The sequence below is a fragment of the Sciurus carolinensis genome, chromosome 1, assembly GCF_902686445.1.
Source record: "Sciurus carolinensis chromosome 1, mSciCar1.2, whole genome shotgun sequence".
Classification (NCBI taxonomy): domain Eukaryota; kingdom Metazoa; phylum Chordata; class Mammalia; order Rodentia; family Sciuridae; genus Sciurus; species Sciurus carolinensis.
The window spans coordinates 197,742,089-197,886,267 of record NC_062213.1 but is presented as its reverse complement, the minus strand read 5'-3'; the positions used below and the strand labels follow the sequence as shown (position 1 = coordinate 197,886,267).

The following is a 144,179-nucleotide window of genomic DNA, read 5'->3' as shown; positions in this document are numbered from 1 at the left end:
CACTGGTGACCCGCTTATTCTCCCGGAGGTTCCGGAGGCGGGCGCTGAGGCTGCTGATCTCTTCCACGTAGGCCTGGGGCACCCACCCCTTCTCACCATCTGCCAGGCGGACCCCCTCCAGCCAGCCTAGGGACACAGCCAAAAGCAGCATTGGTGGCATCAAAGGCCTGATGCAAATCCAAGGCCCAGGTGACATCATTTCGCATATCCCAGTTCCAGGAAGGATCCTGTCTCTAGCTGTCTTGATGAACGGACCAGTTTTTATGGACACCTCCGAGAAGGGTATTTCCCACTCTCCCCATCACTCTCGATCCTCCAGCTTTAGGTACAGGAAGTTCCTCTTCTTGTCTAACCTGATTCCCACACACTGTGGTTCATCAACCCTTGCGTCATCTTTCCCTGTGATGTCTGAGCCCAGGCAGGGAGTAAGGAGACACTCACCGTCACTGGTCCGGGTCTTCACTGCCAGGATGTCAGTCTTCTCCAGGGTCAGCTCATCAGGCTGCAGGGCCTTGTACGTCCGGACACACTGAACCTGGGGGCGATCTGCAGCGCAGGGAGGGTCAGGGCGTCCCAGGCGGGATGAGGCAGGGAGGGGTAGTAGGGACGAGCAAAGCAGGGAGGGTGGCTGAGCAGCTCCCTGTCCCTCCCACGCCACAGGCCTGAGCAAGACTGGGCGCCCTCTGCCCCCACCCCGCAGTACAGCCCCAGTGGAGCGGTGGAACGAGTCCCTCCACAGGGCTGCTACTCTGGCCACAGCTCTCACCTCCCCAGCTCAGTCCCACACTTGGCCCTTGACCACTAGACTCCAATGTCCAGCTGCTTCAGACACCACCCAGGACACAGTGATGGCCTCCCAGGCCCCTGACGGCCCTCAGGCCTCGCTCCAGCCGACCTCCCAGCTGGAAGCCAGCCGCAGCCCTTCCCCTCCCCTTGGGGGAGAATCCGCAGACTCCCCAGCCCAGGCTCCTCCCAGACTGTCCTCAGGGGTCAGACGCCCCTCCGAGGGCATTCCCTCGCCACCTGTCTGGAGCAGGGGTCTCAGCCAGTCCATGTGGCACCCAGTCCAAGCCCAAGAGCCTTCAGTTCTGGCCCTCCACCCTTTCCAACCGACTAGGTGGGCCAGGAGAACCAATGCCACAGGTTAAGTGCCAGCTCTGCCAACTACTGGCTATGTGACCTTGTGCAAGTTACTTAACCTTCCTGGGCAGATATGAAAAACGAAAAAATGAGTCTCATAGAGTTGTCATGGTGATTAAATAAAATAAACGCAAACACGCGGGGCCCAGCTCTGCGCCCGGCATGTGGCAGGTGCTGGTGGAAATGCGGCCCCTTCCTCCCCTTCACTCCCTGAAGCTCCCCTCGACTCCCCTGCTCAGAGCCGCCAAGGGCGCCTGCCCACTAGCAAGGTCCTCGGCGATGAGGCCGCACCCTGGCTTACCAGCCCCGCTGCACACCCAAGGAGCCGGCTCTGATTCAGCCAGCAGACCCTCGCCCTCCCACCCCCACAGCCCCTGGCCACCCTGGTATTGGTCCTCTTTGCAACTGATGCAAAAACAGAGGCAGACCCAGGCTCCAGACTCGGCTCTGCCACTTATATGCTGGGTGAACTTGGACTAGTCACCTCACCACCCAGAATCTGTCTGGAACTTGTAAAATGGGCTTTGGAGATGCCAGGTGCTGCCCAAGCACACAGGGCTGGCCCGTCCTGTGTCACCTGCCCAGCCTTCCAGGGCCCTCTGAGCCACCCCTGGCCACCCCAGGCTGACCAGTCTCTCTCTCTACAGCCTTGCCAGCGGCATGGCACCAGGACTGAAGGAAGAGAAAGCAGTGAGGCCCCCAGCCCAGGGGACACGGGGGTGGCTGGGGTGGGGGCTGCTACCTTCTCCCTCGCTGATGACCTCCTTGTCCTCCTGGGGACTGGAGGGGCACAAGGCTGAGATCCATCGCTGCTTCTCACTCCTAGGGAAGGGGGGCTGTATTGTCACAACATGCAAAATACCGTGGCTGAAACCAGGGCAGGAGGAATTGGGAATGACGTCCACCTGGGGCCCAGGCCACGACAGCTCCACCCTGGGCACACAGGCCTGCGCCCACCCATTTCTGAGCACAAGAACTGGCCCAGAGCCCCCTGGATGCCAGCACTGCCATGTCCTGCCCCAGGCCCCATCCTGAAGCCACAGATACAGGGTAGTTGCTAGCACCCAGGAGATGCCCGGCCCCTGGGCCCCATTCAGGACACATCCACTGCTCTGTCCCGCATGCACTGCGGGGCCTGGGGGTCCGTCCTCCCTCCCCCTGGACCACTCACTCTGTGCGGGCCCTCAGCAGGAACTGGTGCTTGGCGTGCTGCCCGTGGAGGAGCCGGAGGAGGAACACGTGGCCGGGGATGCCCTGCAGCTGCAGGCTGAGGTCCCTCACCTGCAGCTCCGCCATCCTGGCGTGGACGAAAACCGCAAACCTCCCCAGCCTGCGCAACAGGGCAGGGGTCAGCTGGGCCTGGGCCCAGGATCCTAGCACCGTCCACAGGACGGGGAAGGTGACCAAGGGAGAGCGGGTCTGCCCCCCAGCAGCCTCTTCTCCAGGGGTCAGCAAAGCCCCTCAAGAAACTGGCGGCTCCATTCCTGCCGGATGCCGACGGAGGTGGGAGGGGGCTGAACCTCTCCCCCAACTCCTGTTCCAAGGCACCAGCTTGGTCCCGTTTGGTGTCTGACTCCCCAGCCAGTAGAGAAGCTCCAAGAGGGCCAACCTTGGCCCTTGGCCCTGCATCCAAGAGCGATCCAGGTTCAGTAAGCACTTGGGAGAAGGAGAGCAGGAAGTGGGCGGGGTACCCGGAGCTTCTGCCCAGTCCTAGTTTTTATTTATTTTTTTCTTGTTTCTTTTCTTTTCTTTCTTTCTTTCTTTCTTTTTTTTTTTTTTCTTTTTAGACAGGGTCTCATTAAGTTGCCCAGGCTGACCTTGAACTTGTGATCTTCCCACTCGGCTTCCTGAGTTGTGGGGATCACAGGCATGTGCCACTGTGCCAGTCTGTCCCGTAGCTTCCTTATCTCAGCATCTGCCACTCCAAACCAGTTCCCTTATCTCTCTCTTCCATGGAAGAACCCCACCAATCTGCCCCAGAGGAAGTCGTAGCTCTATCCTGTCTTCCCGCCTATGTACTGTCCCCAGAATCCTCTTACCCTGAAGCACCTGCCACCTCTGGGGCATCTACGCTCACCTGAGCAAGTGCAAGGGCTCCAATCCATCTCCAGATTGGCAGGAGAAACACGTCACCCTGCTCCTGGCTCTCCATGCTCCTCGCTGCCCTCCAACATCCCAACTACTCTCTCCTGTCCTCTCTTCTACAAATTCAGCCTTAGCAGGTTCATCATTCCAAAACACACTGTCCTCAGGCTGGGTTGTGGCTCAGTGGTTGAGCACTTGCCCAACATGTGTGAGGTACTAGGTTCGAGTCTCAGCACCACATATAAGAAAATAAAATAAAGGTCCATTGACAACTAAAAAAAAAAACTGAAAAACAAAACAAAACACTGTCCTCTCATCAATTGCCATAGCCCTGCTGTGTACCCTCCTCCAAAATACTTCTCCACCTGGAAAGCTCCTATGTATCCTACAAACCCAACTAAGGTGCCCCTTTCCACAGCTTTATCAATGCTCACCCCACACTAGGGGCTATCACAGCACACCCTCCCATCAAAACATAATTATCAGGGTGTGGTTTCACTGGTCTGAGAGTCCTGTGAGCAGAGAGCAACTGTCATTCATATGTATGTCCCCAGTCCCCAGTAGAGGGGTCCGTTACAGAACAGGTTCAGTGAGAATTAATTAAGTGAGCAAATAAATCAGGAATGAACTCTTCTCATGGCTTAAGATGCCCACTCTTCACCCGTCCAGTCTCACCTCATCCCAGAGCGCTTCTTTCTGATCCCTACTCACCTGGAACAATCAGGTGCTCCCCAGACCCCGGCAGCAAGCTGACTACCATGCTAGATCTCGCTAACGGTAGCCTGTTTTACAGGTGGACAGCAGGGCAGTGCAGTGGGTAAGAACCTGGGCTCTGGTGTCGGACAGAGTTGGTCACCTCTGGGTCCTTCATTCACTAGTGCCCTGATCTTGAGAATAACAAGGGGGTCTACTTCCCAGGGAGGCATCTGGAGGACGGAAGGGTGTCCACGCAGTTTGCCTGGAACAACAGGCCCTGGTGAATAAATGTTGGCTATAATCGCTGACTCAGGGCAGAGCTGGACTTCAGGGCTTTGCTCATCTCTGATCTCACTGGCTGAAGCTCACAGCAGTTTCACCTCCTCTGCACACTGCCCAACCCTTGACGCTCCCATCTGGAAGATGGACCAGCCTGTGGAGAGCGGTGACAGAGGATGGGAGGGCAGTGACTGAGATCGGGGTCCCTGATGACCTCAAGGCTGTGGCATGCCTGTTGCCTGGGAATGTTCCTGTGCAAGGGCTCAGGATGCTCAGCCGCTGTGGCAATGCCCTGCATGAGGAGGCTCTGTGCAAGGGTCCTGTCAGCTCTGACCTTGATCTCAGGCACACAGTTCCTGGGACTGGAGGAATTCTTGTGCTAGACAACCACACTGGTTCCCCAGCTCTGCTACTCCTGAGCTTGCCCGTCTATCAGTAACTTTAAACAGTGGACTTTCTTGAGAACCACACAAAGCTCCTAACCCTGCACTGTGCAACTGTGGATTGCAACTGCAGAAAAGCTACATAGATGTCTAGTTTCTGTAACTTTCCTGAATACAAAGAATAATGCTTGCATCCTCTTTAACCTGATAACGAGACGTATATAAATAAAGACTGCTGGCGTAACTCTTTAGATCTGCTTCTCCATCAGAGTAGCACTCCACCTGATCCCAGCTTTACCTTCAAAATCTGCACCTGTGAGTCTTTAGGATTCCCTGTACCCCTCGCAAGTTTGGCCAAGCTGGACACAACATGGGCCTCGCTGTCTGCCTTTGCTCTAGGAGCCTCTAAGGCTTAGGGTGCCCAAGGAGTTTGCCCTGGCACAGGTTGGTGGCTCCCAAGCCCCGTGAGAGGCCTTTAGCAGTAAACCTGATGGAGGGGAAAAAGAAAGCCTGGCTCTGATCCGCCCTCCTACCACCCAGACTCACTCCTTCCGCCGGGAGAGCAGCAGGCAGTCATTGAAGAGGTGCAGGTAGACAGCCTTGCTGGACAGCTTCAGCTTGGCAGGGGGCACGGCGGGCAGTGGTGCCAGTTCCACCAGCTCCCCATGCCGAACCAGCCATCGAGCCTGAGAGATCAGTGGGAAGATCTGGCAGATGGAGTAGGCAAGGAGAGAGGCAGGTGAGGCTCAGGGGCACGGGCAGAGAGCACAAGTAGGGGGTGGGTATGGGAATGACACAGGGTCCTTCAGTCCCCAGGCGAAAGAAACTGAGGGGTGGGCCAAGGCTCAGGGCCAGGGCAGAGGCCATAAGAGCCACGCACCTTGCCCTCAAAGTGGATCTTCTTGCTCAGGTGGATGAGCTCCTCCGTCCTCTTCATGGACTGCACACTGGCATTGCACCCTTGCACCAGCTGTGGAGGCCATGGGTCGGTCATGAGCCCAGCCTCGACCCTGTCGAGGGATCAGAGACCCCCACAGCTGGAGGCTCTTTAAGGGACATGCTAGGAGTCCAGGACAGCTGGCCAGGAGCCCATCAGCCCTATCCCACTGAGTTCACCTCCTTGAGTGCATTGAAAGCCTTGGTGGCCATGTCTTCATCTTGGGAGCCCTGGGCTGTGCGCTTCAAGATGTTCTGGAGGTGAGATTCCAAAATGAGACAGGCCACACCTTCCCCCTGTGATCTTGCCCGCCCGCCTGCCCCTCTGGGTACCTCCACCAGCATCTTCAGGCGGGTGATCCTCTGAAAGGGCAGGATGAGGAAGGAGGTGAGGGGCAGTCTTTGGCACACTGGAGACTCCTCCAGACGAGCCAGAATGCCAGGAAACTTGGGGTTTTCCAGGCTAGAAAATGGGGAGGGGTCTGGGGTCACCCCAGGGTTTACAACCCGGCAGCTCCTTGGCTCTTTAAGTGCCACTTATCTTGGTCACAGAGTCCCTTGCAGGGACCCCTCCCGATTCAGAGTCACCCTTCCTCATCCCCTCCTCGGTGCCTACGCCTGCCTGCCGGCACTTCCTCCCTCCTCCCCCTTACAAAGTCCCCAGCCCTACAGCAGGCGCTGGTAAGTGCGCTCCTGGTAGGCTTGGTTGGTGACATAGGGCAGGTAGACACGGCGGAAAGCAGGGCAGTGCTGCAACACCACGTCGCACACGCTGAAACGCAGCACGTCTGCCTCCAGACGCTGCTCCAGATCCTGCAGGAACCTGAGGGGTGAGCCAGGGCTCAGGGCCAGGGCAGGGACCACAGATCCGAGGATGTGCCAACCACAGGGTTGGTCCCCACCTCCACCAAGCCAGACCTCTCCCTCACCTCTCGCTGGTACTCTTGACCTCAGGAAGTTTGGAAAATAGCCATTGCTTGTCCTGCGCCCCCAGACACTCGTTGAGGTCAGGGGAGCCTAAGAAGTGACCTACGGCCACCGTCAGGCTGTGGATATATGAGGCTTCGGAGGTGATCAGTTCAAATTTGGCCTGAGGGAGGATGGACGCGGGATTGTAAGGACCAGGCTAGCCCACCTCGACGTCCTGGCCAGGAATCCTCCAACCCCAAGAGGCCACCTCCAGACACCCTGTCCCCGCCCCTTCCTTAGCTCCAACCTTAATCCGGTTTCTGGCAGGGCCCAGGATCCCACTCCTGCCCCCGGCAACAGCCGGAGCCAAACTGCGGCCCTCGACTCCACCCCTTCCTCTGGCTCCGCCCCCAGCCCCAACCCGTGCACCCCGGGCCTGCCCCGCGTGCGTGCGCTCCTCCATCAGCCCCGCCCCCGCGCTAGGCCCCGCCCCAGCCAGCTGGGCCTTCCCGGTGGCTCCGCCCCTCTTCAGGTCCTGCCCTATCCGAGGCTTCTCCCCTTGGCTCCGCCCCTCCCCGCCCCTCCCCACCCCTCTCCGCCCCCTAGTCTAACTTCTCTACTTGCCTTGGCCCCACCACTTCTCAGTCCAGCTTCCACCCCTTAGGTCCTCCGTGTGGACAGCCCCGCCGCAGGGCCCTTGTGACCGGTCCCCTCTAAGTCCCAGGGTCACCCACTTGTGGCCCGCCCACCCTCTGTGGGCGCCAGCCCCGCCCACCGGCCAAGGCTCCGCCCCACCCCGCCCCGCCGGGTCCCGGCGCCCACCTCCTGCAGTTTGCAGTCACGCAGGCTGAGCGTGGCCAGGACGCCACTGCCGCGCACGTCGGGGATGTCCTGCCATAACGAGAAGGTGGAGCCTCGCGCCGAGCGCTGCGCCCGGAAGGAGCTGCTAGGGGAGAGGTTGGCGCGCGGCGGCCCGGGCCCCTCCTCCGCGCCCTCCGCCTCGTCCCCAGGGCCCTCCTCTTCGCGCTGCTGCCGCCGCAGTTCGCGGGCGCTGGCCACGTCGCTGTATTCCTGGTACAGGACAGCTGGGAGGGGAGAGGGACGGGGAGGGACATGGGGGAGAGCCGAGGGACGCCCGCCGCTCCGGCACCGCTCCTCCCAGGTTCCCCCAAGAGCCTGCCTCACTCAACGAGCCTCTGCAGCGGTTGGACACAGTGAATTCATTCATTCACTCATTTATTCAGTCCTTAAACACTAATTGAGCACCAACTGCGCGGTAGCACGGTGCTAGATCCTGCGAATTCAGTTCTCCCCCTTTCACTCGATCTCAGCCTCCCAGCTCTCCAGACCCTGGTGCTTCCACACCTGCCAGCCTCTTCCCCCTCGACCCCCTCCCAGAGACCCTCTCCACTTACAGTTAAGGAGAAATCGTGACTGCCGCCTCTCGTTGGCGCTCCTGGGATCTGGAGGCGGGTCTTCCTGCGTGTCCAGCCTAGGAAAGAGTGTCAGGGCTCTGTGTGCACCCTGCCTTGGACCCGAGCCCGGAGTGAGAGGTGGTTACCTGGGCTCCGGCAAGCCCCCATGGCTCTCGCTGGGGTCAGCAGGTGCTGGCGGCGACATGCCGTCCACTCTCATCTCTGTGCTTCGAGGCTCCCTTCCAGATGCCTTCCCTACAGAGGTAAAGAGCTGAGGGTGGGTGGTCCAGAGGGCACAGGGCACCACACCCAGTGGCAGGTGTCCAAGGTGTCCAGTGAGTTGGTGAAGCCCCACCTGGCATGTGCTCACCCGCTGCTCTCAGGGACCAAGGGAGTTGTTGGTACCTTCTCGGGCAGCTCCTGAGGTCAGTGCCCTGGCTGAGGAATTCCGCCCCAGGCGCAGAGAAGAGTGCAGCCGGGTCATCAGCTCTGAGGCTGAGAAGCGCCTCCGCTCAGGCCCCTCAAGGCCTGCCCGGGGAGTCCCAGAGAGCTCCTGCGGCCTGGGCGCCTCTGTGCTCAGGTTCTGCTCCTGCGCAGCTTGCCCAGGCTCCAGGAAGACAGCATGGGCCTGGGGGCTGCCAGGGACCTCTTCCCGCTGGTACACCCGCATCTTGCGCCCTGTGGTTGTGAGGCACAAAAGCATAGGCTGGCACCTCCCTGTGTCTCTCCCAACCCCTGTCCCCTGCTGCTGCCCTGTGGCCCTGAGCATCCTAGGGAGTTCGGGCCCCATGTCCAAGAGAAAGGCTGATGTTTCTGTGAGGATCTGGTCCCCAGGGCCATGGAAGCAACAAGAGGGGTAGAGAACATGGGCAAAGGGCCCAGGACAGCCAGACTTGCTGTGTAAACTTGGACAAGTCACTTGCCCTCCCTGAGCGCTATGTTTCCCTAATCACTAAGATCTGCCACTTGTCCTGACTTTGGGGAAACTCTGGGGCTTAAAGGGTTCAAAAAGAGCCACCCAGCCCCTCCCCTATCTGCCCCACTGGGCCATCCCCCCCAGGGTGACTCACAGGCTGACTTCTTCTCTGAGCCATGGCTGGCCCGTCGCTGTGGCTGTGTGTGCTGAGAACTCCAGGGTCCCTCCAGAGCTGGGGGCTGGGCACCAGGACAGTGGGGCCAGCTGCCAGCCCTGCTGGGCCGCATCCCCCCACTGGTGGTATCTGGGCCTTCTGGGGATGGTGGCCATAGCAACCTTTGGAGAGGGGCAGGGGTCCCCAGGGACCAGCGGCTGCCAGAAGCCTGTAGCTCCTCCGGGGCGACGGGGAAAAGGTCCAGACATACAGGGCTCAGGGGCTGCAGGGTGGGCAGATCCACAAAGGACAGACTCTCCTGCTGGCACACAGCCACTGGGCGGCGGGCAGTACTAGGTGGCCCAGCCAGGTGGGGCTGGAGGGTCGCAGGTGGCCCACAGTCCATGCCTCCTTTGCTGCGCCACCCACCTGTGCCTGCAGGGGAGAAGGTATCAGACCCAGGCACAGGACAGCTGGACTGGCCAGTAAGCCACCACATCCTGGAGGACTGGACAAACCCTCATGTAGGCTGTTTACACACATCTGTACAAACACACACCTAATTATCTAGTTAAGAACTAATATTTGGCACTTACTGAATGCTGGGCAAGTGTTTCCACATATCATCTCATTTAATCCTCCCAACAAGTTTATGAGTCGAAGCTGTTATTCTGCCCATTTTATAAGTGAGGGAAGTGAGGCAGAGAGGTGGTTATTTGGTGAGTGGTGGAGCCAGGAGGCTCACTCAGGCATTCCAACTTTCAGGACTGTGTTCATTCTCTACTACGCTGATGCATGACATATACCTTGCCACACAAATCCATGTTCCAACAAATACATCCACACATTTCCCCAAGTACAAACAGTGACACACATTTCGTAGATACACTCAGACTTTGAGATTCAGGGTCACACCTTCAGACATATTTTTGATACACTTTAAAAAAGAAAAACAAAAACACCTATAGATGTTTTCTCCCAAACATGCACTGACCCATCTGATGTTTCCACACCCGCCTAGCCTTTCTCACACTGTTCCAGGCACACGCACACCCCAGGATGCAGACACAAACACACGAGCCCACTAGTCCTTGCTTTGGTGTTACCCAACCCCCCTCCCATACCCAGAGTGGCGGCCTTCAGTGCTGAGTGATGCCCACACCCATGCCAAGCTGGCTGGGAGGGTCACAGGCTGGAAGGCGGGCCACCACCCGGGTGAGGCTGGACCCTCCCAGGGAAGGGCAGAGAGGTGGCCTAGCCCCCCGGCTTGGGGTCAGAGGGGTTTTTCTCCCACCCCAACTCCTAGCCCCTGGATCAGGCAAGGCTAAACGGGCTCTTTCTGGGCAGGATATCATCCCGGGAGCCTGCCAGAGCCTTGGGACAGGATCATGATCTGAGGAGTCTAAGTCCCCACAACCTTTGCCCTGGGGCCTTCTACCCGACACCCTCCTGCCCCTCACCTCTCCAGCTGAGGCCGGCTGCTGATGCTGTTGGGCTGCTCTGCAGGGGAAGCCCTCTCTCTGCCCAGCTGGCTGGGGGAGATCCCACCCAGACAAAGAGTTTGATTCATCAAACCCTGTGGTGAGGCAAGCGGGGCGGGAGGAGGGAGCAGGCAGCGGGCTGGGCGGGGGCCTACCCTAGCCTGGCCTCACTGTGGGCAGGCTGGGCAGCAAGGACCCCCCAGAGGTGCCTTCTGGCCAAATGGGCAGTGCCCAGTCTGGCAGGGCCAGGAGACCCAGGAGACAGAGTGAGACCCAGAGAAATGGAGACCATTTAGACAGAAACTCAGAAACAGACCCTGAAGACTGACAAACAGAAAACCACAGATGCTAAGACATTCAGGGACCCAGAGATGGAGACAGAGACACAGAAAATTTCAGACAGTCCAGATACTCAGAGACAGACATGAAGCCCAGAAAAAACCCGGGAGACAGATGGACAAACAATTCATGCCCCGTGGGATTGCCAGTCTGGTGGGAGAGCCAAAAATGAAAGCAATTACAATCCAGATTGGCAAGAGCCAAGCCAGAGGCACTCTCTGAGTAGTGTGCCAGGCTCACTCAACTTGAGAATCCTGAAGGCTTCCTGGAGGAGGTCATGGTAACTGCTGATGCAAAATCCCCAGGGCCCAGAGCACCTAGAGAGGGGTAATCTGGCTGCTTCCCATTCTCACCCCTGGCCAGGAGCTGGGTGGGGACCACTGCTCCTAAGGAGCCTCCCTGAGGTGGCAGCTCTAGCTTGTTCCTGTAGCCTCTGTCCATCTGAGTATGCTTCCCTAAGCCTCAGTTTCATCATCTGGCAAACAGGAAAGTGGCAACAGTTTCATGGTGCTAATGTGAGAACAGACACAGTGCAGGTGAAGCACCTAGGACAGAGCGGAGCTTGTGGTTCATGGCCATTCCTTAGAGTGTCATTATTATTATCATTAGTCTTTCTCTTGTTGGGGTGCGGCCTGCGTCATCAGCCAGGTGGGAAAAATGAAGATACACATGGCATCGTAGAGCATGCGGGTGGGGACCCAGGTGGCCTCCGTCCTCCAGATAAATTTCTTTCTCTCCAGGAATCAAGTCCTCAGCACAGAATTCCCACACATGCCCCTGCTCCCTTGTATTAGAGGAGATTCTCTCTACTTGAGTTCTAGAAGCCCCTGGAAGGCAGGGAGAGGCAATCCCCTATAATCTACAGCAATAAAGAAGCAAAACATTGAGCCCTGGGGCAGAAGCATCTCCACTTGACGGCAGTGAGCAGGCTGGAGGGAGCCCTGAGTGGGCACCAGGAGTGGGCGCCTCCATCTATGCCCAGGCCAAGGGGCGATGAGAACCGTCCACCTCGCTGAGCTGCGGGCCTCTGGTGTGGCCACCCACCCTCAGTGCTGGGGATCAAGAAGGGGCAGAGCTGCATTCTTATTGTGTAGCTTATCTCCATCAGAGAAAACGGAGGAAAACCTGAGGAAGAGAACTGGCCCCAGGCCGCAGGGACACTACCTGCCCAGGACATAATCCCAGGAGAAACCAGTGGCCACTAGGCTAGGGTCATTCTAGAATCCAAAGGGGTTGGGGGGGAACCTGCCCAAGGTTCAAGGCCCCACATTGGCACTTATCAGCTCTCTGTGAACTTAGGCAAGTCATAGCCCATCCCTGGGCACCTTCAAAGTGCCCCAAAGCCTCCCACCCCAGCTGCTCCCTCTAAGAAACCTGTGTCATCCTAAATGTCTCTGCAGGACAAAAAGGACAGGCAGAGGCCAGGGAGAGTCCTACCATTGGGCACTGCCAGTCACAGAGGGCAATAGGCCACTTGGCAAGGCTGGCAGTGTCCTCGGACACTTTCCCTGCCCCTACCTAGTGCCCCCTTGCCCTGCTGCCCACAGAAAGAGGGACCCTGTCCCTTAAGGACAAAACCAAGTGGGAGGTCTTGGCTGGAAAGGGCCAAGCAGTCTGCAGAGCCCCAGGAGGCCATAAGTGTGTTGGGGCCAGGATCAGAGGCCAGGCAGGCAGCACAAAGGACTCACTCGGAAGACTGGCGGGAGGCGATGGGGCTGCTGGCACCCTGGGGGCCCTACCTCAGCCAGGGAGCTCCGTCCAGCTGCCGGCACAGTCCAGGGTTCCAGGCCACCCTGGGGGCTCTGGGGTTGCAGCCAAGTCCTCAGGGGGCGATGTCAGCATGGCCCCTGAGCCCAGCAATGCAAGCTGCTGGGTATTGTGTGGGGCAGGGCGGTGGGGGGGAGGCGAAGGCGGAGGGAACCTTGCAGAGAGGCAGGCGGCTGTCTCAACGTGCCTGCTCCCCGCCCCCCTTCCCCAGAACCGGTTTGGCAAGTCTGGGGTGCGAGAGGGGGGCTGGAACAATGGGAGTCCTATGCCTGCAAGAGGCTCTGAAGGACCCCAGGCAGAAGTCCTAAAGATGGGGGAGGCACTGCCACTTCTCCTAGGAGACAGGTTACTCCTCTTCTGAGCTTCTCAAATGCAGGGTGTGCTCAGGGGGCTTCTGGGGGCTGGAGAGCATCCTGGGAGCTTCACAGAGAAATCCCCGAGCCCTGGACTCCTCAGGAACTCTGAGACTCCGCTGACCCTCTCTGAGCCTAATAATGCATCTACAAAATGGGAACACTCAGCTCTATGTTGGGACGTGGAAATCAGTGCTGACTGTCGGCAATGTGGCATCTGGCATCATCCTGGAAGGCCTCTCTAGCATGGTCATTTCTCACAAATTGCCCATCCTTTACTGCCACTTGGAATGACCGACTTCACCACCTCCAACAGCCCCCTTCACCACAAAGCCTTCTCAGACTCTAGTCCACACTGACTGAATCCTCAAAAAAGCAATTAAGAGAGGCAGAATGGAACCAGCCTCCATGAGGGGGGCCTGCTCTGTACCTGGCATGTAATTTTCCAAAGCCTGTGAAAGGGGAAACTGCTTTCCCCCTGGCACTACCTGCCCTTAATTTGAACACTGTGCAAATGCCAAGCCCTTAATATTATATGAATTGAGCTGGGATGGTGTTCAGTGGTAGAGCTTGCCCCGGGTGTGTAAGAGGCCCTAGGTTTGATCCCTAGTACTTGGGGGCGGGGGGGGGGGAGGCATGTATACAAATAAGAGTGTTCACAAATATTAACACATTGCTGATTACTTGTATTGCACACTTACTGTGTGCCAGGCACCCTTCTGAGCACTTTACGTGCATGTCTTCATTCACTTCATCTTTACCAGGACCCTTTGAGGTAGACACTGTGACTGCTGCCACTTAGCAGGTCTGAGGCCTGCACAGGTAAATCACAGGCAGTTATCTCATTTGAATATCTCATCAGTGCTATGAAGATTCTATCTTACAGATGATGAGACTGAGGTTCAAGGGATTAAATAACGTGCCCAAGGCCACATAGTAAATAAGAACTAGCAATGAAATCTAGGTTCGTCTGACCCCACCACCCACCTATGTCCTTAACCACGCCCCTGTACTCCCTCACCAGGGCTTTGGGAGGGGCGGATGAGCGGTGTAAGTCTGTTGGGAGACGTCTGCTGACCTAGCCCTTTTAGCGTGGTTCCTACCCCATGGGCTTTGATGAGCTTACAGGGCAGGGGCTTCATGGCCCAGACTCCAGTGAACTCTTTCCCCACAGGAGTTCCTTTAGCAGCCAATGATGACCATTGAGCTCGGAGTTTTTAGGACCCCTCTGCTCCCTCCTGTCCATATCCACCTCTGCCCCTAGAGCAGCATCACATAGTGAGGAGGCACTGCTCAGTGCGGGTGGGGACCAGGTGGCCATGGAAGGTCGCACAATGGGACACAGAGATAGATTTATTGGCAGCATTGCACAGACAACAGGAGGCAGGGAACATGGAGAGAACGCCAATGGTTTCATCATTGGCCAAGGCACTGCTCAGACCCCTACCTGGAAGTCAGAGAGCCCCAATCGAAAGAGCATCCTGGGGAATCTAGGGTCCTCAGTTGCTCCTGCGTCCTGAGCTCGGGGGACAGGACCCACAAGGGAGTACAGCCTGGCCAGGTTACATAGCCTCACCCTCCAAAGCAGAAAGCCTCCTCTGTGCGTATGTAAAAGAAGGGGGCGTGGTATGGGCGGGGTTTCGTGGAAGGCGGGACCAGGCGGAAACTACGGGGAATCCAGCCAATCCCTCCAGGGAAAGGACAAGCAAGAGGGCGGGATTAGAAGGGGCTGAACTTGAGGGGGTGGATTAAGGGGCGTGGTCAGCCTGGTGGGATTCCCCGGGCCCTGCAGACAGAATGCAGCGCCTCCAGGTTATTCGCCTGCACCTGCTTGGCTAGGTAGCGCTCACGTTTATCTTGGTAGTCAAGGCGGCTGGTACATCATGCACGAGCCAAGCAATGAGGCGCAGAAGGAGGAACACCACGTGCTGGGGAAAAGAGGGAAGGAGCGGCCAAAGCCAGAATGATTGTTTTAGTAATCTTAATTTATGGTGAGCTTACCATGTACGAAGTAGAAATTTGAGGATTTTTCTGGATATTAAATCATTTAATCTTCACAAAACTATATGAGGTGGTTATAATTTATACTCCCACTTTACAAATGAAGAAACCGAAGCATAAAGGGGCGATTTGCCCAAAGACATAGAGGTATAATTCAAACCCCTTAGCACTCACTAGAGACCCTGATGGGCTGGTGAAAGGGGGTCTTAAGCAAACCTGGAGGGAGCATGCTTCCTCTCCTTTCTCCAGGTCTTTTATTAGCGGAGTTAATTCATCTGTACCAACAGTGTGCCGGGCACTGTCCAGGTGTTTGACACTGAGTTTTCATTATGACCCTATGAAGCAGATCCTCATTATACAACATAGGCCGGCGACAGTGCCTGAACTCGAACCAGATCTGAGAGGCTGAGCCTACCTCGAAGGCTACGATGAAGCCCGGACGCACAACCAGCAGCTTCCAGGAGAAGAAGGTGAGGTTCCCCTGCACGAAAGGCCTTGAAGCTGGGTTGAGGGGTCGGGGCGAGCTTTCAGATGTCGACTCCGAGTCCTACATTCCGGTCCCTCCAGGTCCTAGAACCAGGCCCGGTCCCTTCAACACCAACCCCATCAACTGAACGACTGTCTGTCTAGCTGACCCAGCTTCCGGGCGTCCGGGCTAGGTCCCTCGCTACCGAGACTCAGCGCCTCGCTCCACCCAGGCTCGGCGCCGCGCCCCGCCACACCCCCCACCCGGGGCCCGGCCCCGCCCAGACTCAGAGCTCCGCCCCATCCAGACGGCACCCCCGCCCCCAGCCCAGGCTCCTGCCCCGCGGTTCTCAGACCTTCCCGCCCAGTTCCAACTCAGCGCCGACTCCTCCTGGGCAGACCCCGCCCCTCCAGGCTTAGCGCCCCGCCCCTCAGGCCGGTCCGGGACCCTGGCCTAGCGCTCCGCCCCTCCGGACCGGCCTGCCCCCCCCAGATCAATGCACCGCCCCTCCAGCCGCTCCCCTGCTTGGCGGCCAGACTTGTCTCCCACCTGCTGGGTGTGCGGCAGCCCTGGGGCCAGGTAGGCGAAGGGCGCAGACACCAGCATTAAGTTTACCTAGCGGACAGTTGGCTGTGGTGGTCATACTGGTACAGGAGACCCGGCAGGATGTCCGAGGTGAAAGCGACAAGGAAAGCCTGCAGGGCACGAAGACCTTCAGGGCCACGTTCTCTAATTCACCCCCATTCGGGTCCAGACCCACCTCACAGCAGGATGAGCCTGCCCTCCGAGCTTTCCCAAACCTGTGACTGCTATCCCAACTCAATCTCCCACTTCCCTATTTCTGTGGGCCCTGCCCCCTCCTCTCCCCACCCATCTCTGACCTCTGTCTCCCCCTCTGACCCTGTATCCCCTTCCCCTCCTCATCTGTGCTTACATTCGCCATGGCCGACAGGTGGGCCATGGCCTCTAGCAGGAGCAGACAGATCCCCAACACCCGGCGCCTTTCAGCCGCTGGCTGCGGATCCTCATGGATGGAATTGTGGGCATCCAGTGGGATCTCCACCCATTGCTGGGCCACCACAAAGATGGTGATGAACTCAAGCTGCCGCACTGGGAGACCGGGAGCATCAGGCCAGGTCCCCCAGGCACATACCCACACCACAGGGCCACTGGTCACTTACCCCAGGTATGCATCCAAGGGGCCCTTGCACTGGAGGAGCTCACAGTCCTCTGAGTGCTGCAGCTCCTGCCTCGTCTAGATGTCCCACATCCCTGCCAGCTGCCACAGCGCATCTGGGCCTTCAGCTTCCTGCACAGAGGCAGGGAAACCAGAAAATAGCCGTAACAGTAGCCTGTGCCAGGAACAACCCTTTCTATTCCTCCAACACTCCTTAGAGTCAGGCACCATGATTATTCCCACCTTACAGAGGAGAGAACAGAGACCTAGAGACTTTACCCAAGGCTCCCCAAATTTCAAGTGGTAGAGCCAGGGTTCAAATTATCTGTTGACCTGTGGAGTGCAGTGCTCTTAATTCAGGACTCAGTGCATCCCTACATAATCATTCTCGGTCTCTGGAAGCTTCTCTTCCAAAAATAGTAATCAGAAGCCCCTCATTTACAAAGTTCTTTCCTGTTCAGCATTGCATAATCCCCTTAGCTCTTTTGGAAAGGTATTATTGTTCCCATTTTTCAGGTGAGAAAGCTGAGGCTCAGAGAAGCAAAGACACACAGCTTACAAGACAGGACTAGGCCTTGTGCCCCATGGACTGACACCCAGGTGAGGTTTCCTTCTGCTTCTCTGTGTGCCCACAGCCTGGCTAGGCCAACTCTGTCTTGCTCTCCTATCCCCCACACTCAGGACAGGAAGCCCTAGCCGTTTGCTTCCATGATGATAAGAGTCGCTGAATCAGCTCAGGGAGGCAACCATTAGGACTGCACCATTGTTGGCAGACACAGGGTACCTTATCTGGGACTTAGTGGCTGCACAGCGGTGACTACCTCTCTGCCAGTGCATGCAGCTGGCACCTGCTCCTTCCACCCATCTTGGAGAGCCCAGAGGCAGATCCTACCCCTGCCACACTTGAGGATTGGATGACCCTCACTCTTCTCCAAGAGCCAGCTACTGAGGGGTGCTCACATCCTAATTCTGCATCCAAGCAAGGCTCTGTACTCACCTGGGCACCCTACACCCTTGGAGGCCCGCTGCATCAGTTGGCACTGTGCCCTCCCTCTCTGGACCAGGGTGACCCCTTTCCCCACTTTGCTGCTGATCCTCTGACCTCTTCCCCATTAAGGATAAACCCTGCTGACAGGAGAGCCATGCCTGCCTTGCCCACCATGCCTAACCCCAGGCAGCCATGTCCCCAAGGGCCTGCTAGACCACTGCTCAACACGATTGCCAGTGGGGCACTTGTGGCTCAGGAAGATGGAGTCCTGATGCTGGGTGTTATGGTTTGGAAGTGAGGTGTCCCCAAAAACTCACGTGTGAGACTATGTAAGAAGGTTCTGAGGAGAAATGATTGTTTTTGTTGTTGCTGTTGTCACCATTGTTATGATTGGGTTTTGAGGGTCTTAACCTAATCCGTGAATTAATCCCTGATAGGGTAACTGGAGGCAGGTGGGCTGTGGCTGGAGGAGGTGGGAATTGGGGCATAGCTTTGGGGTATATATCTTGTATCTGGAGCATGATGTCTCTCTGCTTCCTGATGATGTAAGCTGCTTCCCTCTGCCGCACTCTCCCACCATGATGATCAGCCTCACCTTGAGCCCCGAGGAATGGAGCTGGCCTTCTCTGGACTAAGACCTCTGAAGCCGCAAGCCCTTAAATAAACCTTTCCTCCTCTATAATTGTGCTGGTTGGGTCATTTAGTCACAGCAACGAAAAGCTGACTAAAACACTGAGGAGTAGGCTCTTCCATGATCCTCCTCCCATCTTGACAGTGACGAAGGCAGTCACACAGTAACAGCAGCTTGGAGTCTGGCCCTTTATGATTTCTAAGCAGTCCTCCTCCTTGTTAAAGATTAGGAGCTCCCGGGGTTGGAGAGGCCAGCTTTGAGCAATTTCTGTGTCCCCAGCATCCAAGCCAAGATGTGTAGCAGGGAGGTCCCCACAAGAGATGATGATGAACTCCAACTGCAGTAGGGGGAGGTGGGGAGTCAGGCCTGGGGCCCCCATGAGGGCTGAGTGAAGGAATGAGTCCAGGCACCAGATGTTCACAGATGAGAAAACTCTAGCCCAGGAAAATCAAGAACTAACTTCAAGGTCAATAACAAGACCTGGGTAGAGAAAAATGCAGAGCCCAAAGGGTACTGGGACTGCATAGAGCCCCTTGGTCAGCAGGCAGCAACCTCAGGGGCAGGAAATGTCCTTGCCTGCCTTTGAAAAATGCCACATGTAAAGGAGAAGAGTAGAAATGGACACGCTGAAAAATGAAGACTCTGAAAATGAAGGCATCTCATCTGGGTCCTATGCAGCTCTGGACAAAGGACAAAGCTGGTCAAAGTTCTGTCTAGTGTGAGGAGCAGGCACAGCCCACCAGTCAGTCCCTGTGCTCCTGTTCCCCACTATCCCTCATGCCAGTCACGTGTCCCTGACCACCCTCGCCTGAGAGCGTTGGAGCCGACACCAAGATGACAGCAAGCCATGGGCTTTGCTCACCTCAGCTGGTGAGCTGCTCAGCCACGGAGGGGTACACGGGCTGCAGAGCAGGGCCGGCACTGGGCTCGGCACTGTGCTTCTGGAGAACCTGACGTTACAATGTGCACTACCATTCCAATCATTTTGAAGTTTTGAGGCCTTTTTCCCCAGGTCTGGTTAAGGATCTGTGGATGGACAGACAGGTAGGAAGGAAGCTGGACTGGTAATTCATAGATTCATTCAATAAACATTTATTGAGCACCTCTGTATGCTGGAGGCTATTCCGGGCACTGGGGATAAATCTGTCAACCCCACTCACAAAGGCTCTCCTGGAGATCATGTTCTAGTGGCAGAGACAGGCAATAAGCAAATCAGCAAAACGCTGGCCCGAGCCTCCTCAGATTAGGCAGTCAAGGAAGACCTCCTGACGGAGGCGGCACTCGGCTGAGGCCTAGAGGACTGTGCAGCAGGTCACATGAAGTCTGGAGGAAGAGGATTCTGGCTGAGAACAGCTGGTGCCAAGGCCCTGGGGTAGAAATCACCTTGCCCTGTTCAAGAACCAGCAGGCCAGTGGGAGAGAAGCAGCCAGAAGCCAGATGACACAGGCTTTGCAGGCCACTGTGAGGGGTCCACGTGGTTTTCCAGCTGCATTCCACGTGAGAACCCACAGCAAGGCTTTGAGCAGGATATTGTAGATGTGTCTTGTGTCTCCAAAGATGCCTCTGGCAGCTGAGGATGGACAGAGCGGGGCGAGCATGGGGCAGGGGACCTGCTGGGGGGCTCTGCTGTTGTCCAGGTGAGACAGAATGGTGGGTGGGTCTGGTGTGGGGGATGGGAATGGAGGTGGTGAACAGATTCAGGGTCAGGGTCAGCTATTTGGATGGACAGGCAGTGGCTGGCTGGCTGGGTGGGAGAGTCAAAAGCTTCTTCCCTTCTTCCCCATTCCAGGCAGGAGCTCTCTGAGGCACCATGGAACATCCTGAATACTCCCAGGCAGCCCTCTATCATCCTGATGTCAGGAGAGGGTGGAAAAGCAACCCAGGAGTGTGGCAGGAAGCCAGAGTGGGATCCTGGAATGTTGAACAACAAGGCCTGACTCTTCCCCTTACACCTGATAGCCTGAGAACCCTGGGAGCTGGGATTCTGGGCCTGGAGGCCTGAGCAAAGCATCACCTCCTGTCCTGGAAGTCACTGCAGTCTCAGAGGCGGGCCAAGGTAGCACTCTTGTGCTTCCTGCGCTCAGGGATGCCATGGCCCAGAAGGACAAGAAGATGCTGAAAAACGCCATCCCTGGGTGACCAGAGAGCTAGCCCATCTGCACAGGGAGAAGGCACAGTGCAGGGCAGAAGCCAGGCCCAGGCTGACCCCAAACACCACCGTGGCCATGGAGCAGATCTCAGAAATACTCCAAGTGGCACAAATATGGCAGAGGGCACCTGAGGAAGGCACCCCTGCTGGCACCGATCTCTGATCCTCAACCCGGCAGCTGACCCAGCCCAACAGCACATCCCCCAACTCAGCCGCCACTCACACTGGTATGTTGGTGCTCATGGTGACAAGGCCCGAGGTGAAGACCAGAGTGTCCATGAGGTTGTCTTCAGGCAACCCAGCCATGAAGAAGCCTGTGAGCCCCATCTCTGAACTCCAGCGCAGCTCCTGGCCCTCATCCCCAGGCCAGACACTCCTAGGCAGGCAGAGCAGATGGCCTCCTTGTCTCCAAAGAACGCTGGTACACATTCCAGGGGCTGGTACGTGTGCTGGCATAGCGAGCGATCCCAGTATGAGTACAGCCATCAGCAAGGGCTGGGGTCTGCACCAGGCACCTCTCCCCCTGGCAATTCAAAGGGGCCATAAGGCAGCGAATGACAGGGTCTCTGCAGGAAGTTTGAGAGCTCTCTTCTGGTGCCCCCAATAGTGCTGTGCTGCCAGGCCTGAAGGAGAGAGGAGACTGAGACGTCTCAACCCCAGCAGCCAGGCTGCCTGTTCACTCCCGGGGCCAGCAGGCAGGCAATGCCCACCTCTGCACGTTTTTGCTTCCCACAGACTGTGTGGAGTATAATCCCTGCCACCTGCCAGCCTTGAGATCCCAACCGGACCCCCTCCAAGCAGCCTTCTCACCTTTTGGTGCCTCCACATGTTGAAGCAGGAGACTGGGAATTGCTGCTCCGCATCTGTGAGCGGAGAGGGAGTCAGCAGCCCAGCCCTCTGGCCACTCAGAAATCGAATACAATGGGAATACAGCGTCTGTCAGTGGGGTCAGGGGGTGCCAGGTGCTTACGACCAGAGAGCCCATCTGCCCACAAAGTTCAGCCTGGCTTGTTGGGCACATGCTGCTCAGAGAATAGCGCTGGCGCAGACCCCGCACAGGACCCCCGGCCTGGAGACTGCCCTGGCTGACCCTGCCGGCCCCACCTGCAGCGGCGCGCAAACTCAGTGCCTTGGAGTAGAATACAGTCAATCCCCGGCGCGCTCGGCTTGGCCAAGCGCACTGCGCTGTAGCTGCACTCTGGGGACTTTGCGTGTGGCAGGCGCAGATCCCAGGGTGGGCCAGAGTCGGCCTCTCTCATCACAAGCTCAGCCGCAAGGTGACTGATCTCGTTCCGTGCACGGGTTCTTGCCATCTTCAAAAGAGCCGTGGCGCACGTTTCCTCCCGAGGAGGGAACTAGCACCCTCATCTTTCAGACGTGGAGACAGACGCCGAGTGGACCGGTGTCCTCTAGCAGCTGCTCTTGACCGTTTTGAGGGACTTCTCCCAACGAGCCAGGTCCTGGGCTGAGCGCTTCATGCACTTCGCCCGTTTTTATCATCACGGCTCCTTATGCGCCTGTCACTCGGGCCAAACCCATTTTACGGACGAGGTGCTTAAGTCCTCGCACAGGGCGCAGAGCCGAATAAGGAGCCCGCACTCTGCCCATGGGCTGAGCCTGCGCAGCCCTCCCCACCCTGTCTCACTTCCGTCTCGGGTGGGGAGCGGGGTCTGGGCTTGTCAATCTCACTAGAGTGGGAGCTAAAGGAAAATCGTGGTGTGTCAAGAGCGATTAAGGTTCGTTCCAAGGAGGCGCCGCTCACCGCCCGAAATGGATGAGGGATGCTGCGGGATTCCTGGGGAGCCGAGAGGGGATGTACAGATGCACTACTCTGGCCACCCGGGTGGAGGCGGGCCGAGAGTCCTGCCTGGTTCAAGCTCCATCAATATGGGTTTTCCCGTCGCCAAAAAAGAGTCACCCCTAGAGTCTGGGGGCCCAGATACAGTGGTTGCCATCACCGTCCTGGGGGCAACAGGCAGGCAGGCGAGGGTGAAGGGACAGGGCACAGGTGCAGGGATCTTCTCGACCACCCCACGGGGCCACACTGGTTAAATACAGTGCAGCAGGCCAGGCGCTGCTGACAGATCTGCCACTCACAGGTTCCTCTACCAGTCACTGTAACAAGGACAGTGACAGCAGCCATTTACTGCACCCTTACTTGTGCCTGGCACAACACTGAGCACTCTACGTGTTCACTTCTGTTATCTCCACTGCACCAGCAAGTCAACTGAGCACCTGGGAATTACAAGGACAGTCTAAGGCCACCCAGCTTCCCTTCACCCTCCTTCTGGGCCACCCCCAAGGCAAGCGTCCTCCGTCCCTCCCATGCTGCTCCACCTTTCTAGAACAGGGTAAGGATACCGCCACCCTCCAGTCTAGCCTTCAGGGTGCACCTCCGCACACCTCCAGAGTGCCCTGGACCCTGAGCCCGCTGCTGGGCACACACCTCCCTCTCCTGGTCCAGGTCTGGTATAAGGGGAGGGCTCAGCTGACCAGGATGCCCACGGAGGTAGGAGATCTAGGGCAGGACCAGCAAGCCCCACCCCACCCAGGACTCACCCAAGTCCCCTGTGGCCACCCAGCAGCCTCTGCAGGTCTGGCTTTGTGTCCCCTGGATACGAGGCTGGAGTGACACGGGACTGGGCGGCAAGAGCTGAGAAGGCAGCTGTGGGACGACGGAGGCTGGACTCTACGCCAGACTGTTGCCCTCTCCCCACTTGGTTCTCCCTCGGGGAGACATACTGGAACTGTTCACCTCTTGATTTGGGGTGAAGGTGGGTGAAGGGGTCACATTAACCAAAGAAAACCCCACACCAAAGGCGGTGGTGTGTGAGCACCTGGTCACCAGTGGGCAGAGTGGTGGGGGCGGCCTTCTCCAGAGGGGTCCCAGCTGGGTCCCGCTAGGCCTCAGCCCGGGGTCCACATGGGACCAGCAGGGGCAGGGTATGGTCGGGTAAGGACTCCAGGGCCCTTCCCTCGCACCTCCCCTCAGCCCACTCTGGCCCACTTCACCAGTGTCTGGCTGACGGGGCACGGGGAGCCCAAGGCTGCCTGCTCACCACCTTGCTGCCCTTTTCTGCAGAGCAGCCTGTGAGGACAACTCCCACCCTGACCCCCACCCAGCACCTTGGTCCTGCTAGGGGTGCTTTCTGACTCTTGGGCTGGCCTGACAATTTTGTGAAATGCACCCGAGTGAAGGGATTGCCTCCTGGACCCTCGGGTGGGCTGCATCTCCCAGCCTGCCCCCCAGCTCCAGGTGACCAAGTGACTGGGTGCTGGCCAACAGAATGTGGGCAGAAGGAGGTGCCCGCCCCAGACCTGGAACCAGGAACCTACTGTGTGACTTACCACTGGCATTCATTCCCTGGCTGCGGTGTTGATGCCCAGGACCTCAGGATCTCGGGCCTGGGTCTCAGAATGGGCACATGGAGTAGACACCGGGCCCCTCCCCCCTCCTGAGGTGGGAACTAAGCAGGAAAATACACTTTATTACAGAGTTAAGCCACTGAGGCTGCAGGGCTTGTCTGTTACAGCAGATTGTGTGACTAATTAATAAGGTGCCCGGCTGAAGGCACATGACGTCCAGGCCCTGCTCAGCCTCCCTCCCCCTCCTCACCCCAAGCGCCCTTAATGGGTGCTGCAGGGGGAAGGGTAGCAGGAGACTGGGGAGTCAATTGAACTCCGGGCCCCACCTGGAGTCCTGTGCCCACCTCACTGCCAAGCATTGTGCAAAGAAAGTACCACTCGGTGGGCCGTGCCGCCAACCCTCAGGAGGGTCAGAGTTCCACCCCAGCAGAAGGCCCCAGGTCCTGCCCTCTGGCCTGGGTCACATAAGGGTTGGGAGTGGGGATCACCAGTGTCCTCTTGTGATGCTACCCCTCAGCTGGGGGTATATTCTGAAGAGGTGGGAAGCAGGCCAGCGGCCACCTGGTCCTGATGCCACAGCTGCTCAGCAAGGCCATTGAGCACATGGGCAATGTCAGCCAGCCCAGCCCGTCCGTCCAGCGTGCGTCCATCAGCCAGCCGCCGCCCGGGCACACTCTTCACTCGAAGCAGGGGCAGGTTCCAGGCCTGCCGGAAGGCTGCGAGGTCCCGCTCAGGCACGTCTGTGTGCATATACTGGTCAAATCTGGAGGAAGGTCAAGGAGCCTGGCCAGGCACCTCTGCCCACTGCCCCATCAGACCCAGCCTTTGCCCTCTTGCCTAAGGGTTAGACCCCACAGCTGGGCAGAGGCGGGGTCCCTGAGCCTGCGCCTTGTGCTTTGTCAAGGGTGGCCTCTTACTGTCCCAGGGACCACCCAAAGGATACTTGGAACCAATGACCATCCTGACAACACCAGGGGCCTCACTTGCTATGTGGGCCAGCTGCCTAGGCAGGTCTTCGAAGGAGGCACGGTCAGTGAAGGAGAAGAGGAGGAGGAAGGCGTCTGCTTTCTCCTTGCAAGCCTGGGGATGGAGAGGCCGGCTCATGGCACAAGGTCACACGACCGCACCATCGCACACCCATGGGACCAGAACCTCGGAACTGGCTGCAAAAGCCCGAGAATAAGGAAGCCCTCCTGCTTTCCCAGGGTGGGAAACCGTGACTGGTCCTATGGCAGAGCTCAGCTGGGACTCAGTGCCCATGCCAGTTCAGAGCTCTCCTGCCCAGCTCATCATGCCCTGCTCAGGGCCCAGCTCGGAACTCCTCAGACACCCGCCCCCTCCCAGCGCTGCTGGGCCGGCTCTGCTCACCGGCAGCATGTGATCGAACTTTTTGAGCGCGGACTCCCCACAGTCCCAGAACTCGAAGCGGAACATGATGACCCGGTTGCTGGCCTGCAGCTTGGCTGGCCAAAACACTACGGTGGTCTGGATGCCTGAGGAGGGCCAGGGTCAGCCATTCAGGATGGGAGAAGTGTAGGGGGACAGGGGAACAGGAAGGAATAAGGAAAGGGATACATCACTGCCCTGGTGGGTCCCCACCCTGACCCGAGAGGCACAGTCTGTGACCTGGAAGAATTTTTAATTTCTTGTGGGGAGAGAGACTTGCCCCAGAGGAGCCACTGGTCTACCAGGAAGGTGCATCCTCCGCCATGACAAAGCAGTTTCACTGCCTGTACAAGAGACCCAAAGGTCCGGGGACATTGAGCGTGTTGCACACGATGGACCAATCTGTCCAGCAGAAAGAAACAAGACAGGAGGAGTAACATCTCCTGATCTCCAGCCCTGTGCCAGCCCAGTGCCGGGCATGTTACCATCCCCAGTTCCAGCTCTAGCCCTGTGACATTCCTGTGGGGCTGGTACTATTGTCCCCTTGGGATGGAGAAGACACGATGGGCTCAGAGACATGAAGTGACTTCCCAAGGTCACAGGGGGAAGCTTCCACCTTCTGTCTTCCAGCCCAGGGAAGGCCTCCAAGAATGGGCAAAGGGTGGGCCACTCACCAGGGGTCTCGTGGTGCACCACAGGGACCTCCAGGCCAGCCAGCTTGGCCACCAGTGCCGTCTTGCCCACACCACTCTTCCCGGACACGAAGATCTTGTAACTGGCCGTGTCGATGGCTACAGGCGGGGGCAGCACTGGCCGCTCAAGCAGCCCTGGGGCAGGTAGGGAACCAGGGAGGGTCAGGGGTCAACCCTGCACTTGCCCCAGTGGGCAGCCTCATCTCTAGGGCTTCTTGAGGGACAGTCCATCGTCCATGGTTCCCATACTTGTTCCCTTTCCACAGAAGCCTGGGACACACAGAAATGGCCCAGGTGCTTCTTGTTCCTTCGCTGATACTTAACGAGGCCTGGGTATGACACCCTCAAGTGGGTACGCCCAGCTGTTAATCCCAAAGAGGAATTCCAATCAGCACTGCTGGCCCTCTGACTTCTGGCGGCTGGGTACTGCTGTGACACAGGTAATGAGTTTGGTGGCTCTAAGCAATTCCTAGAAAATTTGCTCTACCTTAACTCAACTCTTCCCCCCGACACAACTGATGACATAGCAAATCCAATAAAAACTGACCCTCTCGGCTGGGATCATGGCTCAGTGGTACAGCGCTTGCCTAGCATGTGTGAGGCGCTGGGTTTGAGTCTTAGCACCACACACAAATAAATAAATAAAGGTTCATCAACAATTAATTAAAAAAAAAAAAAAAACTGACCCTCCATGCATACCTCTGCGCGGTGTGATCCCTACACACTTCCTTGCTTCCCCTCTGTGGGGCAAAGACTGTGACTCTCCCCCTTCCCAGAGGAGGGACTGAGGCTGGCATTCACTTACTCAGTCATAGGCTAGGCAGTGGTGCAGCCTGGGTCAAGCCTGGGTCCAGATGACCCCAGCCACCATGAGATGGAGAGAGACACTGGCCATATTAGAGAGTCATACTTTTTCTTGAAGGAAAAAAAAAAAAAAAATCACACCAGGCGTGGTGGCTGCCACCTGTAATCGCAGCTCCTTGGAAGGCTGAAGCAGCAGGAATGCTTGAGCCCAGGAGTTGGAGGTCACCCGGACAACATAGTGAGACCCTCATCTCTTTAAAAAAATAGTGAAGATATTCGTGGTGGCACACTTCTGTAATCCCAGCTCAGGAGGCTGAGGCAGGAGGATTGCAAATTTAAGGCCAGCCTGGGCAACTTAGCAGACCCTGACTCAAAATAAAAAATAAAAAGGACTGGAGACATGCTTCAGTGGAAGAGTGCCCTGCATTCAACCCCCAGCAGTAGCCCCCGCCCCCCAAAAATTGAGATGTCTACAAATGTTGACCTGCTAGCTATCAAGAGTAAGGAATGACTTGGGTCTGACCCTCTCATATACAAATACCAAAACGAGGTTCCTGGGATTATGAGGGATCCTATCATCTTCCATGTCTCATTTGGACTGAGTTTTGATCCAGAATCTCAGAGGACCTTAGTCCTGAAATCCTTAGTTCCTTGCTGCTCACAGTATGGTCCATGGACCTTCGGCACTGCTGTCCCCAGGAGCTTGTTAGAAATGAACATTTCAGCTGCCCAGACCCACTGGCTCAGAATCTGCCTTTTTATTTTTATTTTTTTCTTTTTCTTTTGTACTAGAGATTGAACCCAGAGGCACTTAATCACTGAGCCACATCCCCAGCCCTTTTTAGTATTTTGTTTAGAAAGAGGGTCATGCTGAGTTGCTTAGAGCCTCACTAGGTTGCTGAGGCTGATTTTGAACTCCCAACCCTCCTGCATCAGCTTCCTGAGCTGCTGGGATGATAGGCGTGTGCCACTGCGGCCTGGGCCAGAATCTGCATTTTAAGAGGATTCTAGGTGAGAGGCTCTGCCTGGAACTCTGGGGTTCTGTGAGCAGGGTCTTGGGTCACTCTAAATAACACCCAGTTTGGGGGGGGCTGGTTTTCCTGATACTATTATGACATGCTCTGGATTTCCCACACACAGGAGCAAGGTTTCTCACAATTCCTTCTTAATAGGGAAGTAAAAGCAAATATGTTTTCAATTACAACAAATAAACCCCATACAGCCAATCTATAGGAATCTTTAGCGGGGGGGCTTTAAATTTAAAAATTGGAAGAAAAAAAAAGTCAAAATCATGACACATCTATAGGCTAAGGGCCTGGAAGTCCCCAGCTGGGGACTGCCCTCTTGTTCTCTGCAGGAAACCTGTTGGCGCTTGTTCTCTCCTGGCCACAGGTGAACTCTGGAGGCTAATGCCTGGACCCTCAGATGGCTGTTGGCAAGTCTTGCTTGGGTGAACTGGCTTCAGCCTGGGGGGGCACCAGTGTCTTATTCCAGGAGCAGGACGTGGAAGAGCTTTGTGCTCCCAAGGGCACATCCTGGGCAAGTCTGTAAAATGCTCTGGTACAGAGGCTTAAATGGGAGTCTGCTGTGAAAAGCGCCCAGTAGAGGGCTTGGCACCCAGTGAGGGCTCAGTGGACAGCATCTCTGGTGACAGGCGGCTGGCAGGCTAGGTTGTTTCCATGTTCCTGGCTCTGTTGATGGAAATAGTTCTAAGGAGATCTGCGGGTGGGGGTCCAGGGGTCACCAAGGCCAAGGAGTGCGGTGGGTAAAGCAGGTCCTCACTGCCCTGCTTCTATGCCCACCATCCCCCAAGCAACAGGTGACACGGTCTTCCCCAGAGTGACAAGTGACAGGCTGAGGGCGGGAGCACTTACCAAACACCCGACGGCGGCTCTTGCGCAGGATGCAGGCCAAGTACTCCTTGCCCTCAGTGGTCTCGTGCCAGTCTGGGACAATCACCGAACCGTGTGCAGGAGGTCTGGCCATGGCTGAGCATGCCAACTAGGCAGAGAGGAGGCGGAGTGCTGGGAGTGGGCGTGGGAGCGGGGGTGACTGCCTCAAGCCGGACCTGGGATCCCTCCTCACCCCCGCCTCCCCCGTGGAGCCCCAGCTCCCCACCCGAAGCTGCGATTCCACTGCCCCCTCTCCTCCGCACTGCTCCCTGGGGACAGTCATCCAGTACTGCCCTGGAGAGTATTTACAGGACCCGACTCCCGGGGCCACCTAACCTTCACCGCCCGCAGTCCACGCCGGCGAGCGGGCTCGGGGGGAGGTGGTCCCTTTAAAGGCCCGCCCCGCGCTTCGCCGAGCCGCGCCGCTGCGAGACCCGCTTCCGCCCGGGCTTCGGCGCGCACCTCCTGCCCTCGTGCGGTGCTCGAGGCGCATGTGCGAGGCCGTTGCCACGGAGACGCAGGGGGCGGGGCTGAGCGGCTGGGTGCCTGGTGGAGTCCGTTGCTCCTGCAGTGTTGTCTGCGGGGCGCACCGCACAGGGACACGAGGAGGACAGTGGCCTCTCTTCTCCGCCCCTCCGCCCCTCCGCCCCAGCCCGTCTTTTCTCCCAAACGATCAAATTGTCCAGGAGCCTTCCTCGCCTCGCTGTGTCTCAGCTTCCTTTTCTATAAAGTGCTATTTTTTTTAACCTCTTAGGGTTCTTTTTTTTTTTTTTTTTTTAATATACTTTTAGTTGTTGATGGACCTTTTATTTATTTAAATGCGGTGCTGAGACTCGAACCGAGTGCCTCACACATGCTAGGCAAGCTCTCTACCACCGAGCCCCTCTTAGGGTCCTTTACAACGGTGCCTGCTCAGCAGCCTCCAGAGTTCGACACCTCTGGCTTCACAGATGGGGAACAGCAGCTTGGAGAGGTCAAGGGACTTGCAGGAGGTCCTAAAAATGAGCCAGAGGTCACTCGTTCATCTATCGTTTCATTCTTTTCATTCAACAAAAAGAACTACCGTGGGTCCAACGGTCTAGGTGCCGAGGATACGCCGGGGAAGAAGCCCTGCCCTCCTGCAGCGGACTTTTCAGTCCGAGTCTGTGGTCCAATCGTGGTCACCCCACCTGTTACCCAGAAGGTGGGTGCTCAGTAAACCCCCCTGAGTTGGAAGGGTGCAGGTGGGCTCCTACTGAGAGGTATCTATTACGTTTAATTTTACCACTTCCTTTCTGCAACATATTCAAGTCAGTCAAGTCCCAGTTCTGCAAGGAAGAAGCTAAGGCCAGATGGTGGGACTCTTCAGAGATTACTTCACTTAATTCTATGAACATTAAATTCGGTGTAAATGGTAGCATCCCTCTTTTACTGATGAAGACATACAGAGGCATAACCCGACTTTTCTGAGGTCACCCCACACAGCTAGTCAGTGGAAAAGCTTGACTCAGAACCCAGTGGTACCTGACTATATAAAGCACATAGCTGTTCTGCCAGAGTGGGTTTTGTGTTTTGAAAAGTTCGCTCCCAACCACGAGGAGGGCTGTTCTTAGTGAAGCTAAATGCAGCCAGAGGCCACAAATCCACAAATGATTGAGGCCATTACGTCCAGGGGGGTGGGTAGGAAGGTATGAAGACATGTCAGATAGGGCGCTTCCCTCAAGTGCTTACGCTGCAGCCAGGCAGAAGTTCAAGACAAATAACCCTCCCGACAGGATCCTCTGCCTACTTGACTGGGTCACACGGTTCCCTTGCTGCAGCTCTTCCTGCATCTGCCCACGCTCAGGCTGCCCACCCACGTGTGGCCCTTTTCACGGGCCGGGCGAGCCCCGTGGCAGGGCTTGATCTGAATTGGCTTTGGGCATCGAGGCTTCCCGTCCAGCCCTGCCCTGGCTTGGCTCGGGAGCTCAGTGAGGGCGTGAGAAAACAAAGCGACTTGGCAGACTGCGCTTGTCAGTTAACCTGGAGGCTGGGTAAAACATCACATCCTCTTGGGCACAGAGAGGGAGGCTGGTGGTCAGAGGAACCCGCAGCCCCACAGTGAGCCTTTGGATGCTCGAAAGCCTGCGGAGCTGTTAAACGTGGACTCTGGAACCCTTGGCCTCCGACCCTGAGAGGTTCTGCTTCTTGGGCTGGGGTGATGTCTGAGTCCTTTAACAAGAGCACTGGCAGTTCTGAAATTGGGGTCTGTATTAGCTTGGGCTGCTGTGACCGAGGGCTTCAATGACAATTCATCTTCCCACAGTTCTGGAGACTGGAAATCTAAGAGCAGGGGTTGGTTTCTGGTGAGGCCACCACTTTCTCCATGTCCTCACACGACCTCTTCTCTGGACTCACCCTCCTGGTGTCTCTTCCTCTTCTTATAAGATCACCAGCCCTTTTGGATTAGGGCCCCAGTGTTATGGTCTCATTTAACCTTAATTACCTGTCTCTCTTTTTGCAGTTGAACCCAGGGGAGCTCTTACCACTGAACTATATTCCTAGTCCTTTTAATTTTTAAAAATTTTTAGACAGGATCTCACTAAGTTGCCCAGGCCAGCCTCAAAACTTCTGATTCTCCTACTTCATCCTCCTGAGCAGCTGGGATTACAGGCCTGTGCCATCATATCTGGCTATAATCTCTTCAAAAGATCCAGCTCCAGCCTGGTGTACCAGAATACATTTGTAATCCCAGTGACTTGGGAGGCCAGCCTCAGTAACTTAGCAAGACCATCAGCAACTTAGTGAGTCCCTGTCTCAAAATGAAAAACCAAAAGGGCTGGGGACGTGGCTGTGGCTCAGTGGTAAAGCACCCCTGGGGTCAATCCCCAATACCTAGAAAAACAAAACCAACCAAAAAATACCCTATCTCCCAATACACTCCCTTTGGGATTAGGGCTTCAGTATATGGATTTTGTTGGGGCACAATTCGGTCTGCAACAGGGTCCACAGACCTCGTGTGGATAAGCTGCTGCTGGGAGCAGGGAGTCCGTAATGGCAGGGGCCATCTTGGTCCAGTAGGTCCCATTCTCCCTTGCCCTTCAGTGAAACTGTCTCTGTGGGCAAGCTGCTTCTCCTTCAGCACCTCAGACGAAACAGGTGGCCCCAAGGTCCCTCCCCGCGTAGAGCCCTGGTTTGACCTCCCCACAAGTGTTTGCTGAGTGCCTCCGGACAGGCCCCACAGGCCTTGAGGGGGGGATTCCTCAAGGCAGGGACACAGCCTCCAACCGGAAGGAGTGGCTGGGAGCTGGGGGAGGGTGGAGAGAGTGAGACCCAGCCGCCCTGCCCAAGGTCCCCAGGCTTACAGCCCTCTCCCGGCCTCCCCTCCCACCTGCTCCCCACCTGGCCGCGTCCTGGATCTGGGCATCTGGGCCGGCTGGTGAGTATTTGACAAATGCACGTCCTCATCCCCTCGCAAGGGGGACGCTGGCTCCACCTTCGAGGTGGGCCTTCTACCACGTTGGCCACCTTTTGCCGTTCTCCAAGTGGGAGCCCCTGCCGGACAGTCAGGTCAAGGGCACCGACCTTGTTGCCAAGTCTGTGGCCAATGCTCAGTCCTCAGATCACCTCACACCAGATGATCCCCAGGTGACTGAACGGATGCTGGGGCCCCTAACTGGAGGGCAGAGGAGGATCCTGGGGGTGAGGGCAGGGTGGCACTGCCTGGAGAGGGCACAGCAGGCAGTGGGGCGAGTTCAGTGCTATCTGCAGCGGACCGACCAACTCTGAAGCAATGGGTGTGGAAGACGTAGGCCGACAGAGCCTGGAGGCCAGGTGCCACACAGGCGGAACTGCAAAGAGGCTGAGATGAAGTACCAAAGCTGATACCAAAGGTGACCCAGCAGTCAGGGACCCTGGCAGTGATGTGGAGAGCCCTAAGAAGAGGGTGGTGATAGGGGAATGATGCCTAGTGCCAGCTGAGCTGAACACTGTCAGTGTCCTCAACCTGGTGCAGCACCATGTGTTACTCTCTGGCTTAACACCCTCTAATGGCTGGGAGAAGTGGTGCATGCCTGTAACCCCAGTGACTGGGAGGCCAAGGCAGGAGGATTGTAAGTTGGAGGGCAGCCTCTGCAATTTTTTTTTTTTTGGCGGTGCCGGGAATCGAACTCAGGGCCTTGTGCTTGCAAGGCAAGCACTCTACCAGCTGAGCTATCTCCCCAGCCCAGCCTCAGCAATTTAAAGAGACCCTGTCTCAAAATAAAATATAGAAAAGAGGTGGGGATGTAGCTCAGTGGTAGACCACTCCTGATTCAATCCCCAGTGCTGGCAAAACACAAAACGAAACCCCCTCCAATGGCTTCCTTTTGTACCTAGAGAAATGCCTGCCTCCCTCCCTTGCCACAGCCTGCAGGGCCCACCAGCCCACCATCCCTCACTCACACACTCAGCTAGACTGGCTTTTCCTCTCTTCCTTGAATGCCCAGCTCAGATCTTTGTTCCTGTGGCTCCCTCTGTGTGGAACACTTCCAGATTTTCCCATGACTGGCTTTGGACATTCAGATCTTGGCTGAAATATGGCCTCTTGGGAAAACCCTTTATGGGATGAGTCCAACCCTGTTGGTATTCCATTGCCATCTGGGATGATCTTCTTAGCTCCTTACCTACACCTGTCTGTTCCCTCTCCCCAGCCCCCATGGAAAAAGGCAAGTCCACAGGACAGGGACATGCTATGCAAGACTAACAGTGGGGACTATGTATTTGTTGAATGCAAGTCAGATTCTTCTTCTGCCCCTAGATCTGATCAATCATCGGAGGCTGAGAGGTACCCGGGTTTTTGTTTTTGCAGTGTCGGGGATGGAACTCAGAACCTCACGCATGCTAGGCAAGCGCTCTACCACTGAGCCACGTCCCAGGCACCCACACATTTCTTGATTAGGTCCTCTCCTTGTCACACTGCCTTGCTCTGGAGACTTGTTCCTGGGCCCTACCTCTCGTCTCACCCTTCTCCAGTTCTCCATCCTCCAGTTCTGCCCTGTCCACTCCAGTCACAGTGACCTCAAGGCTCCAGAAGGGCCCGTTGTGGAGCCTCGGACCTCTGCATGTGCACAGGCTGCTCCCTTCCTGGAACTGTCTGGGCTCCTCTGGAATTGTCCCAATTCCTCTCATCTGTCCCAGGCACTCCACCTGCTTTCTTGCCTTCTAACCAAGCAGGTGCACAGATTTTTAAGAAACAGAACTTCAGGGGCTGGGGCTGAAGCTCAGTGGTAGAGCGCTTGCCTAGTACTTGTGAGGCCCTGGGTTTGATCCTCAGCACCACATAAAGATAATAAATAAAATAAAGGTATTGTGTCCATCTACAACTAAAAAAAATAATAAAAAAGAAACAAACCTTCAGGGCTGGGTGTGTAGCTCAGTGGTAGAGTCTCCGTCCAGCATGCCAAGGTCCTACATTTGATCCCCAGAACCTTCCACTGAGCCACATTCCCAGTCTTTTTTTTTTTTTTTCCTTCTTTTTAAATTTGAGACAGGGTCTTGCTAAGTTGCTTAGGGACTCGGGGTCTCACTCTGTTGCTAAGGCTGACCTTGAACTTGCAATACTCCTGCACAGCTGGGGTTACAGGGATATGTCACCATGTCCATGATACCCAGCACCTTAAAAATAAAAGCACCTGGGTATGGTGGCACACACCTATAATCCCAGAGACTCAGGAGGCTGAGGCAGGAGGCTATCAAGTTTGAGGCCAGCTTAGGCAACTCAGTGAGATTGTTTTAAAAAAAAAAAAAACCAAATCAAGGTCAGGTGCAGTGGTACATGCCTGTAATCCCAGCAACTCAGGAGGCTGAGGCAGGCAGGAGGATAGAAAGTTCAAAATCAGCCTCAGCAACTTAGCAAGGCCCTAAGAAACTTAGCAAGACCTTGTCTCAGAATAAAAAATAAAAAGAACTGGGGATGTGGCTTAGTGACCCAGATTCAATCCCTGCTACTCCCCCCAAAATACCAAAACAAAAAACCCCCACAGAACTTCATTTCCTCTGACTCCATTTACTCTGTCTCTGAGCTTCTAATCTCTCTGAGGCCGACATGTTAGTTCAGTGATCTCCTGGCAAACTCAAGTTCAGCTATTTTTGATTCTTGACAATGTCAGGTTTTTCCATTTTCTCCTCCTCTAGCCCTGGGGCTGCTGCTGTTCCCTGTTGGCGAGGCCTACCCAAATGCCAGGGAAGCCTAGCTGCCTAGGCACTGCCTCTCTTCAGATACCATCTCTCAGGGGCCTCCTGGTGAAGGGAGAACTCCCTTCCCCGTGGGGTTCTTTTAAGAGGTGCCCTTTGGCACTCTCCCTGGGACATGGGCAATCTGTCCTGTGTGAGGCCTGAGACCTCTCACCAACCTGCTACTGCTCACTGCAAGGTGAGGCTTCCATCCCAACCACCTGGGCTGAAGCTGGAAGGCTCCAGCTTCATCTGCCCTGCAGCAGGTTAGCGGGGCTCAGCGCAGCTCTGGGCACATCTGCTGAGCACGAGCGATCCCTGGGTCCACTCCAGACTTTCCTGGCCTTCCCCACTCCTCAGGCTCCTGTGGCACAGGAGGGAGCCCTCCTCTTGCCTGTGGTGGGTGGGCACACAGGCTCCCTGGCAGGGCATGACACACTCTGCCTTTTAGGCACTTACTAAGACATTAGCTTGGCTTTGTGCATGCTGACAGGGTCTGGGCCCAGAGCCTGGCCTTGTGGGGACGACACCAACTTTCCCACAGCTGGGGGCTGGGGCAGAGAAGGGAGAGGGCCAGCCTGGGATGGTGCTCAGGCAGAGACCAGGGAGGGGGTGCCACCCAGGCCTCCCCAACAGAGGGAGGGAGAAACAGGCTATTTTTTCCTTTGCTTCTCCACCACCAGACTGAGCACCCAGGCTCAATGCTTCTCACAGGGTGCCCCCAGGTGGCCTTCTGGGGACTCACACCCATTAGGTGGAGTGGCAAGTTCTGGTGGTTCCAGCTGCACTGCTACACTGTAAAGTGGGCATCATCCCTGCCATTTTTCTGCCTTCAAGACTCAAAGTAGTGGGATGACTTGCCCAGCTCAAAGTAACAGCGCTACCTTTGAATCTAGATCTGTTCTGGTCTCTACCCTGCCGCCTCCCTATTATGTGCCCTTGAGTCTACAGAGCCTCATCAAGAGCTGAGGGGGCAGGTAGGCGCCACTCTTGATCTGATGCATGTCAGCTGTCACCTCCCATTTAAGTGATGAGCCTGTGCTTGACAACTTCCAGCAATGGTGAGGCCATCGCTTCCCACAGCATCCATGAGCACAACGGCCTGCCTTTGTCCCTGTGGCACTCACAGGATGAAGGGGTAATGATGGCCACGGATGGAAGGCAGAAGGTGGCTGGGAGCTCTGGGCCCTGCCCCTGGGAGGTGAGCAGGCAGGAGGGGGAGCATCAGCCAGCCTGTTGGGTTTCGAGGTGATGCCTCCTGTCCTGCCTGAACCTGAGGGACTGCAGGCCCACTGTTTCCAGAGGACGTACTCAGGTTCCCGGGGGAGGGGTGACAGGAGGCAAAGTCCTGGGCGAAGGATCTGGCTCAGGACGGGACATGGGCCAGTGACTCCCACCCTAGCTAGGTCCTGTCATTCAGACCCAATGAGCGTGGGTCTCTGGCCCCTAGTATCCGGAGAGCAGAACTCCTGGCTGGGGTGCTGTGCTGGGGGCTGGGCAGGCAGTGGCGCCGCTTACCAAGACCAGGCCCCAAGCCAGCACATTTCACGTACAGCTCCCCTGACCCTCATGACCCTGTAGGGCATTCACAGATGAGGTGGCGGGTACCCCAGGTTAAGTTGTAAGTGGGGCGAGGCAGGACTAACCAAAGGCTTCGGGGCGTCAACTACCTTTACTATGCTGCTTCAAGACCCTGGGGTTCTGGGTCCTGCTCTTTGCTTAGGAGGCTAATGCAGATGTTGTCCTGGCCCTGGGGCCACCACTCCAAGCTCATCGCTTCCCTTGGGTCTCCTCTGCAGAGCGGGATGGAGGCTCTGCAACACCAAGTCCTTCAGGAGACGGGGCTTATTAGACAGCGTTGTTCCAGGGAAGGGACACAGATAGGACACTGCTCCTGGAGGACATGGAGCACCTTTGCAATGATGGCTTCTAACGTCAGTCTCCACTCCAACTGCGTGCCACCACAGCACGTTTTCTTTTCTTTTCGGCTCTAATAAACAGTGAAGACGATTCTGTCCATTTTGTTTTATTTGTTAAATTGCTAAAAAGTCATTGGGGGAAACATTAACAAAAAATGAAATCAACAGATTTAAATATCCATGAAATCCATTTTCATTCCTACACTGTTATGTGCCTAAAATGACTGTCTCAGGGTAAGCCACCTGGCAGCCCCGAGTCGTATGGGAAACACCACTCACAGCACCAGCTTCGCCAGGCACGATGGGTGCACTGACAGGAACCCTGGTTGGCGGGAGGGGAGCAGAGCGGGGAGAGTACACCAGAGCCAATGCCAAGGTCTGCTCGTGTGCGTGATGAACGGGGTGGGAGGGAGCCACTCACTGGTGACATGCAGAACATGCCTTCCGCAGTTCTGGGGAGGCCACCCGAGCACAGGTTTCCCAGGCTCGGGCACATTCAGACCCTCCCCACTGACTTGTGCGCTGGTGAGACCACAGATAATGCAAAGCAGAGCACACCACCATGCCAGGACCACCACAAGGACAAGGACAGACGGACAAACCAACCAGGTACATCACTTTGAAAGGGAAGGAAACAAGCGAAGCAGCAGGAAACCCAGAAAGACAAGGTGAAGGAAGGGGCGTCCCCTTGCTCTCCGTTGGCCAGTGGCTCTGTCCTCAAAGTCCAGCATCTCACGTGGCTTGCTTTCTTCCTCCTCCTCTCGTCTTGTCTTTAGAGTTACAACACAGTTCCTGGACAGTTCATGGTTTCAGCTCTTGCTATGCAACTCAAACATTAAAATCAAACCCGAGGTGTGGGTTTGCTGGGAGGAGAGCGAGCCCAGTATTGCCTTAAAACGAAAATTCAAACTTCTTTCGACTCCCAACTGGTACTTCCAATACGTGGGGGGCGGGTGGGGTTGCAGAGTCCACCATCTGAGTGTGGAGGAGGGTGAAACTGGGACAACACAGAACGCTCTCCGCTGCACGTGGCATGAGAGCAGGAAGCTCTGTCCAAGAGGGTAGAAGAGACTAAAATCCCTACACGAGGTCAATGTGGTGATGGGTGTAGACAGTACCACCTGGGGCTCTCAAAGGCACACTTGCAGGAATGGAAGGGTTAAAGCTTCAAGTAGAAACAAGATGTATTTTAAATACTTAAATACTGTTAATATTTGCTAGGTGCTCCTGAGGGTTTAAAGAAAAAAATATTTTGTCTCCTTTTTTTTCAGTGAATTTTAAGACAAAATTGTTATCACGTCAATATGGAGTCATGGTTAAATCTGATCCAAGGGCGCTGTGGGCACACTCACCTCTGCTGAGACACCTGAAGTCCCACTGTGCGCATGGCCTTGCCAGGGCTGAGGAGACCATCACCGTGATTGTGTTGAGTCGCCTTCCCGTAGCAAGAACCTTCAGTGCCCAGGAGACCTGCACCACCGGGTGCGGACGAGGCAGATTTCTCTGTCAGGGCTGTAAACGAACAGTCTGGTTCCCAGCAGCGTGGGTAATACTGGGAAGCCATGGAGTTCAGAGGAAATGGATTATTTTCTAAAAGGATCGGCATTTTCGTTGCCTGCTACTTGGAGAAAGTAGAAGGAACCAACAGCTTACAGCTAGGTTAAGAAGGCCACAGGACAAAGGGAAAGATCACAAAGTGGAGATTCTGAATTTTCAGGCTTCCAAGTAGTTGATATCGAAGTAGGAACTAAGTTTGGAGGCACTGTCCATGCACAAACACAACGTCACGACCAAGATTCAGCAGCAGCAGCAATGCAGAAATTGCTGATCTTCTGGGCTGGCTTTGCTTTGTGAATCGAGACCCCACATGATTAGATGGTCTTGGCCAAGGAAGGACTGGCCACAGCCGCAGAGCAGGGGGGTTGGAGAGCCGAGTGCGTGGCTTGGAGCAGTGGGATACCGCAGGAAGTAGGCACATGGTCATTCCTCATCCGAGGGAGCACACAGAGCAGTTTCTGGAACACATACCTCTCCCTGTGAAAGGGCCTTTGCTGGGCTTGGCACCAGGGGGCCTGTCCCACAAAGACCATGAAGGCAGAGCAAATGGCTAAGGGAAGGGTTCGTCATGATGTAACTAGAGAAAACACACTTATCAGACAGACAGCTAAGTGCTGGCCAAGAGCCAGGACTCAGGGCCAGCTGCAGCCCTGGCCTGCGCTTGGGAAATGCTAACAAGAAAATGAGTGTGGGGTGAGAAACATGATGTTTTAAAATTTAAACCCAAGGGCAAAATAAAAATCCTCTATCCAGCAGAAATCCATATTTTAATGGTGCCACTTGACATCTCCTATGTCCAGGCCATGGTTTAGACTAGTGACTTGCAACTTTCTGTATTAACCAAAGAAATGTTCTACTTGGCTGCACCTTATCTCAGAAATGAAGCAGAAGTCCAAGTCCAAGCCCTGCTTGGATGATGTGTGAATAAGACAAGCACAGAGGATGGGTCTGCTCCCCAGGCGGCCTTGTCACAAAGGTCAAGAACGTGATGCTCAACCCAGTCACCAGGCAGAAGACACATCGCAAGGGGGAAAAACATTTCTGGAAGGAACTGTAATCAGGATTCCCTCCCTGGATCAGATTTCACATTCTACAAATATGGACAGGTGTGCCCAATGTGCTTTGGAAGTAAAAAGAAGCCCACAGGGGAAAAACAGTGTCTTGATGGTTTAAGGATTTTTCACAACACTGGCATCTTAGAATTCCCCACTGGCCCCCTAGTTAACACTAGGGAAAGGGTTCTGATTTCTCCAGGAACCCAGGCTTTGTAAAAGAAACAAAGTGAGAAAGGTTTCAGGGCTTAAAAAATCCATACACAAACAAACAAAACGGGGCTGGGCTGGGCTGGGAATAAAGCAGCCTATGAACAGTTAAGGCAGCCAGAGGACCCATTCTCAAAAGGAAAAGGAGAACACACACGGTTTTTGGCAACTTGTAACCAAATACGATTGTCAGAAAATTCCACGGTCAGCTACCACGCATTTTCTGAGACATGCTGGGGCACGCAAATGACCAACGGACGGAAACGTTATTTCAGGATGATCCTGGCACGCATGGATTGAGATCCCCTGCCGAGGGACTTCCAGACACAGGGCACTTCTGCAGCACTGCCACGGGTCCTCTGTGGTTTTAGGAGGAGGGGAAGGACAGTGTTCTTTAAGTGACTTTCACCCTGCCAGCACCTGTAGCCTGGGGGCGGGGGCTGAAACCTCCTTTGCGTCTTATCTAGGCCTGTCCGTTTTCTAATTCTGAGAAGGCCACGTAAAGATTTACAGGGGCTCTTCAGTTTCATTTGGAACATTACTGATTGTTAGTCTGTTCCCTAACTTCTTGGTCTATTTAACAGCAAAGTAGAAAAAGGCAGCACAGTCTCTGCTAAAACACAGCAACAAGTTTATCTGAACAGGACGGAGATCTCTCCCTTTTTTGTAAACAGAGTTGGCTATATAATATATATATGTATATTTATATATAATTTTTTTCTTAATGGAGATTTGATCCCAGCCTGGAGTGAGTTAGCTGGGAGCTGGAGTTTTGGTTTATGGGAGTAATGTTGTTTTCCCAATTCTCAGTCCAAAAGCTCACACACTGGAAAATTCCAAATTAAAAGCCACAGAAGGGAACGGGGTTTTGAACACATTATCTCTTTGCTCGTACAAAGTACAAGGCGTTTGTTTTGGGATAGTACTTCACATTCTGCTTCTTGTCCATGAGTCCTCCGAATATGATGAGTTCACCCCTGCCCTGTACCACTGTATGCAGGCTGGTTTCAGGAGGTCCGACCACAGAGCTGCTATTAAATACCTTCCATTTGACCCGCCCCTTCTCCTTGGTGTCTTTGATGTCCAGCACGTACATCTGCATGGGCTTGCAGTTCATACTCTGGTACAGGGGCTTGCCGACATTGAGGGACTGTGGAGGGTGGTGGCCCAGGCGGCGGGCAATGGGAGGTAAGGAATGTCCATCTCCTTGGGCAGGCCCTGGGCGGGGGATGGGCGCGGTCTCTCCACTGCTCAGGCTCTGGCTCCCAGGGGAGCCTGGAGAAGACCCAGGTGGAGGGCTCAGTGCTGCAGAGGCTGAGGGGCCCTTGGATGACATCGCTTTGATGGCTTCCAGACTCCGACGCAGGGCACCGGGGGAGACAGCCCCTGCAAGGGCGCTGGCCACGTGTGGCGGGGTGTGGACACCGTTGGTCTGCTCTGGAGGGTGTCTCACGCTCCCCGGAACCGTCCTGTTTTCTACACCATCCACATGACTGCTACCAGAAGCAGGTTTCAGGTCCCAATTCAGATCTATTGACCCCAGTCTCAGATCTTTCTGATCTGGTAATGACCCTCGTCGGGGGGCCAAAGAAAGTCCCATTTTTAGGTCATACCCTTCAGAGGCAGACGGAGTGCTTGGGGATGTGGCCTGTACAGGACTGTCCAAGGAAGAACCACCACCAGCTGCTGCTCCTGGGGACAAACCCCCGCCGTTGAGGATGGGCGAGCCATCTCCTCTAGCTGGGGAGAGGCTCCCTTCCCGGGAACCTGAGGGAGTCTGCCTCTGGGCCCTGGGCCTCAGCGTTCCCCAGCGGCCGTTAACACATGGCGCTTCATCCATACTCCTTACTGGAGACTGGGAGCGGTACTCTCGGGTTTCGGGGACCAGCGCCGGAGGAGTGGCACTAATAGGTGATGGACGAGAGTTCAAACTGGGGCTGAGGGGGGCTCTCCCACTAGGAGCCTGGCTGAAGACCACCACACACTGTCCCACCTGGAAGACAAAGGACCTGTGCTCACAGACTCTTCCATGAGTCTCATCATTCCGCTACCAAACATTTAAACTCAGGCATCTGGACACACCAGGCATTCTGTAGCCCTGAGGCAGGGAAATGAAACCATCTAGAGATAAAAATGATGCAGACTGCCCTCTAGGACAGGCAGGCAGACACGGCAGCAACTGCTGCCCGGGGGACACGTGTTATCAGTTATGTCTGCACGGTAGTACAGCAGAGTGGAGGGAAGAAGTAGTTTTGTTTGTAAGACTCAGGGGAACATTTCATAGATAAGAAATGCTTAAAGTTGGGACTTAGAGGGTCAATGGGGTCACCTGGCGCACTTAAGTTTTCTCACCTGGTGGCTCACGTGTCAGAAATGCAAAAGGCTCTGTGGTTTTCACTTTTTTTTTTTAAGGAGACAGGGTCTTGTTTTGTTGCTCATACTGGCCTTGAACTCTCACTCCCCCTGCCTCAGCCTCCCCAGCTGAGGAGTGTGCCTCTGTGTGCCTCTGTGTTTGGCTGATAGCACCCCTCTGTGACACCAGAGCGTTTTTTATTTCTGTGAAAGTTTCCTTAGAAATCTGTCAAGTTAATTTGTTTTTCCACTTTAGAACCTCTCCTTCTGTTGGCCTGTCAGTTCCTGGCTTACCCGGCAGGCAGGATGGCACCACAGTTCTGGAGCCCCGTGATCTTCATTTTCTACCTTGAGTGGCTGCCAGGCCCAGGGACCTGAATGCATGTGCAACAACCAAGCATCCTTAAACAGCTGTAAGAAAAGAACCAACAGGATTCAGGTGTGGAATCTGCTACACACGCAGAGAGCTGCATGCAGTCTCAAGCTGTGCGGTCTAGTCTAGAAAGTGTGGGCCTGCCAGAAAGAACAACACAGGCCTCATTACTCATTCAGTGTTGTGCATTCATTCATTCACTTACACATGACCACTGATTGGCCTGACACACGGAATTGTGTTTGTGATCCATGAATTAACTAACTGCCACAAAGGGTAGATAATACATTTCTGTAACTTTCTGAATAAAAAAGATTCATCTCTGAATCTGCATTTTAAAGTAAATTCCATGTGCTCTCTGGCAGTTACCAAACTGCTTTTATTTCCCACTGCCCCCTTGCCTTTGAAAACATGAAAGCAGCAAATCTTAGAGCTTAAAGAGGGAACAGCAAGAATATACATATAAATATTCAAGACATAAATATCTAATTAAAAGCATCTCTCAACACCCAAAATGAATGTGAAAAAAGGCCAGAGAAAATGAAGGCTACCTATCTCCAAGTGGAAAAGGCACCTTCTAAATTAAAATGCCATGGAAAAAGTCTGTTTACTCTTTTTTATTTTTTGGTACTGGGAATTGAACATAGGGGTGCTTAACCACTGAGCCACATCTTCAGTCCTTTTTATTTTTAGCAAGACAGGGTCTTGCTAAATTGCTTAGGGCTTTGCTAAATTATTGAGGCTGGCCTTGAACTTGCCATCCTCCTGCCTCAGCCTCCCCAGTTCCTGGAATTACAGGCATGTGCCACTGTATTAAATAAGATAGGGAAGCAAGTTTAGAACACTCAGCAGCTTGTGCATGCAAATGACACACAAGCAATACTCACAGCATTAGGGCCGCCACACCCTCCAAGGATTAAGATAGTTGCATCATCTATGACGATCTGAGGAGGGGAAGGAATTTAAAATAAATGTACAGACATAGTTATCTGACTTCCCATGCTTCAGTGATTTACAGAAACAGCATCCCCAGCTCCCAAAACAAGTGTTCTAGTCACCATATGCTCCCCGTTCTCCCCAGAACATGTCAATTCTGATCCCACCAACCAGTACTGATGGTTCACCTGAATGGATACATTCTTTGTTGATCAAATATTAACATGAGAGTGTCAGCCACATAAAATGAAGGGTTCTCTTGAGAAATGAAAATGCTTAGGGGAGAGGCATAATATAAAGCCACTACAAATAATACAACCCATTAAAATCTGAAAAATAAACACTAGTGAAAAAAGAATGATAAATTCTCTTGGGCTTAGTGCATACTGGCATCTCTTACCTGACTCCCTCCTCCCTCTCCCGTCCTAACTGAAAGACGCTACAGTGTTTGCTCAATAGTTATTTTAATTCCTGAGCACCTGAGATTGGCCACCTCGAGGATGAGGACTGGGGCCAGAGATGTTCGGCTTGGACCATGCCCACTGCTCGAGGTCAAGGACCCAGACATCATTGCTCCTGTGAGAAAAGGACAGAAAGATGAAGAGGCTGGGAGCTCCCAGGGTGACAACTGTGGTCAGGGAGCCTCAAGTGCCTGTGCCCAGTGGTAAACTCACAGCACTGTCTGGCTCACCCAGACTGTCTGGCCTGGAAGAGGCTTCAGAGATGGTCTCCTCAGAGTTCAGAACCAGAAAGACCCCTGATGAATCCCAGCTTGTATCCTGAACAAAAAGCTTAACTTTCTTAAACTGTGGTTTCCTTAACTTTCAAAGAAAAATACCGCTGAAGAGTTGACATAAATGAAGTTATATTTATAAATAAACCCAGCAAAGTGCCATGCTCATAGTTAGCCCTTAAACGATGTTTCTTCCCCCACTGTCCCTGGAACTCTTCTTGAGACCTCAAACCTTTGCCTTTTCCACTGACCACAGGCCCCATGTGAATCATGTGTAGTCAGACGTGAGCAGCTAACGTATAAGGTAACTGGTGAGAGAGGGAACAGCTACTGGTCACACTGTAATTATTTTATACAAAAAAAAATCATAGGAAGCGAAAAAATGATTCAAAAGGCAGCTCTATCATTGTCTGGGGGTTAAAAGCTTTATTGATTCTGCTACAAAAATAATTTCATAATGGCTAAAGAAAGCTGCAGTTTTATCAAGGACAAACTGGCATCCCCAACTCTCAAAAGACCAGCACGGCAGGACAGACTCCTAGATGGCAGTCTCTACATTAAGGCCATCCTTAGGGTCTGCTGTTCTCACATAGGAACATAAGAATCCCCAAGTTAAACCCCCGGCCCTCTCGTCTGGAGGGCGGCGCCGTTAGTCTCTCTTGGCAAAGACTGCGAGCTCTGCCAGAGGGAAAGGGCGGGCCTGGTGCGGTCTCACTGCTGACAGTCCATCCACTCCACCTCAGAGCACAGGAGAAACGACCACCACTGCAGCAGCTGCTCAATCAGAGGAAGAGTAATGGAGGTGACAGATCGGGCTCTCGACTCTGGTCTGATCTGGCCAGTGTGGAGAGGACAGTGGGTGGAGGGACAGACTCAAAGTGGTGTGACCTGATGCAATTCCCTTGCTTTCATCCACTCTTCCAACCCATCCCATTTGGAGAGTCTACCCCTCTTTCTTCCTCTTTCTGTCCTGTCTACCCCTCTTTCTTCTCTAAAAGGGCCTGAGCTATGTGGTCAAAAGGGCTTTCTGGAAGGTGGCCTTCTGTAGGCATAGCATGGCAAAAGTGGAGTTCAATCAGAGTTTGACCCTACTGCAAGTGCGACCAACAGAAAGAGATCTGATACAATCTTGAATTTCTGGAACAAGCTTTTCAACTTACTGGTCTGTGACTAGAGGACCAAAGAATGAAATGCTGGATTAATTACAACTATGCTCAGGAACTCTGTACCTGTCTAGTTCATTTTTCTGACCTGTTATTCCCACAAGCAAACCAAATATACTTACATTTGTCGGGATCCTAAAGAGCCACCAAAGACAATCATTTTATCATCTATCACACAGGAGGAGTGGCCGGCCATGGGAGGTGGCCCATGGGTTGTCACGATGCAATTCCACCTAATATAAACAGACAGGAGGAAGTCAAGAAGTCAGCACCATCTGCTTCTGTTTTTTGAGATGGGGTCTTGCTAAGTTACTCAGGCTGGCCTAGAACTTGTGATTCTCCTGCCTCAGCCTGTGTAGCTGGAACTCACAGGCATGTGCCACCACACCTAGCTTCATCTGCCTCTGATTTCAGAGATTTAAGGAAAAAAACGGTTAAGTAATCACTTCAAAATGATAATCCCATCGCCTGCAGCAGATGTTCTTAGGATAATAAAGGGAGGATGGCACAGCTGTCTTACAGTGTTATATTTCCTTTCAGGTTCTCAATATGGCTGGTCTGGAGAGGGAGAACAGAGATGAGAAATCAATGGCAAAAGACATGACCGTGGCTTCTTGGTCTTTTCAGCCTGGTATGCTAAAGGAGCACCACTGCCAACAACCACGTACTAGGAATTCCATTGTAAGAAACAGCGGGGGCGTCATTTAAAGAAGGCATTCCTGAAAAATAGCTGAGACCTGTCTTGGGGACATAGCAGAGCAGACAGAATCATCTGGCTCTACACCACTCCTAGGGAACTAGCAGCCAAGGTTGAAGAGCTCCCTCTTCTTCAACTGGCTCGTTCATTTTTCTTGGAAGAGGAGCAAACCCCCTTTACTTTTTCTCTTTGGAAAAAGTGGTTCTTGGGCTGGGGTGTGGCTCAGTAGTAGAGCACTTGCCTAGCATGCATGAGGCCCTGGGTTCGATCCCAGAACCACAAAGAAGAGGAAAGGTTCTTAACTTAGGGTTCTATGGGTCCTGCAAACCCTCTGAAAGTGCAGGCAAAATCTGGGTATGCATACGTTTTCCCCTTCTGGGAAAAGTCCATAGCTTTCGTCAAATTCTCCAAGGGATAAAGAATTCAATAATTTAAATCTTGTCTTCCAGATTGAAAGCTTATCTTTGTGTCTTACCAGTTTTTAGAAGGTGAGTAGGTGTGTATTTCATCAAAGAATCTCTCCGGTTGGTGTAGGGGATAGGGGCTTGGCCGTGTCCAGCCACCAAAGAGCACAAGCAGGTCCTTGTACACGACCAGGGTTGCTCCAGCCTTTGGGGAAGGGTAGGACCCTAGGACAGTCAATAACACCATGCTTAAAACTCAGGATCATACAACAATCCCTGGGGAAATGATCAAATGAAAACCAGTACTGAAGAACAGGAGAGAGGGGGAGACGAAACTGGTTTGCAGGTCTGAGTGAAAAATCATTACTGATTTATATGTTATCATATATTATTAAATTAACATGGAGATTCCTGAGTTAGAGGGCAGTTACTTAGCTCCACTCAGGTTCACTTGCTCACCTGAAATCAGAGATCAAAGTACCTGTCTCATAAGACTGTTTTGAATCACTAAATACAGATGGTCCCCAACTTACCCTTACAGGTGGTTCAACTTAAAATGGTTTGACTAATAATATTTTAACTTTCCAATGGGTACTAAAGTGACAGGCATTCAGTAGAAAGCCCATTTCCTTTTTTTTTTTTTTTTTTTAATCTTTCCCTAGGCTAGTGACATGTGGAATAATACTCGTGATGCTGGGCAGTGGCACTGAAACTCAACTCCCAGTGAGTCACATGATCACTAGGGCGAGTCACTGATCCTCTACAGTACGCTTGGTGGTGCTGTGCCCTGGTGTTTGGGAGTGCGGAATAGCAAGTATGTTTTCAACCTGTGATAAATACCTTCAACTTAACTACGCATCTATTGGGACATGACTCCCTCATACACCGAGGAGCATTTGTATTACTTCAAAACACTTAGCACAGTAAGTACATAGTACACAGCAGGTGCTCAATAAATGGTGACTCTCCCCCCATCCTTTTAACCAGCTTAATAGAGATCACAAAGGGGATCCAGGGAGGAGTATTTATAGAAGCTAGATAACTGGATACAACTTAACATAACTCCTGCCCAGGCTGGGGATGTGGCTCAGTGTAGGGAGCTTGCCTAGCGTGTATGAGGCCCTGGGTTTGATCCTCAGAAATCACCAAAAATAAACAAAATATAAAATAAATGTAAAATGCTGCCACCGAATGAGTAAAAAAGGAAGCAAAATGAAATTCTTATGTCTCAGGCTAGCATGAATGTGGAGACTTTCAAGGTCTGATGTGAAGGGACTTCGGTGAAACCACAGGCCTCACACCAGGAGCAGCTTCTAAAGCCATCCAGGCTGAACTTTGAACTAAGTGACCAAATTTTGAAAGAACAGAAATTTGGCTTACATTGGAAAACACTGGGGATAACAAATGTCTCAGAGGAACATAATTTTTTCAGTTCTTTTGTCTTTGAAATAACATTTGACATTTTCCCCAATCCCTGTTTCTAGCTGCCACCTTAATTGGCTCAAGACCAAATAAGTCATCCTAATATCCAGGTGTTAGTAAGTACTGTGGTACTGAGATTTGAGGCCCTGGCCTCACACTTGCTAGGCAAGCACGCTACCACTGAGCTGCATCCCCAGCTCTTTTTACTGTAGTCTGAATCAAGGCCTCATGCCAGGGTGGTGGCGCACACCTATAATCCCAGTGACTCAGGAGGCCGAGGTAGGAGGATCCCAAGTTCAAGGCCAGCCTCAGCAACTTAGTGAGACCCTTAGCAATGTAGGGAAACCCTGTCTCAAATAAAAATAAAAGTAAATAAAAAAGGATTGTGGATGTAGCACAGTGGGAGAGCACCCCTGGGTTCACCTCCAGTGTATGGATAGATAGATAAATAGAGAAAGAAAAAGAAAACAATTGTGGAGAAAAGTTAACAACAATAATACCCCAGGGTCTCACAAAGTTGTCAAGGCTAGTCTGAAACCTGTGATCCTCCCATTTCAGCTTCCTAAGTAACTGAGATTACAGGTGTGAGCCCCCACGTGTGGCTAATACTGGAGTATTTTGTTTTTAGTTTGTTGTTGTTCTTAAAGCTGCAGGACCCATTTTTCAAAGGAAATCTTAAGTAGAAGTATCAGATTGATAGCAGCAGAAAGGTTCTGAATTAGGTGGACAGTTTGGTCTCCCTCTTCAGCATGGGGTATGGAACAGGGTTTATAAAACTCCACTCGGGCTGTTTTAATGGTATCATATAAAAGTCTGAAGGGTGAGAAGATGGAGTAGACACCAGTTCTCAGAGCCTGTGGAGAGCATGTAAGCGCACTCCATTCTGGGTACTTTCCTGATAGAAAAGACACCAATTCAGACAGGACCTGACCATGGCAATGAGGTCCTTATGAGACACTGGCTGAAATACTTCAAGAGTTCATTATCCTTGGGAGGCAGAGGGAGGACTGTGAGTTCAAAGTCAGCCTCAGCAACTCATCGAGGCCCTAAGCAACTCAGCAAGAGCCTTTCTCTAATAAAATAGAAAAGAGGACTGGGGATGTGGCTCAGCAGTTAAGTGCCCCTGGGTTCAATCCTGGTACTCCCCCCACAAAAAGTTCCTTATCTCTACTCTCATATCCCCAGGTACTGCAGCCAAAGGGGCTACCAATAACCTGTTTTCCTTTGCACAGTCAATAGTAGTGTTTCTGGGTGCAAAATTTTCCTTCTCCAAGAGGAAGCCTTCTAGTCAACTAGGAAACCTAAAGAATATGATTTAGTTAAAGACACTACTGTTGGCCAGGTGAGGCAGTGCAGGCCTATAATCCTAGTGACTGAAGAGGCTGAGGCAGGAGGACTGCAAATTTGTGGCCAGCCTCAGCAATTCAGTGACAGAGTGCCCCTGGGTTCAATCCCTAATATGGCAGAGAAAAGAGAGAGAAAGGAAGGAAAAAAGTAAGTATAGAATAGGTTTTGGCAGTGTGGTAATGTAAACCATAACTTAAATGTTCCAGGCTAAAATGAAGATTTGGATTTGAGATATTCGAAATTCAGGTTTTGAAAATCAAGTGTATAAAGTGAAGCAGCAGAACAAGGGTCTCCCAAAACAGCCAAACAAAATTCATTTTTAATTTCAGTAATTTGCATGCAAATTTTTAGTCTACATACACTTTTAGTCACCAATTCCATTTCTAGGGGTTACTCTAACAAGACAGCTGGGCAAATGAAAAGAAAAATAGATACAAGGATGCTCATTTGCAGTGTTTAAATAAATCAAAGAATATCTACACAGAAGGATACTAGGTAACTTAAAATGTGGGTGCCTCTGTGCTTGATTATCTTAGAATGCTCTATTAAGTGAGAACTGAAAAGAGCAAGTGAAAAGCATGAAACGGCAGCAGCTGAGGTGAGGGCGCCATGGTCCTGGCACTGTTCTAAGCGATGCACTTAGTACCTGTAAAAACCTGCCAGGAAGGCACTATTATCATCCCCATTGTGCGGATAAAGAAACTCAAGCATAAAGTGCTTAATTTTCCCAAGGTCACATATCTAGTTAGTCACACAGAATTCAAGTATAGGCAAATTAAAATAATCTATTTTTCCTTTATGTGTTCCCACACAGAAAAGAAAATCTAGTAAGTCAGTAATAGTTAATCATTCTGAATGATGAGATTATAGATGATTTTAATTTTCTTCTTTATAAAAAAACACTCTGTATTGGCTGACCTTTACAAAAAGTGATATTTGCTTCCTATGATTGGGGAAATAAGCTATTTCAGTTTTTAAAAAGAAGAAATCTAGAGATGTGGCTCAGTGGCAGAACACTTGCCTAGTCATGTACAAAGCCCTGGGTCTCGACCCCAGCATTGCAAAAATGCCTGGATAAGAAATATGAAATCAAGGGGTGGGTTGCGGCTCAGTGGTAGAGCCCTTGCCTACTAGCACGCGTGAGGCACTGGGTTCGAGCCTCAGCACCACATAAAAATAAATAAATAAAATAAAGGTATTGTGTCCATCTACAATTAAAATTATTAAAAAAAAGAAATATGAATTCAAAAACAAATCCAAAAATAAAAATCACAAAAACAAAAACAAGAAAGAAATATGAATTCATTATAGTTTTTCTTGCCCCACTGCCAAGTCACTTGACTTAGGAAAGCCCCTGAGAGGCTACACAGTACAGAGCCTTCATTCCTTATTTGAAATGACAGAATCCTCAGAGGTGTGAAAACCTATTTTTAAAAAATCATCTGGTGATGACAAAACTTGACCTAAAATGATGAGGCTATGTAGAGTGCTATTTAATCTGCTTTGTGTGAATATTCATAGGTGTTGATAGAGTTATTAAGTATGATTTCAGGGTCTTGCCCAGATTCCACCAAAAATATAAAGGCACACATGTTGTATTCCCATCCTAAAACTAAAAATTCTGAATTCCAAAACACAACGTACACCAAGGCTTCAGCATAAGGAACTACGGTCAGAGCACAGGCTCTCAAGGGAGCCTACCTGGGGTCAGACGCCTATACTGACCTTCAAGCAGCTGTGAAAGTCAGGCCAGTTACTAGATCTTTCTCTGCCTCAGTTTCCTTATCTATACAATGGAAACAATAGCACTGCTTCAAAGAGTGGTCTCAAGGACTAAATGAGTCATATTATGCAATGCATACAGTGCAAGTGCCTGGTGGTAGTGTTACTGTAAAGGCAAATTAATACAGTGTTATTACCAGATCAATTAGCCACAGACATTTGACAATACTGCTATCTACTTGGAACAAAGTTTACGAAAACAGGACTTAACTATTAGTATATGGTTAGAGGTTAGAGTAGTAATGACAAATGATTTTTTTTTCCTTTGTGCAGTGCTAGTGACTAAACTCAGGGCCTCAGGCACACTAGCAAGCACTCTACCACTGAGCTACATCCCTACCCCTGCAGAATGACTACTTAGCTCAAGAAAGTGTAAGAGGAGCTGGGTATGGTGGTGCATGCCTGTAATCCCAGCGGCTCAGGAGGTGAGGCAGGAGGATCATGAGTTCAAAGCCAGCCTCAGCAACTTTGAGACCCCTTTGTCAAAATTTAAAAAAAAAAAAAAAAATCAATAAATACATATATATACATATATATATTTATTTACTTGGTGGTACTGCAGATTGAATCCAGCTCCTTGCAAATGCCAGGTAAGTACTCTACCACTGAGTACATCTTCAGACCCTCAAAAAGGAGTAGGGAGGTGGGGGGCCACAGCTGGGGATGTAGCTCAGTGGTAGAATGTTTAACTAACATATGTGAAGCCCTTAGTGCAATTCCAAGTACCACAAACACAAAAACAAAAACAAACAACCTGAGCTCCTGGGCCTCTAAATGCAGCCTAGGTATCATTGTACAAAATGGAGGAAGAAAGAGTGTCACTCCATCAAGAGTCTAATGAGGACCAAAGGTGCCCAGATCACATGTGGACAGCAGGTAACTCCAGTCTATTCCCCAAGAGCCACTGGACATCCCCGTAGGCTTCACCCCCCTCCCCAAACACACTGAAGGCCTTCTAATCACATGGCAGGTATGAGCAATGGAGCAAATACCAAAACAAGGCACATGTCCCAAAGGCAGCTGCGGAAGCCTGATAACCAGAGACACACCCACCCTGCACAACAGAACTAACATTCGCTGAAAATGCTAATGGTTCAGATGTCTCTCAAGGTTCCTAGGAAATCAGAAGAAATGTTCACATGTAAGAGACAGTGGCAGAATGATAAGGCCACTTTATGCAAATTATTGTTTACATTTGCAAAGAAGCTGTCAGAACAGGGAAGCAATTCCAAATCTTGGTTTGGTTTCAGTGTCATTTTCCCACAATCACAGTTTCAATTCACACAGAACCCAGGACTAGCAGAACAGCTCAACTGCTAGATAACAAGATCAAATAGCACCTGTTTTAACTGGAGTTGCCTCTATTTTATGCATGACTAAAAAAAAAAAATTATAGCTCTATACTAGGGTCATTATTATTAATATTAGTTTATTTTTAGGTGCTATAAATAGTACCAGTTGAGTGCCTATCATGTGCTAACTACTGAGTACTTGGCATTAACATTCTTTATCACATTTAATCTTACAATGCAGGTTAACACTGACAGGGCATGTTCTACTACTAGACCCACTTAACAGATGACTCGTGGCAATAGTAGCCACAATAGTAGTAGGCACAATAGTAGGCACAATGCTCACTGTGGGCCAGATGCTGTTGTATGTGCCTCCTGAGAAACAAAAAAGAAAAAATGGAAAAAGAAAAAAGCAAATCCACATTCTGAGCTATTAAGAAATCCAATTTATGCTGGGCACAGTAGTTCATACCTGTAACTCTAGTGACTTGGGAGGCTGAGGCAGGAGGATCACAAGTTGGAGGTCAGACTCAGTAACTTAGTGAGACCCTGCCTCAAAGCAGATAATAAAAAGGGCTGGGGATGTAGCTTAGTGGTAAATGCCCTGGGTTAAATGCCCAATAACCCTCCTAAAAAAAGAAAAAGAAAAAGAAAAAAGAAAAAAAAGAAATTCAACCTCCTAAATGGTCACTTAATACAAGAAAAGAGTTAATGTTTAAGTAAGAGTCTCCGTAAAAAGATGTTTCAAGGCCTCCAGGCGATGACCTATGGGGTGCTCAGCGCTTTGGGTCCCTTCCCTTCTCTGACCTATGCACCTGGTTCTGAGTGCAGGCTGCCGTGGCGATAACAACCAAGTGCCGCAAGGTGAGAAGCAGACTTACAATTCCATCACTTTCTCAATGTCACTTACAGAACTTTTAGAGTAAATTGTTCATTTTTGTTTAATTTTTTAAAGTAACAAAAGTATTTTTAAATACCTTTAAATAAAATAATCAGATACTAAAGAACTTTTAAAAGAAAAAGTGAGAGCCCTTCCTACTTCCTGGAAAATGGCTATTTTCACCATGTCAAAATATAGTTTAAAAAATTACAAATATGTTTCATAATATGAAGACCAAACTTGTTAGGATGTATTTAACTCATTAACGAGGGGACAAGCAGGAAGCAAAAGTTGATTTGAAGGAGAATTTGAGGAATAGTGGCATGATAAAACCTTTGTTAAGCTGAAGACAAGACCAGTTAATATCTATGAAGCAATAAAATCTCTGGGGTTAATCTTTTCTATTTAATAGAAATCATGCCTATCTTTTACAGGCAAAAATCTACAACTAATATGCAACTTCATAAAGCCTAGGCCCCAATTAACAGTAAGTCTTGAAAAGGGGTACCATTCTCTAAAGCAGTGACACAACACTTCAGCTGTGTCAGTAGCTCTGGAGGATGTGTTTAAGCATGACACTAGGTGTCCCTGAGCTTGCTATTTAGCAGGACTGAAGTGGGGCCCTAAATGTTGCATTTCTAATAAATTCGCAGGTGATACTGATGGTGTGGGGAATAGACCTTGAGAACCATATCCTAGAGAGTTTACTGATCCACAGGGAAGCCTGTTAGACAATGCTCCCATCCTATGGGGCTCAGGGCTAAGTGCTTGCCTAGCATTCACTGAGGCCTGAACTCTGAGTTTAATTTCTGGTGCTGCCAAAAAGAAAAAGAGAAGGAAGAGGAGGAGGAGGAGGAGGAGGAGGAATGCAGTTATCCTTTTGCCTTACTGCCAAGTTTGGCATTTTTTTATTAACACTGAACCTATTTAAACCTTTTTCTGTGCATATACTCTGTATGTGACCATATGGGCCCCTTCATTTTGATAGCAGAGTAAGGATAAGGGTGCAGAACGACTCCACTTCACAAATGCTTTGATCACAGTGGTGCTAAAAAGAACTACTTCAACATGTTCAATACACAAACATGTCCCTGGTCATCATCATCTACAGGTTGCTGAATATACACTGCAAAATAAGTAGAAGGAAAATCGTTCCAACTATCTGCTTTCAGAAAAATCACCTTAAGAATTGCAATAGCATAAATGATTTGCTCCCTGATTTTGAAAACAGATCTAGGTTTATAAATTAGGTATTTATTTATTTATTTGTTTGTTTTTGTGGTGCTGGGGAGCAAATCCAGCGCATTTGTGCATGCAAGGCAAGTCCTCTACCAACTGAGCTACATTGCCAGCCCAGAAATTAAAAATTTACAAGAGGGTGAAGTTTGAAAACAATAAAAGTATATACATGAGAAATTTAACTGTGAGACTCACCAGCACGCCAACGAATCCTGAAGAAAGTAATGTGCAAAATCTCTGCTAAATTCATGAAATTCTGAGATTTTTGTTGGGTGACTTGCTTTTTGCCTATTTCTTTGGACTGGGGACTGAAATCAGGGCCTTGCATATATACTAGGCAAGATCTCTACCACTGAGCTACATTCCAGTCTTTTTTTATTTATTTTGAGGCAGGTTCTTGCTAAGTTGCCCAGGCTGACCTTGAACCTGTGATCCTCCTGCCTCAGCCTTCAGAGCTGCTAGGATTACAGGCATATGTCATCATGCCCAGCTGTATAATTTGCTTTTTAAAGGGGACAAAATGGTGCAGGGGTTGTGGATCAGTGGTAGAGCATTCACCTAGCATGTATGAGGCATTGGGTTCAAGTCCCAACAACACATAAAACTAGATAAACAAAATAAAGGTATATAAAAAAAAAAAAGAGGACATGGTCTAAACTGCTTTTAAATTGGCAGTGGCATTTTTTTCCTGGATACTTTCAAATTATTTTATTTTATGGTAATGATGCCAAAAGAACAGTAAAGAATGAAAAACAGTACTGAGGTTAGGCATGCCTAGCATGTGAAAGGCCCGGGGTTAGATTCCCAGCACCTCGAGGGGCTGGACCAGGAATAAAATGCCATTAAGGTTCAGGACACATCCCATCTCATGTTAACAACTCTGCACACACATATACTTTCTCAGGGTCTGTCCAATGAAAGGCATTCACTTGCACTTCCATGCAGTATGCCTGCCTGTGCCCCACGTTCAGGACATCCATCCTTCCTGGACAAAGCTAGACTTCAGGGTAAAATAAGACCAAAGAGACTAGATTAGCCAACAAAACTGCCAGGCATTACTATTGTGTTCACACTTTTTTGTGACAGGATTCTCAAGTTGGAGTGCATGTGAAGGGTGGGAAGGGCAGATTTTACTGCTAGGACCAAAGCTGGGTCTTAGAAGGCTCTGATCAAGCCTTTCGTTGGGTAAAGCTGTCATCATGGTGGTGGGTGAAGTGACTGACTCCTGTTAGCAAGAATCAGAAGGAAGAACAGTTTAGAGAGGCATTTCCTAGAATGCCGTATCAGTATTAGACTCTGGCATAAGAGAACAAGCTAGTACTTTTAACTTGGGAGGTGACAGATTCCTTGAAAAAAAACGGAAGTTATAATTTAACAGTTTATTTTAAATTGTATGCATCTCTAAACTTTTGATCTTAAAAGTAATATTTTGTAACAGGAACAGAAATAAAGTTTCATGGTTTTAGTATAGGGACTTAGGCTGCTTTTGCTAAAAGCAGCAACTCTTAGGCCTACAGATGCCCTTTGGTTAACCTAAAGCAGGATAAGGCCTGGCATCTCTGCCTTCATTTCTATTTGTCTCCTTCATTCCCTAAAACTCTGGGGCTGGACCCTGCTCAGCTCTGCATGTAGGCATGTTAGTCATTCAAGAAGTATTCACCTAAAAACTGGTAATATAGGGCTTATTTGTCCTAAATTTACATAACCTATCTTTAAGATTTAAGACTGAGACAAGACTGGCAGGAACATTCAACTGCAGCTCCTTTTTGTTGTTGTTGTTTCAGGGATTGAACTCCAAGGCACTTAACTATGGAGCCACATCCCCAGCCATTTTTATTTTTTTTATTTTGAGACAGAGGTCTCACTAAATTGCCTTGGGTCTCGCTAAGTTGCTGGGGCTGGCTTTGAACTTGTGATCCTCCTGTCTCAGGCTCATGAATTGCTGGGATTATACGCACGTGCCACTATGCCCCACCTCAATTATTATAGCTTTTAAAGCATCAAATCCCTGGAGTGATACCCGAAAGTCTCATTACCCGCTCCAGGATCACAGGGCTAACAAATAAACATCCTGAGCAACAAGTGGAAACTGCCCCGCTTGAGAAAAGGGCTTCTCCAGAACGACCTTGCAGAACCAGAATAATGGTCAACCAGACCACAGTTTGACCAAGACAGCTTAATTATACATACCATTTGCCCCCACCCCTCCCAGTCCCAATTCTTCCTATATGTAAACCTAAAGCTTCATTCAGCCCTGAAGTCAGGGCTGAGATTCTTACTTTGCCTTCCCAACATGACCATATTGATTAAAATTTCCTTTCCTACTTTTCACTATTACCTTTTCTGTTAGGTTCGTGGGATGAGTGGACAGACCTCACTCATCGGGACTCCCCTAAGTGAGGCTCCTGGCCAGAGCTCTAGTAATAGCTTGAGTAGAGTGGGGAACAAAAGGAAAACGGAGGACACCCCAAAACTCTTGAGTATAAAGTCTCTCTTGACTATAACCACCTTGAAGACCATTCAGAATAGTCTCCAAAGTACACAGCCCAAGGACCACACAGGTTCGATCTGGAATAGACATTCATTTTTATTCAATAATAAGAATACTTCCAGTTTAACATCAATGTGTGAATAATAGTTACAATAAACCCTTACATTTGTGTAGATGCCCATACAAGATACTGAAACATAATTCTTAATGAAAAAGTAGAAGGTAAATACAAAATTGTAGAACCTGAAATTCTTCCTAAGACTTGGTTCTACCCAAGAATGTTCTTAAATTCAAAGATTTAAGTACATTGTACCTGGTGCAAAAGAACTAAACTGCGCACTGGCATGGCCTTCTTCAGAAAGCACAAGCCTTCCTATGCTGGCCAAAGGCTCTCCTGGGGAGGGAGCTCCCTGTCATTTACCTTGATCTGAGCACTTAGCATACTGTGTTGAAATGCTCCATCTAGTCTCCCAATAAGACTGTACTATCCTAGAGGACAGGGACTGAACTGAACCCAATTGTGGAAGCCCAATGGTTACAGAACTGGTTCCATCAATCACAAAGTACCCTGGAAATACCAGTGGACCTTTTCAAACATTTCTTTGGTATCTCCCTCCTAGGACTCCACTGTTTTTTTCTGTTTTTTTTTGTTTTGTTTTGTTTTGTTTTTGTTTTTGTTTGTTTTTTTCCCCTCAGTTGTAACAAGACCAGACAAATTACTGATTGATACAAAAACTCACTGATGTTAGACAAAGCTTATAGTGGATCTTGGTCTTCAAGGTATACATTTTTTATTATTATAACTACACCCACAATGTTAAAAACACTTCCTGGGTCATTTATGGAACATCCAAACAAGAGGAACTTTGTCATGACCATGAGAAACTTTTAGATCTTGTATAACTATAAATGACACAGGAATGAAAAAAAAAAAAGAAATTCCCTACTGGCCTTATTTTCAGTGCCAATAAACAATAAACAAACCCACATGAAAGACCCGTTGTGAACAGGGCAGCACTTATCAGTTAAATATTAACAAGGTGGAAACAGCAATAGCTCCTTGTTACCTCAAAGTAGTCTTTTGATTCCATTTTTGGGAGAAAAGAGGTCTAGAGTCTTCATTTTAATCTGATAACTTGTTAATTGCAGTTCTAATCAAGAGGTACTCTTTCAAGTAGCTCCATTTAGAAGAGAAACAATGTTGCTAGTCATAAAGTTTCTGGCCTGGTGTCCAAAAGGGTAAAAAACCTGTCAGCCAGGGGAAAGAACCAACTGAAAAATGGCAAAATCTTATTTATTCTCCCTCATGTAGAACTAAAGATTACACAGATCTGTGCTATGCAAAATTTCCCACTCTTCTTTCTAGCAGGAGAGAATATGCACCCACCTTAAAAAATAAAAGCGTATATTCTGGAAAAATCCCAGAATCTGAGCTTTATAAATATACGGGAAAGAGTCCTTCCTCTCCTAGGGGAACCCACTGGCTCTGCTCTGATGTGCATGTCCTGAAACCATTACAGGCCCAGCTTGTTCTGGGACTGTCTAGGGCTAGCAGGAACAAGGAAAGCTCACCAGTTCATGATGAAAGTTGATCAGTGGTGTGTCCAGGAGTCAGGGAGAAGTGAGTACAACAAAGAACCTAAAATAAACAATATCCTATGTCTTCCTAATAGACATTAGCCTACGTAAGTGGTGTCTGGACCCTTGCTTGGTGCTTTCCTTCTCTGAAAACAGGAAAACGCGGGTGAACATCAAAGTATGTTACAGTCATTTTAATCAAAAGCGTATCAATTTTATTTTTGTACTGGGGACTGCACCTGGGGTGGCTCAATCACTGAGCTACATTCCCAACCCTTTTAATTTTTAATTTGAGACAGGGTCTTGCTAGTTGCTGAGGCTGGTCTTGAACTTGGAGTCCTCCTGCTTCAGTCTCCCAAGTCACTGAGATTTCAGAAATGCGCCACTGTACCTGGCTTACCTTAATAAAAACAAATAACTTGCCTTAAAAGTAAATTGTAGGGCTGGGAATGTAATTCAATGGTATAATGCTTACCTAGTGTGCAAGGCCCTGGGTTCAATCCCGAGTACTACAAAGAAAATTGCAACAAGCCAGTTGAAATGCAACTGTTCAGGAGATAAAGCAGGAGGTTTGGGGCTAGACTTGACAACCTAGCAAGACCCTGTCTCAGAGTAAAAAATTAAAAGGATTGGGAATGTAGCTTAGTGGTAGAATGCCTCTGTGTTCAGTAGTCAGTATGTCAAAAAAAAAAAAAAAAAAAAGTAATAAATTGTGAACAGACTACCTTAAAAAAAAACAAAAACAAAAACTATCTATTCATATAATCCTGGCTCCATAGACATTTTATAACTTATTTTAAATATCCCATCTCATCTACTCTGTCCTCTCCTGTCACCCAGTTACTTTTCTGAGTTCTTTATATTTTCTTTGTATTGATTTACATTTATTATCTCTTCAGCCTGTAGACCCTGCTTCATTTATTTTGTGGGGGACAGGGGTGTGTGTGGAGGATTGAACCCAAGGGTGCTTTATCACTGAGTCACATCCTCAAGCCCTTTTTATTTTGAGACAGAGTCTCCCTAAGTTGCTGAGGCTTGAACTTGGAATCCTTCCATCTCAGCCTCCCAAGTCACTGGGATTTACAGGTGTGCTCCAGGGCGCCTGGCTAGATCCTGCTTCTTATTTACACTTTAGGATCTAAAGTACACTGGGGCTAGAGTAAAAAAGGAATATGAAGATAAACAAACAAAGGAATGAATGTAGTTGCTTTTCAAACCTTGGAAATTTTGACGTTCCTCTGGCAGGAAGAATTCATTATCAATCTCATTTCCTGAGAAGCATGTTACCAAACACAGATCTGTCCATGCTACTGTGAAGTTAAACGGCTCAGAGTTGGAAGTGGTGGGCTGTGTTTTCTCTTCAAACACATTCTCAGAAAAGTCCACATCTTTCCAGTCTCCTACCACTTGTCTCAGTTAATCTGTGACCTTACACTGGCATAACCCCAGTGCTATGGTAATAGGGTAAAGCTGCATACAATATGCTGATTCCCCTGAGTTCAATATGGCTCCTGCTGAATTAGGGAAGGAGGTTATCAAATCCATCAATTCCAGCTACTCATTACTCTTATAATGTACAAGTGAAGAAAATGAAAATTTTCATTTCATGTCAAACATGAGCATAAAAATGGGTGTATGGGAAGAAGATGCTGGATACTTGTGAATCTGTATATTTGGACTGAATGTCACTAGCAGCCTGCTGAAATACTGGGCTCACTCGTCTATTTTAGTCCGAGTATCAAGAAAATATTTTCTCAAAGGGAAAGGACAATTACATACTAAATTCTTAGGACATATTACAACTGAGGGTGTACACATACCAGTACATGGGAGTCTAAAGTCAGGGCTCTCTCACGAGTGAGAACACATTCTTTTACCTATTTGGAATGGATTCTGATCAGTAATAGCAGTGAACCATAACTCCAAGAACAGAAAAAAGCAGTACGCAGACCCAGTTAATAAAAACAAAGTGGAGATGCCCACTCTAATGAGACTGAACCTTCCATGTATTACCTGGGCACAGTTTTTCTCTGACCCTCCTATCCTTGTACACAGAGAGGAAAGGGCACTTGAAACTTGTTTTCCACTCACCAGGCCTCCAATGCCTGCCAGTACTAGGAAGGAAAGTACACGGCTGGCCAAGGCACAGGCCCACCCCAGGAAAGGTCCCTGGATGCCAGGCCAGACCTGGACACTGCTGCCACTTTTCAGGAGGACTTTTCTTGCGGGAGCAGGTCTCAACTTCCCTGCTTCCCTGTGGGCAGACTCACCTGCAAGCTCAGAGTGAAAAAAGAGGGGGTGGGGGCATTCAATCTTTCCTTTTAGCCCCTGGGCTATAACAAAAGCTGGGGTGGATGTCCTGCTACAAGTTCACCACTTCCAATATTTCTATTAGAAGGAGTTATGAAGTGTCAAATGGAATTGATTTGATGAGGTTCAACAACTAGGTACCAACGTGGTTAGTTAGGATCTGTCCAGAAAATAATCCCCAAGGAAGACTAGGGTCAAATTCACGAATAGGATCCAATTCCTTCCCTCCATCATCCTTCACACAGTCAACAGAGCTTGTAGATAAAGTTCAACCCCTTACTTAGCAAGACACACATGGCACTCCATTCTTGTGTGCCTACCGTGTGCCAGGCCCTAGGGTCTGCAGTGAATAAAACAAGAACCAGGCCCCAAGAAGCTTGGAGTCTGCTGGGGAGAAAAATGTAGTATGCTGGATGGTGCTGAGTGCCAAGGGACTAGAGGTGGGAAGCCAGGGAAGGTCACAAGAATAAGGACCTGTGAAGCATATGTGGGCAAAGATGTTTCAGGCAGAAGAAAACTAAGAGCTGAAGTCTACAGGTAAGGTTAAACCCCAGTGAGAGACAGGACACAGTAGGTGATGAGGTCAGGAGATGGTGGAGGGGAGACTGTGAGGGCCTTGCTGGCCATACACTGTTCTCTGACCTCCTTCCCCTGCCTACTCTCACACACCCCCCTCACAAACCCTGGCTGGGCAATACAAACCTATATCTAAGTCCATAAACACCAAACTCACACTCTAATTCCTTTGCAATTCCACCCTTCAGCCAAGTCACTCATGTTTATTCTTTAAGACTCAGTTCTGGTGCTTCCATTCTCTATATGGTCATCCACAGCCCTTTTCCTTTACACAAAAATACAGTTTCCTTCTGTCTCTCTCTTCTGCTTGATGGGGAATCCCTCAGGAACAGGGAATTCCTGTTAACTTGGCAGGGCATCCAGGCCCCTAGCGTAGGCCTTGGATACTCACCAGTCCTCAGCAACTGAAATGATTCATGTCTAACATGCCAGGAAAGGAGCCTGGCAGACATCCAAGCATTACTGCGATTTTCTAGTAGCTAAGAGCTTGGCCAAGGGAAAAAGGGCATGGGCCAGAGAACCAAAGTGGCAGCAAGTAAGATGTGCTGGGTAAACAGACATCTAGTCATCAAAATTTGTGCATATAAAAACTTACGGTTTCTCAGGTTGGGAATCATGGCTCAGTGATAGAGCACTTGCCTCGCTCATGTAAGGCACTGGGTTCGATACTCAGCACCACATAAAATGAATGTGTCCATCTACAACTAAAATTTTTTTTTTAAAACTTAGTTTCTCCTCATATTCTGTTACAACTTCCAGCCTTTACTTGGGTAACATCTGGCATATGATGAAACCTTTTTCTGCAGTACTGGGGATTCAATCTAGGATAGACTAGGTTACTTCCCCAGTTCTTTTTTACTGCTAAGTTCTCCAGACTGGCCTTGAACTTGCAATCCTTCTGCTTTAGCCTCCCAAGTAGCTGGAATTGCAGACATGCACTACCACATCCAGTGTGGCTTTTTTTTTTTTTTTTTTTTGCGGTGCTGGGGATTGAGCCTAGGGCCTCGTGCTTGCGAGGCAAGCACTCTACCAACTGAGTTATATCCCCAGCCCCCTCCAGTGTGGCATTTGAAGAATTAAAAAAAAAAAAAAATTTGTAGTTGTAGATGGACAGAATGCCTTTATGTTTATTTGTATGCAGTTCTGAGGATTGAACTCAGTGCCTCACACGAGCTAGGCAAGCGTTCTGCCACTGAGCTACAGACCTTTGAAGAATTCTCAACAATTTCATTTTCATGACAATTTAAACCAGGGCCCCCAGAGTGTACAACGGCAAAAATAAACCTACTATTATCATATGGACATAAAGTTCCTAGATTCTTTTGATTTCTTCTAGATTCCCTAGTGACAAAGCCAGTGTGCCTGATCTCTCACCCAAAGCACCCCAGGCAACTTATGACCACTTTCTACTCCTTAGCTAGCAACTAGCATGTGAGAAGGTGCCAGCTTCCCACTCCACCTCAGTGCTGAGTTGCACATAGTCTCAGCAAAGACTATGAGGGCAGGAACCACCGCCTCCACCTAAAGGCCAGGCACCTGAGATGTCACTAATCAGCCCAGGGTCGCCCAGCTAGTGAATGCGAACCCGCATCTGCATGGCACAAAAACCATGCTCTTATGGGACTCTCTCCGGCCCACCGCCCTCCTACAGGGGTGCGTTCTTCCCTTCACTCTAGGTCATGGACCCAACTAGTGAGCATGGCCTTTCACTATGAGCCAGTGGTCATCCCTCTCCAAGTGGCCGTAAGAGTTGGTTAAAACATCAGATATTTCTATTTGCAGCAGGACTAAAGGAATAGAGAACTCTGTAGAATGTTTGCCATGTCTAGAATATTTTTCCTGTTTTTCCCTCCTTGGTGGTACTGGGGACTAAACCCAGGGATACTTACCACTGAGCTATGCCCCCAGCCCTTTTTTGACTTTTAATTTGAGATAGAGTTTCACTAAATTGCTCAGGTTGGCCTGGAACTTGCCATCTTCCTTCCTCAGTCTCCCCAGTAGCTAGAATTAGACATGAACCACCACATCCTGCATATCTAAAATATTTCTTAAAGTTGACAAGAAATGAGTACATAATCTATCCAAACTTACATAAGAATGTTGATGGCAGTGCAGTGGTACACACCTGTAATCCCAGTAATTTGGGAAGCTGAGGAAGGAGGATCGCAAGTTCGAGACCAGGCTGGGCAACTTAGCAAAACCCTAAGCAACTTACCAAGACTGTCTCAAAAAATAAATAAATAAAAATAAATTTTAAAAAAGTTACTGGGGAGAAAGGGGATATGGTTTTTTGTTTTGTTTTGTTTGGTTTGGTGCCAGGATTAAACACATGGCCCTTGTGCTTGCAAGGCAAGCATTCTACCAACTGAGCTATATCCCCAGTCCCTGGATGCGTTTTTTAAGTGCCCCGGGTTTGACCCCAGTACCTGCCACCTCTCCCCCAAAAAAAGTTATATTCAAAGTAGAAAAACCATGACTACCTATCAACAAAGAGAATGGGCTTTTAAAAAAAGGGACATATTCATATTATGGAAGACTCAGCAGTGAAAAGGAATAGACAGACCACTGATAGGTGCAACCACAGGGATGAATCTCAAATACATGTGGAAAGGAAGAAGTCAGGAAAAAGACACTTATACAAAGTTCAAGAACAGACACTGTGAGCTGGGAACAGTGGCACATGCCTGTAATTCTAGCAGCTCAGGAGGCTAAGACAGGAGGATCGTGAGTTCAAAACCAGCCTCAGTAAAAAGGAGGCGCTAAGCAACTCAGTGAGACCCTGTCTCTAAATAAAATACAAAATAGTGCTGGGGATGTGGCTCAGTGGTTGAGTGCCCCTGAGTTCAATCCCCAGTACCCACTCCTGGAAAAAAAAAAAAAAAAGAATAGACACTGTACTGTAGTGTCAAAAGTCAGAACAGTAATGACCTCTCTGGGAAGTGGTATTGACCAGGAAGGGACCCTGGGAGCTTCTGCAGGTAATGGAAGTACTTTCTATCTTGATCAAGGTAGTCCTCACATGGCTATGTTACATAGAAGATATGTCCATGGTTCCTGGCTTGTAAAGTCCCCTGCTAGGCAGGCCACATAAAGTACAATTTGTCTTTCCCAAGGAAGGTCATAAGAAGCCTTTCTTAGAGCTGACCATAAAAAAATTCTTTGGCCTACCTTGTCTGATAGTAGGTGATAAGACTCCCATTTAGAAGGGGTCCTGCTTCATACCCAGCAAGGCCAGGAGGCATCTGGACAGACAGCCTTGTTGGGCTTCCTCACCCAGTGTATTGGCATTAGATATGCAACCAAGTCTCCATAAAATCCCACAAGGACGGAGTTTCAGAGCTTCCGTATAACGGGGCATGACGAGGCTCCTGAGGGGTGGCACGGCTGGAGAGAGCAAGGAAGCTCCCTATCCTTCCTACACATGCATCTCTTCACTTGTATACTTTGGAAGGTCTTTTGTACAATACTGTAAACAGGTTTCTCAATTCTCTGAGCCACTCAAGCTTAAGGGAGGGAGTTGTGGGAATCTTGATTCATAGCCAGTCAGTCAGAACCACAGGTAAAAGCGTCTGAGGCCTGAGGCTGGCATCTGAAGTGGAGACAGTCTTGAGGATCTGAGCCTCCATCACACAGGACCTGAAACTATCTCTAGGTAGAAGTGTCAGAACTGAATTAAATTAGAAGGACCCAGCTTATGTTAGTCAGCTTTTTTGTCACTCTGACCAAAATACTTGGCAGGGACAATTTGGAGGAGGAAAAGTTTATTTTGGCTCACAGTTTCAGAAGTTCAGTCCATGACAGGCTGACTCCATTCCTCTGAGCCCAGCGTTAGGCAGAACATCATGGTAGAACGGTGCAGTGGAGAAGCGCTGCTCTGTTCCTGGCAGCCAGGAATGCATGCGGGGGGGGGGGGGGGGGGGGGGACCCAGGGAAGAGCAACTCTTCCAGAGCACCTTTCAGTGACCTTCCTCTTCCAGTCACACCCCATCTGCCTACACTTACCATCAATCAGTCCATTCAATCTAGGATGGACTGATTAGATTTCAGCGCTCATAATCTGATCATCTCACCTCTAGAACATTCCTGCATTGACACAGGAGCTTTTGGGGGACACTTCCTACCCAAACCATAACACAGCTGGGGTCCACTGCTGGTGAACTGACTGTTCTCTTATTGGTGGGGAGAAATCCCCACACTTTTGGAGGACACAAAGATCTACCAATGGCTGTGGAATGAGTTTCCTACATACAGCTTCTATACGTACATAAAAACCTGTGAGTCTTGCACTTAAGATTTGTTCATTTTACTACATGTAAATTATGTCTTAACAGAGTATTGTTTAAAAAAAAAAGTGCCTAACACGAAAGCAGATAGAATGGACCCTGAGCCATGGTCCTACTGCTGTCAAGGCATCTCTCACTACTGTAGCCAGTGAACAACTCTTTACTGGCAGAATTAAAATTCCTTGTGGGAGGTCTTCAAGAACCCATTCCTCACCTAAAATGCAACCACCTCGTAATTTACCTATGTAAATCCAATAACAAGCAATATTTAAATTTGTGAATGGGATTTCAGAAAGTTTACTAAAATGGAAAAGAAGACAATAAAAGGATACAGAGTAAAAGCCAATAAATTAAATATAAATCCACAGCCCTTAATCACTACCATAGAGAACTGGAAAAGAGGAAATTATCAGAGCACTACTTGTACGAAAAGCAGAATCAATTAAAGCACAGTTGAAGAATTAATCTCCAGGGCTGGGGTTGTAGCTCAGTGGTAAAGCATTTGCCTAGCACATGTGCAGCATTGGGTTTTATTCTCAGCACTGCGTATAAATAAATAAACAAAAATAAAGGCCCATGGACAACTAAAGAAATATTTAAAGAAAAAAAAAAAAAAAGGATTTATCTCCCAAAGAAGGGATGAGAGCTGGGCATGGTGGTATATGCCTGTAATCCCATCAGATGGAGAGACTGAGGCAGGAGGATCACCAGTTCAAAGCCATCCTCAGCAACTTAGCCAGGCACTAAGCAAATCAGTGAGACCCTGTCTCTAAATAAAATACAAAAAAGGGCTGGGGATGTGGCTAAGTGGTTAAGTGCCTCTGAGTTCAATCCCCAGTACCAAAATCTAAAAATTAAAATTAAAAAATAAATAAAATACAGAGAGTTGGGGATGTGGTTCAGTAGTTAAGCAACCCTAGGTTCAATCCCTGGTACTGAAAATAATAAGACTCTAAAAAAATCTCCTCACAAGTCACAAAACTGGAAAACTTGAGACATTAGTCTGATCCTGATTATTTAAAGAATAAAGAGTCAAACAGAGTACCAGGCAGGAATTGACCCATGGCACAGCTGGCTGTTCTGGGTAACAAGAGAGTCGTTCTTGGAGAAGCAGAAGTTAGTAAGGTCTCAGGGATAAAATTTAGTGTCTCCCCAGTTAGAATTAGCCAACAATTTCACTCAGAATATAAAGGTTACTATTTAGATAATATTAGAGATACAACATGAAGTTTATTGTGGTCATAAAAGACGACATACTTTTCATCTAACTCCAATGAGAATGGCTATTAACAAGAACACAATAGGTTTCGATGCTGTCCGGTACAATGAGCCTCCTAAAGAATTTCCTGCCGCCGCCTCCAGGATGAGGGGCTTCAGCAACAGCAACCAGATACAGAGGCTGTGCTGAACGGGAAAGGCACTCTTTACATCGTGGAGAGCCGCCTGTCTTGGCTAGATGGTTCTGGATTAGGATGCTCACTGGAATACTCCATCATTAATTTACATGTGGTGGCCAGGGACCTAAATGCCTATCCTTGAGAGCATTTGTATGTTATGGTGAATGCCAAATTTGGAGAAGAATCAAAAGAATCTCTTGCTGATGAAGAGGAGGAAGAGTGATGATGATGTCGAGCCTATTACTGAATTTAGATTTGTGCCTAGTGATAAATCAGCATTGGAGGCACTGTTCACTGCAACGTGTGAATGCCAGGCTCTGCACCCAGATCCTGAGGATGAAGACTCAGATGATTATGATGGAGAGGAATATGATGTGGAAGCACTTGAACAAGGGCAGGGTGATATCCCTACATTTTATACCTGTGAAGAAGGATTATCCCATTTAACAGCAAAAGGGCAAGCCACACTGGAGAGATGACAAGGAATGCTTTCTCAGTCTGTGAGCAGCCAGTATAGCATGGCTGGGGTCCGGACAGAAGATTCAGTAAGAGAGTATGAAGATGGCATGGAGGGAGATGCCACACCAACAGCTGCTGGACAATTTGAGGATGCAGATGTTGATCACTGAAAATGATCTGTGCTGCTTTAATGTTCTGCTTATAACTGTACGAGAGAACTTGATGCCTCTTCCACTTTGGAGTGGGGTTGATGAAAGTCTTTCCTTCTCCAAAACTCAACGTTTAAACCAGTTCTTTCTCAAGACAAACTATACTAAGATAGCAGGTTGTCACTAATAGAGGTAACTATAAACTTAATTAACAAAGGTGAATTCATTCAACCAACGGGGTACTTGTAGTTTATGATTTACCCCAAAACTTTGTGTCTAGGTACCCTTTGAGTAGGCCTATCATTCCTGCCAGCACTGTATGAATCATCTGTACATTAGCAGACCTGTGGTAAAGATGCTTAGAAGCTTGGAGTGTGGGAAGAAAAGGCAAAGATCTCAGAAGGATCAGCCTGTTGTTCTCCACAGAGACAAGAGTCTTTTAAATGATTTGGGGACCAAATTGATTAATTCAGACCTCTGTAGTAACCTCTTGGGAAATAGCACAGCTATAGATCCTGCTGCTGAAACAAGTGTTTCTGGCTAGCTTCTACTCCTTCTGACCTCTTTTACCAGTCTGCCCTGTTATAGCCTCTTAGGTCATATCATTTAATTTCTACCCTCTTAGGTTAGTTTTCTGTAACAGAACGAGTGAACTGAAATGAAGTCCTCCAAGTACTTCTAATGATAATTGTTTTGTCTTTGTGATAGCTAAACAAATAAATCTACATTTTCTATATTAAAAAAAAAAGAACACAACAATAGTAAGTGTTGGTGTGGATGTGGGGAAAAAGGCACACTCATACATTGCTGGTGGAGTTGCAAATTGGTGCAGTCACTCTGGAAAGCAGTATAGAGATTCCTCAGAAAGCTTGGAATGGACCCACCATTTGACCGAGCTATCCCACTCAGTTTATACACAAAGGACTTAAAATCGGCATACTACAGTGATGCAGCCACATCAATGTTCATAGCTGCTCAATTCACAATAGCTAGATTGTGGAACCAACCTAGATGTCCTTCAATTGATGAATGGATAAAGAAACGGTATATATATATATATATATATATATATATATACACGATGTGGTATATATATACACGATGGAGTATTACTCAGTCATAAAGAATAAAATTATGGCATTTGTTGGTAAATGGATGGAGTTGGAGAACACTGTGCTAAGTGAAATAAGCCAACCCCAAAAAACCAAAGGCTGAATGTTTTCTCTGATAAGTGGATGATGATACATAACAGGGGGTGGGGGGACAAGAGAAGACTGGAGGAACTATGGATGGTGTAGAGGAAAATGGGGCAAGAGGGGGTGGGGGAAGGAAAGATAGTAGACTGAGATAGACATCATTACCCTATGTACATGTATGATTACACAAATGGTGTGAATGTACATTGGGTACAATCATAGAAATGAAAAGTTATACCCCCATTTGTGTGAATGAATCAAAATGCAGTCTACAAAAATTAAAATTTTTAAAAATTAAAAAAAAAAGATGATGTACTGTTAGGAGGAGATTACCCGGATACCTGAGAATAAACAGAAACAGTGCTAGATGACTTGAGAATTTTATTGCACAGGGAACTGAAGAACAACCAAAACTGCTTGTCAAAAAGGTAGGCAGTGAGGCTCATAGAGTAGACTAAAGCTGAGGATTCTATGGAGAGTAACTGCTTATTCTCAATGACACTATGGACTTCTATCTCAAATAAAAATGGTCTAGAGAGTTTTAAGAAAGGATACAAAAGGCTCATGAGTTTGACCAAATGACAAAAAATAAAAAGGATGCACAATTTTCAACCTGAACAAGAAAAAGCTAAGGATACTGCATTTTGGTAATCAATGCATTTGGTAATCAAGAAAGATCCAGCACTGGGGATATAGACTGCTTAGCATGCAAGAGGCCCTGAGTTTAATCGCCAGCATAAAACAAAACAAAACTAAACAAAAGATCCATAGGTAGAATTAATTGAGTCTTCTCATTCACAAAGAAAATATTAAAACAGTGAGACTGACTCCCTGTTTTGAAGACAGAACAGAAGGTTGAAGTGCATTTGAAGGGCAGGCACTGTCCTCTTGTTATGTAGGCCAGTATTTACCAGGTAATAAGTATCTGCTGCTTCCACATCACAAATTTGAAATTTTCAGAACATAATGGCACACCATGATAATTTTTTTAAATGTATGAAGTGTTTAGATGTAAAACAACATTGAAAAGCAGAATCTAATCCCTGTGAGTACAATAATATATTATTTAAAAAAAAAAAAAAAAAAAAGTCCACATCCAGCTAATTCAGTGCCAATGGTGCTCACCGCTGGCATCTGGGACTTAATCTTTTCCCAGAACAGACTCTCCTATCAGTTGTTTTGGTTATACCTGGTCCAGTTATCAATCCAGATAACTTGATTTTGTCATGTGCTGGTGACATTACTGCTCAGGAAAAAGGAGTAGGGAACCCAGGACTAGAATTAAACTTTTCCACTAGATTCAAATTAAAAGCTTCATCAATGGACACAGAGACTCATGTATATACTTTTTAATGTACCATTTACATTGTAAGAAAATTGATGGCACTCTGATATAAACTTCTGGACAATTCAAGTACCATCCAGCTTTTAAGGCATCTTAGCTTTCCTATAGACATAGGATATGAATAATCCTCTTTTTCTTCCAGCCCCCAGCTCCAAAGTAAAACCTACCTTTCTGTAGGAGTATCTGATTTGGAAGATAGAATCATCCTTTTATTTATTTATTTATTTATTTATTTATTTATTTATTTATTTATTGGTACCAATGATTGAAACTAGGGGCATTTAACTACTGAGTCACATTCCCAGCCCTTTTTAAGTTTTTTTATTTTGCGATACGGTCTTGCCAAGTTGCTTAAGGCCTCACTAAGTTGCTGAGGCTGGCTTTTAATTCTCTCCATCATCCTAACTCAGCCTTCTGAGACACTGGCATTATAGGTGTGTGCTACCACATCTGGCATAGGATTATCCTTTTAGAGAACAGTCCTACAGGAACAAAATTATTTCTAATGGTGCTTCTCTGGCTTTGGATAGCTAGAAAGAGGTTGATTGCATTAAGTCATAATAAAAGATACCTCGTCTTCGGCATCTCTTTCCCTACCAAAAATTTAAAGTTTCTTCAAATAACATACCCTCTGTTCCTTATCCTTTCTTGACTGATGTTAAACATACCATTAAAATAACTTAGTTTTTCCCTTAAAATTCAACAGATTGTCAAGAACCAAAGTTAAAAAATAAAAATAAAAAAGGACAGGAATGACAGGAAAGAAAAATACATTATAAATAAGAGAAAAAGAGTAACAGTGGATAAATCTAATAAATACTACCTCAATCAGGCGGTCAAGGTTAACATGAAAAGTGATTAATTGCCGGGAACAATGGTGCACACCTGTAATCCTGTGGCTCGGGATACTGAGGCAGGATGATCATGATATCAAAGCCAGTCTCAGCAACTTAGTGAGGCACTAAGCAACTTAGTGAGACCGTCTCTAAATAAAATATAAAAAAGGGCTGGGTACAGCTGGGGTTGTAGCTCAGTGGTAAAGCACTTGCCTAGCACATGTGAGGCACCAGGTTCAATCCTCAACATCACATAAAAATTAATAAAATAAACGTTTTGCTTCCATCTACAACTAACACACACACACACATCTATATATGTATATATATTTTGTTGTTCCTGTTGTTGTTGTTGTTTTTAAAGGGCTGGATATGTAGCATGTGGCTTAAAATGTCAGGGTTCAACACGGTACCCCACCACTACCAAAAAAAAAGTAATCAATCATGCTAACAATATGTACTCTCGGTTTTTTGTTTTTGTTTTTATACTGGGGATTGAACCAAGGTGTGCTTTGCCACTGAGCTCCATCCCTCATCTGTCTGTCTATTTATTTTTTAGTGTTGGGGACTGAACACAGGGGCACTTTACCACAAGCTACACATCTGCAGCCCTTTTATTTTTTTATATTGAGACACAGTCTAAGTTGCTGAGTCTGGCCTCAAACTTGTTATCCTCCTGCCTCAGCCTCCTGAGTCCCTGGTATTACAGGATGTCCCACTGTGCCTGGCAACAATATGTACTCTGGATTTGGTGTGAAGAGAATGGCATGTTAATTCTGAGGTCTTCCTCCCAAAACACTCTATTACTCCAGGCTCACCATAAGAAAAACAGACAAATTTAAACTGAAGTTCAGTCTACAGAATACCTGACCAGTATTCCTCAAAACTGCCAAGATCATCAAAAGCAAAGTGTTATAAACCATTATAGTCAAAGAAGAGGCAAAAAAAATCTAAATGTAACATATCAAGGAGGGATCTTAGAACAGAAAACGAACATTAGGGAAAATAAATCAGAATATCTAAATAAAGTATGAACTCAATAATGTATCAACAGGGTTTATTAATTGTTATAGTCTACTATATTAATGTAAGATGTTAATAATAGAAAAAACTGGGAAGGGGTACATGGGAACTCTGTTCTATTATAAAAATCTAAGAGTTTTAAAAATTGGCCATGTGAAATAAATCATAGAAAAAAATGAAGTTTGGCTCACAGTATGGCTTGGTGGAAAGAGCATGGGTTTAGAGACAAAACCTGAGTTTCAAACTCTGCTACATCACTTATTGGCTGTATGATCTAGTTAGGTAAATCACTAGGTAATTCTGAGCTTCAGTTTCCTCTTCTGCCAACATGAGGATAAGTGTAGTGCCATCCTAATCAGGTTGGTATGAAAGTTAGACAGAATGTATTAAAAATCTAGGACAAACAATACCTGCCTCTAAAACCCTCTCAAGGTCTACACATGTTTCCTTGGGCAGTAGGCCACTTCCCACTAATTGGGGCAAAAGGCAGCAAACAGGAGAGCACAGGGTGGCAGGGTTTCTTCCTTAACCAGAGTCAAAGAGCCCGGTTTGGCACCTCACACACCCACCTCCTACACCGTAACAATGCTGAGTGAGCTCACAGACTGCACAAGGCAAAAAAGATATAGTAAGGTTCCAGGATTTCCACAATTTAGCTGTGTGTAGAGTCAACGGGGATATTTTATCTTTTTTAAAATGCAGATTCACCAGCCTATTCTCAACCGCTAAGATTAGTGAGTGAGTCTGTTACAGGGCTAAGGGATCTATTGGTTAAGTTAGCTTCCAGATAATCTGGATGGGGGTGACTGTTACTTCCGTATTCTAGGAACAGTGAGCTTATCTCTTCCTCTTTTTAAAGAAGGAAATCAAGGCCCAAAGAATGCAAAAATGATGAAGTTCAGAGGCAAGCAGCTGAGGCCATTAACGTTCAGGGTTATTATTGAGATATGATTTGTATTCCCAGTCATTTGGCTTATTTTTGGTTTTTAAGTTGGCTTGGTTTCTCCTTTGAGTGGTTTTTCTCTAAGATAGTTTCTCCCTTTGCTGACCTACATTGTTGTTTTTCATTTCCTCCTCATGGAATAGTTTGTTGAGAACATTCTGTAGCGCAGGCTTTCTATTTGTAAATTCTTTTAACTTTTGTTTATCATGGAAGGATTTTATTTCATCTTCAAATCTGAAGGTTAGTTTTGCTGGGTATAGGATTCTTGGTTGGCAACCGTGTTCTTTCAGAGCTTGAAATATGTTGTTCCAGGCCCTTCTAGCTTTTAGAGTCTGGGTTGAGAAGTCGGCTGCTATCCATATTGGTCTCCCCCTATATGTAATCTGATGCTTTTCTCTCGCAGCCTTCAAAATTCTATCTTTATTTTGAATGTTAGGCATTTTCATTATAATGTGCCTTGGTGTGGACCTTTAAACATACCATTAAAATAACTTAGTTTTTCCCCTAAAATTCAACAGATTGTCAAGAACCAAAGTTAAAAAATAAAAATAAAAAAGGACAGGAATGACAGGAAAGAAAAATACATTATAAATAAGAGAAAAAGAGTAACAGTGGATAAATCTAATAAATACTACCTCAACCTGTTGTGATTTTGTGTATTTGGTGCTCTGTAAGCCTCTTGTATTTGATTTTCCATTTCATTCTTCAGGCTGGGGAAATTTTCTCACATTATTTCATTGAATAGGTTGTTCATTCCTTTGGTTTGTATCTCTGTGCCTTCCTCAATCCCAGTAATTCTTAAATTTGGTCTTTTCATGATGTCCCATAGTTCTTGGAGATTCTGTTCATGATTTCTTACCATCTTCTCTGTTTGGGCAACTTTATTTTCAAGATTAAATATTTTGTCTTCATTGTCTGAGGTTCTGTCTTCTAAGTGGTCTAGTCTTTTGGTGATGCTTTCCATTGAGTTTTTTATTTGGTTTATTGTTTCCTTCATTTTAAGGATTTCCATTTGGTTTTTTTTTTTTGAGAATCTCCATCTCTTTGTTGAAATGATCTTTTGCTTCCTGCAGGTGCTCTTTTAGCTTATTGGTATTATCTTTCATTGCCTGCATTTGCTCTCTTATCCCATCCTTTGCTTCATGAATCATCTTCATCATGTATAATCTGAAGTCCTTTTCTGACATTTCTTCTAACATACTGTCATTGGATTCTATTAATGTAGAATCTAGATTTGTTTGGATCATTTTCTTCCCTTGTTTTTTCATGTTGTTCATGTATCTTCCCCTCTAGCAGTGCAGATCTGGGGTATTGCAGATTTCCCCCTATAGGCTTATAGTGGCCCTATAGGTTTCCAAAACCCTTTCTTTAAGGGGAGATCAATATTAGCAGTCCCCAATTCAGACACTATGCAATCCTAGACCAAATAGCTCCTATGAGGACAATAACAAAATTGTCATAATAAACAGAATGAGTTCAAATATTATCTTTAGTAAAACAAACAGATTTGCAATAAGGTCTGCAGTTTCTAATGGAGGACAAAGAGGATGCAGAGGGATGTAGAATGTGGCTGTTAATGGGAGAAGAAAAGATTATACAGAAGTTCTAGTTAATAGAAAGGGTGAGAGTGTAATCAAAAGAAATTGGATGTTAGCATGCAAAAAAGGGAGAAAGAGACTCTGAGGGAACAGGTAAACAAAAGGAAAAGAGAACAAGAAAAGTAAAGAAATAAAAACTTAAATTTTTTCTATAAGGAGAAAAAAGAAAATCTACAGTGTGACAGCCATATAGTAATGAAACCTCCCAGTGTTCAGTAGCCTGATGCATGAGAGGTACCTGACAATGAGCTTCAGGTCTCCAGCAGGCGTCTCAGGATGGGATTTGCCCCACCTAAAGATGGTTGCAATGGCTTCCAGGATTATCCAAGATGGCAGCTCTGTCTTCAAAATGTGTTGGCAAATGGGGAGCCGCAGCTCAGGTTGTGGACGTGGTCAGCTGGAGGTTCTGGAGGTGGGATGCAGTTGGTCAGGCAGGGGTCCTGGAAGTCGGGTGTGTTTGGTGTGGTTGTGGGATCCTGGAGGCCGGGTGCAATCAGTTGGTCTGGGATCCGGTTATAGGGCGCAGTCAGTTGGGCTGGGGGTCCTGGCGGCAGGGAGCAGTCAGTCGATGTGAGGGCCCCAGAAGTAGGGAGTGATTGGTCGGGCTGAGGGATCCTGGAGACGGGACTCAGTCAGTCTGGCCAGGGGACCTCCAGGGCCTGGCTGTTGTCTCAAAATGGCGGCAGCCATGTGTAACCAAACCTGCAGGTACTGTCACAGTGAACTTCCAGGCAACAGCAGGCAGCTGGTACTCCACTGGTGGTCAACGATCAGTTTGCTGACTGTTGTTAGACGATCAGGAGGTGAATCTCGTGCACTAGGCGATGGACAGGTGTAAGGCAGGGGATGGACAGGCAAGAGGTATGCAAATGGCGGATGATAGGCGCCTGACAGTGAGCAATCTGCACTCAAAAGAGGCGTTGATATGCTGGTAGATTGCAGCTGTAGATTGCAGGTGATCACAGCAGACAAATGGGGTAAACAGCAGGGGATCAATAAGCAGCAAAATTTGCCTCACCAAGAAACAGATATCCTCTGCCTGAAACCGGAGTTACAGAGCGACAAGGAATGCAGCCTCCTTCTAGTCCGCCATCTTGGATCTCCTGTTTTGGCAAGCAGCTGAGGAATGGCAAAGCCAGGAGTGGAAGAGGTATCTAGACTGTGTACCTTTGTCCTTGATAGCATTTTTCTAAAACAAAGAGCCTGAACCCACAACCCATCACTCAGAATTGCATGTGTGATGGAAAGGGAAAAAAATCTTGGAAAAGGTGGTTAGATGGGGAGAAAGTGGTGGGAAATCAACTGTGACTCAGGACTAATTAAAAGAGGTGACAGATAGCTCTTAATCTTTACCTAACATTTATAGACTCCAACAATATTTACAGACTCTTTAATTGTTGAAAGTTTTTTCTCCTTCTGTAAATGGTTGTAGGATTATCCTTAAGATTTTTTTTTTTTTTTTTTTTGTACTGGGGATTGAACCCAGGGTGCTCAGCTTCTGAGCCATATCCCCTTTTTATATTTTATGTAGAGAAAAGGTCTCAATGAGCTGCTCAGGGCCTCAGTAAGTTGCTGAGGCTGGCTCTGAACTCGTGATCCTCCTGCTTTGGTCTCTGAACTACTAGGATTACAGGTGTGCACCACCACACCTGGTGACTTATGATGACTGTATATTAAAAAGGTGGCAAAAATTAGCATCAGTTTGAATAAAGGTAATTCATTTAAGAAAAAGTGGTTTAAACATTAGTCTTTCAAAGTACCTGATAAAAGAACTGTTTATTTGCCTTGGGAACTGAATACAGGCTGAGCCAAAAAAAAATCTGATTAAGAATTAAAGTGTTAACTTTGTACAACACAAGAAGGTAAAACATTCAACTTCCTGGAACCACTCAGCAAAGACCAGAGCTATGTGTACAATTACACCTTTACAATCACTGGCCAGAACCGCCAATGGCTCTGTTCGGCTCCACCCTCAATTATCTCACCTGAGTGATGTAGCAGTCAGCAGAGACCTGGTCCAGTCCCACTCCCAGTCTCTGCAGTCACCCTTTCCCTCTTGTTCCTGCAGATGAACGATGGTCAGTCGTCCCATCTCCAGGCAATCCCTCTGCTTCATGCTGCCTTTCTCACCACTCTAAAACACTGCTCTACCAATGCTCCCCCTCCTTCCAAACCAATTCCTCCCTCTAGATCATTCTTATAGCGTATCAACATCTATACAATTTGCAACCTTATATCTTCCTTCACTTAGCACCAAACTCACCAAAACTTCATTCATTAATTAATTTCGGGTTTCGTGGATTACTTTTGCAGTGCTGGGGATGAACTCAGGGCCCTGTGCATGTTGGGTAAGCACTCTACCACCGAGCTGCACCCCTGGCTCTCCTCAACTCTTCCCATTTTCTTAAGACTGTTGCACTGAGCTTTTCATACTTATCACTCACTATATTCTATTTATAAAATTCAAGACCAATTCTCAGTCTCCATATCGCTCTGACATGCTGTCACATTCTGCTCTCCTGGAAGCACTTCCCAAGGGCAGCACCTTCCAGGGCCTTCCTCCTGTATGGGCGCTACTTTTCTAGACCCCTGCACTGCACGTGCTGGAGCCTCTGGATTTGGTTCCTGACCTCTTCTCTTCACTCACTCCCTTGCTCACCTCACCTTATCTACTCTCATGGCTTTAACTCCACCTCTGCTCAGTGATGCCTCTGTGGCTCTCTCTAGCCGGTGGGCCTCCCCTGGACTCCAGGTGCCCACATGTCCTCCTGGATGTCCTACTAGGCACCTCAAACTTCACATGCTTCAAACAGAATTTCTCACTTTTTTCTGTTCCTTCCCAATCCTTACCACTCCACTCAGTCTTCCCCATCTCAGTTAATAGCAACTGCACCCTTTCAAATGCCCAGGCTAAGAAATAGAAGCATCAAGCCCAACTCCTCTCCTTCACACTGCACACCCAAACCATGCCAATTCCTTTGGCTCTATTATATTCATCTGATTTTTTTTTTTTATTTTAAAAACAGCACTGGGGATTGAACCCAGAGGTACTCAATCACTGAGCTATAACTCCAATCTTTTTTTACTTTTTAATTTTGAGACTGGGTCCCACTAAATTGCCCAGGCTGGCCTCAAATTTGCAATCCTCCTGCCTCAGCCGCCCAAGTAGCCGAGATTATATGCATGCTCCACTGCATCCGCAGGCTTACCTATACTTGCTTTGAAAGCTTCCTATCTATTCTCTCTGCTTTACTTTCTTGCCTGCCTTCATTCCTAAAGAGCAACAAGTGGGTTTTTTTTGTTTGTTTGTTTGTTTTTTTGGTGGGGGGAGCTATTGTGGATTGAACTCAGGGGCTCTGAGCCACATCCCCAGCCCTATTTCATTTTATTTAGAAACAGTGTCTCACTGAGTTGCTTAGTGCCTTGCTGTTGCTGAGACTGGCTTTGAACTCGAAATCCTCCTGTCTCAGCCTCCTGGCCGCTGGGATTACAGGCATGCACCACTGCACCTGGCTAACAAGTATAAATTGAATCACTGTACTCCTCTCTTATCAGGATGAACCCAACTAATAAGTATAACTATAAACCTCTAAAAAAAATCTCAAAGGTTTCTGAATCCCCACCTTGGCCTGCGAATAATGAGCTGGCTCCTATCTACATTTCAACTCCATCTGTATCACTCTGCAAATTGCTTATTATGCTACACATACAAAAATCTGCTTTCAGTTCTTCTAGCATGTCCTATTCTTTGTTGCCCTAGGATCTTTGCACAATCTATTCTTACTCACCTCCACTCACTGTTCATTAGGTCTCAGCCAAAAAATAAAAACAAACATCTCCTGTTTATAAAGTAGCTCTCTCCTTCTTACTCTGTATTTCATTCCTTGTTTCCTTTGTAACTTCTAATAATTTGCTTACTTGCTTTTTGTTTCTTTACCGTCACCTTATAGCTCTAGGAGGAGTACCTGTCCTTGGAGTTGCCTGAGAAGCATGAGCTGAAGGTCTTTCAGCTTTAAGAGCTGCCATTCCCAGAGTCGCCACCACCCTGCCTCTAGATGGAGCACTTCTATCACGTCACAGCTGAAAGCCAGGAGGAGACACCTACCTCATCAGAACCTGACCTGGCTGGCAGCTGATCTCTGGCTTTCAGCTGAAAGGCAAGACCCCAAACTGCAAGAAATGGATTCCTGTTGTTTAAGACCCCAGTCTATGGCAGCCTGAGCTAAGAGACCAATCAAGGTAAGAATGCTCCAGGCTCCTGTGTGATATAATCAAATGCATACATAAAAAGACATCTGACGGGTGGGTGTGGTGGTACACTCTTGTAATCCCAGCCATCCAGAAGCTGATTCCAAGTTCAAGGATAGCCTAGGCAACTTGGACCCTGTCTCAAATAAAAGTTTTAAAAAAAAAAAGAAAGAAAGAAAGAAAAGGAAAGGAAAGAAAAGAAAGAAAAAAGAAAAAATGAAGACGTCTAACGCAGGTGCAGTCTGTATCCGGACTGCTGCCAACCACAAGTGCCCTACCTGCTGGACCCATAGACACTACTTCTCCAACAAGGACACTTCTGAAGACTGAGTGTTGTTAAAAGTTACTATTGCTGCTTGCACACAAACTGTGTAAGACCACCCTTTAGCTGTGACCGAAAGGAGAGGGTAACACCCTCCCCCCGCCACCCTCCAACTATCTGCCTCTAAGCTCTAAAGCGGGCAAGTCAGGAGCACCAAGACATGTGGACCCACTGAGGTCTCTGTCAGGAAGTGATTCTGGTTGAAACTCAGGACAGAAACATTCCTTAAGGCAATCTTCCCATGGGATTTCTGCCTAAATGAAAATCTCACAGGACTCTTTATTAAACCATTGTTTCTGTAAAGCAAACGTTTCAAAAAGTTCGGCTTCCCCCAACCCTGGACCTAGGCATTAATTGTGGATTAGGGTGAGGCAGCAGCAAGATTCTTTGAGAGACTGTTAGAAAATAAAACATTGGAAACTTACATATTTTAAAAAGGGAACATTCTAAATGTTCTATATAGAATCTGAATTACCAAACCAGTTACTTCTTCAACACTTTTCTACCATGGGAATTTTAAAGTGCAGCCTCTAAACTTAGTGATTTTTTAAAAACCCTCCTGTGCTGGGAGGTCCCTCAGAGCACTTGCCTAGAACACGTAGAGGCCTTGGTTCTAATCCCAGCACTGAAAACCAAACACATGCAAACAATACAACAATAAAACCCTCCAACAACACAAAAAAGCCCCAGGTCCATCTTACATGGAAAACAGGAGAGGCAGTACCAGGCTACGGAGGTCCCAGAACTCCATTTCCACAACACAGGGCCACACCCAGGCCCAGTTATCAAAGGCATCACGCTTGGTCTCAAACAGAGAAAGGCAGTATTTCTATTTTGTGACTGGAACAATCAAAGCTGCCCTGATGTGAGGCTGGACAAAATACCGAGTACAATGGCAATAAGATGCTTCCATTAACAAGACCCACATTGAGAATCAGGCACTCCAAATATTGACATTGCACAGGGACAAGAAAAGAGACCTTCTGCAGAACAAAACTCTGAGGGTAATACAGTACCAACCCAGTACCAATACAGTACACAAAACCCAGCTCTGCCCAGTAAGTGTCCTGTCCCTAGGCTCCCCTCTGTTTGTCCATCACACAGGGAAGGAACAGGAGCATTCAGCTTTAGGGTGGCAAAACGCTTCGTTTAAGTCAACATGGTCTTTTAGGAATGGTGCTGGATTGGACAAGGGCTTCGTTTCCTGGCAAAATCACCAGTTCTTTAACTATGAGCAGGTTGGTGCACCTCTGTGAGAAAATGTATGGAGTAGGAGTAGATGTTTTCAAGTGGACTGGGAAGGCCATGTTGCCTACAATCTAGTAATCAAAGTAGTAAAGGCAAGGCTTAAATAAATAAGGAACCCGCCATGAAAACCCACGTCTCCTTAGCCCTAACACTGAGCTCTAGCCTTGAAAAGCTAAATAAAGAATGTTCTGGGAAAAGTTTGCCAACAAATCTAGCAGAACACCTTATATTGACAGGACTGTATTTCTCCATTGTACCAGCCCTCTAATCCTAACTGGGTCCCTTCAAATTGCCCTGTCTTGTGAGTGCAAACTCAACTGTGTTTTTACTTTTTTCCTCCAGGAAAGGTTAAATAAGAAAGAAAAAAATAATCTAGTTTCACTCTGCCAAAATTCTGGCAGAGCAGGGCAGGAATGTACCTACTGTGGAATCTTCCCACACTCCTGAGTTAAGAGTAACTAGCAGAGGCATGTCCCATACACTCCCCAAATATCTGAGCTGGCAAGAACAAAAGATATTCAGAGACCTAGCCCTGGGACAATAGCTTCTGTCAGTCAACTACAGTTCTCACGACTTTGTTTCTACACTAACTTCAACCTCATAGCATATCACAACTGTACAAGTACTTGAGAAAAGCACACGAACAAATTCACACAGTAGCATTATGATTTTGGCAAGGCACCAAAACTAATGATGAAGTATAACTTTTTAAAAATCAGAGACTTACACAAGCATATTAATCTTAGTATTTATATAGCAGATTTGACAAGAGACTTGGGACCCCAGTGACCTATGCTTGAGACCAACACCAAAAAAGATCGGGTAGAATTTTCATGCCAAGGAAATTACCTGGTAAGAAGGCAAAGATCAGCATTTGTGTCTTACCTGAAGCCAGAGGTCGGATCCATTCTTTGCTATTTAGGTCAAGTCTCCAGAGGTCATTGAAGGCAGCATTGCAGCTGCTCTGGGTGCAGCCTCCAAACACATACATAGACTGATTAGCATCATAATAGCATGCACCTATAAGAAAACAACAAATCAGTAACTGCTGCTTAATTTTCAACACTTAAACCATAGTCTATATTTTTTAAAAACACAAATATTCTACATATTAAGCAACTTGTTTACCAGGTACCAAATATCTTTAACCAGCTCTTGTCCTTAGGTTCATCAATCACATTACCCTTTAAAACAAGACCCAGAGAAAAGCCATGAATTTTTTATTTCTGAGCACAGTAAGCAAGTGAAAATGATGTCATTAAGTAAGACAGACTAATTCTAGCAAGAGCACAAGAGAATTCAGATTAACGGTGCTCAATGAGTAAGCAATCTAAATCCGTATCAATATCCTCCAGAGCAAGGCCAAGATGGTTCTGAGATGTCCTCTGCCCTCCCACTCCCCTCCTCCATCCCTCCTCCTATTATTTTTGTTTTGGTTTTCAAATGAAACCTGAAGGAGAAAACAATACACAAACCTCCTTATGAAATGCAGTGACAACTGTGAAAACAATTTTTTCAATGACATGAAGTAACCATACCTAAAGATCAATATGACTAAAACAACACCGCTTTTATGAATTCCAAAGCACAGTCAGGGAACTCAGTAATGTGATCTTGATCTGGTCCCAAAGCAACAACAACAACAACAACAAAAAAGCAGGCAAGTTATTAAGTTCAGGCTACCAAAAACTCCAAAAGGTATGCTGGTTGGTGCCAACTAGAAAACTGGCACAGTTAAGAAATCTTTAAAAAGCACCAAGGTCTCAGAGAAGAGCCTTTTAAATTAGATGATTATGTACATATCAACATTCCTAAGAAAAAGAGGCAGACTATCAGAAGGGCTATTACCCTAAAATGCAAAGACCACACTTGGGCATGGTGATACACATCTGTAATCCTGCTGCTTGGGAGGCTGAGGCCAGAAGATCACAAATTTGAGGCCAGCCTGAGCAATTTAGCAAGATCCTATCTCAAAATAAAATTGTAAAGAGGGACTGATGATGGAGCTCAGTGGTAAAGCACATGTCATTGTAAAATTTATGTTTTCTTCTCTATCAAAGTTAAACCTGTAATGAAACACAAGCATGTTAACTTTAACTTAAATTTCATGTGTATGATGGGGCTGTCTTAAGTTAGGAAACCATATGGTCAGAATGGAGTCATTTTTACATTCCCTAACAGAGCCAGGCGTGGTGGTGCACACCTGTAATCCCAGCAGCTCAGGAGGTTGAGGCAGGAGGACTGCAAGTTCAAAGGCAACTTCAGCAACTTAGGCTGTAAGCAACTAGTGAGACTCTATCTCTAAATTAAACATTTTTTTTTAAAGGATGGAGCCTTGCAAGCACAAGGCCCTGGGTTCAATCCTAAGCACCGAAATAAATAAATAAATAAATAAATAAATAAACAAACAAACAAAATGGAATGTAGCTCAGTGGTTAAGTGCCCTTGGGTTCAATCCCTGGTATGTACATACGTACATACATACATACATATGGAAATAAATTCCCTAAAAGGTATCCAACCACAACTGTGGCCCTTTTCTATACCCTCCCCAATTTTAAATAGCCTGATTGTGTAGACTATACTCTGGAACTCTTCCTATGACAGCAAGGGGCAGTGTTTCATTAGTGATAAAACCAGGTGGATTGGGTGCCCAGATGTGCTTGCTTGCTGGCCTCTGGGGCCACACCCTTCTGCAGAAGAGTCTTTTTTTTTTTTTTTTAACCTTGCTGACCCATTTCCAGGCACACGTTTGATTTCTTGGGCACCTTGGTATTTCTACCACCTAACATGTGGGAAGCCCTGAGTTCAATGCCCAGCACCAGGGGAGGGAAGGAAGGGAAAAATAGTACTACTATCGATCAGTCAATGCCACTACCATAATGACCTTTGTGATATGTACTAGTTCTGAGAGTAACCCTCTTTTTTTCTTTAGTTAGGCTCTTTTTTTTTTTGCGGTGCTAGGGATCGAATCCAGGGCTTTGTGCTTGCAAGGCAAGCACTCTACCGACTGAGCTATCTTCCCAGTCCTTTAGTTAGGCTCTTTAATGACTGCACTAGGGGGCTGGGGTTGTGGCTCAGTGGTAGAGCACTAGGTTAGCCACATGAGGCACTGGGTTCAATCCTCAGCACCACATAAAAATAAATTAGTTAATTAAAGGTATTGTGTCCATCTACAACTAAAGCAAAATTAAAAATAAAAAAAAAAGGACTGCACTAGGAAGGCCAAGTCAGAAAATGACATGAGGCAGTAAGCAGTATGACTAGGCATCACACACAGTCATCCCAGTCAGTGAACAGATTCCAATGGTTTGACTGCCAGCACTCTGCACTAATGGAGCTGCAGGCTTTTCAGTGATTGGAGAAAGCAGAGAAACAGACATGAAGGTATGAGACACCCTCTAGTATTCAATGGGCTTACCCTTGCAGAATGTACTATAGCCCTGAGCCCACCCCATAAAGGCACATGAAGATGTAAATGGTTTCACATCTTCCATTGACTCCTTACCTTTAAAAATAATTTCCATAGTTTTATCATTTTTTTAACCCACATACCAAGAATGTTTATTAAGTCTAATAAAATCTCATTGCTCCTGTTTCAGATTTGCTAAGAACTGCAAATAAAAAAAGATCAAGTTAAAGGACTTTAGACAAACAAAAGGCTAATTACTGGAGCCACATTTTGATCTCCACTGAAGGGTTCGACACCAGAAATCTTGGTCTTCTCAGACCTACATTGAACTAGCAATCCCAGCAAATGGGCACTTTTGAACTGGAGCAACTGATGCTGGGCATAAAAGAACAGTCCTCGTCTTTGGATCATCCAGACCTCCAGAACAGAAATTATCTATGGTCTATGGTTCTAAAACCTTAATTGGTATCCATTATAATGATGTCTAATAAGACAAATTCATAATTTCATAATTAAAAAAGAGTCAAGAGTGCTGGGCATGGTGGCACATTACTGTAATCCCAGCTACTTGGAAGGCTGAGGCAGGAAGATTACAAGTTTGATGCCAACCTGGGCAACTTAGAGAGACCCTGTCTCAAAAATAAAAGATAAAAAGCCTTGGGATGTAGCTCAGTACTAGAGTGACTCTGGGTTCAAAATCTAGTACTGGAAAACAAAACAAAAACTAAAAACCCACAAACGTATACACAGAGTCAAGGGCTAGTTTATGTTTCCCCATTCCTCACAGATAAAACTCAGTATCTGCTTCCTTCATGTAGCAAAAAGCACAGTATCTTTATTTTTCAAAGAGATAGCATTCTTCTTCTCTATTTGGATTGAGAACCCAGCCTACAGCAGGGTCCCAGGAGGTCCTTACTATATGTATTTTAATCCTACACTAAAATAGGGCAATAGGCATTTTCCTGCTTCTCTTTGAGCAAACAAAGGTTTCTGGAAGAGGAAGGAACAGCCCAAAGTATGCATAGTCAATGGGATCTGAACTGGCAAGTTTCACACACAACTGGATTTTCAATGATCAGCAGTCAATTATCATTGGAGCTGGAGAAAAAAGGTAGGGAATTTAGGTAGCTATGTTTAGAACTCAGATATAATGGAATGAGAAAATAGCAATCAATAATACACTCAACTATTTTAAGCATCCTGCTAAACTTTGCTTACTGCCTCTTTTTACCTCAGATGCCTACATGTTGACTTCATGGGAACACCCAACAGGTTCAACTGGGCCTCTGAGGAGAAACTAAGAATTTGAGCAATTACCCGTGCTCAAGCAGTCATTTCCCTTTCACTCAAGTTCTCCGCTCAAAGAAAAGGTCTTCCTTTCAGAACATCTAGACTGCTGGAATGTGCTGTTCAATACAGTACGAATACTGTGCCAAGAAATATTAAGACTGTTTGTTCCACATTAAATCTCTTCAAATTTTCTAAAACGGGTTTGACTGCTCCATGTGCAGGTACCATCTCATAGTCCCTATTCAAAAACAAGTCAGACAGTCACGATTAAACACGGCAAGCAAACAGTTCTTCACCATTCTGAATATTTTTGTAGTGTATTATAATCATCAAGTGCAAGATTCTTCAGTAGTTGCATATTTCCCATGCTGCAAGGTACATTCACTAGGCTCTTCCTGAGTGACCTGAACATTCTAACTTTTGCACTTTCAGATGTTAAATTCTCCTTTGTTTCCCCACCTGTCTCCAGGGAAAGGCCCTCAGGCACTTATCCCATGCTTACAGAGACTGTGCTGTTCTGTTTCTCACACCAACAAGCCAGAACATATTTGATAAGGTCTGTAATTACATAACTCTGGAACAGGCAAGGGTGGTTATCCAGCCTGGGCCTGCTGGCTCCTGCCAAAGCAGAACTGTCAGGATGTGGAACTACCTGACCTTACTGGAAGCCTAAACACTAACATTTTTCCAAAGCATAATGTTGGAAACTCAATAAACCTTTATATCAACATGAAAAGGTTCCAACCAAGTGCAGTGGTACAAGTCTGCAACAACAAATATTTGGGAGGTTGCTGAAGGAAGTTTGCGAGTTCGAGGCTAGCCTCAGCAACTTAGCAAGACCCTGTCTCAAAATAAAAAATAAAAAGGGCTGGGGATTTAGCTGGATAATGTTGTACCCCTGGGTTCAATCCCTGGTGCAAACGAAACTGAAAAGGATATCCCACATTAATCAAGGCTGCCATGAACACACTCACCAAATACTCACCAAACAGCTAGGGGGACTGGCCTTATCACTTCACCTGCCCTTTTGGTCTCAGACTTTTATATAGGAAAAACTCTGTACTGCACAATTTTGTTGTGCTTAAATCCACAAAGCTTTTAAAATTTATTGATATCAAATTTATCAGGTATCAAGTATAAACCAGGTGCTATGAAAAGGTACAAGGATGTCTAAGACAAGAAGCCTGCCTGTCCTAAAGCAGAAGACAACCTCGTGGAGGAGACATCATCGTTTCCCCACCATTTTATAACTTAAAACATATTTTCTTAAGTAGTTCCTCAAATACATTTTTCAGCAACTCTACACATCAGTAAAATGCCATGTACATTTTACAGATGAAGAAACTGTGGGTCAGGGGGGTCAAGGAATTTGATTCCCAAGTCCAAAGTTCTTTCTTCTTCTGATGCATCTCTTATACAGACAATGGTAGAGACAAATGTAATAAACATGAGGAAGGTACGAACAACGTACCCGGGGAGAACAGCAGAGGAGGAAAAGAGCTTAATCTCCTGATAGGGAATTTGAGAGCAATTTGTGAAGAATGTGACATGGCTCATCTTCCAGATGAATTTTAGAGGACAGGACGCTTTCAGTCAATTAACAAGGGTAAACAAGTCTAGGAATGAAAAAGGAACAGGACAGAGGAAGTCAGAGAATGAAACCAGGGCTTCCAAGCTAAGCCACACAGTAGGGAAGTTCGAGACATTATGAGGAAGCTCTGGTGGCTGTAACCTGGCTGAAAAGGCCACCTGGGGCCTTGAAAGTCAGGCGGAGTGGAAATGTCTACATGCAGCGCAGAAGGGCGGGAGCTTTTTTGACAGAGGAATGAAAGGCAGTTCTATGTTCCAGATTTGCTGTGTCTCCAGAATGGGGCTCCTGTCATTCCAAACAGAATGATTCTCTGTGTGCAGCAATTAACTGTGTGTAGATCCTTCCAATCACTGTAGGACATCAGCATCTCTGGCCCTTCCTAAGTAAATGCCTATCCTGCTTTGTAGTCAAGACAAAAAAGTAAAATAAAATAAATGACCTCACCCATTTCCATAGGAGGTGACATTATCCCCAATTTTAGACACTAGTATCTGGTCTTGATTCAGATGAAGAGAGAAGAAAAGCAAGACCATTAAAAGTGTACTGTGGGAAAAAAAAGTGTAGGGTGAGCTGGGCATGGTGGCGCACACCTGTAATCCCAATGGTTGAAGCAGAAGGATTACAAGTTCAAGGTCAGCCCCAACAATTTAGCGAGACCCTGTCTCAAAATAAAAATTTTAAAAGGGACAGAGGATATAGCACAGTGGTAGATTTTGGTTTTTAAAAAAAGTGTATCGTGGGCTAGGTGTGCAGCTCAGTGGTAGGGCACTTGCCTAACATGTGCAAAGTCTTGAGTTTGATTCCTAGCACCACAAAAAAAAAGAAAAAGAAAAGGAAAACTGTACGGTGATGACTTAAAGATGCAATGATTAGTTTGTGGATTAGGATGACAGGAAAAAAGGACAGGTATGAGGAAGATAAGACAGAATTAACAGGATTTGAATCATGTTAAGTAGAGGGAAGGAGAGGAACTGAGGATGAAGCCGAGATTTCAAGTGTGTGTAACTAAGAAAATGATAATGACATGAACTAAATTAGGTAAGGAGAAAATTTGGGGGGAATTACTGAGTTCCACTTTTAGCTAACTGAATATGAAACATCTAGTATCTCTATGGTAACAAAAGCAAAGAATTAGAAATGCAGATCTTGAGTTCAATATGAATTAGAAATAGGAATGGAAACTGAGATCAAGGAGGAAAACAAAATAGAAAGAAGAAGGAGATAAGGAAAGAAGTCAAAGGAATTCTTTGTTCTCAACCTATTCTGAAAACTGTCATCTCCTACATGGTGCCATACACCTGTAATCCTGGCTACTCAGGAGGATCCTAAGTTCAAGGCCAGCCTGGGCAACTGAAGGAGACCCTGTCCCAAAATAAAACAAAAATACAAAAGGGCTGGGATATGACTCAGTGGTAGAGCACTTGCCGAGCACTTGCCTAGCACGTATGAAGCCCTGGGTTCAACCCCTGGTACCACCAAACAGAAGACAACAACTTAAGTAAGCGAAACTGCCCTTTCGCCTATAATGGTCCCCTCCACTTGCCAGTTGGCTAGTCAAAGACAGTACGCAGAGACACAGGAAAGAGAACAATGACGGATCAAAGGAGATGATTATAGACACAGACTAAAAAATATATATTTATGGTATCTTTTCTTGGATTTCAAATGGAGACTGAAAAATGTTTTAAAGAATACAAATTCACTAACTTCTGAAGTTCTGTAGGCTTCCTCAATGAGTTATTTCTTTGCGCTGCCCCTTCAAACAAGTGCCTCCGCTTTGTGGCAATGCCATCGGCAAAAGCTAGTTAACTAAAAAATATTCTTTTCCCTTTTCATAAGAAAGCCAAGCTGTTGCTGAAGTAATCATTCACAATGGAATATTTTCTAATGTGGTTTCTATTTCACCCAGTGTTGCAGTCTGAACATGGACGGTGTCCCCCAGAGGTCATGTGTTAGACTGGACCAACCTGCTAAAACAGGGTAGCTCTTTGGGAGTTGCTGTGGACCAAATAGGAGGCCCTTAGGTGACTGGCGGCATGCCCTTGAAGAGGACTGAGGAACCCCAGTCTGTCTGTTTCTTGCTTCCTGGCTCAGGATGTAAGCAGCTTCTCCACCATGCACTCCTGTCAAGATGTGCCAGTCTTGCCAGAAGCCTGAACACTTGGGCCTCCAGATCTTGAACTGGAACCTCTAGAACCATGTGCAAAATAAGTCTTTTAAAATTTAAGTGCCTCCAGTATTTCATTACAGTAACATGAGGCTAATATACCCAGATTCATTCAACTTCTTAAGAGTTCTAAAACTACTTGTTTCAAAAAATAGTCTTCAGAAATTTTATCCCTTTTACTTCAATTACCTGTAAATTAAGTCACACTCTTTCAGTGATAAATGCTGAACTTAATATGGGTTCTTCTGTGATTTACTTTTTCTTCTTTTTTGAGACAGGATCTCGCCAGGCATGGTGGCACACGCCTCAGTCTCGGCAACTCAGGAGGCTGAGGCAGGAGGACTGAAGTTTCAAGGCCAGTCTCAACAACTTAGGGAGGCCCTAAGCAAATAAGTGAGACCCTGTTTCAAAATAAAAATAAAAAGAGCTAGAGATGTGCCTCAATGGTTGAGTAACCCTGGGTTCAATCCCTAGTAACCCCCACACCCCCCGAGAGAAAGAAAGAGAGAGAGAGAGAGAGAGAGAGAAAGAGAGAGATAGACAGACAGACCCACTGGGCTCCTGAGTAGCTGGGATTACAGGTATGTGCCACCACACCCGGCTCAAACTATTTTTATGTAATAACAGTAATAACAATACTCGCCTTCTGAACTGTGCTGGCATTGGCACTAACAGTGAAAAGGCAGTGATGGGTAAATTGCTATTGATTGGGCATAAATCAAAGGAGTGGCATTGACCTGTTCTTGTAATCACAGTGTCCGGCACTGTCACACACTCACAGTTGAAAACAAATCGCCAGGCTCAAGTCCAGAGAGTTCCTGAACAGGTGTCATGAGCACCCTGCTCCCAGAGGTCTGGGATTACTGCTTTGAGTGCTGCAGCTCTAGGTGGGGTACAACTGCACAACTGAAAACAGCTCCTGAGAGAACAGGAAGCAAGCAGCAGTCTGCCCTGCTCCTCTGACCTACTTAGATCCAATTAAAATTAGTTATAATTATTTACTGAATGCCTCTGGATACGAGAACAGCATACGATCTGGGACAGTCAGTTGAAGACGGATCCCAATGATCTTGCCCTCTTGGTAGTTATACCCCTGGTCAGTCCTTGAGTGAACAAGAAACAGAAGGTATGAGCTCACTTCTGAGATTAGATTGTAGAAGGTATTTTGGCTTCCGTCCTGGTGTCTCTCTCTCAGGTCATTCATTCTGTGGGAAGTCAGCTGACAAAGTTATGAGCAACTAACTCTGTGGAGTACACGTAGTAAGAACCCGAGGACTTGTTGACAATTTCTTGAGAGAGCTTAGAAGCAGTTCCCCCAGCCCTAGACACATCTTCTGGTGACCACAGTCCTGGCTGACAGACGGACAGCAACCTCATTTGACACCCTGAGCCTGAACTTCCCAGATAAGCCCAAATTCCTGACCCTCATGAATTCTGGGAGTTAAGAAACATTGTATTAACCTGCTAAGTTTTGGAATAACTTTTTATGTTACGTGGATAACCAAAACATGGTCCTTCATCAAGAGTTCAAAATGTAGTTTTCTTAAAAAAAAAAAAAAAAAGACAATCCATACAAACTATCAAATAATTAAATTAAATTAATATTACAGACAATAATACCTATGTTAGCTCAGAATAGAAAGAGTTGTTCTGGGGGCTGGAAAGTTGAGAAAATGTTTCATGAAGGTGTTAGAACTTAGTCTTCAAGGAGAGGCAGGATTCAGTCAAGGGGTTGGGAAGACTCTAGAAGAAGAATCAAGTACAGCAAAGGTTAAGTGGCAGCTTGTTGAGGAGATCTTGCTGGGCATGGTGGCACACACCTGTAATCCCTGCATCTCGGGAGTCTGAGGCAGGAGGATCTCGAGTTCAATGCCAGACTCATCAAAAGCGAGGCACTAAGCAACTCAGTGAGACTCTGTCTCTAAATAAAATACAAAATAGGGCTGGGGATGTGACTCTGTGGTCAAGCGCCCCTGAGTTCAATCAGGAAAAGGAAAAAAAAGGGGGGTTTTCAAGATGGCGGCCTAGAGGGTGGCTGCATTTCACGCTGCTCCAGGACGCAAGATTCAAAAGAAGAGATAGTGAGAGACTTGGGACCAACTCAAAGCCGCCGAGGGAGTCTCTCCCATTGGGGAGGCGTCCCGGATGGGGCCGTAGCCCCGGAACGCAGGGAACTTTGTGAAGTAGAGTTGCTCGGTGAGACGCCCCTCCCCCCACTGAAGCGGTAAACACGGGATCATCGTAGAGGAGGCGGCTCAGCACAGCGCTTGGACTCGGAGCAACCACTGGGGCTACGGGTGGCTGCCTGAGGAGGAGCTGCGTGGCGAGCTGTTTGAACTCAGAGCGAGCGCTCCTGAACACCGGGAGGGTGCCCGGAGGAAGAGGAGGAGCGCGGTGGGTCGTTTGGCCTGGGAGTGACTGCATCGGAGCTACAGGCGGTTGCCAGAGGAGGAGGCGAGTGGTGAGTTGATTGGACTAAAAACAACTGCTCCTGAACACCGGTGGCCTGCCTGGAGGAGGAGCGCGGTGGGTCCCTTAGTCTCGGAGTCACCACTCCTGAACACCCGGGGGGCTACCCCGAGGAGGAGGAGGAGGAGGAACAGGGCGGGTCACTTGGACTTGGAATGACTGCCTAGGGCTACGGGCGGTTGGCGGGAGGAGGAGACGCGAAGTGAGTTGCTTGGACTCCTAGTGACTGCATCGGAAACCAGGCGGCTGTCCGGAGGAGGAGGTGTGTGGCGGGTCTCTGGGTCTCGGAGCTATTGTACGAGGCTCCAGGTGGCAGCTCAGAGGAGGGGCCGCATAGCCAGGCGATTAGGTGCAGAGCAGGGTCCCAGGACTGGCTTCTTGGTAGAAGAGCCGCACAGAGACACGCCTAGGGGTGGAGCGAATTTTCCAGTACTGCGGGCAGATTCTCTGGGAGAGGCAGCTTAAGGAGACTCACCTGCGAAGGGTGAGGCTCCCAGGCCCAGGAGGTAGGTCCGGGCCCCTGGGAACATTGCAGAGGAAGACAGCCCAGCCCAGACGGTAGTTGTAGATTGAGGGGAACCTCTAGGAGGGGAACTGACCAGCGAGACGTCCCCACCGGGTGAGTCTTCCCTGCCGGGTGAGGTTTTCCCACAGGGATGGTAAAACCAGAGACACAGGTACAAACAGACCTTGCCTCAGCCCGCAGCCTAGTTCCCCATTGGATGACCATTGCTCAACAAGTGGAGGCACCTCTGCCCACTAGCAGGGAATATACCCCACCTGAGGGTCACCACCCCTAGAGAGGCAGCTTCTTCATGGAGCTCCGCATTATCAACTTCCTCCAAGATTTCAGGCTACTGAAGGATAAGAGAGGATATACTAGCAATCTTCAGGGACATTTTAAGTCAATAGAGGAAATCTGCAATATCTTATTGACCCACTGATTCCTGAACAATATGAGAAAACAAGGGAAGAAAATGCCCCAAACAAATCTAGATGTTACATCAATAAAATCCAACGACAGCATGGCAGAAGAAATGACAGAAAGGGAGTTCAGAATGTACATAATTAAAATGATCAGAGAAGCAAACGATGAGATGAAAGAGCAAATGCAGGCATTGAATGATGAGATGAAAGAGCAAATGCAGGCATTGAATGATCGCACCAATCGACAGTTAACAGAGCAAATTCAGGAAGCAAAAGATCATTTCAATAAAGAGTTAGAGATATTGAAAAAAAACAAACAGAAATCCTTGAAATGAAGGAAACAATAAACCAAATTAAGAACTCCATAGAAAGCATAACCAATAGGATAGAACACCTGGAAGACAACTTCAGATATTGAAGACAAAATATTTAACCTCGAAAACAAAGTTGAACAAACAGAGAAGATGGTAAGAAATCATGAACAGAATCTGCAAGAACTATGGGATATCATGAAAAGGCCAAATTTGAGAATTATTGGGATTGAGGAAGGCTTAGAGAAACAGACCAAAGGAATGAACAATCTGTTCAATGAAATAATGTCAGAAAATTTCCCCAAATCTGAAGAATGAAATGGAAAATCAAGTCCAAGAGGCTTATAGGACTCCAAATACACAAAATTACAACAGACCCACAACAAGGCACATTATAATGAAAATACCTAACATACAAAATAAAGACAGAATTTTAAAGGCTGTGAGAGAAAAGAACCAAATTACATTCAGGGGGGAGCCAATACGGATATCAGCAGATTTTTCAATCCAGACCCTAAAAGCTAGAAGGGCCTGGAACAACATTTTTCAAGCTCTGAAAGAAAATGGATGCCAACCAAGAATCTTATACCCAGCAAAACTTACCTTCAAATTTGACAATGAAATAAAATCATTCCATGATAAACAAAAGCTAAAAGAATTTACAAAAAGAAAGCCAGCATCACAGAACATTCTCAGCAAAATATTTCATGAGGAAGAGATAAAAAACAAAGAAGCAAATCAGCAAAGGGAGGTATTATCCTAAAGGAACTGTCAAATAAAGGAGGAACCAAGATGTGTCAATAAATAAATAAATAAATAAATAAGATTTTAAATATGAACCACATGACCAGGAATACAAATCATATCTCAATAATAACCCTGAATGTTAATGGCCTGAATTCATCAATCAAAAGACATAGACTGGCAGATTAGATTAAAAAGAAAGATCCAATAATATGTTGCCTGCAAGAGACTCACCTCATAGAAAGAGATACCCATAGACTAAAGGTGAAAGGATGGGGAAAAACATACCATGCACACGGACACAGCAAAAAACCTGGAGTATCCATCCTCATTTCAGATAATGTGGACTTCAAGCCAATGTTAGTCAGAAAGGATAAAGAAGGACATTTCATACTGCTTAAGGGAAGCATAAATCAGCAAGATATAACAATCATAAACATCTATGCCCCAAACAGTGGCTCATCCATGTATGTTAAACAAATCCTTCTCAATTTTAGAAACCAAATAGACCATAACACAATAATACTAGGTGATTTTAACACGCCTCTCTCACCACTGGACAGATCTTCCAAACAAAAATTGAACAAAGAAACCATAGATCTCAATAACACAATCAATAATTTAGACTTAACAGACATTTATAGAATATACCATCCAACCAAGAGCGAATACACTTTCTTCTCAGCAGCACATGGATCCTTCTCTAAAATAGACCATATATTATGCCACAAAGCTAATGTCAGCAAATACAAGAAGATAGAGACACTACCTTGTATTCTATCAGATCATAATGGATTGAAGTTAGAAATAAATGAAAGAGTAAAAAACAGAAACTACTCCAACAACTGGAGATTAAACAATATGCTATTATATGATGAATGGATAACAGAAGATATTAGGAAGGAAATTAAAAAATTCTTAGAGGAAATGAGAACAAAGAAACATCATATCAAAATCTCTGGGACGCTATGAAAGCAGTACTTAGAGGAAAATTTATTTCATGGAGCGCATTTAATAAAAGAAGTAAAACTCAAAAAATAAACGACCTAACACTACAGCTCAAAGCCCTAGAAAAAGAAGAACAGACCAACACCAAAAGTAGTAGAAGACAGGAGATTGTTAAAGTTAGAGCTGAAATCAATGAAACTGAAACAAAAGAAACAATACAAAAAATTGACAAAATAAATAGTTGGTTCTTCGAAAAAATAAACAAAATTGATAAACCTTTAGCCACACTAACAAAGAGAAGACGAGAGAAAACCCAAATCACTAAAATTCGGAATGAACAAGGAAATATCACAACAGACACGACTGAAATACAAAACATAATTAGAAGCTATTTTGAAAATCTATACTCCAACAAAATAGAAAATTTCGAAGACATCAACAGGTTTCTAGAGACATATGAATTGCCTAAACTGAACGAGGAGGACATACACAATTTAAATAGACCAATTTCAAGTAATGAAATAGAAGAAGTCATCAAAAGCCTACCAACAAAGAAAAGTCCAGGACCAGATGGGTTCTCAGCCGAGTTCTACAAAATCTTTAAAGAAGAGCTCATTCCAATACTTCTCAAAGTATTCCATAAAATAGAAGAGGAGGGAACCCTCCCAAACTCATTCTATGAAGCCAATATTACCCTGATACCTAAACCAGACAGAGACACATCGAGGAAAGAAAATTTCAGACCAATATCCTTAATGAACGTCGACACAAAAATTCTCAACAAAATTTTAGCAAATCGCATACAAAAACATGTTCAAAAGATAGTGCACCATGATCAAGTGGGTTTCATCCCAGGGGATGCAAGGTTGGTTCAACATCAGGAAATCAATAAATGTAATTCACCATATCAATAGACTTAAAGTCAAGAATCACATGATTATTTCAATAGATGCAGAGAAAGCATTTGATAAAATACAGCATCCCTTCATGCTCAAAACACTAGAAAAAATCCCTAGTGGGAATATTCCTTAACATTGTAAAGGCCATCTATGCTAAGCCCATGGCTAATATCATTCTAAATGGTGAAAAACTGAAAGCATTCCCCCTAAAAACTGGAACAAGGCAGGGATGCCCTCTTTCACCACTTCTTTTTTTTTTTTTTTTTTTTACATTTACATAGGGTAATGATGTTTATTTTATTTTTCCCCTCCCCCCACCCCTCTTTTCCCTCTACACAGTCCTTCTTTCCTTCATTCTTGCCGCTTTCCTTAGCCTAACTCTAAACCTAACCCTAAACCTAATGCTAGCCCCTCCCACCCCCCATTATATGTCCTCATCCGCTTATCAGCAAGATCATTCGTCCTTTAGTTTTTTGAGATTGGCTTATCTCACTTAGCATGATATTCTCCAATTTCGACCATTTGCCTACAAATGCCATAATTTTATCATTCTTCATTGCGGAGTAATATTCCATTGTATAAATATGCCACAGTTTCTTTATCCATTCATCAACTGAAGGGCATCTAGGTTGGTTCCACAATCTGGCTATGGTGAATTGAGCAGCAATGAACATTGATGTGGCTGTATCTCTGTAGTATGCTGATTTTAAGTCCTTTGGGACCACTTCTTTTTAATATCGTCCTTGAAACTCTAGCCAGAGCAATTAGACAGACCAAAGAAATTAAAGGGATACAAATAGGAAAAGAAGAACTCAAACTATCCCTATTTGCTGATGATATGATTGTATACTTAGAGGAACCAGGAAATTCCACCAGAAAACTTTTAGATCTCATTAGTGAATTCAGTAAAGTAGTGGGATATAAGATCAATGCACATAAATCTAAGGCATTTTTATACATAAGCGATGAATCTTCAGAAAGAGAAGTTAGGAAAACTACCCCATTCACAATAGCTTCGAAAAAAAAATAAAATACTTGGGAATCAATCTCACAAAAGAGGTGAAAGACCTCTACAATGAGAACTACAGAACACTATAAAGAAAGAAATTAAAGAAAACCTTAGAAGATGGAAAGATCTCCCATGTTCTTGGATAGGAAGAATTAATATTGTCAAAATGGCCATACTACCAAAAGTGCTATACAGATTTAATGCAATTCCAATTAAAATCCCAATGATGTACCTTACAGAAATAGAGCAAGAAATTATGAAATTCATCTGGAAGAATAAAAAACCCAGAATAGCTAAAGCAATCCTTGGCAGAAAGAGTGAAGCAGGGGGTATCTCAATACCAGATCTTCAACTCTACTACAAAGCAATAGTAACAAAAACGGCATGGTATTGGTACCAAAATAGAAAGGTGGATCAATGGTACAGAATAGAGGACACGGACACAAACCCAGATAAATACAATTTTCTCATACTAGACAAAGGGGCCAAAAATATGCAATGGAGAAAAGATAGCCTCTTCAACAAATGGTGCTGGGAGAATTGGAAATCCATATGCAACAGAATGAAACTAAACCCATATCTCTCACCATGCACGAAACTAAACTCAAAATGGATTAAGGATCTTGGAATCAGACCAGAGACCTTGCATCTTATAAAAGAAAAAGTAGGTCCAGAGCTTCAACATGTCGGCTTAGGACCAGACTTCCTCAACAGGACTCCAATAGCACAAGAAATAAAAGCAAGAATTAATAACTGGGATAGATTCAAACTAAAAAGCTTTCTCTCAGCAAAGGAAACTATCAGCAATGCGAAGAAAGAGCCTACAGAGTGGGAGAAAATCTTTGCCAATCATACTTCAGATAGAGCGCTAATCTCCAGAATCTATAAAGAACTCAAAAAACTCTACACCAAGAATGCAAGTAATCCAATCGACAAATGGGCTAAGGAAATGAACAGACACTTCACAGAAGAAGATCTACAAGCAATCAACAAACATATGGAAAAATGTTCAACATCTCTAGTAATAAGAGAAATACAAATCAAATCCACCCTAAGATTCCATCTCACCCCAATTAGAATGGCGATTATCAAGAATACAAGCAACAACAGGTGTTGGCGAGGATGTGGGGAGAAAGGTACACTCATACATTGCTGGTGGGGCTGCAAATTAGTGCAGCCACTCTGGAAAGCAGTATGGAGACTCCTTAGAAAACTTGGAATGGAACCACCATTTGACCCAGCTATCCCACTCCTTGGCCTATACCCAAAGGACTTAAAATCAACATATTACAGAGACATAGCCACATCAATGTTCATAGCTGCTCAGTTCACAATAGCCAGATTGTGGAACCAACCTAGATGTCCTTCAATTGATGAATGGATAAAGAAAATGTGGTATATATATACAATGGAATATTACTCAGCCATAAAGAATGATAAAATTATGGCATTTGCAGGCAAATGGATGAAACTGGAGAATATCATGCTAAGTGAGATAAGCCAATCTCAAAAAACCAAAGGAAGAATGATATCGCTAATAAGTGGATGAGGACACATAATGGGGGGTGGGAGGGGTTAGTGTTAGGGTTAGAGTTAGGGTTAGGGAGGGGGGCAAGAATGGAGGAAGGAAGGACTGTATAGAGGGAAAAGAGGGGTGGGAGGGGTGGGGGGGAAGGGAAAAAAATAACAGAATGAATCAAACAACATTACCCTATGTAAATTTATGATTACACAAATGGTATGCCTTTACGCCATGTACAAATAGAGAAACAACATGTATCCCATTTGTTTACAATAAAAAAAAAAAAAAAAGGAAAAAAAAGAAAAGGAGATCTCTTGGGAAAATCTGGGAGATGAGGTAGTAAACTAAGGCATAGACCAAATTAAGGAGAGCTTTGAAAATCTTATAGGCAATGTACAGGCACTGGTTTTTGAAAACGAAGTAATACTATTATAGCAGCAATGATGGAAACTTTCTAAGCTGTCCCTTCATCCGCTGTCCCCACTGTCCCCTTCCACCTACCCTCAATGAACTTCTTTATAAGCAACCACTAAAAAACATACTTTTGCTGTTCTACAACACACTACATCTCCATATTACTCTTTATTTCTTTTGGTCTTTGTGTGTGTGTGCAATATTGAGGATTGAACCCAGGGTGCTCTACCACTGAGTTACATCCCCAGCTTTTTATTTTTTGTTTTGAGATAGGGTCTTAAGTTGCTGAGGCTGGCCTTGAACTTGTAATCTTCTGCCTTAGCTTCTAAGTAGCTGGGATTACAGGTGTTTGCCATCAAGTTTGGCTCCATCTTACTTTTCATAGAAGGATATGAATCTATTATTCTAATAGAATAAGATAGTGTCCATAAAAATCAATTAAAAGGGAGAGTTAATTCTAGAATAATTTTTTAAAACCAATCACAGGGACTAGAGTTGTGGCTCTGTGGTAGAGCGCTTGCTTTGCACACCCTGGGCTCGATACTCAGCACCACATATAAATAAATAAGATAAAAGATCCACTGACCACAAAAAAAAAAAAAAAAAAAAAAAAAACCTAAATCACATCTATTTGGTATAGTTATAATTTTACTATTCATATCAATACCCTTCATATTCAAAATTGCTATGCAACTTCAGTCAAATTTCATGCTTGTTGAGCATAAAATATTCTCTTAAAATAGTCACTTTAAGACTCAGTGCTAGGACCTGGCTACCCCTAAGCCAGGATCTCAGAAACATCTTCCTGTCTTTCCTTTGATTTTCCCTCACATGATGTCAAACATTCAATATTCTAAATATAATGCCTTGACTTCTTTGGAGTTTAAAAAAATTCAGTGAGAAAACAGAACATAAAATAATTAATAAAGCACCTACAATTTATTTATTTGTTCATTTGTGGTGTAGGGATCAAACCCAGGGCCTTGTCTAGACACAAGGCAATCAAGTGAGCTGTATGCCCAGCTCTTACAATAAATTTAGGTTCACAATTTTCTTATTTCTGGTTGTAAACTTAATTAAAACTCTCATTTTACAGTCTCTTCATTAAAAAGTGAGACAAAATACATGCAACCAAAATAGTTTCTGGAAAATGAGGAGAGGCAGGTGGGGTTTGCTTTCACCTAGAAACTTACTGTGTGAAAACCGCTGAGTGATTGGGGTTCCAGGATAAGGATAAGTCCGACTCTCCCACTGAATGTTTCCTTCCTGGACAGCCTTCATGAAACCATGGTAACACTGATGGGCCACACCTAAAGGCAGAAAAGCAAATGCTTCAGCTTGAACACTTACTGGTAGGTAAAATTATTAAAACTCTGTCTTTTAACTTTTTTTTTTTTTAATGGAAAAGAAAACACAGATCTGACTTTTATTTGGCCTTGAAAGAAATAATTAGTAAAACAAACAAAAAATCAGTATAAACTTTCTGTGAGTATAATTCTTAAAAGTGAATCTGGCCAGGTGTGGTAGCACATGCCTGTAATCCCAGCAACTCAGGAGGCCAAAGCAGGAGGATTGCAAGTTCAAAGCTAGCTTCAGCAACTTATTGAGACCCTAAGCAACTCAATGAGACCCTGTCTCTAAATAAAATACAAAATAGGGCTGGGGATGTGGCTCAGTGGTTAAGTACTCCTGGGTTCTGTCCCTAGTACCAAAAAAAAAGTGAATTCGGTATGACTCTTAAATCATAAAGATAAGACAGCCTTATTAAGCAAAGAAAAAATCATTAATACATGAATGCCCTGAAATGAAGATAGCTTGATTTGGTAGAAATGCAGAGAGGCAAATTTGCAGGCCTAAGTGGTACAAATATTAAAACGATTCTTGCCTAAAGTAAGGAAGTAAGCTTTCTTACTTGTGCTGATTTCATCTAGACGATCATCTTTCCCATAGGGAAATATCTTCTATGCTTTCCTAAGAGATAGCGGTGATTCCTGGGCTAAATGAAACGCGACTTTTAGTCTTTATTTATGTCATCAGCTCATACTCTAATGATGTTTTCCATTAAAATTTTTTTGTATATGAAGAATGAAGATTATGCTTTGCTTCATTTAGGCCTTAGAGTTCTACGTGTGATTCAATTTTAATATTCTTGGCTCTGAAGTAGGCATGATTAGCATCATTTTGTAGAGTAAGGAAATAAGTCTAGAATGGTTAAAGAAACTGTCCAAAACTGCACTGAAAGAAAGAACTTGTTCTCTTTTTCTGATTCCTTTAAAAAAAAAATTTCAGTTGGTGGTGGAAAGAAAACTAGTCCAAATGTCTTTGATTTTTTTTTTTTTTTTTTTTTGGAGGGAGGTACTGGGGATGGAACCCAGAAGTATTCTACCACTGAGCCACATCCCTGTCCTTTTTATTTTGAGACAGGGTCTGGCTAAGTTCCCAAGGCTGGCCTTGAGGCTGGCCTCAAACTTGTGATTGTCCTGCCTCAGCCTCCCTACCACCACTCCAGTCACCACACAAGATTAATTTCTTTGATTTTTATTGAAAGATAGGAAACAATCATAGAATTTCAAATTGGGAAGATCTAATCTTTTCATTTTTACCAAGATACAGGGACTTATCTCAAGATTACAAAATTAGCTTACAACGTAACCCCGGCCACCTTTATGTTACATCATGAGGCAATACGTCAAGATAATTGGTATTTATTTTCTCCAAAGTAAAAGGATAATTTAGCTCTGTGAAAGAATATGATAAGACAGTATCTGTAATTTAGTAGGTATTATGAATATCTATAGATAGACCACAATTCCCAAGCATTCTCCATCTTAAACAAGGATATAATAATTAGCTTATAAAAAATCATGAAATGGGGCTGGGGATGTGGTTCAGTGGTGAGCACTTGCCTAGAATGTGTGAGGCACTGGGTTCGATTCTCAGCACCACATATAAATAAATGAATAAAATAAAGGTCCATCAATATCTAAAAAATATATACATTTTTAAAAATGTTATGAAATGATGAATTTATGACTAAGAAAAAAGAATTTTTCAAAGAGATTATTTAGGAAAAAAAAGGAGAGCCTTTACTGTAATGGCAGATTCTTGTCATTATACATTTGTCCAAATCCACAGAACGTACAACACTAAGAGTGAAGCCTCATGTAAACTATGGACTCTAGGTGATAATAATATATCAATGTAGGCTTATTAACTCTAACAAATGTACCACTTAGGTGGACATGCTAATAAGAGGGAGGCTGTGAGTCATGCAATGGTAGGAAGCATATGGGAAATTTTCAGACTTGCAGAAACCTAAAACTTCTCTAAAAAACACAGCCCATTAAAAAAAGGTGAAAGTTTTATGTTTCAGGAACAACCTATTTTTCTAACACATTCATTTCAATGACTGACTTCATCGGAGCAAACTTTTGAAGAGTCCAATCAATTAACTTACATTTTGAAAGAATTTATCATTTCTCAATTTATGCAACCTTAGGGGATCCTTAAGCAGAATCAAGCAGAATCACAGTACAGTTATACATGTTTTCTATCATGCTCACTATCCCCATATTATGATAAATTCCACTTAGCTAAACTCACAGTTAAAAAGAATTAGAATATTTTTAAACAGTATGACCATTTCTAATGAATAATAGCACCAGATTTGCAAATGTTGAATTGAGGTAAGGCAGTAGTGAGTGAAAGATGGATACACAATGATTAAGAAAAAAAAGCTGTCTTGGTTCCACAATTAATAAGTGATTATAGCAATGTAATGGAATAAAAGTTAATATACAAAAATCAATCCCCAACAATAAGGAATTTAAAACAATAAACAAGGAGTTTAAAATTAAAAACAATGCCATTTATGTTAGCACCAAAAAATTACTTAGGTATAAACCTCATGAAAACATGTACGAGATCCACATGAAGAAAACTACAAAATTCTGATGAAAGAAATACAAGAATTAAATAAAAGGAAAGGGGTTTAGAGATATCTTAGTAACAGAGCACCTACCTTGCCTGCATAAAGCCCTGGGTTTAATTCCCAGCACCAAAAATTATATAAAATTTAAAAATAGAATAAATGAATGGAAAGATATTCCTTGCTCATGGGCAGAAAGACAAAATATTGTTAGATACCAATTCTTCCCAACTTGAGCTAGAGATTCAATGCAGTCCTAATCAAAACCCCAGCAGGTTATTTTATGGATTTCAACAAACTGATTTTCAAGTTTATGTGGAGAAGCAAAAGTCCCTAATAGCCAACCTAATATTGAAGGAGAAAAGCAAAGTCAGAAGACTCATACTACCTGAATTCAAGACTTATTATAAAGCAACAGCACTCAAGTTGGTGGGGTATTGACAACAGAATAAACAATGGAACAGAATGAAAGCCCAGAAAAAGACCCAAATATACTCAACACCATCTTTTTTTTTTTTTGGTCATCAGGGATTGAACCCGGGGCACTCAACCACTGAGCCATATCCCCAGCCCTTTTTATTTAGAGACAGGGTCTTGCTGAGTTGCTTAGGGCTTTGCTAAGTTGCTGAGGTTGGCTTTGAACTAGCAATCCTCCTGACTCAGCCTCCTGAGCCACTGGTATTATAGGCAGAAGCCACTGGTCTGGCTCAACACCATCTTCAACGAGGGAGCAAAGCCAAGAAAATGAAGGAAAGAACCTTTTACAACAAGTGGTGCTGAACTCTGCTTATCTACAATCAAAAAAAAAGGAACCTAGACTCCCTTCATCAAAACTAACTCAAAATGGATCAGAGACCCAAATGTAAAATGCAAAACTATAAAACTCATTGAAGGTTACAGAAAATCTAGATGACCCTGGGCTTGAAGATCACTTTTTAGATACAACACCAAAGGCACAACTCATGAAAGAAAGAACTGATAAACTGGATTTCATTGAAATTTCTGGCTGGATGCAGAGACACATGCCTATAATCCCAACAACTTGGGAAGCTAAGGCAATAGGATCCCAAGTTCGAGGCCAGCCTGAGTAACTTAATAAGACCTTGTCCCAAAATAAAAAATTAAAAATGGTTGAAGATATAAAGAGCTCAATGGAAAAGCACTCCTGCATTTAATTCCCAATGTCCCCCTCCCAAAGAATTACAATTTTCCACTCTGTTAAAAACACTGTCAAGAGAATGAAAGGACAGGCTGCAAAGTGGGAGAAAATATTTGCAAAAGATTTATCTGATAAAGGAGTATTATCCAAAACATACACAGTACTCCCAGAAACTCAACAATAAAAGAAGTTCAGTTTTTAAAAACAGGCCAAAGACCTTAACAGTCACCTAACCAAAGATATATGGATGATAAGTAAGCAGATGAAAAGATGCTCCATATAATTTATCATCAGATAAATGCAAATTAAAATGACAAACTACTACATGCCTATTTTAATGGGGAAATTCTAAAACAATGACAACTAAATATACTGTTGAGGATGTGGAATAGGAACTCTTTATCTGTTGCTGGTGGTGATACAAAATGGTACGGCCACTTCAAAAGCAAGGTGTCTTTTAGTGGTGAATGAATAAATGAACTATGGTTCATCCAGACAAGAAATGAGCTAACCACCCAAGAACAGACAAGGAGAAAACTGACATGCTTATTACTAAGTGAGGGAAGCCACTCTGAAAGGCTATATGACATTCTGGAATAAGGCAAAACAATGGAGACAGAAGAAAGATCAGTCATTGCAGGGACAGGGGAAAGGGAAGGACGACTAGGCAAAGCACAGAGGACTTCCAGATCAGTGACATTACTATGCTATACTATAACAGTGGATACATGCTGTACATTTGCTCAAACACATAGAAGGTACCCTGTCAAGAGTAAATTCACCTGAGCATGGTGATACATGCCTGAAATCCCAGCTCTTCAGGAGGGTAAAGCAAGAGGATTCCAAGTGTGAGGCCAGCCTGGGCAACTTGGCAAGACCCTTCCCAAAATAAAATTTTTAAAAAGAGCTGGAGATGTAGCTCAGAGGTAAAGCACTTGCCTAGCATGTATTAGGCTGTGAGTTCAATCCCCAGCACCATGAAACACAAAAAGAAAAAGCAAAAAAAATGCACATAGAGCCTGTGCTTCTTAGAGATAAAATTAAGTAGTAAATGCTTTCATGATCATGTGTTGCGAAAATTAGCTACTTTGAGAGATTTTTTAAATATATATGTGTATCTATATCTCCTAGTTAAGAGCAAGGACTCTAAAGTCAAATCGACTGTGAATCTTGAATCCTTAATTTACTACTTGTGTGACCTTGGTTAAGTTAGTTAACTGCCTCCCTCAGTGTCCTAAAATGAAGTATATTCTATTTGTAGTTTGCTCTGAGACTAAAGCAGTTAAAACAGTGCTTGACACATGGTAAGAGCATATTCATGTTAGCTTTTATCATTCTCTCATAGCCATGCCTACTTTGCCTATTCAAGAACAGAATTTTCTAAATCACCTGTAAGAATATGAAGATTTTTAAAAGAATTCTCATTTTAAAACTGCAAATCCTCATTTTAAATACTACATATTCAAGCTATTCATAAAACTAACCAATATAACAAAAGGAAAATGGGTTGTCTAATAGTCATTTTATAATCATAATACATTTAAGGGAGAAAGGAAGTTGGGAATCTAAAAATAAATCATTGAACACAATTTTAAAGGGCTTATTAATAAAGATTTCTCCTTCACAGTACCTTTGATAAGTCGATACCACTGTTTGCAGACAAGGGCTGCGGTTTTGTGTTCCTGATACGGTGAGAGGAAGGACAGGATATACTCCAGAACCTCTTCTGGCAGCTCAGACATGGACCTGTCATGTCTCGTCTCCAAAACATCCAATACCGGATGGGGGTCCTCATCTTGCTCCATTGTCCCTTCCAGTACAGTTTCTTCTTGGTCCACAGCCATGAAACTATCATCTTCACTGTCCGAGGAACTGGCCATGACATTCCACTTGACAGCTAGAGTAGGTAAGAAACAAATGTCAGTGTGCACTCTTATCAACAGCTCAGGTCCTATGCTGTTCAGCTCTCCCTCCCTCCCTATGACCTCTTCTGTTCAGCACCTCCCCACACTAGTTGTGAGCCACCTTAACCTAACAGGAGGAGCTCAAAATCCAAGCCTACCCACAAAGAATTTGATTACACCACCACCACCACTGAAAACCAGAAAGGCAGCCGAGTTCTGGTATAATCTTAAAACTGGAAAACTTGTTCTCCAATAATTCCTTTAACTTGAAAATCTGACAGACAGCAAAAAGAATAAAAAGCTAGCCTCCAATGGTCAGTAACAACGATCCAAGACCGTGAACTTCAAAAGGAAAAACTAACTGGTCCTGCAAAGAGTAATAACATTCTGAGGATGTGAATTAAGAATAACATTTTGAGGCTAGGGGCATAGCTCAGTGACAGAGAGTTTGTACATACAAGACTTGGGTTTGATTCTCAGAGCTGCAAAAGCAAAACAAAAATATTTTATTCCAGCTTTTACATAAGATAAGTCACTTAGGAGCATAATAAATGCTCCCAGAATAATTAACTAGCTACAATATAACATATAATACAATATTTACAATAGAAACATCATACCAGATCCAGGCAATAAAAAACTGAATTAACCCAAATGTCTAGAAAAGATAAATGGTGGCACATTCACACAATGAAATATTATACACCCAGGAATGACAAATACATTCACAGATAAATCTTGCAGACATAATACTAAGCAAAAGACGATGAGAATACATACTACATGATTATATTTATGTCAAGTTTAAAACTAGGCAAATTACCTTATGTTACAAATGAAGATAGTGGTGACCAACTGCGAAGCCCCTAAAGTGCTAGTAATGTTCTGTTTCCTGATTGGGTACTGATTATATGGATGTGTTCTGTTCGTGAAAGATTCACTGAGCCAAGTACTTATGCACTTGTCTAAAGTTTACCCAAATAAGCTATTATCAGTAGTTATTTCTAGTGGAGATACACATAATTTTAGTATTTTCCTCTTTGTACTTATCTGTATTCCTTAAATTTTCTAGAAAGTCCATAAATGTACAGGGGAAGGCAACCCACTGATACATGCAAGGCCTGAGGTAAAAACGGTAAAATTAAGGAAACAGGGTGATTTATGTAAGAACTGTGTCCCCAGTTAGATTCTTCAGGGAGCAGATGCTCAACAGTAGTAGGAATGAAAAAGGCTGACTGATGAGTAACTTCTGTGACAGGAAGAAGCAGGACTGGGCAGGCAGGCCACGATGCACAAGCCTGTGAGAGCTAGCACAGACGGCCAGTTAAAGGAACACAGTACAGGGACAAGGAAAAGCTCACACACACTGCTTTGCTTAGCCACTGGTTGGGACCCCTCTAGGAAGAGCATGACCTTGACTCCAAAGTGGGGGCTGACCTTGAAGAGGCTAACAGCTTCAGCTACACTCCTTTAGAGGTAGCCAGCCAGCCTTTTTTCTTTTTTGCTACTGAGGATTGAACCCAGGAACACTTAACCACTGAGCCACATGCCTAGTCCTTTTTATATTTTATTTAGAGACAGGGTCTCGCTGAGTTGCTTAGGACCTCGCTAAGCGGCTGAGGCTGGCTTTGAACTTGTGGTCCTTCAGCCTCAGCCTCCCAAGCCACTGGGATTACAGGTGAGCGCCACCCTACTCAGCATGCCAGTTCTTTCTTGAAGAGACATCTGAGATAATTTTATTCTTCTTTAATACACTCACCTTGTTCCATACACATCCACCCAGACCATTCACTATGCCACCTCACTTTACAAACATCCAGCATTCTCTGTATGTAGAACTGATAAAAGGGGTAAGAAATAGGGAGAAAATATGCTTTGAGACTTTGAGAAAGATCTGAAACGTCGCAAAAGGTGAGGGGGAGGGGAGGAGAGAGGATGGAGCACTCCCACCTCATCTCTGACTCTCCTGTAATTCATTTACTAGTTGTGCACAGCTTTAAAAGTTGGAAGAATGATCAATTAAGGACAATGGGAAACATGAATCAAAACTCATCACTTCCAAAAATGGTTCATCTACCGAATAGGTGTACAGCTCACAATATTGCAAATGTGTCCTAGCAACTTGGCTGCTAGAATCTTAGTGATAATGGGTAGCTGGCAGCTCCTGGGTGACAGGGTGGCCCAAATCCTCCTGGTAGTGTGGGGGGAGAGGCAGTGACCATGCAAGAGTTGCATTTCTCTCCATCCCCCAAAACCAAGAGCATCATAATTAATTTGCTTTCAACTGCATTACATAAAGAACCTAAGGCCTTTTCCCACCCCGACTTGAGTGAGCTATATTTCAGTGAACAGATATCTCCATCTCCAGTCTTAACTCCTGTATTAAAAGCAGGTACATTCATGTGAAATACAAAGTAAAAATCGGAAATGTTTTTCTGGCAAAAGAAAAAAAAAATGGTGACTTCTGTTACTAAAAAGAAAAAAATCACTTTCAAAACTTCCTCTTTCTTGTTGTCCTGTACATTATTTCTTCCTATTGGCCATTTCCCTAATTTACTGAATTACTTTATTAACTCCCTTCTGCTCTAAAATCACTGTTAAGAGTCCAAAGAAATTGGGGCTGGGGAGATAGCTCAGCTGGTAGAGTGCTTGCCTTGCAAGCGCAAGGCCCTGAGTTCGATCCCCAGTACCGCAAAAAAAAAAAAAAAAAAAAAAAAAAGAGTCCAAAGAAATTAACTACTTGAGTTTGAGTTTGGTTCAAATTGAATTAAATACAGTCATTCCCTTGTACAACATTCTTGTGTTTGTGTATGTGTATGTGAGAGAGAGAGAGGGAGAAAAGGCGAGAGAGATTGAACCCAGGGGTACTGTATCACTGAGCTACATCCCAGTCCTTTTTTGTATTTTGAGACAGGGTCTCACTATTTTGCTCAGGCTGGCCTTGAACTTGCCATCCTCCTGCCTCAGCCTACCGAAATGCTGGGATTACAGGCGTGTGCTATCGTGCCTGGTTACTTTGCATGAGATTCTCACAGACTATGAGCCTAAGAAGGTCTGCTTCAGAACAAACTGAATCAATGGAGACTACAAAGGTCATTTATGCTTTATTTTTTCCCCAAGCAAAATAAATCTGTTTGATTCAACAAAACAACTTACTCCCTTTCCAAATCTTCTAAGAGTACAACTGGCAAGTCTCAACACATGCTGTATGAGCCACTCAGTCATTTCTCTGTCCACAAACACATCAAGCCTCAGACCCCTGAAGGCATTTTTGCTAGCCTGACCCTGGCACAGATGCCGAGGAGCACACCAGGAGTGGGCTCAATGCCTCAGTAATTACATGCCCAGTGCCAATTTTCATGGCCCTTCATTTTCACTTCCATGATTAGGTAATGGAACCATCACGTATACTCCCTGAGGACATGGAGGCATCCTAAAGCTGAGTTTTTCTTGTTTTCATGCCAAAAGGCCCTACAAAACGTTTCCCATGTATGTGCATTAACTCAACGAATGTGATATTTGTCAAAGTGTTTAAAAGAAACCTCTTAACGTTTGTATTAGGTCGTCTCATTTTCCTCAAAGTGATGGAGTTTCAGGACAAACACAAACTGAAGTTAACTTAATGGAATCAATCCAAGCTCCTTGAACGCAAAGTCCATTTAGATGAGCCCAAAGTTTAAGGCATTTCTACTCAGAACACCCTTATGCTGACCTCACATTATTTTATTAAAAAATTACACCATTTCTGTGCTGTAAGCACAAGTCCCTGAGTTCGATCCCCAGCACCACAAAAAAAAAAAAAAATTACACCATTTCTCAGGAATAGGAGACCCAAACCCATGTATGTCATTGGATATTGCCAAGATATTTTATTGGTCATAATTAGTATATACCTCTGATCCCTTGAATTCTGACCTCCCCTCCCCCAAGTACTGGGGGTTGAACTCAGAGTTGTCTACCTCTGAGCTACATTCCCAACCCTTTTAAAATTTTTTGAGACAGGGTCTATATTAAGATGTGCAAGTGGGCCCTGAACTTGGGATCTTCCTATCTCAGCCTCTTGAATATCTGGAATTAGGTGTAGGCCACCATGCCTGGCAAATTCTGAACTTTTTCTTCTTCTTCTTCTTCTTTTTTTTTTTTCTTTTTTTTTGGCACTGGGGATTGAATCCTAGGGTACTCTATAACTGAGCTACATCCCCGGCCCTTTTTATTTTTGAGACAGGGTCTTGCCAAATTACTTAGGGCCTTGCTAAATTGCTGAGGCTGTCCTCAAACTTGTAATCCTCCTGCCTCAGCCTCCTGAGTCACTGGGATTACAGGCATGTACCACCATGTCTGGCAAATTCTAAACTTGTAAGGTGTACACTGGCCTGAGAGTCTATTGCCAGGCTCACAAGCCACACCCAGTCACCCACTGCCAGGTCAAGAAAGAGGTGTTTAAGAAACCATCTAATTGGCCCAGGAGAATTTTGGGGGTGGGGGGGATTATTGGGAATTTAGCCTAGGAGCACTCAACTCCTGACATCCCCAGGTTTTTTATTTTTTATTTTGAGACAGTGTCTCTCTTGGTTGCTTAGGGCCTCACTAAATTGCTAGGGCCACAATGCCCAGCAAGAGAACTTTTTTCCTCTAAAAAATTACTATATCAGGGGCTGGGGAGATAGCTCAGTTGGTAGAGTGCTTGCCTTGTGAGTACAAGGCCCTGGGTTTGATCCCCAGCACCGCAAAAAAAAAAAAAAAAAAAAAAATTACTATATCAAATTCCATTTTTTTATTTAAAAAAATTTTTTTTAGTTGTTGATGGACACTTATTTATTTATTTATACATGGTACTGAGAATCAAACCCAGTGCCTCTCGAATGCTAGGCAAGCGCTCTACCACTGAGCCACGACCCCAGCTCATCAAATCCATTCAAATAAATATCAGTTTCTCTTTCTGTTTGGGTGCTTTGGAGTAAACCCAGGGATTCACACAAGCTAGGCAAGTGCTTTAAAACTAAGACACATCCCTAGCCCAAAATCACTTTCTAAAATCCAAACAGCTTGCCCTTCTGAGGTAAAAATTAAAATTAAGACTTTCAGACTGGTAGATATAGCTACTGCTTCTAGCTTTAATGCTAGGGTAATTCTAGCTTTAATGTGACTTAGGGTAAGTCACACAGTAATAAAGGAAAAGTTCTCTAGCCTTAAAAAAGGAAAGTTCTTACCTACTTCATGATGATTCTACAAAGACAGCACATACCAATAAATGACAGTTTACTGGAGGAAACTCAAAGTCTGTGAGAGCTCACCAACTCAAAGAAATCCAAAATAGCAACGCCTATAAACTTGGTGCTCCTCTGAACAGTTTCTGCCTTCAAGGAGCTTGGATTCTATCAGGTTGACTTCAGTTTGTGTTTCCCCCAAAACTTCATCACTTTTGAGGAAAATAAGAAGACCTAATACAAATGCAAAAAGTAAGAAAGTTTTCTTTTGAACAGTTTCACAAAAATCACATTCACTGATACACATACATGTGAAATATGGGAACTAAATTTCCTCACTATGCATTATATGTTATTAACCTGTGATTCTGGTTCCTATACAACTAGATATCTGACAATCAATCCTCTTGAAGCAAATAGGTCTTTATAAAGTTGGAATTCCCATCATGTACCTAAAAGGAAGCTGAAGATTTAAAATGCAATAAAGTTTATTCTTCACAATTTCAAAACATAATAAGGATCTGGGCATGGTGGTGCATGCCTATAATCCCAGTTACTAGAGAGGCTGAGGCAAGAGGATCATAAATTCAAGGCCAGCCTCAGCCATGTAGTAAGAACCCATCTCAGAATAAAAAATAAAAATAACTAGAGACATAGCTCAATAGTAAAGTGAAAAAGAAAAAAGTGAAGTCATAATGATAGTAAAACGAAGCACTGAGACATACAGAATGAGGGGCTGGCCAGGGACAGCAGTGCAAACCATAATTCCAGCTATTAGGGAGGTAAAGGCAGGAAGATTACAAATTCAAGGCCAGCCTGGGTAATTTAGTGAGACCCTGTTGGAAAAAAAAAAAAATGTAGCTCAGTGGTAAAGCACCCCTGGGTTCAATTCCTTCTAACAACAAAAACAACAACATCAACAACAAAGCAGCCAGGAGTAGTGGCACATGCCTGTAATCTCTGGCTCAGGAAACTGGGGCAGGAGGATGGTCACTTCAAAGCCAGCCTCAGCACCTTAGCAAGGTGCTAAGTAACTCAGTGGGACTCTGTATCTAAATAAAATACAAAAAGGGTTGGGGATATGGCTCAGTGGTTAAGCGCCCCTGGGTTCAATCCCTGGTACCAAAAAAAAAAAAAAAAAAAAAAAAAAAAAAAAAAGACCAATGAGGGAGTTGAATTGAGCAAAAGAACCTACAGCATTCCTCACTTGCACAAGGACTCCTGAGGCTTCAAGGACAAAGCAGCAAACTTATCATTATGAAATCAAGAAGTTACCCCCCCTCAGTGGCTATAAAAGTACAAAATGCTACTCTTGAAAACATAAAATACTGTGAAATGAGGAATTTACAGAATATCATAATATGATTCATTTAAGATAATAATAAGCCTTATTAATATGCCACCATTATTATCATTATCTTGTACCATGTCAAATAAGAGTTATAGGAAGTGGAAAAATGATCAAATATAAAATTCTACCTTACTTCATACATTCAAAAATGTAATATCTGCTGTATTCTTAGACCCCACAGAAGGTACAAAGGAGGACATGCCACTATTTGCTCTCACAGATTATCCCAGTAAGGGTAAAGACACATACCTAAGTGAATAATTTCAACACAAGACACTGTATGATGGATGACCTATGGTACAAAAAGAAGCTTGAGCAGGCAGGGAGGAAAGCCGCGGGTACCACCAGGATAAGGAAGTCACAGAGGCAAGCATGCAGGCTGAGCAGTAATGGCTACACAGGCTTTCAGGGAATGACAGGTGGAAGGATAAAGATTTTTTTTAAATTACTGTTTCTTCAAGTAATAGTCTGCCACTTACAGAATGATCTTTTGGACAAAAGGTAAAAACCATTGCATACTCAATGGGTGTTTTGATCACATGAATATACTATTTAATATTTTATCTATATTAGACAAAGTTCATAATCTAAAAACTCCTTAGCTCCTTACAGTCCATGTTTTGACAAAGTCTAGGAATAGAATAATTTGGCATAACTACTATAGCTATTAGCAAACTGTCAGCTACTCTGAGATGCAAAATTCAGAGCTGTTTCTATAAAGTATTCCAAATTTAATAACAGATGTCAGCTGGAGTTTTATTTTAACAGTGTGTTACTCAATTAGGACTCCCTTTAATGAAATAAAAAAACAAAGTATTTCCCCAAATTTCCCATCTGTCTACTTTCTTTCTTTTTTTTAGATATATATTTTATTTTTACAGACTGCATTTTGATTCACTGTACACAAATGGGTACAACTTTTCGTTTCTATGGTTGTACACAACGTAGATTCACACCATTCGTACGTGGGTAATGATGTCTGTCTCAGTCCACCATCTTTCCTCCCCCATCCCTCCTGCCCCATTTCCCTCTACACACTCCATAATTCCTCCATTCTTCTCTTATCCCCCCCCATCTGTCTACTTTCTTACCATTCTTTACAATGGCAGATATTAAATGAAAGCAACTGATGATCTGCAAAGTCATTAGAAATGGACCAGTTCTTAGGGCTGCGCTCTTTACCTATATGTAATATGCAAAGGATTTGCTGTTGCTATTAAGTACAAATGATTAAAAAAAAAAAAAAAAAAAAAAAGGTACTGTGCCAGGCCTGGTGGCACACACCTATACTCCAGCAACTTGAGAAGCTGAGGCAGGAGGATCACAAGTTCAAGGTCAGCGTGAGCAACTTGGCAAGACACTGTCTCAAAACTTTTAAAGGGCTGGGATGTAGCTCAGTGGTAAAGTACCCCTAGGTTCAATTCCCAGTTCAGGGAAAGGGGGAAACATAATTATTTAAGAAAGAAAACTGCAAAAAGGAAAAAAGAAAAAAAAAAAAAAAAAAAGCAAATAATCATAGTGTAACAGTAGCAAACTCAAAATTGCACTAGGCTACAGAAATGCTCATTCAAATAAATCGCACCTTTCCTTCCCTACTCCCAAAATACTCAGTACCTGCCTGCACACTGACAATTACTGTACTGTAGCTGTGTGCCTGCTTCCCCCGTCTTCCTCTCATTAGGGCACAAAAGAAAATAATTCTACTTTCTATACTTAGTACCTGACACACAATCTAAGCACTCAGCACTTTAGCATGCTGAATGAATAAACAAGAACAGCTTTAGGAATGTGTTTTAAAGTCAACAAGACAACCCATTTTTCTTTAAACATCCCAGTCCTATTTTTAATTTTGAGGGAGGATCTTGCCAAGTTGCTCAGTCTAGCCTCCTACCTCAGCCTCCCAAGTAGCTAAGATTAAGAGGCACATGCCACCATGCCCAGCTACAGCCCAAATCTTAATTCTTATTCTGATAAAACAAACTTCATATTAAGAAATAAAATCAGTTCAGATATCAAAAACTTAAATAAAACAAGAGAAGGGAGGGTAAAAATGGAACCAAAGTACAACTTCTAAATTGAAAAACAAGCCATGTGTGGTAGAATATGTGGTAGAGTATGTCTGTAGCATCAGTTTTTCAGGAAGTTAGGGCAGGAGGATTACTGGAGTGCATGAGTTTGAGACCAATCGGAGAAAAAAATGCCTGTCTCAAAACAAAAAGCCCACATGCTTAAATTTACAAGCAAAATGTAAATCATTTTTTTAAGATGTTAGACTTTTTCTACTATTGTAGAAAAATGCTCTGACAAAATGCACTGAGCATGTAAAAACCAGTGCATGCCAGGATTCTCTTAGTCTTTTGGGAAAAGGCTTTATCACAATGATTTCCAGACTTCTGAATTTCACAGATCAGCAATTTTGTGGGGCGGGGTAAGGGGAGGAGGAGGGGACTGACATAGTTTTGACAATTGTATTTTCCAAAAAAAAAAAAAAAAAGGAAAAAAACAAAACAAAACCACATGCACATAAAAGTTCTACCATCCCCAGTGTCTTGGGAGGCTGAGGCAGGAGGATCGAGAGTTCAAAGCCAGCCTCAACAACAACGAGGCACTAAGTAACTTAGGGAGACACTGTCTCTAAAATAAAATGCAAACTAGGGCTGGTGATGTGTCTCAGTGGTTGAGTGCCCCTGAGTTCTATCCCTGGTTCCCTCCTTCCCCTCAAAAAAATCCTACCATCCAATTATCATAATTTTATAAAAGGACATTTAAGGGTTGCGGATGTGGCTCAGTGTGGTAGAACACTTGCCTACTATGTGTGAGGCACTGGGTTCAATCCTCAGAATCATGTAAAAATAAATAAAAGTATTGTGTTCATCTACAACCAAACCAGAAAAAAAATTTTTTTTTTAAAAGTGACATTTAAAACCCTAAACAAGGGACTAGGGGAAAGTAGCTCAGAAGTAGAGTATGTGCATATTAATAACACGTGTGAGGCCTCGGGTTCAGTCCCTAACACCATCAAGAGAATCTGGAAAAGTTGAAAGATCATGACCCCCAAGAAAGGGAACCCCATACACACACGGGCACCCTAAGACAACACGAACCTGAGGCAGTATAATTGGGAAAATCCTTATGTCAAAGTTATTACATTTTACTATTTACTTGCTTTATGGGTAAAAAGAAAACCCACAGATAATTAAAACACGCAGTCTGAATTTTAACGAGTGGTGTGTATGTGTGTGTATAAGACTAATTTAAATTAAAACTGTTTCTCAGTTATTCTGGGAAACCATTTCCTAACACAAGGAAAACATCAGAGAAGATGATTACTGGTCAAGTGCAATGTGACCTGCAAAAACAAATGCAGCCTGGTATCTTCTAGAAACGGCTTCACTGCTCTTTTTCCTCCACTGGCACATCAAGTTGATGATGTTTTGTTCCTGTGCTTCTCACAATAAATTCTTAATGTCTATACTGTTAACGAGATTTAACTAATACCTGTTTTTACATCTTTTAAACTGCAATTGATTATATCAAACTTTATTACTGTTTGGGTGTTATTATAGTCAAACCAAAGAGTTTTGTAACTTTCCAAAGAAGCTTAAGTTTTAAGCATCAGGTTCTCCTGCAACTTGCTATTTTATGCTACTTAAAAGTAAAAATAAAAAAGGAACAAGGCCAAGTCTCATTCCAAAATTATGTAAGTCAGAGCATTCATCAACATCCTGAGGAGTCAGTGAAATATTAAGGAAAACAAAAGCCTCCCCAGGGTTTAAAATGACCAAGCAATCACCATGTCTTCAGGACATCTTTCTGCTTTGCTCTTCTATTACAGATCTGTTTCAATAAAAGGATATTTTTATTAATCCAATGTATTTTACCTTGCATAAGCAGTTCTGTATGGTGAAATGTCTCCATGATTCAAAAATTAAAAGCAACTTCTACTTTGACTCTACATTTCTTATAAATAGATCTGCAAGTCCTATGCAAGTATTTGATAGTACATAGTCAGAATGCAAATGGAGGAAGGAAAAGTTCAAAACCATACTGGATTTGGCAATATTTATCAATGTAAAATATGCAACACAGGAGATTTTGACTCAGCAACCTAATTTTCAGGTACCTTTCCAATACAAACATACAAACATCCAAGTGCACATAAAGGTCTGCACAACTCAGGCAGGGTGGTGCACATCTATAATCCCAGTTACTCGGAAGGCTGAGATAGGAGGATTGCAAGTTCAAAGCCAGGCTCTGCAACTTAGTGAGGCCTTAAACAACTTAGCAAGACCCTGTCTCAAAATTAAAAATTTTTAAAAAGGCAGGGTATGCAATTCGGTGGTAGAGTACCCCGGGTTCAATCCCTAGTACCAAAAAAAAAAAAAAAAAAAAAAAATGGCAATATGAGAAGGACTTCAAAGAGACTTCAAAGAATGTGATAACTGTGCTAAGAACGGAAACCAGCCACATCCCTTGTCTCCAAACTTTAGGTGGGGATCAAGCAGAGCAACCTTGGTTGTAAGGTAAAGGAATACACTCATAAAATCTCTGAAGAAATCATCTGTGCAGCAGGCACACAATTATACTGTACATTGCCCCCAGCTCAAAGGTGCAGTGTGGCTCTCCATATTGCCCTGGCCCATCACCACAGAGGCACATAAGTAATAAAATGTCCAAACCCTCTCGGTTAAGTCCTCCACATTCTTTCTTTGGAATCAGAAAACAGTATCCTGGGAGCTGGATGGGTTGGCACAGGCCTATAATCCCAGTGACTATGGAGGCTGATGCAGGATCATAGGTTCAAGGCCAGCCTCAGCAACTTAGCCAGACCATATCTCAAAATAAGAAATAAAAGAGAGCTGAGGAGGTGACTGGGTAAAGCACTCCTGTACCAAAAACTAAAACACAACACAACGGTATGCTGGAGTTTTTACAGGGCTGCAGTTGAATAACACAGAACATGGATGACACTTGAAAACCTCATGCTAAGTGAAGCAGGCAGCCGTAAAAGGACAAATATCACACGATACTGCTCACATGAGATACCTAGAGTAGTCCAAATCACAAACAGAAAGGAAAATGACAGTAGTCAATTTCACTAGTCCCTAAGCAACTTGGTGACACCCTGTCTCAAAATAAAAAAATTTTTAAAAGGCAAGGGACATAGTCCAGTGGTAAATTGACCTGAGTTAAATCACCAGTACCCACCCCCCCAAAAACACACAAACAGAAAGGATGTCATATTAGAACATATCCCTAAGCAGTACATTGTGCAGTGGTTGCCCGGAGCTGGCCTCACTTCCGCTGTGAGGTGAAACGCCTCCACATGCATGTGCCACACTTCATCCAGTCTACTACTGACAGGAATCGCCTGGCACCAGCATTTAGCTCAAATGAAATAATTAACACTCTTTTAGTTTCTCTACAACAGTGGCTTTCAAACTCTCTTTACAGTACCACAGTGAAAAAACATTTCATGTCAAAACCAGCCCTCACAGGGCTGGGGATATAGCTCAGTTGGTAGAGTGCCTGCCTCGCAAGCACAAGGCCCTGGGTTCGATCCCCAATACCGAGAAAAAAAAAAAAAAAAAAAAAAAACAGCCCCCACTACACACAACACATAAAGATATATGAATGGGAATAGGTTTCTAAAATTAATACCCTTGCAATGAGATACACTGATGTTTCTCATCAAGGCAGGACAATTATTTGTTTATTTATTGTGGTATGCGGGGTTTGAACTTGCTAGGCAAGGGCTCTACCACTAAACTACATCCCCGGTCCCTACACTGGTAGTTTCTACTATTGTATTTAACACTGCCATGAAATCATCATCATTCTTAGCAATATGCAGCAAGATATAGGTTGAAAAATACTGCTCTGGGGTACACATGTAAGGGTAAAGTGCTGGGTTGTAGGGTACAGACATATACACCCTTACCAGGTGATGTCAAGCTGTCTTCCACAGGGATTCCTCTAATGTATACTTGCACATGATGTATGTACAGCAAATAATTTTTATTTAAATCTAAATGATATAAAATCATAAATGGGTATTAAAGTTTATTGAATGTTCTCCTATAGTTATTAAAACAGCATATGGTTTTCTTTTGGTCTGTTGGAAGGTAAATTATATTAATTTTCTAATATCAAAACAAGCTTGTGAGTCTGGTGCAGTGGCACAAGCCTATTATCCTAGTGACTCAGAAGGCTGAGACGGGAGGATCACAAGTTCAAAGTAAGCCTCAGCAACTCTGTGAGACCCTGCCTCAAAATAAAAACTAAAAGGGTTGGGATTGTGGCTCAGTGGTTGAGCACCCCTAGGATCCCTCATACCCACCTATTCCCCACACACACACAAAAAAAAGAAAAAAAACACCACTTCTTGCATTCCTCAGATAAACTGAACTAGGTCATGATTCATTATATATTTTTACAACGCTAGATCAATTTGCAAATGTTTGGTTCAGGATTTTTGCACTTACATTCCTGAGGGACACTGGTATATAATTTTTGCTTCTTGTGCTGTCCTATGATTGTGGAACCTAAGCTATGGGGACAGTTTTTTATTTTCCTATTCTCTGGAAGAGTTCACTTAAAACTGGAGCTATCTATTTCTTGAATATTTGGCAGAGATTAAAAATCTACCAGGGTCTGGAGTGCTCTGTGTAAGATTTATCTGACTACTGATTTCATTTCTTTACAGTTAATAAGTCTACCTGAGTTTTCTATTTCTTGAGTTAATTCTATAAGTTACATTTTTTTTCTAGGAACATACAGATGATCTAAGAGGAAACATGTCAGCCAGACTAATTAAAACTTTCATTACCCACATAATTTAAACAGACAGCCTGGAGATGAGCCACACAGATGCCACCTAAGTAATGGCTAAATGCCCTCAATTTTCAGCTTCTATGAGCCATTCAATCTTTTCACTTATACAGCCTTCTCTCTTTCTGTTCTACTTTTGTTTTTGATACTGGAGACAGAATGCAGGGGCACTTCACCACGGAGCTACATCCCTAGACCTTTTCATTTTTTAAGACAGGGTGTCCCTAAGTTGCCCAGGCTGGCCTTGATAAGATTCTCCTGACAGCCTCCAGAATCGCTGGGCTCTCTGACCTACTTCTAAACACCATCCCTTTCTTCCCCACTAGAGTACACTACATGAGAGCAGGGACTAAGGTGCATTCATTTTTGTACGTCTGGCACATTAGTAGGTATGATTTTTGTCTTATTTTTATTTTTCGGCAGTGATGGGGATTGAACAAGAGCCTCAGGTATGCTAGGTAAGTGCTCTACCACTGAGCTACACCTCCAGCTCTCAATAGCTACACTTTTTAATGAATGTGAACTTAACTTATGAAGATAACATCGATAATTCATTTTTAGTTGCAAAGTACATACTTGAGGTATTAAGGGTTTAAAGATTCCTAATGGTTTGAGACAACAGCCAGGCCCCGAAGGACCCCTGGCCGGACTGACTGAGCCCCGTCTCCAGAATCCCTCCCTGCCTCTGGGGTCCTCACATCCTCTGACTGCTCCCTGCCGCCAGAACCCCCAGACCAATTGACTGCACCCTGTCACCGGATCCCAGACCGACTGATTGCACCTGGCCTCCAGGATCCCACAACCACACCAAACACACCCGACTTCCAGGACCCCTGCCTGACCAACCACATCACACCTCCAGAACCTCCAGCTGACCACGTCCACACCCTGAGCTGCAGCTCCCCATTTGCCAACACATTTTGAAGACAGAGCGGCCATCTTGGATAATCCTGGAAGCCATTGCAACCATCTTTAGGTGGGGCAAATCCCATCCTGAGACACCTGCTGGAGACTTGAAGCTCATTGTCAGGTACCTCTCATGCATCAAGCAACTGAACACTGGGAGGTTTCATTATTATATGACTGTTATACTGTAGATTTTCTTTTTTCTCCTTATAGAAAAAATTTGTTTTTATTTCTTTACTTTTCTTGCTCTCTTTTCCTTTTGTTTACCTGTTCCCTCAGAGTCTTTGTCTCCCTTTTTTGCATGCTAACATCCAATTTCTTTTGATTACACTCTCACCCTTTCTATTATCTAGAACTTCTGTATCTTTTCTTATCCCATTAACAGCCACATTCTACATCCCTCTGCATCCTCTTTGTCCTCCATTAGAAACTGCAGACCTTATTGCAAATCTGTTTGTTTTACTGAAGATAATATTTGAACTCATTCTGTTTATTATGACAATTTTGTTACTGTCCTCATAGGGGCTATTTGGTCTAGGATTGCATAGTGTCTGAATTGGGGACTGCTAATATTGATCTCCCCTTAAAGAAAGGGTTTTGGAAACCTATAGGGCCACTATAAGCCTATAGGGGGAAATCTGCAATACCCCAGATCTGCACTGCTAGAGGGGAAGATACATGAACAACATGAAAAAACAAGGGAAGAAAATGATCCAAACAAATCTAGATTCTACATTAATAGAATCCAATGACAGTATGTTAGAAGAAATGTCAGAAAAGGACTTCAGATTATACATGATGAAGATGATTCATGAAGCAAAGGATGGGATAAGAGAGCAAATGCAGGCAATGAAAGATAATACCAATAAGCTAAAAGAGCACCTGCAGGAAGCAAAAGATCATTTCAACAAAGAGATGGAGATTCTCAAAAAAAAAAACCAAATGGAAATCCTTGAAATGAAGGAAACAATAAACCAAATAAAAAACTCAATGGAAAGCATCACCAAAAGACTAGACCACTTAGAAGACAGAACCTCAGACAATGAAGACAAAATATTTAATCTTGAAAATAAAGTTGCCCAACAGAGAAGATGGTAAGAAATCATGAACAGAATCTCCAAGAACTATGGGACATCATGAAAAGACCAAATTTAAGAATTACTGGGATTGAGGAAGGCACAGAGATACAAACCAAAGGAATGAACAACCTATTCAATGAAATAATATCAGAAAATTTCCCCAGCCTGAAGAATGAAATGGAAAATCAAATACAAGAGGCTTACAGAGCACCAAATGCACAAAATCACAACAGGTCCACACCAAGGCACATTATAATGAAAATGCCTAACATTCAAAATAAAGATAGGATTTTGAAGGCCACGAGAGAAAAGCGTCAGATTACATATAGGGGGAAACCAATACAGATAGCAGCCGACTTCTCAACCCAGACTCTAAAAGCTGGAAGGGCCTGGAACAACATTATTTCAAGCTCTGAAAGAACACAGTTGCCAACCAAGAATCCTATACCCAGCAAAACTAACCTTCAGATTTGAAGATGAAATAAAATCCTTCCATGATAAACAAAAGTTAAAAGAATTTACAAATAGAAAGCCTGCACTACAGAATGTTTTCAACAAAATATTCCATGAGGAGGAAATGAAAAACAACAATGGAGGTCAGCAAAGGGAGGAACTACCTTAGAGAAAAACCACTCAAAGGAGAAACCAAGCCAACTTAAAAACCAAAAATAAGCCAAATGACTGGGAATACAAATCATATCTCAATAATAACCCTGAACGTTAATGGCCTAAACTCATCAATCAAAAGACATAGACTGGCAGAATGGATTAAAAGAAAAACCCAACAATATGCTGCTTACAAGAGACTCATCTCATAGAAAAAGACATCCAGAGACTAAAGGTGAAAGGATGGGAAAAAAACCTACCACGCACATGGACTCAGTAAAAAAGCGGGGGTTTCCATCCTTATATCAGATGAAGTGGACTTCAAGCCAAAGTTAATCAGAAGGGATAAAGAAGGTCATTTCATATTGCTTAAGTGAAACATAAATCAGGCAGACATAACGATAGTAAATATTTATGCCCCAAACAATGGTGCATCCCTGTACATCAAACGAATCCTCAATTACAGGAATCACATAGACCAAAACACAATAATTCTGGGTGACTTTAATGCACCGCTGTCACCACTAGATAGATCTTCCAAACAAAAACCAAACAAAGAAACCATAGAACTCAATAACACAATCAATAACCTAGACTTAATAGACATATATAGAATATTCCATCCATCAACAAGTGGATTCACTTTCTTCTCAGCAGCACATGGAACCTTCTCCAAAATAGACCATATGTTATGCCACAAAGCAGCCCTTAGGAAATGCAAAAAAATAGATACTGCCTTGTGTTCTATCAGATCATAATGAACTGAGAGTAGAAATCAATGACAAAATAAAAAACAGAAATTACTCCAACACCTGGAGACTAAATAATATGCTATTGAATGAAACATGGATAACAGAAAACATCAGGGAGGAGATAAAAAAATTCTTAGAGGTCAATGAGAATGACGATACAACATATCAAAATCTCTGGGACACTATGAAAGCGGTACTAAGAGGAAAATTCATTGCATGGAGCGCATTCCAGAAAAGAAAGAAAATTCAACAACTAAATGACCTAACATTACAGCTCAAAGTCCTAGAAAAAGAACAGAATAACAGCAAAAGTAGTAGAAGACAGGAAATCATTAAAATCAGAGCTGAAATCAATGAAATTGAAACTAAAGAAACAATTCAAAAAAGTGACAAAACAAAAAGTTGGTTCTTTGAAAAAGTAAACAAAATAGACAAACCCTTAGCCACACTAACAAAGAGAAGGAGAGAGAAAACTCAAATTACTAAAATTCGTGATGAAAAAGGAAATATCACGACAGACACCACTGAGATAAATTAGAAGCTACTTTGAAAATCTGTATTCCAACAAAATAGAATCTACCGAAGACATTGACAAATTTCTAGAGACATATGCTCCTCCCAAACTGAACCAGGAGGACATACACAATTTAAACAGATCATTATCAAGCAAAGAAATAGAAGAAGTCATTAAAAACCTACCATCCAAGAAAAGTCCAGGACCAGACGGATTCTCAGCCGAGTTCTACAAGACCTTCAAAGATCTCATTCCAATACTTCTCAAAGTATTTCAGGAAATAGAAAAAGAGGGTACCCTACCAAACTCATTCTATGAAGCTAATATCACCCTCATACCCAAACCAGGAAAAGACACATCAAGGAAAGAAAATTTTAGACCAATATCCTTGATGAATATAGATGCAAAGATCCTTAACAAAATATTGGCAAATCGTACCCAAAGGCATATTAAGAAAATCGTGCACCATGATCAAGTGGGGTTCATCCCTGGAATGCAAAGATGGTTTAACATCCGTAAATCAATAAACGCCGTAATCCATCATGTCAACAGACTTAAGGATAAGAATCATATGGTTATTTCAATTGATGCAGAAAAAGCGTTCGACAAAATACAACACCCCTTCATGCTCAAAACACTAGAAAAAATAGGGATAGTAGGAACATACCTGAACATTGTAAAGGCTATTTATGCTAAGCCCATGGCCAACATCATTCTTAAAGGAAAAAAACTGAAACCATTCCCTTTAAAAACGGGAACAAGACAGGGATGTCCTCTTTCACCACTTCTATTCAACATTGTCCTTGAAATTCTAGCCAAAGCAATCAGGCAGACTAAAGAAATTAAAGGGATATGAATAGGAAAAGAGGAACTTAAGCTGTCCCTATTTGCTGATGACATGATTCTATATTTAGAGGATCCAAAAAACTCCTCTAGAAAACTTCTAGACCTCATCAATGAATTCAGCAAAATAGCAGGCTATAAAATCAACACGCATAAATCTAAAGCATTTTTATACGCAAGTGACGAAACAGCTGAAAGGGAAATGAGGAAAACAACTCCATTTGCAATAGCCTCAAAAAAAAAAAAAAAAATACTTAGGCATCAATCTAACCAAAGAGGTAAAAGATCTCTACAATGAAAACTACAAAACATTGAAGAAAGAAATTGAGGAAGACCTTAGAAGATGGAAAGATCTCCCATATTCTTGGATAGGCAGAATTAATATTGTCAAAATGGCCATACTACCAAAAGTGCTATACAGATTCAATGCAATTCCAATTAAAATCCCAATGATGTACCTTACAGAAATAGAGCAAGCAATCATGAAATTCATCTGGAAGAATAAGAAACCCAGAATAGCTAAAAGAATCCTTAGCAGGAAGAATGAAACAGGAGGTATCACAATACCAGAACTTCAACTATACTACAAAGCGATAGTAACAAAAACAGAATGGTATTGGCACCAAAATAGAGAGGTAGATCAATGGTACAGAATAGAGGACACAGACACAAACCCAAATAAATACAATTTTCTCATACTAGACAAAGGTGCCAAAAATATGTAATGGAGAAAAGATAGCCTCTTCAACAAATGGTGCTGGGAAAACTGGAAATCCATATGCAACAGAATGAAACTAAACCCCTATCTCTCACCCTGCACAAAAATCAACTCACAATGGATCAAGAACCTCAAAATCAGATCAGAGACCTTGCATCTTATAGAAGAAAAAGTAGGTCCAAATCTTCAACTTGTTGGCTTAGGATCAGACTTCCTTAACAGGACTCCCATAGCACAAGAAATAAAAGCAAGAATCAACAACTGGGATAGATTCAAACTAAATAGCTTTCTCTCAGCAAAGGAAACTATCAGCAATGCGAAGAGAGAGCCTACAGAGTGGGAGAATATCTTTGCCACTCATACTTCAGATAGAGCACTAATTTCCAGAATATATAAAGAATTCAAAAAACTCTACATGAAGAATACAAATAACCCAATCAACAAATGGGCTAAGGATATGAACAGATGCTTCACAGAAGATCTACAAGCAATCAACAAACATAAGAAAAAATGTTCACCATCTTTAGTAATAAAAGAAATGCAAATCAAAACTACACTAAGATTCCAACTCACCCCAATTAGAATGGCAATTATCAAGAATACAAGCAACAATAGGTGTTGGAGAGGATGTGGGGAAAAAGGTACACTCATACATTGCTGGTGGGGCTGCAAATTAGTGCAGCTACTCTGGAAAGCAGTGTGGAGATTCCTTAGAAAACTTGGAATGGACCCACCATTTGACCCAGCTATCCCACTCCTTGGCCTATACCCAAAGGACTTAAAATCAGCATACTTCAGAGATACAGCCACATCAATGTTCATAGCTGCTCAATTTACAATAGCCAGACTGTGGAACCAACCTAGATGTCCTTCAATTGATGAATGGATAAAGAAACTGTGGTATATATATATATATATACAATGGAATATTATTCAGCTATAAAGAATAATAAAATTATGGCATTTGCAGGCAAATGGATGAAATTGGAGAATATCATGCTAAATGAGATAAGCCAATCTCAAAAATCCAAAAGGCAAATGATCTCACTGATAAGCAGATGATGACACATAATAGGGGGTGGGAGGGAGGCAAGAATGGAGGAAGGAGGGACTGTATAGAGGTGAAAGAGTGGTGGGAAGGGTGGGGGGGAAGGAAAAAATAACAGAATGAATCAAACATCATTACCCTATGTAAATGTATGATTATGCAAATGGTATGCTGTTACTCCACGTACAAACAGAAAAAACATGTATCCCATTTGTTTACAATAAAAAAAATAAACCTTTATGAGCACCTACTATTAAAAAAAAAAAAAGATTCCTAATGGACCACTGTGATATTGTGAAATATATATTTTGGTTTTTTTCCTATTTCCTGGCATTCGACTCCTAAATCTCCATGTCCTTTGCATGTTAAGGAGTTGACTCTAAGTGGGCAGCTCTGGCAGCTTCAGGATTGGAGCTTGTCATAAGACCAACGCATGATCAGGTTAGGACTTTCAGCCCACCTGTCAGTCTCTTGGGAGGGGACAGGGGCTGAAGGTTAAGTTGATCACCAATTTAATAAATCACGCCTGCATGCTGGGTGTGGCTGTGCACACCTATATCCCAGTGATCTGGATGGCTAAGACAGGAGGAGTGCAAGTCCAGGGTCAGTCTCAGCAACTTGGTGAGTTGTTTCAAAATAAAAACTGAAAAGGGCTGGGGATGCAGCCTACATAATTAAATTTCCATAAACCTCCGCAAAGGACTGGGTTTAGGAAGATTCCAAATAGCTGAATATAGGGGTGGAACACCTAGATAGGGTAAGGCAGCCTCATGCCCCTTCTCACACATGTTTGCCTTATCCATCTCCTTGTTTGTATCCTATGGAATATCCTTGATAATAAGTTGGTAAATAGAAGTAAGTGTTTTCCTGGGATCTGAGCACTGCTCTAGCAATTTGACCAAACCAAGGAGGAAGTGGGGAGAAGCTACATCTATAGTCAGTCATTTGGAAGCACAAGTGAAGCACCCAGGCTTGCAAGTGGCATCTGAAGTGAGGCAGTCTCACAGGACTGAATCCTCAACCTTGGGATTTGAAGCTGCCTCCAGGTAGGAAGACTCAAGAATTTTTTTTCTTTTTTCTTTTTTTTTTGCGGTACTGGGGATTAAACCCAGGGCCTTGTGCTTGCAAGGCAAGCACTCTACCAACTGAGCTATATCCCCAGCCCAAAGACTCAGAATTGAACTGAATTAAGAGGGCAACCAGTTGGTATCTCCTGTTAAAAGACTTCTTGCTTGGTGTACGGGGTAAAATGCCCATATATCTGACGTCACAAGTATCTTCTGTGTTGTGTTGCAAGAGTAACTATGGTTTCCTGCTAGAACCATACTTTCATAAGGTCCTCCTTGTGACCAAAAGCACAAAACCATCGGTAAGACGGTTTGCCTGAGTTTGCAGGAGAACATAAAATGAGTTTATCTTCATTGATGAATTTACTAAAGTAAAAATAGATCTCAAACTACTTGCTGTATTTGAACTTGTTGGCCAAATGAGTTAACCATGTAGGAAAAAAAACAAAACAAAACTGTAAACAATTGGCAAAACACACAAAATAAGGAGGGAAATGCCAGGATACTATTATATGCCAGATTATAAATAACTATCATTATTCAGTCATAGGTTTATGAAATCTAGATTCTTTGAAAGCATAATTATTTCTTACATGAATCTGAAATGTTGCCAAAGTCCAGCTAAAAAGACAAAACAAAAATTTGCCAACAAATTTGGATATGGTCATTTATCATTTTGATTTAAAATTTTCTCATCTTTGAAGCAATTCAGATTGTGTTTACTTTGCAATAATTCATCCAGCTGTACTTTTGTAAATTTACTTAAATTTTAAAATACTTTAAAAATAAATGGTCTGCTGGGCATAGTGGCCCATACCTGTAATTCCAACTACTTGGGAGGCTGAGGCAGGAGAAAAAAAACATTAAGAGGAGGAGAAAATGGGGAGGATAACTGTTAAAATCATGCCATTTTAGAGTCCAGAGTAGGGGCTAACTTCATTTTGCCCAAACCACTTTTTGTCTTTTTGATGACACTATGGAGTGAAGCCAGGGCCTCGCACATGCTAAACAAGGGCTCTATCACTAAGCCACGTTCCCAGCCCTTTCTATTTTATTTTGAGACAAGGTCTCACTAAATTGCATAGGTTGGCCTTGAACTTGTCCTCTTGCCTCAACCTTCCAAGTAGCTAGAAGGTAGACACAAGCACACTTTTTAAAAACATTTTAAAATTTGAGTACAATTACAGAAAAAGGTACAACTGGATGAATTATTGCAAAATAAACACAATCTCAACTATTTTAAAATGAGAAAATTTTAAATAAATGTATCAAAATGATACAGCCATATCCAAATCATTTAGTTTCAATTTAAAATTACCACTATATGAAATCCCAAGATTTTCTATAAAAATGATAAAAATCAAGACTCAGGGCATGGTGGTACACAGCTGTAATCCCAGAGACTCAGGAGGCTGAGGTAGGAATATGTCAATTTTGAGCCAGCCTGGTGCATCGAGTCCCTGTCTCAAAATAAAAAATAAAAGGGCTGAGGATATAGTTCAGAAGTACAGTATCCCTGGACTACAAAAAACAAACCCTATAACAATCCTCATTTGTCAAAACCGATAAGATTTTGTGGCATAAAGAATGAAACTTGGGGCAAGGGAGATAACTCAGCTGGTAGAGTGCTTGCCTCGAAAGCACAAAGCCCTGAGTTTGATCCCCAGTACTGCAAAAAAAAAAAAAAAAAGAATGAAACTTGCCAGGCTTGCACACTTGTAATCCCAGCAATGCAGGAGGCTGAGACAGAACTGTAAATTCAAGACCAGCCTCAGCACTGAGTCCCTGTCTCAAAAGAAAAAATAAAAAGGGCTGGGGATGCAGCTGTGGTTAAGGCCCTCTGAGTTCAATCCCAATTATGCACACACCTCCCAAAAAAGGATTGAAACAATATATACAAATTTAAAATTAAAAAAACTTATTTAGAAGACTGGGCAGGAGGTGGTCCCAGGAAGGAACAGAGATTTATGACAAAAGAATAGAACTGGATTACAAATATATCAATCAGCCTTACATGGAGGGAAGGTGTTGACCTACTTTGAAAATAAGGGGATCTACAAGACTAAAGGTAAGTGGAACTTGTCTTTTTAAACTACTCTACTTGATAAAGCTGTTCTTCATAGGGGCATAACTTAACAATTCTAACATAGTTGTATGTACATTAGAACTGAACAATTAAGTAAATGGATGGCAGGTGGCTGGAGTCATGTTTTTCAATGTTGGGAGTAGGGATTTAAATAATAAGGGAGGAGGGTAGAACAACCATGTGATAATGGGTCAGAGTGGGAAATGTTAATATAAACTCAGGTTTAATTTAATATAAACTACATATTAAAATGTTAACAATTTTGTACATACACCTTGGTTAGCATAAACACATATACTTCCTTGCTCTGTAGCTGTGAAGGCTTAGACACGATGAGCACACTATGCGCTCAGGTCATTTTCTAATACCATTCTTTAATAAAAGGAACCAAGTCTTCTTGGTCAAACAGTAGAACCTAGGACAGGGAGAGGAAACACACAAGCTGAGCCTGGAGCTGGGTGTGGAGGCATGTGCCTCTACCCTTAGCTACTTGGGAGTATGAGGCAGGCAATGGTTTCAGCCTAAGTGTTCAAGGCCAGCCTGGGCAACACAGCAAGACCCCATCTCAAAACAAAATCTAGTACCACCAGAAAATAAGGATGTGCTCCATAAACTAAACTAAACTAAACTGATGGAATTATGTCAACGGGGCACAGAAGACAGAAGGGCTCCCAATGGACAAAAGTAAAAAAATTGAGGAACAAAGTAAAGCAGTACTGGATTAAAACCTGAAGAGTAAAATAGATATTTATGAATTCATGCTGATATAAATAAATAAGAGAAAAAAGAGAGGGCTCTCTTGAAATTTTCCAGATAATTCATGTATATTCTCCCCCTTCCACTAGGTGGAGCTTAACTTCCCCTGCCCTATAATTTATCTCTGTAGATGAAGTTACACAATGTAGCCAGACACTATTTTCTAACCATTGTAAAACTAATTTCAACCAGAAGACTACTTCCTAAGGGTTATTCCTCATACCTTGGACAAATAAAACTTATATATCTTGTATCTATGCCATGAAATTCATAGTGGAGAAATGAAGGTTATAAATTAAGAAATAGATGGGCTGGGGCTGGAGCTCAGTGGCAGAGCACTTGCCTAGCATGTGCTAGGCACTGGGTTTGATTCTTAGTACCGCATGTAAGTAAACAGAATAAAGGTCCATCGACAACTAAAAATATAATATAAAAATAATTTTAAAAAAGTATTAAGGAGGCAAACCCCAATGAACCCCCGCAAGATTTTTCTAAAGTCTAGTTTCAATCAATTAAGCAAACTCAAGATCTTGTATTCATTTCCTCTGAGAATTTTCTTGAAATGATAGAATAAAAAATACTGAAGAGGAATTCTTATCAGTTATGGACTGAATGTTTGTGCCCCTGGAACATGCTGAATCCCCAACCCCTAAGGTGATGGGATTAGAAGACTGAGGCCTTTAGGAGGTAATTAGGGTTAAGGTCATCAGGGTGGAGTCCTCTTGATGGGATCAGTGCCCTCATGATAAGATTAGAGACCAGAGAGCACACTTTTCAATCCTCTTCCTCCAGCACCTTCTGCTACCAGTGTGTGAGTGTACATAGAGAGAACAGTTGCCTACAAGAGGATAAGAAATCTCAAAATTAATGCCACCAAGTCAGCCTCCAGAAAAATGAGAAATAAACTGCTGTTGTTTAAGCTACCCAGCCTATGAATTTTTTTGGGGGGGCGGGGGATACCAGGGATTAAACTCAGGGGCACTCGACCACTGAGTCACATCCCCAACCCTGTTTTTTATTTTATATAGAGACAGGATCTCACTGAGTTGCTTAGCGTCTCACTAACTTGTTGAGGCTGGGTTTGAACTCGTGATCCTCCTGCCTCAGCCTCCTAGGCATGTGCCACAGCACCTGGCCCAGCCTATGGATATTGTTATGGAAGTCTGAGCTGACTTAAAACACTTCTTCCAAAGCACCCCATAAAGAAAATGTCAATGTAAGTACATAGGAAGTAAGCGACAGTGGATTTACAGTATATCGACTACATAGTAAAGGATTTAGAGAAAATACATAGTGTCAGTTACTGGTTATACATCATTATCTTTACTATTTAGTCACTCCTGATATAGCATATTTTTACTTTGAAAAGACCCAATGATTTAGGAAGCCCCCACTGCCTTGTTTTGTTTTGTTTTTGTTTTTTGGGATTGAACCCAGAGGAGGCTTACCTACTGAGACATATCTCCAGCTTTTTTAGTTTTTGAGACAGGGCTTTGCTAAGCTGATGGCTTGGAACTTGCAAACCTTTTGCCTTAGCCTCCAGAGTAGCTGGGATAACAGGCGTGCATCATCCACGTCCGGCTATAGGTAAAATTTAAATCTTTCTCGCAGCTATCGTTACTATTAATACTATTATTATTGAATTCAGGAAGGTCAAATATATCAATATCTCTCCAAAGAAAGTATACTTATGAAATATATGAAAAGATTTAATGGACAAAATCTTGCTATAACATTACTTGGATAGTAAGCAAATAAAATTATCCTCTTGCACCCTGAAAAATAAATCTTACTTGGTTTAATTCTTCCTATCAACAATATGAATGCTTTTGATAAAATGAATAAAATAATCAGGCAATAGGCCAGGCAAAAGTGGTGGCACACACCTGTAATCCCTGTAGCTCCGGAGGCTGAGGCAGGAGGATCTTGAGTTCAGTCACCCTCGACAAAAGCAAGGTGCTAAGCAACTCAGTGAGAACATCTCTATAAATACAAAAAAGGGCTGGGGATGTGGTTCAGTGGTCCAGTGCCTCAGAGTTCAATCCCCAGTACCAAAAAAAAAAAAAAAAAACAAAAAAAAAACACCACCAAACTATCAGGCAATAGTTACTATAGCATACTGAGGTCTTAACAATGAGAAGATCAATGGCTTTTTCCAACAGATTTCAATTCGGTCACTTGAGCTACTTGTTCCTGAAATATCCCAAATCTTTTCCTATCTCTGATCTTTGCTCTTGCTGGCCACCCATCTCTATGAAATACCCTTCTCCATTTGCTAGTATGGTGAATTCCTACTCCTTATCTAAGAGTTACCTCTTCTGGGAAGTTCTTCTGTTTCCTCTAGCCAATGAAGCCCTCCTTCTGGCCTTCAATTTGTTTTACATAATATCCTCATTATCTTAAAGTTGTGCACATACTTGTCAAGTGATGTGGCCTATAAGACCTAGGCCAACGTTAGATAAATAATACAGATAGCGTCTACTTTTCACCACCTCACAAGTTATAATTCTGCTCCTGTGTCACCTGCCTAATTAAAACCAACATTTCACTACCCATTGCTATGGCTTCCAATGAGGTAGAGACAAAGGCAACAGCACAAAGACAATCAATATGTGTATAACATGCAAAGCCAGCTGTCCTGTTATGTGTGTTGTATTACAATGTACTTCAGTCAGGGGGTGCTGTGGCTAGACCCAAACTTAAGGGTCAGCATGTAAAAGGACGGAATCAGAAAAGCTAATTTCCATCGTTCATCCTTAAATTTGCTACAATCTCAGGGACACTGATTTTGTGTACTGTATCAACTACCTGGTAATAATAATAATCTGCCAGAAATTTCAAAAGGTGGTATTTTGTGCCATTTCTTTAAAAATAAGCAAAGATTGTGCAGGATACAAATGTTTTCAAAGAAAATATATAATATTAAATTCAGGCGTGTATAATATTAAATTCAGAAAGATATGTGGAAAGCAAATTTTTACTTCAGTTTAAGATAATTCTTTTGTGCTGGGGATTGAGCTCAGGGCCTTGTGCTCGCAAGGCAAGCACTCTACCAACTTAGCTATCTCCCCAGAGCTTAAGATGATTCTTGGGCTGAGGATGTGGCTCAGTGGTAGAGTGCTTATCTAGTATATATGAGGTCCTGAGTTCAATCCCCAGCAATGGAAAAAAAAAAAAAAAATTCTCTAGTTAAGACTAATAGAAGCTGGGGTTGTAGCTCAGTGGTAGCACGCTTGCCTAGCATGTGTGAGGCACTGGGTTCAATTCTCAGCCCACGTTTAAAAAAATGAATTAAATAAAGGTATTGTGTCCATCTACAACTTAAAAATAAAAAAAGAAAAGAAAAAGACTAATACGCCCTGGGAACACCTCCCTGATGCTTGGAGCTCTAAACAGTTCATTTATAGTATTCTTTAATAGAACCTAGGACTGCCAGGCGCTGTGGCACACACCTATAATCTCAGTGAGCGGGGAGTCTGAGGCAGGAGGATCACAAATTCCAGGTCAGTCACAGCAATTTAGCAAGGCCCTAAATAACTCAGTGAGAATCAATCTCAAAATGAAAATATTAAAATGGTTGGGGATGAACCTCAGTGCTAAAATGCCCCTGGGTTCAACTGAGTACCAAAAACAAAACCAAAACAAAATAAAAAAATGACTGCCCTGTAATCCCAGTGGCTCAGGAGGCTAAGGCAAGAGAATCACAAGTTAGAGGCAAGTCTCAGAAACACAGCATGATCCTGTCTCAAAAATAAAAAAGTACTAGGGATGTAGCTCAGTGGTAAAGCAACCCTAGATTCAATTCCCAGGAACAAAAGCAAGCAAGCAAGCAAACACCCAGTAAATGGAGTTTTAGAGGGGTAAACAATGATCTGCAATATTATCAGGAAGAAAAACATGTTTATAAAACTATTTAGACTAGCATGGTGAGCTAAATAACTCCAGAGACCTGGGAGGTTGAGGCAGGAGGATTGCAAGTTCAAGGTCAGCCTTGGCAACCACAGGAAAAAAATACATTTTAAAATAAAGTACCTTTATTTTATTTATTTTTATGTGGTGCTGAGATCAAACCCAGTGCCTCATACATGCAGGGCACTCTACCACTGAGCCATAATTGCAGTCCAAAAAAAATACATTTTAAACTGTTCAGTTACCTATCAGTTTGTATAAGGGACTTAAAATTAAATATGTTAAACACTATGAAAAGGTTAAAAAAAACAAACATTACATGTGGGAAAAGATGAGATAAAAAATGCTAAGAGCACTTTTTAAAAGAGAATATTGCTAAGTTGCTACATTGCTGAGAATGGTCTCAAACTTGCAATCCTCCTGCCTTAGTCTCCAGAATTGCTGGGATCACAGAACTGTACCACCATTCCTGGCAAACTTCATTTTTAAAGAACTAATTTCTGAAAATTCCCCACTTCATCTGGTATCACCACTGGAATCCCTCAAACTCAAGTTAATTCTTGATTAAACATTCTCTTGGTCTCTACTATATCCCTGACCCCTCATTTTGTGGTTCTTTTCTCCTTTCAGACCCAAAATATGATGATTGTTCCAAAGATTCCATGTTTTGTCTCCCTTGCCTTGCTACATTTTATCCTCAGGCAATTGCACAGTTCAAATATAACCTCTAAGTAAAGAACTCAACTAGATTATGAGATCTTTGAGTTTAGAAATTGATCTGTTCATCTGGCCAAGGGTGTAGATTCAATTAAACATTTGTTCAAAAGGTTGGATGGATGGATAGTTCCAAAACTTATCTCTAGGCCTGATTCTCCTAAACTCCGGGGCTCTTCCTTTTCGTATTTTCAGTTACCTCTGGACACCTGATACCACACATTCATACTGGGCATTTTCCAAGTCACCTGCTTATCTATCTTCCTGTTTTTCTGACATAAAACCTGAGGCGTCATCTTTTGCTTTTCCTCTTTTCTTTCCTCCCACAACTGATCAGTTGTTAAATTTTTCTCACAGTCACCTTTCTTCCAGTTCCTTCCTCTGCTGCCCTTGTCAAGCCTACATCTTCTCTTCACTACCTCAACAGAGAGGATGACCCCGTTTCCCACCTCCTTACTCCTACCCTCTCCAACCTACCCTTAAATTGCTGCAGGATTAATTTCACGATGCAAAGTTGTTTGGTCATTTTTGTTTTTGTGATGCTGGGGATTGGGCCCAGGGCCTTGCTCCTTCCACTGCTAAGCCACTACCCTCCACTTTCAAGATGGAAACACGGACCAAAATCCTTACTGAGGGCAAAAAACAAAAATAAGAACTTTAGTTGATTCTTGATGAAATTCTTTAAAATTAAAGATCTTTCACATTTTTGTTGTTGTTGTTGCTGTTTTGCAGTGCTGGGGCTCTGAACCCAGGGCCTTATACTTGCGAGGCAAACACCCTACCAACCGAGCCATATCCCCAGCCCTCACATGTTTTTTTTTTTGTTTTGTTTTTGTTTTTGTTTTTGTTTTTTTTGGCGGTACTAGGGATTGAACTCAGGGCCTTGTGCTTGCAAGGCAAGCACTCTACCAGCTGAGCTATCTTCCCAGCCCTCACATGTTATTTTTTAAGAGTGTTTTTGCATGTTTTTATTGTAGAAAATATAAAACTTCCCCCATTAACCATTTTTAAGTGTAGAGTTCAGGAGCTTTAAGAGCATTCACACGCTGTGCAGCGTGCAGCTATTACCACCATCCATCTACAGGATTTTCATCAACCCAACACTGAAACTCCAGACCCATTCAATCCCCCATTCTCTCTTCCCCAAAGCCTCTGGCAACCGCCATGCTAGGTCTGTCTCTACCAATGTGACCACCTCATGTAAGTGTAATCATACAATATTCCTCCTTTTATGTCTGGCTTATTTCACATGATGTAACATTTCCCAGGTTCATCCATAACTGCTAAAATCTCAAAAGAGCATTATCTGTCAACATTTATCAATGCATAAGCCAGGTGACCTACACATTCCACTTCTAGAAATGTGCCTGGTATAAACCTGGGCACAATCATAAAAAGGATGCTCAATGCAGATTTACTTTAACAGTAAAACAAGGAAACATCCACTATTAGGAGAATGAATAAACAAATTCTGATACAACCATAAATCTAAGCAGCTATTAGGAGGTGCATCTGTATGTACTAACTTCAGAAGAGTACTCAACAACATACTGTGAAGTAAAAAAAGCCATTTTGCCTTAAAAAAAAAAAAAAAAAAAAAAAAAAAAAAAAAAAAAAATGTGAGTGTAAACTCTCTTGTAACCACAGGAAAAAATACATTTCAAACTGCTAAAAGTAGTTATCTATGATAGTTTGTATAAAGGACTTTCTTTCTATAACGGACTTTGTTACCTAAGGCAGTTTATATTTTGTACTTTATTGTATCATGTAAATTGGTTACAACAAACACCTATTATGTAATTTTCAAATGTCTCCCAAGTCCAATTTAGTTCTTTTTTTTTTTTCTTTTTTTTGCAGAGCTAGGGATTGAACCAGGGCCATGAGAGGGCAAGCACTCTACCAAGTGAGCTGTATCCTCAGCCCTCCTTCCTTCTTTCAATCTTTTCTTTTTTATTTTAGTGCTGGGGATTGAATCCAGGGGCATTCTACCTCTGAGCTATATCCCCAGTCTGTTAATTGTGAGACAGGGTCCTGATTATCTAGGCTGGCTTCAAACTTGTGATTCTCCCATCTCAGCCTCTGCCTCTCAGTAACTGAGATTGCAGGTATATGACACTGCACCTGGCTTGTTCTGATTTTTAAGCTTATATAAAAATATATCTATGTAGAAAAGTCCATAGTTTAATTTTATTTATTCACTTACTTAATTACTTATTTATGGCACTGGGCACTGAACCCAGGATCTTAAGCATGCTAAGCATCTGCTCTATCACCCCCAGTCTATAGTCTAATTTTAAAACAAGACACCAGGACACTTAACAATATTCCTGACAAAAAGTTAAAAAACAGCAATTTGTAATATTTAGAATCAAAATGCTGAGTGGTTTACATATTACACCTGTGTATCTTTAAGTACAGGGAAAAAAGCAAACAAACCCTATACAAAAGGGTGTTTTCTAAAGAAAACTAAACACCAAGGTTTAATATAATACCTCAAGATTGTTCAAATTTTGTCCTTTTTTTTAAGCTTTACTACTTCAAAAAGAAAATCTAGGGGGAAAGAAGAGAAAGAAAAGGTAAGAGGGAATGAGACTGATCAAATTATGTGCATGTACAAATATGACATGATGAATCGCACTACTGTGTATAATCACAATGCACCAATAAAAATTATTTTAAAAAGAAAATGTAGGGCTGGGGTTATTCACAGCTCAGTGGTAGAGTACTTGCCTAGCATGTGTAAGGCCCCAGGCTCAATTCCCAGCATGGCAAAAAAGGGAAAAAAAAAAAAGGAAGAAAGATAGTCTACACAACAAACATATCTTTAACATTAAGCAGAAGAGACAATAAAAGGACACATAAAATATGGATAAAACATGGCTCCATTAATGTAAAGTTGATAAAACAGGCAAATAAAGCTAGTGTTTAAGGATACTATGTAAATAGGTGGTAAAACATTAAGAAAAGCAAGGAAATTATCACAAAAGGTAAGCGGTTGTAATCAGAGTGGTGCCTTGGACACCAGCAATGTTCTTTCTTGACCTGAACGATGGTCACACAGGAGTTTGCTTATCATCTTTCAGACTTCATGTTTTATGCACTCATCTGTATTTCTTACAATACAAAGAAATCTAGCTAAACTTGACTTTTAATAATATTGAATAATGTGTAAACACTTCTGCAACTGAACTTTCCTTCTGAACTCATGCTCACATATTTCCCAAAACAATTTCTACTGAGTGCACAGCAAAACCAATCTGTCAAAGATAGAAGAAAATCATTAGAAACTGAGATAAAAAGGAGAAATTTCAGTGGAAATCTTTTATGAGTTCAATACTTCTCAAATGTTAATGTGAATCTAGTTCATACTATAAATTTGGATACAGTAAGCCTGGGGGGTACAACGTCACATTCTGGCTTCTAACTTTAATGATGCCAATGTCTGTGAATTAGAGTAGCAAGGTCTTAAGTAAACATTAAAATACTGCTGGTGGCCAGAGGTGGATATACAGGTGTAATCCCAGCTACTTGGGAGGCTGAGGCTGGAGGATCGCCAAATTCAATACTTAGCAAGACCCTATCTCAAAATAAAAAAGGGCTAAGATGTAACTCAATAAGAGAACACTTGTCTAGTAAACCCAAAGGAGGAAAAGAAAAAGACCTAACATCATCTATTACATTCTATCTTGCACACACACTTTCAACTTCTCCCATTATCTTTCTTCAAAAAGTCCTTCCATTTACTCTTATCCCCAGGCTAAGTCAGTAACTGTCATCTACACTTACTCTGCAGTAGCAGACACCTAACTAACTTCCTTGACTCTGGGCTCTTTTCCAGTATCTGTTCCAGAAAGTGTTCTGTTGTCTCTAGGAATTCACTAAATGTGGACTAGAAGTACAGGGGAAGAATTCAAAACTACAAACCTATAATGCTTCTATGAAGTCTCTTAGTTTGCATATAAAGACGCTTCCCCACTGACACACACCAATATTCTGCAAAAGAAAAAAAAATTTAACATGATGCTGTGAGGGGGTAGAAAATTTCATTTCCACTTGTCTTTTTTCCAGTGATGTTTACAGCAAAACAATGCTCTCCTGCTCCTGCCTAAAACCCTCACCTTCCTAGACCAGGAGAGTACCTGCTCCATCACAAGTAAGAGTTGAGATTTCTTTTTTTTTTTTTTTTTTTTTTTTGCGGTGCTGGGGATTTGAACCCAGGGCCTTGTGCATGCGAGGCAAGCACTCTACCAACTGAGCTATATCCCCAGCCCAAGAGTTGAGATTTCTTTGTGTGACTTCTCCATAACCAGAATATAAATCCATGAAAAGTAGTTTCCTTACAGGAAACCTAAAGGATAGTGCCATTTGCACATAAAGTAAACCTTTGGTTCACAAGATTGCCTGGTCATAAAAATCACCTAGTAGGTAGAATTCCTGGAGATTGTTTCATGTGGAGATGGATCCAGGAAACTTAATTTTACCAAGCACTGCAGATGCAAGTTCTGAAAAGTGCCAATCATACTTCTAAAACCTAAATTATACTATAATCTGTTATTAAAAGGTAAGTAATAAAGCATTATTTACCAACATCTATCAAAAGGACATCAGTTGAACAAATCCTACTGTGCCTATAAAGTTATGAAAATGAATAAGGATTTCCTGTCTCGATGTGGTTCATCTCCATGATATAGTAAGTGAAAAGAGCAAGGTGCTGAAGAGGTTATGCAGTAGGGCAAAGTTGGGTGCAAGAAAAAAGAAAAAGGAAGGTATGTAGAGAATTCTGCAAAAATAAACATTGAAACTACCAACCAAAGACTACTAAAAAACAGGAGGAGGATGGTCCAAGCCCCAGCTATGTAACAACCCCTCACAATTCCTCCTCAGGGTCCAGCTCTGAAAGTGGCAGTGGTGTTTCAGGTGGTAACCTCTCCTCCCTATCTTTAGAAGTCCCTTTGTTCCCCCATCCCTTGAGGTAACTGTTTCACCCTACAGTTACTAATCTCTAAATTATCTCCACCTACTCTTTTTTGCCCTTTTAATCTGGCAACACATATGTAACCAATTCCCTGTATTAAATCCTTTCTGTTTGAAATATCTAACATGGTTTCCAGTTTGGGGCTGGATCCTGATGGAAAGAATATTCTAAGGATAAAAAGAACTACACAGAAATCTTAAATTTGTCTCAGAAATTTTGTTAGTAGCAATATGGATAGTATATTTTAAATCCTTATATATACATAGGATAAAGCAAACAATTGTTAACACTATTAAAACCAAGTTCTTCAATTTAAGAGGCATGTCAAAAGGATACACCATCTTAAATAGGCATATATTGGCCAAATTTCTGCATCAAAAAGACTAATGGCTATAACTAAGTGTAAAATAATGAATAAATTAAAATCCATGTGCCTACAGTAATACAGAAAGTAGCAAAGAAATATATTTACCACAACTGAGGTGACAACTGCACCAATTCTTTACTAAGAAACTTTATAATGAAAAGCACAGAATTATTTTGTCTTAGAGAATAAAGAAACATAAATTTGGAAGAACACACTATACTAATGAGTTCCTTAAAACAAATAAAATTATCCTAAATATTAAATATTCTAAGGAAATATTACTAAAATTTGTTTGCCTTTATAGAAAATAAATGAACTACCTCAAATCTACATATTACTAGAAGTGAAAATAAGTTACTGTCAGGGGCAGGGGATGTAGTTCAGTGGTAGAGTGAGGGCTAGGGGCTCAGCATGTGCAACTTCCTGAGTTCAATAGGCAGCAACAGAAAAGAGAAGTTAGTCTAAGCTAATCTACAATCCAGAACAGGAAAATTTACAAGTGACTACTGCTTTATATAATACCTACATATTTAAAATATATCTATATATTTATGTATATTACATGTTTACATACTCACATACATTTTTAGATATTTACATATGTATAATTATACACACGAGTATGTGTGTGTCTATCAAGGTACAAGATACTGAGTCAGGCGGGGTGGCGCTTTCTTGTAATCCCAGTGACTTGGGAGGCAGGCTGAGGCAGGAGGACTATAGGTTCAAGGCCAGCCTCAGCAACTTAGCAAAGCCCTGTCTCAAAATACAAAAATGGCTAGGGATATGGCTCATTTCTAACCCTGGTACCAAAAAAAAAAAAAAAAAAAAGACAAGATACGTCCACATCTGAAGCAAAGAATGAACAATACTGGAAAAAACATTCAAAAGAAAACAGAAGAAAACTTTGCAAATTAAAAGCATAAATTTAATATAAGAACAATCAGAAATCAAAGCAAATTTGCTTTTTAATACATGTATGAATAAAGAAGTAAAATTAAAGGTATAGTAGGGCCACTAAATCTAAATCTTACAAAACTTTTAGAAGAATGTCACAGGAAGCGTTTAATAAAAAATAAACTGCATTAGGAGCCTAACACAGGGCGATTTTAAACTGATTTGTACATAGGTTATACTCTCCTACATGTAACTGTCACAATACAGAAAAATGAACACACTACTTTTCTGTCAACCATAACCTTAAAGCACGCATTTTCAGTGAAGATAAAGATGGCAAGTATTCAAATAACAGTGCCACATAAAGATTCTACTTGATTCAAAAATATGTAAAATTCTTGCAATATAGAGAACATGCTAAATTATTAAAACTACAGCACTAAGGTACATAACTTTTATTGAGATATATAGAAGTTCATTTTCAGAGATGTTAAGCAACCTCAATTCATAGAAAGTCTATGAAGCAGTTTAGTGTTAATTCTGGGGTAAGCTTCCAGTTTTACCCAAAGAGCAATAAAACTGTCTCATTTTATTAATTATTAGGAAAAAGGTAACCACCTATAGTTGACATTCTAAGGGACGACAACTCAACATTAATTAAATATGATCAAAACATACAGTGCCTCTGGTGCTAGTTGGCAAAACAAAAACAAAAAGTCTCACTCTAAACTTCTCACCACTTAGTAATCTGAAATATTTTAATTGCAGCTGCAATGTTTGTGTTTGCTGCCTGTGCTTCTGACTCACTTAGAAAGGTTCTCCCAAGACTGCTGAATTTTTGAGAATGCAGAAACCATAACTAGGGCATACTGTGTGGGAAGTGTCATGACAGTGAATGAATAAAACGGGAAAGAACTGATGACAGAATTTTTTAAAAAGTTTTTATAAAAAGCAAGTCACTCACAAAAGGCAGACTTTCTTGCAGATAGACTGGGGAAAGTCCTGCCAACTCCGAGAAGCCTTCCTTGACTCCCATGGTTGGATTCAATGCACTTTAAAAAAATTTCTTTTTAGTTGTCAATGGACATTTTATTTATTTATTTATTTACATTTTATTTATTTATATGGTGCTGAGAAGCGAACTCAATGCCTCACACATGCCAGGCAAGCGCTCTACCACTGAGCAACAACCCAGTCCTTCAATGCACTTCGTTATTTATTTATTTATTTATTTTTGGTACTGGAGATTGAACCTAGGGACACCAGACCACTGAGTCACATCCCCAGCCCTATTTTTGTATTTTATTTAAAGACAGGGTCTCATTGAGTTGCTTAGCACCACACTATTGCTGAGGCTGACTTTGAACTCACTATCCTCCTTCCTCAGCCTCCTAAATCGCTGCAATGCACTTGTTATACTACAATAAGCTTAAGGGTTTTCCTTGTCCAGCTTCCCAACCAGACTTCTTCAGGCAACTTCACACCAAAAGCTGTCTGACCTTAGCATCATTAGTATCTATTTTCCCAAAATATCTGGTACAGACAGTGCCCTTCAATAAGGATTTCATAGAACAGAAATAATCTTACATTTACCTTTTATTTTACATCCACAAAGCACTTTCACAAACATTACCTCTTATGACCCACATAACTACCTTATGAAGTGGGAATGGCATTATTTAACCAAATGGTTTCTGGCTTCTTAGAAGAGTTGTTGATTCACTAAAACAACCCTGAAATCACAAAAATAAGCACATATTTGTTCTCTGAGACAGCCTCTCCTTAGAACCTCAATATTTTCATGAAACTCAGGCTTTGCTAGCATTTTCTTTGCTTGCTCTTCATAATAAGTACCAATCACACAATTCTGAATCTTACTGAGGGTTTAAACTACATAAAGAGACATTAAAGGCCCTCCTAGATTAAAGCATCCTAAGCTATTTTTCCTGATCCTGTTCTCCTTGTAACTGAGAGTGGTAAAGAATTACAAAAGTAGAAATGGTGGGGAGAGAATGATGTCATGGATGTCATGAAGTTGCATCAATATCTAATGATGATTTAGCACAACAATGCAACATATAATGCCAAGAAGCATATTCTCAAACCACCAGGATGTTTTACGGCATTAATTTCAAAAATTATTAACAAATTAATATGTAGAGTGGTTTTCCAATTTTCTACTGTTAGTGCAAGTTTAATTCTTTAGCAAAGGCACTAAAAAAACCTACAAATTTCTACGGAAAGCACCTGGATTTAAGAATCGAAAAGGAAAAAAGAAAATGCTCAAAGTATTAGTCAATATTAAACTAAACAGCTGCCATTTTAACAATTAAAAGCTTTTTGAAGTGCAAAACACACCCATGGGTCAATGTAGATTGAATAATAAGCTTATATTGGGTTTGTCAAAAGCAAACAGATAGAGGGTATAAAATGACTACATACAATAGAAAAGACACCCAACCAGATTATACACATGAATAAACTCAAAGTTAGCAATTTGACACACAGCATCACTATTCAATGTAAGAGGTACAGACTGAATTCTAAATGATGGTATTTCTTCTCAAATTTTCCTTGTCTCTTTAAATTCATGATGTCATCTTTCTAAAGCACAAGCAAAACCAAAGGTGTATGTTACAAAAGGTATTTTGTGAGTCCAAGCAAAAGCAATGGCCACCACCATTCCCCATAGCACAATTACCAATGAAGTCATTATTTCTCAAGGTTTCAAATCAGCTTCCCTACCTGAGAGAAACTAAGCCAAAGGCTCCCAATTAGCATTTGAACAACAAAAAGTTATTCTCAAAAAAAAAATTAACCAGCACTGTATAATGTAGCTGCCAGCAAGTGAGAACTGGTAATGTGTCTGGATCTTCATCTAGCTCGGTCGGAAGCCCACCACAGAAAAGTGCAAACACTTAGGCAATTAAGAAATGAAGCTTTTATTTTCCTAATAAAAGTCGGGAGATCCAACAGACAAAGCGATGGTTATTTCACAGCTTAACAATCCAAAGGTTTCAAACGAACTCCATTAGCGCTGAAGTTATCCTGCAGACTACCGAGATCTCACAATGGTGTTTTCTTCATTTACAAATCGTTCCTACACTCAACCGTTCCCTCTGCACAAATCTCACCAAGAAAAGCCGTCTTCAGTCACAACGTGGACTGCAGTCTCAAGCAAGGAGCTCTGCAGTTCCCACCTCCCTAAGGGAACACTCAAATATCTACGGGTTAGGAAAGGCTGCTCGTGCTTTATTTTGCAAGCCAATTCCAAAATCAACCCTTTGCAGCTGCAGCTTCAGAGATGCGGGCCTCTCGCCGCGGACCCAATTTTGGAGGGCACGGGTCGCCAGCTCCTCTCGCACGGAGTTAAGGGTTCGGGGGGCGGGGTTAGAGCCTATTTGACACCCCTAAAGCCATCCTTGCCCTGGCCACACACCCCTTCCTGGACCGAGTGAGGGGACGAAAACCGCCCTGCTGAGGAGGGACGGGCTCGCTCCGCTCCCAAGGGCTGGCTGGAAAGGGGCTCTCCTTTTCCCCGCCTCACCCAGGGGAGCCGAGGATGACGACAGCAAGGCCCAGACAGGCCAGGACCGACCCCTGCGCAGGATGCCGGGCCTGCGCCCGACCCCGCGCCCACTGCCCCTGGGGCATAAAGGGCAGGAGGCGCCGGCTGCCAGCCGCGGCTCGGGAGGGGGAGAGGCCTCACCTGGCCCAGCCCGCTCCACGCTCTCGGGTTCGCTCCGCTGGCGACTGTGGGGAGGGAGCCGGGGACAGGGCCGGAGCAGAGGCGCTCTGCCCCAGGCCGCGCTGGCCGTGCTCGGGGATCCTCACAGCTGGCGGGACCCCCAGCCGCCCGGAGCCGCCATCTTCCTCCACTCAAACGCCGCCGCCGCTGCTGCTGCTCTGGCCGGGAGAAGACAGCACTGAACGCGCATGCGTCAAGACTCAGCGCGGAGGACGCGCGCGCACTCACGTCAGCGCGGCGAAAAGGCGCGGCGCGGCCACAGGGCGGCGCCATGTTGAGAAGGGCCGAGGTTTTTCCCGGAGCTTTGAAAGCAACCTAGAGCTGTGTCCACCCTCCGCTACCTGTCTGGGGCAACAGGGAGGTTTTCCCATTGGTTTAAGACTAAGACGTTTAACCAGGAAATTAATTCACTCGTGCCCTCGAGGTCCCAGTGAGAACAAGGAGGGCTGTGGCCCATGGAAGTACCCTTGGATTTCACTGGGGGAGGGAAACTCACTGCCTTTGGTTGTGCAAGCAAAGCTTTTCCAAACTGTTCACAACCACTGTGAGTTGTTACTACCTACACTTATCGGATGAAAAAACTAAGGCGCAGAGCCACCCATCTAGCAATAGAGCGAAGCCGGGGAAGAGCCAAGATTCCAACTTAGGTTTGGCTGGTTCCCGGGCCCCTGTACTTCTATTACTGTGACCAGGAGATGCAGCCCACCAAAGTCCCCCTCCACGGGAGCAACTGATGCGCATGTGACAACCTTCAGGAACCTATGTGGTCTGAGGACATGCCAGAGATACTGAGCTCAAAGTTTTCAGTCTTCACCCCATAGTGCCTAGCGCAGAAGCAACCTTGGGCTGCCAGTCCACTGCCCTGGGGTAAGAGCAGACCTGAGCTATTTTTTGGGACATAGGTCTGGGTCAGAAACCAAATTCTCCAGGTTATGTTGGTAGACTCCTGTGGTTCCAGCTACTCCGGAGACTGAAGCCAGAATATTGCTTGCGTCCATTAGTTCAAAACCAGCCAGGGCAACATAGCAAGTTCCTGTACCAAAAACAAAAAACTCTGCCTTTTAATTAGGAAATGTCACTACAAAATGGAAAATTGTTAATTTTAACTGGTAAAAATAATATTTAAATCATGTATTTAAAACCCCAAGTCTAAACCAGGCTTGATGGCACACATG

At 44.7% G+C, this 144,179-nt stretch overlaps 3 protein-coding genes and 1 pseudogene across 7 annotated transcripts in view; 1 reads left to right on the top strand and 3 right to left on the bottom strand.

Moving 5' to 3' along the window:
* Arhgef19 (Rho guanine nucleotide exchange factor 19) overlaps positions 1–15,521 on the bottom strand; it is a 16,193-nt gene extending 672 nt beyond the window's left edge. The window contains exons 1-16 of one of the 4 annotated variants that reach the window (XM_047528012.1): positions 12,473–12,693; positions 8,914–9,348; positions 8,249–8,521; positions 7,990–8,098; positions 7,844–7,920; positions 7,251–7,513; positions 6,449–6,609; positions 6,190–6,342; positions 5,853–5,982; positions 5,700–5,774; positions 5,464–5,553; positions 5,130–5,290; positions 2,312–2,470; positions 1,883–1,962; positions 442–546; positions 1–126 (exon numbers count right to left, since the gene is read on the bottom strand). The exon at positions 1–126 is cut by the window's left edge and continues 672 nt beyond it. In XM_047528012.1, the coding sequence (XP_047383968.1) occupies positions 1–126; positions 442–546; positions 1,883–1,962; positions 2,312–2,470; positions 5,130–5,290; positions 5,464–5,553; positions 5,700–5,774; positions 5,853–5,982; positions 6,190–6,342; positions 6,449–6,609; positions 7,251–7,513; positions 7,844–7,920; positions 7,990–8,098; positions 8,249–8,521; positions 8,914–9,319 (2,368 nt within the window). In that variant the 5' untranslated portion in view covers positions 9,320–9,348; positions 12,473–12,693. Of the gene's footprint in view, positions 127–441; positions 547–1,882; positions 1,963–2,311; positions 2,471–5,129; positions 5,291–5,463; positions 5,554–5,699; positions 5,775–5,852; positions 5,983–6,189; positions 6,343–6,448; positions 6,610–7,250; positions 7,514–7,843; positions 7,921–7,989; positions 8,099–8,248; positions 8,522–8,913; positions 9,349–10,373; positions 10,462–12,472; positions 12,694–15,269 lie in introns of those variants that run through there. The other 3 variants (XM_047528036.1, XM_047528019.1, XM_047528028.1) reach the window with 3 other exon arrangements.
* Positions 15,522–23,406: 7,885 nt separating this feature from the next.
* Cplane2 (ciliogenesis and planar polarity effector complex subunit 2) lies at positions 23,407–28,884 on the bottom strand. 2 transcript variants are annotated; one of them, XM_047535121.1, is made up of 6 exons: positions 28,742–28,884; positions 28,388–28,537; positions 25,692–25,844; positions 25,000–25,124; positions 24,575–24,711; positions 23,407–24,394 (listed from the first exon to the last, which is right to left on the bottom strand). In XM_047535121.1, exons 2-6 carry the CDS (start codon positions 28,497–28,499, stop codon positions 24,145–24,147), a joined length of 777 nt encoding a protein of 258 aa, XP_047391077.1. In that variant the 5' UTR covers positions 28,500–28,537; positions 28,742–28,884; the 3' UTR covers positions 23,407–24,144. The 2 variants fall into 2 exon arrangements, with proteins under 2 accessions (XP_047391077.1, XP_047391022.1); XM_047535066.1 differs by having other exon boundaries at positions 28,388–28,514; positions 28,742–28,870.
* Positions 28,885–36,586: 7,702 nt separating this feature from the next.
* Positions 36,587–143,159, bottom strand: Fbxo42 (F-box protein 42). Its single transcript, XM_047557172.1, has 10 exons — positions 142,966–143,159; positions 104,357–104,623; positions 98,833–98,949; positions 80,822–80,956; positions 46,044–46,197; positions 44,994–45,104; positions 43,455–43,551; positions 42,927–42,983; positions 41,961–42,077; positions 36,587–41,307 (listed from the first exon to the last, which is right to left on the bottom strand). Exons 2-10 carry the CDS (start codon positions 104,604–104,606, stop codon positions 40,192–40,194), a joined length of 2,154 nt encoding a protein of 717 aa, XP_047413128.1. The 5' UTR covers positions 104,607–104,623; positions 142,966–143,159; the 3' UTR covers positions 36,587–40,191.
* LOC124988026 (methylosome subunit pICln-like) lies at positions 66,498–67,198 on the top strand (annotated as a pseudogene).
* Positions 143,160–144,179: the final 1,020 nt, after the last annotated feature.

Bases quoted from the DNA above. Each gene is read 5' to 3' on its own strand.
- Cplane2 (XM_047535121.1), bottom strand. From the start codon at position 28,499: ATGGCCAGACCTCCTGCACACGGTTCGGTGATTGTCCCAGACTGGCAC. The intron at 25,125-25,691 runs GTGAGTGGCCCA...GGCCCTCCTCAG, and splicing joins GGTGCACCACGAGACCCCTG to GCATCCAGACCACCGTAGTG. The intron at 24,395-24,574 runs GTATCCTTTGGG...ACCTTCCTCCAG, and splicing joins AGGATGGTCATTGGTTCCAA to ATTTGACCAGTATATGCACA.
- Fbxo42 (XM_047557172.1), bottom strand. From the start codon at position 104,606: ATGGCCAGTTCCTCGGACAGTGAAGATGATAGTTTCATGGCTGTGGAC. The intron at 98,950-104,356 runs GTACTGTGAAGG...TTCTGCCTTTAG, and splicing joins GTGGTATCGACTTATCAAAG to GTGTGGCCCATCAGTGTTAC. The intron at 43,552-44,993 runs GTAAGTATATTT...CTTTTCTCACAG, and splicing joins TCTTTAGGATCCCGACAAAT to GAGCAATGATGTCTGGGTCC.